At 41.0% G+C, this 106,533-nt stretch overlaps 2 protein-coding genes across 8 annotated transcripts; both read left to right on the top strand.

Moving 5' to 3' along the window:
* The first annotated feature begins 28,605 nt into the window (after nt 1-28,605).
* On the top strand, nt 28,606-79,191 carry Sanbr (SANT and BTB domain regulator of CSR). Of its 7 annotated transcripts, none has more exons than XM_051200670.1 (24): nt 28,607-28,760; nt 30,888-30,936; nt 31,139-31,269; nt 33,309-33,467; nt 36,560-36,746; nt 38,150-38,243; nt 40,525-40,763; nt 43,881-43,939; nt 45,212-45,372; nt 48,286-48,372; nt 48,475-48,585; nt 51,749-51,872; nt 52,554-52,610; nt 53,888-54,040; nt 56,539-56,684; nt 58,759-58,858; nt 59,512-59,544; nt 60,733-60,832; nt 62,991-63,082; nt 64,129-64,157; nt 64,297-64,370; nt 65,382-65,470; nt 68,396-68,487; nt 79,009-79,191. In XM_051200670.1, the coding sequence occupies exons 4-24, from the start codon at nt 33,318-33,320 to the stop codon at nt 79,031-79,033; spliced, it is 2,202 nt and encodes a 733-aa protein (XP_051056627.1). In that variant the 5' UTR covers nt 28,607-28,760; nt 30,888-30,936; nt 31,139-31,269; nt 33,309-33,317; the 3' UTR covers nt 79,034-79,191. The 7 variants fall into 7 exon arrangements, 6 of the variants coding, with proteins under 6 accessions (XP_051056627.1, XP_051056624.1, XP_051056628.1 ...); XM_051200667.1 differs by lacking the exon at nt 79,009-79,191 and adding an exon at nt 69,609-71,271 and having other exon boundaries at nt 28,609-28,760; XM_051200669.1 differs by lacking the exons at nt 28,607-28,760; nt 79,009-79,191 and adding exons at nt 29,081-29,099; nt 69,609-71,271.
* Nucleotides 79,192-97,335: 18,144 nt separating this feature from the next.
* Nucleotides 97,336-99,626, top strand: CUNH2orf74 (chromosome unknown C2orf74 homolog). The gene is made up of 5 exons (XM_051200578.1): nt 97,336-97,511; nt 97,610-97,805; nt 98,155-98,268; nt 98,683-98,848; nt 99,452-99,626. The coding sequence occupies exons 2-5, from the start codon at nt 97,657-97,659 to the stop codon at nt 99,623-99,625; spliced, it is 603 nt and encodes a 200-aa protein (XP_051056535.1). The 5' UTR covers nt 97,336-97,511; nt 97,610-97,656; the 3' UTR covers nt 99,626.
* Nucleotides 99,627-106,533: the final 6,907 nt, after the last annotated feature.

Here is a 106,533-nt window from a genome sequence, read left to right as displayed (position 1 = left end):
CCAGGCATTTTTTAATCCAGTTGCTAACAAGATTGACTATCACAGCATACAATTGTTTTTTCGGTCATTCTAGTTTTCCATTTGTGGGCTGCACTTCAAATTCACACACTTTTCAGTATAAGATTCTGTATATTTTGGGGGCTGGAAAGATGGCTCAGCGATTGAGAGCACTGCCTGCTCTTCCAAAGGTCCTGAGTTCAATTCCCAACAACCACTTGGTGGTTCACAACCATCTATAATGAGATCTGGTGCCCTCCTCTGGCCTGCAGGCAAACATGCAGGCAGAACACTGTATGCATAATAGAATGATCTTTTAAAAAAAAAAAAAAAGATATTGTATATTTTCAATATCATTTGCCTATCAGGTTGAGAAGTTGGAGATAACTTAGTCTTGTTACTGCCATTCTTTAATGGGATGAAAATTCTCCCCAGTTGTTTGTTTTCCATCTTCTTTTTTGTTATTTTATAGTTTTGCTATTTACATTTAATTGGAATTTAATTTCTTAGCTATCCAATGAGGTTTGAATGCAACTTAAATCCTCTGCTCAATAAGGGAAAAGAGTTAGCCAAACCCCTTCCTTCTCCCTCTATTTATAAGAAAATAAATAAATAAATAAATAAATAAATAAATAAATAAATAAATAAAAGAGGAGCAGGCACCCTGGTAATGTCTGTGGTCCTAGCACTTGGAAGATAGAGGCAGGAAGATCAGGGGTTCAAAGTGGTCCTCTGCTACAGAGTGAATTGGAGGCCAGCCTGGGTTGCAAGAGTTCCTGTCTCAAGCCAAAGGCAGCACTCATTTGTTGTTGTTCCTTGTAGGAAGGTAGATTTTTGTAAATCCATGCTTCCTGTGCATATGGGGCTTACCTAAAGGATGCTCCCTCTGCCATGCCATTTTTTAATACACGACACCTTCCTATAAGCTTAAATACCCTTGCCGCCTGGTTGTGTCTGAGTTGTCTCTGAGTGTCTTCTTGGTGTACTGAATAGAATTGTGATCAGCTTCCCTAACATTATCTACTAAATAACACATATTTTCCTCATTTCACTATGTACTAAATCCTTACCCAAGACAATACTTTTATCTGTGTATGATGCAGACCCATGCATACTAAAGCACACATGCTGAGCTCAGAGAACAACCTCAAGTATGGCCCTCAGCTCCCACCTTGTTTGAAATGGGGTCTCTTGTCTTTCTCCACTGCATATGCTAGCTAGCCTGCAAGCTTCCACGCTCCATCTCCCTGAAGGAATGCTGGTATTACAGTCACACATACTACTACACCCAGCTGTACATGGGGTCTGGGGATTCAAACTTAGGTTCACACTTGCATAGAAAGCACTTTACCCATTGAGCTGCTTCCCTAGCTGACAGAATTGTCTCAACACAGCTCCGTAACGTGTCTTCTTGTCTAATAGGGGAACGACTTATCCTTGTATTGCTCTGCTAGGAATAACTACTTAAAGACATTTATTCCTCTGTATAGGTTTTAGCATCAGTTTATCAGTTCCCTTCCCTAAAGCAAACTGATGAGATTCACATTGGAATTACATTGAATGTGTAGAATTTAGAAAGAGGATATATTTGCAGTGTAAAAAAAGTCTCTTTGTTACTCTGGTCTGTTTATTCAGAACATTTATTTGGCTAATTCCTTAGTATTTTACAATTGTTATTACCATTGAAAACTTAGTATTTTGCAATTGTTATTACCATTGAAAACTATAATCTTATTTCTGATGTAGACAAGTGTATTGAATTTGGTGTGTTGATGTTGGTTTACATTTTTGATCAGTGCTAAATTTCAATGTTATTGTTGTGCTTGGGTTCTGTGTCCATTTAGAAATGCAGATAATGGTAGTTTTCCCTCCTGCTCAATCCTTATCCTTCTCATTCCCTTTTGTCAGCATGGGTAGGTTGTCAGTAGGTGCGTCATAGTAATTATAATAAGCAGACCATTTTGTCTTCTTCCAACTGAAGAGCTTAAAGCTGCTCAGTTAGTGCCATGCTTGCCATGAGCTTTCTTCCAGTTAGTCTTTAGCAGAAATCTCCTTTAATTGCTAATTTAAATCTTTGTTTCCTTAGGTGGTTATAATGAATTATGCTAATTTATTGATATTAGCCAGCAGCTATGCTGCATGTTTGAAATCCCAGCCCTCAGGAAGATGAGGTAGGAGGATCATTGTGTTCAAAGCCAGCCTGAGTTACATAATAAGGATGTCTCAAAAAGGCAAAGCAAGTGGATAGACATTGATTTATTGATACTAACCCATTTTTTTACATTGCTGTTTGATATAATTTTTAAGTAAAATAATTTAATCAAATATGTATAAGTGAGTATGTAGGTGACAAAATGAAGCAGCATGAAGAACCTAGCTGTGTATAGAATGAAACATGTTGGCATTGTCCCAGAGGAGTAGCCAGGGAAGAGGCACTAGGTTGTAATCTGACTTCATTTCTTTCTTTTTTTTCAATAATTTATAAGTATCTTTTCTGGGGAAGTCATTGGGCAAGACCCTGAGCAATAAGTGCATTTTTAAATAAATAAATAAAAATAAATAAATAAAAACTTAGCTGTTAGAACCGACTATCTGCTTGTAATATACTTGGGAATATTGGGCTGTGTTGGGCTTCAGGGAGGAACAGGATTTGATGGGCAAACTGAATCAACTTCAGACAAAGGATTTATTAGAGCAGGACAGAGTCTAGTTTGAAGTAAAAGGCTCTAGGCACCCAGGAAGAGCAAGCCTGTTCTTTTAAGGTCTCTTGTGAGAGGGTAAGGTGCAAGGAGGTAGTTTGCTGAGTGGAAACGGGTCCAGGGTCAGCTGACATGACAGAACTGGACTAAGAGACACTGTTTTCTTGTATTTCTGGCTGAGGCAGGTGTTTGAAAAGCCCAAGAACAATGGGTCTACTGAATGACAGAGGTCACTTGTCCTGCCTGTAGCCTTTCTCTGTTTGAGGCCTTGCCATAGGAAAGCCCTATTCCAGATGGGGACAGATAGAGTTTAAATAAACTTTTCAACTTTAAGCTCTCTGTAGAACCTGCTAGGAGTGGATCAAAGAGAAATACCTCTAGTATCCCAAATGATCTGTGGAGCACTACTTGAAGAAGGGCAAGGACTTTGATCAGTGCATGCTCCAGCAAACCAAAAAATGGTAAAAATGAGGCTCGCCCATGCATCAGCAAGCTGAGATGTGCTGCTTTAGAGAACAGTGAGTCAAGACGACTCAATGTCCATTTCACCCGCACAGTTGGACCTGCTTACTCTTTGATGCAGTTATCCTGGCTTTCTCCACCCTTTACTTCGGGTCCTTTGACCTATCTTCTTCCCATACACCAGATTTGCCTCCTTGGTTTTCTCCCTACTGTCTTGGTGATACACACATATGTTCTAGTAATGGGAAACTTGCTGTGTGCTGTGTAAAATGAGATCCTGAATGTCTAAAACGGCTTTGATTTTCATCTCAAATCCTAGTTTCGGTGTTGAATTCCAAGTTGATTTTGTTACTTTAAAAATATGAAGGAACTTCTCTGTTGTCCTCTAGCTTGTGTTGTGTGTTCACTGAATCTGTCTGAAGCTGTGCTGATCTTTTATTTGCTTGTTTTCCTTCTGGGAGCATGTAAGTCTTCTTTGCCTTCATTATTTTTAGTTTTCCAGTGTACTTTAGTATATATACATTGTACCTACTCAGACTGGAAATCCATATCCTTCAAATCTCTAAACTTTTATTTCTCTCCTCTGAACATTTTTTTCTTTTAATACCTTTTGCTAGGCTATCATATCTTCTTTTGTCTATCTAGGGTTAATAATTGTGAATTGTTTTGCTCAGTTTTCATTTTCCTAACATTCCATTCCCCTATAAGTCATCTGTGTGTGTTTTATGTGACTGTCATGATGAAAAGTGTTTTATGGTTATCTTTACTCCTGCTGAAGTTTCAGAGGCTGACAGCTGACTGAGGACTTTGTGCACACAGGGGGCTTGCTGGCTCTGAACTCAGTGTTAAATCTATTCTTAAAGGCATGGTATAGTGCTTGTTAATGTCTTCTTTAACTTTTGCATTCAGCCTCAGACAGTTACCCATCAGATGTACAGACTGGCCAGGACAGCAGTCCAGAAAGTCCCTTACGTACAGGAAGGCAGATACACTGAAGGACTGAAATTTCTCCTTCCACACTTAGCAGTCCGCTAACTTGCTCCTCATAAGGAGCACAGTTGATGGGTGGAGAGAAAGATGCAGGAGGGTGTTGATCTAGAATATACTTCTGAATGGAAATGTAGAGAATTAGCATAGACTGAATCCTGTTAGCCTGGATTTATGTTTTTCAGTTTGTCTTTATAGTTGCTTGTGTTTAGGTTTTGTTTGTCTCTTTCCTCTTGTAAAGAGGATTATATCTTATTTTAAAGTTAAAGCTTGCTGATAGTTATCCTTGCTTTTGTCAATAGTTACTAGTTACTTCAAATCTGTCACTTTATTATAAGCTTTGCTCTTACCACACTTTCTGTTTCTTTTATTTGCCAGCTATATTAGTCAGGGTTCTCTAGAGGAACGGAACTTACAGGATAGAAGGATGTGTATGTATATAGTAAGTCCCCATATGTATGTGTGTACATATACACACATACACACACATATACTCACACTCACACACACACACACAGAGAGAGAGAGAGAGAGAGAGAGAGAGAGAGAGAGAGAGAGAGAGAGAGAGAGAGAGACTCAAAATGGTTTGCAAGCTGTGGTCCAGCTAGTCCAACAGTAGCTGTCTACCAAAGGAAGATTCAAGGATTCAGTAGTTATTTAGCCCACGGGGCTAGAACTTCAGCTGGTCTTCTTTATACACCACAATCCCAAAGAAGGAGACTTTAGTGCCAGTGAAGGAGTGGACTTGCCGGGCAAGAGCAAGCAAGCAAAGAGAGAGGCTTCCTTCTTTTGTGTCCTATGTTTATCTTCCCACCTCAAAGATTCAGATTAGAAGTGGTTCTTCCCACTTCAAATGATTTAATTAAGCAAAAATCCTTCACAGGTGTGCCCAGTCACTTGCAATTTAGTTAATTCCAGATGTAGTCAGTTTGTTGCCCAAGAATAGACTTCACAACAGCCTTCTGTAGCATCCAGTTTTCTTCTTTGAGTTTGCAAGCTATACAACCAACCTTATTCATGTAACAGTTGCTTCTAATCCATAGCTATGTTTTTTTCCAGCTCTGCTAACATTTAAATACAGGACTATTAGAGCAACACAAAGATGCTGGCCTGCTTTTATCCTCCCTGGTTTCTCACCCAGAACCAAGCACTGCTGCCTCTAACCCTTATTCCACCACCAATGGTTATCATCTCTGCTTTTTATTTTAGATTGTTACAGTTAATTTTAATATTATTCTATTTGAACAAACATCCTTTCTGGCATTCTTACTCTGTTTTTTTACATTCACTTAGTATATTTAACCAATGTTGTGGTTCTAAAACTTTGTGGGGTTTTTTTAAGCATTTAAGGATACAACAAATTCTCGGAGTTCTGATCCCCAAAGCAATCATTTAATTAACCTTTTCATTGTTTCTTGTGGGTGTATGCACATATGTATGGAAGTTTGTGATCACATGTACATGTGATGCACAGATGGAGGCTGGTCAGTCGATCTCTGCCTTTTTTATTGAGACATGTTCTCTCATTGGACCTGGAACTCACTGGTTGGTTAGACTGACTAGCCAAGCCTGTCTGTATCCAAAATCCCCTACCTCCAATGCCAGAGTTTCAGACACAAGAATGAAACTCATGTGTGACTTTCCCAACTGAACATTCCCCCCAGACCTGTTTTTTTTTTTTTTTGTGTGTGTGTGTGTGTCTTTATTTATGAATGCTGCTCTCATCATATTACATCTTGATTTTTATCTGTTTAACACTATTAACCAACCACATACCCACAGGGAGAATTTGGCTGTTTTATACCCACTTATCTTACCCATCTTCCTAATATAATATTTTAGTTTTCAGTTAAGTCAATAAAAATGTCTCCTTGGGATTATGTAAATATTGTTTCCTCACTCAGTTGATCATTTTTTATACAAAGACCTAGCTTTTTTAACTAATGTTGCCTGGTTCCTTCATTTGTCTGATTTTTCTGTCCTGACCTAACATGTGAGGATGGTATCTGGTGTTTCCAGGGTTGAGCCTTTTCAGGGGCCTAGTGTGTTCATGATTGTCAGAGTGCCTGTCTTAGTGATTTAATCTGCTCTACTAAAGTTCATTACCTTACATCCACTTCTCACTTAATAAAAAGTTTGTCTTTTCTTGTGTTCACTTCATTCTTTACCCTTTCTATATGTAACACTTGTTCTGTTGGACCCTAATTCTGGGGCCCTGATTGGCTGATGGGAGAGCCCCGCGACACAAACATCAAAACCAGGAGATGCAACAAGCAAGAGGTGTTTATTGAATGAGTTCACTTGGGTGACAGCAATCTCGGGGAAAGCTGCACACCCCTCAAAGGGTTTAGGCTCCTTTTTATAAAGACAAGCCACAAATAAGCATACATGCATGGGGCACAAGGTGATTGATTACAAAGTATGATCTCATGTTTGAGAGATCACCCAGGTATGACCTGTTCTTATTCAAAGGATTAACCATAAAATGACTTGGAAAGTCCCTAGGAGTGACCCAGACAGGGCTGTTCATCTGGAATCATTTGTTCCAGGGTTGGGCGCCTATTTCCTTGTTGTGGGCCAAGACCTGTGAGAAACTTCTTTCATACTCTGGTGTAAGACCCGCCGAGGGCGTGTAAGACCTCACGCCTGGACTCAGGAAAGGCGCCCCCCCCCCCCCCAAATCACTCACAAGAAGCGGTCTTGATGCAAAAGCATGAGGTCTTTTATATTCCAGTACACTGGAATATAAATATGGTCCGCAGCCATACTCCACATGGGGTATAGGACTGGGAACCCTTGGTACAGGGTTCAGACAGCTTTTATAGGGTTACAACAAAGCCCGCGCATCATAAACCAATCATCTCATAGCATCCAGTGTGGACCAATCAGTTTGAGCTATCCAAGCCCGTGCTTTGCCCAGGAAGTCTGTTTTCGCTGGGGCTCCTGGGTAGTGTGACAAACCCACGCTTAGCCCAGGAAGTCTGCTTTCGCTACAGCTTCTGGGTAGTGTGGCGCAGCTCATTTCTTGTTCTCATTCACTCACAGGTGCTGTCTGTAAACCCACCCTGGCGTAAACAGTCAAAAATGACCTTTTGCTTACTCACTGCTAGGGGGCAGAGTCTAGGGAAAATTAGGCTAAATTTTTCCATCCTTACATTCCCCACTTCTTCTCTGATTAAGTTCTAATCTTAGAACTAGCAGGACTAAAAGGCCATAATTTGGACCGCACTCATTCGCTCCCTAACAAAAGTAACAGTGAGCAACAAATAACAATGAGCAGCTGTAAGAGGCTGTTCCTGGGTCCCATAATGGCCTCAAAGTGGGCCCCTTCACCAAGTCTCAAGGTTGCTGTGCAGTGGCATCTAAAGTAGACTGAATCTGCTCCAACTTGGAAGTGATGTGGAACTTTCAGATCTCCTTCAGCAGAGTAACCTTCCAGGAGTTGCTTCCATGTTCGCTCTCTCACCCATTTGAGCACCTTAAGCCTAGCAAACAAAGGCTTGGAAAAACAGCACATTAGCACCATGTACAGAGGCAATTTTTATCAATGGAGGACCCTCTCCCATAGAGTCAATTATAGGGGGTCAGCACAAACAGTCCAGGGGTGTTTCTAACCCTGAAAAGCACAAAGGTTAGGAGAGCTATTTAGTCATTAATGCCAGTCTCTGTGGTCAATTTAGTGAGGGTCTCTTTTATCCTGTTTACCTGCCCTGAGCTTTGGGGTCTGCATGCACAATGTAACTTTCAATTAACCCCTACAGTCTTGGCCAGTCCCTGACTTACCTGGGCAATAGTATTTTCTTAGCCACCATGGTTGAGGTCTCCTTCTTGGTAGGCTGCTGGCCCAAACAGTGCAGGTTTCATTTATATCGTTGCCCCAGTCCTTTTTTACCTTGAACCATGTAACTGCTCCCATTGGTGAACAAGGTCAGTGCTTCCCTGGCCAGAGGGAAGTCCGTAAGATCTTTGCGAACTCCAGTCTCTTTAACCAGCAGTTGATGGCAGTCATGAATCACCAGTTCATCAGTCTTCTCAGGCAGAAGAATGGCAGGCAGTACATCAGTGAGTCATGCGGGCGCTGGTCATCCATCGGTCTGGGGCTGCCGGACAATGTTCTCCTGCTCTCCAGTGCATGGGGGGCTATTGTAGTTACTTTCTGCCCCAAAGTTAACTTGTCAGCGTCTTTGACCAGTACAGCCATGGCTGCCAATAGCTTTTAGACAGCCACTGGCTACAGGATCAAGCTCCTTTCCTGTTTATCGGTTACTGATGGCTGTTCAGAATCAAAATAAATCCGGGCTCCTGCTTTTGACAGGATGTCTCTTTTTAACAGAGGGTAAGGGCATCCTGGGATATCTAGGAACAAGTGAGATATCCAGTTCACTGTTCTTCGGGTAGTCCATGCAGTTGCCCTTTGGCACCCATTACAATATGCACATTGGTCCTGATGCCCAGGCTTCCTGACTGTCTAGGGCCTGTTCTAAAATGTTTTGATTACTGTGGCCAAGATTTTAGGCAATGGGCATGGTCAGTGCCACAGAAGGACTATCTCACTACACTCTGGCTTTCTCTTGGCTGTACATTTAGAGCCTTCAGTTATTCCACAAAGGTTTGATGGTTTAGTAACTAGCCCTATTTAACAAGATCAGTCTAGCATATAACCACTAGCCCCATCACCACAGTAACCTTTCTTGTTCTCATAATTTCTGTCTTTTCCTCCCATGTCAACCTCCATTCTTTATGGTTTTCTATATTCCGCTTGCGAGAATTATTCTCCTGCCCCTTTCCTACATCCTTGCTCTGCAAACTAAAATCTTTCCATCTTTTAGTGACATTTCAGGGGTGCTTTAAGCAGAAGAGATAAAGATAAATAGTCTCCTGTATTAAACTGGAGACTGAGTCTTTTCCTGCAGCCATGTGCCCTTGAGAGATGTTTGTAGTGCTGCCTGGACCACCTCCCATTGTTTTCTTACCCACTCCTTGAAATAATATTTTCACTTTGCTTTCAGAAGACTATACTCTTGGTTCCCCAGCAATATTGTTGACCTTACTTTCAGTTTTCACTGCAGGCTTCTCTGCATATCAATGCTTAATGTTGGAGGGCCTCCAGACTGAGGCTTTGGACTTGGGCTTCTCTTTACTCAATTCTTTGGTGGTCTTATCTGTACTGGTGACTTAGAATAGCATGTGTCCTTACTGTGAAATTGCTATCTGAGGTTTTAGTCCTTAATGTGAACGTGATGATCAGCCATCTGCCACTTCATTATCTCTCTTCAGTAGCTAATAAGCATCTCACACTTAGTGTGATTAAAATTAATTCCCGATTTTCCCTTCAGAGTCCCTCTGCTGTTCTCTTCCTGTATCAACAGATGACCGCTGTAGCTTTCTACTTGTCTGTCTGCACCAGAAACTTAGAACCCTTACTTCTCTTGGTCACGTGTGCTTTGTATGTGCTGGGAAATCTCTTTTGTAGTCACTTCTGAATATGGAAAAAGAAAAAATTACAACCAGTATTAATGTTATATTGCAAGAGTACAACATAAAATGGTGGCTTTAATTCAAAACTACAAGGTGTAGAATGAATACACTTGTTTCCTTGGGCATTCACAACCAATGATTCACTGTCATGTTTTGTTGTTTCTGGTATTAGATTTAATCAATTGAGATTAAAATATATAAAGAGAAATACCAAAATCTATGCCTTCAAACTAATCTGTTTATAAGCCAGTATGTTAAAAAATATGTTAAAGGTGTACATTAGGTGGCAGTTGGAAACTAGCCCCTGGGGAGAGCCCTGAGAGGGCATTCCTTTTAGATAACATACTTAGTACTAGCATTTTGCCTGCAACAACTTCATTTTAGTTTTCAGCTTCTAATGCATTTGCTCCCAGGAACTTTTAGGATTCCTCTTTCTAATCCTGTAAATGTCACATTCTATATTTTTTTGATCTTTTGTAACTTAAATTAGACATGTTTTGAGTCTTTGACTTCTACATCTTTGTCTATATCATAGCTTATATTTGTCTCTGTGTGATCTAATCTGGACATAGATTAGATGTGTGTTTTCCTGTTTACACAACTGTGTCTTATTTACAATTCTTCCACTGAAGTTTAATTTTTATAATTTTGGTTTTTAATATTATATTTTGTTCATTTGTTCTTTTAGCGTCCTGTTCATTCCTGATAGTTTATTGTTCCCTTTATGTAGCACACCATGGAGAACTCTAGTCCCTGTAATCCTTGGGAATAAAATTGTGTTGTTTCTGCTGACTCAGTGTCAATCTTTATGAGTCTTTGCTTGGTAACTTGTGTGAATTCTGCAAGCCAGTGATGGAGAAAACTTACCTCCTCACAGGATTTACTTCACTTCCAGGAAGGCAGGTGTTAATAGTGTTGGGGGTTGCCATTTTGAACCACCTCACTCTTCTCTTGAGTGGGGAACCAGAATGGCCTTCCAACCATCCTGCCTACTGGCTCAAAGCCCAGTATCCTGACAGTTGAACCACTCTGGAGGGTGTCGCCCTCATTACATCCTTCCCTATACCTCTCGTTTTCCTAGCTTTCCACTCAAATCAGTTCTGATTGCTTGTGCTCCCCTCTCCCATTTCCTGTAAGACCATCAGTGCTTTTAATGTATGTCTTAGCCAGAAGTAGAAATTCCTTCCAATTTCCAAGCTCTAATATGCAATTACCTATAATAAATTTTATCTTGTGGGAAGTAATATATAGTGGATCTGCTTCATTTGGGTTGTTTAGGATTTTTAATTACTAAAAATATTTAATTTTTAAAAACTAGTTCTCAATTAGAAACTGAGAAATATGCTCTTGAGGGATATGGGGGAAAACAGGGAATAAAAGATGTTAATACTAGAAAATAGAAAGGGTTCCAATTCTAGGGGAAAATAGTGTTAGCAAACATTTTTGTTACAAATATTACATAGCTGTAAACTGGAACTAACATTTGAAAACTTGTGCCTTAAGACCTGGGAAATTCCCTAAATGTTTTGTAACTCATCAGAGAAAAGGAAAATACTTTTATACTGTGTGGCTCATGTATATTTTGTTATCTATTGTAATGTTCTTTGAAATCCTTGAAAATTAGCCAACCATGGAAAATCCATGGCAAGCAACTAAATCATAAATTCATTGGAAAGACACAGACCTTAACTAACCATTGTATTAAATAGGTTTTTTTTTTAATCTTTTCCCACTTGTATGTGAAAACACAAACTTTGACAAAGCAAGAAGGGAGTGGTGAGATAATCCATAGGTAAAGGCACTCAGCATACAAACCAGGTGATCTGAGTTCAGTCCCCAGAACCCATGTAAAGGTGGGAGAGAACTAACCCTGCACAAAGTTGTCCTCTGACAGCCACACATGGGCCATAGCATGAGAGCATCCATGCACGCACGCGCGTGGGCACACACACACACACACACTTAAAAAAAATAGCTAGAGATGTAGCTCAGTTGACAGAGTGCTTATCTATCATTCACAAAGCCCCAGGCCCAATATACAACACTGTAAACCAGGTGAGGTGCCACATGCCTGTCTGTAATTCCAGCACTCAGGAATTGGAGGTAGAAGATCATCCTTACAGCCATAGTAAATTCTTAATACAAATGGCCAACCTTTTTCCTTCTGATTTTTAAGTACTATAAATATTAAATTTCTTTTATTTTTTTTACATTCCAACCCCAGTTCCCCCTCCCTTCTTTTCTCCCACTCCCTCCACTCCCTGTGTTTAGGCTGGGCAAGATATCTCTCCATATAGAATGAGCTCCACTAAGTCAGTTTGTGCATTAGTGTTAGATCTTAGACTCACTGCCAGTGGCCTCATATATTGTCCTATTCACACCATTGTCACCTATACTAAGGGAGTCTAGCTCAGTCTTTTGCAGGTTCCCCATTTGTCAGACCTGAGTCAGTGATCTCTCAGTATCTCAGATCAGCTGATTCTGAGGGTTTTCCCATCATGGTCTTGACTCCTTTGTTCATATTATTGTTCCTTCCCTCACTTCAATTGTATTCCAGGAGCTTGGCCCAATGGTTAGTTGTGGATTTCTGCATCTGCTTCCATCTGTTTCTGGAAAAGGGTTCTAGCTTCTCTAGGATTGTGGATTGTAGGCTGGGTATCTTTTGCTTTATGTCTGGTATACACTATATTTGTCTTTCTGGTTTTGAGTTACCTCATTCATGATGGCTTTGTTTTGTTTCTGGTTCTGTCCATTTGCCTGTGAATTTTAGGATGTCATTGTTTCTTAGCACTGAGTAGTATTCCATTGTATAAATATACTACATTTACTTTATCCATTCCTCAGTTGAGGGGCTGTTTCCAAGAGCTGACTATTACAAATAATGTTGCTGTGAACATAGTTGAACAAATGTCCTTGTGGTGTGAATGTGCCTCCTTTGTGTATATGCCCAACAATGGTGTTTCCAGGTCTTGAGGTAGGTTGATCCCTAATTTTCTGAGAAATCATCATACTGATTTCTACAGTGGCTGTACAAGTTTTCAGTCCCACCCGCAATGGAGGAGTGTTCCCCTTTCTTCACATCCTCTCCAGCTGTCATCAGTATTTTCGATCTTAGCCATTCTGAGCAGTGTAAGATGGAATCTCAGGGTGGTTTTGATTTGCATTTCCCTAATGACTAAGGATGTTGACCATTTCCTTAACTGTCTTTCCACCATTTGAGACTGTTCTGTTGAGAATTCTCTGTTTAGATCTGTACCCCATTTTTTAATTGGAGTTTTGGTAGTTTGATTTCTAGTATATTTTGGAAATCAGCCCTCTGTCAGATACGGGGTTGGTGAAGATCTTTTCATGTTCTGTAGGGAGCCATTTTGCCTTGTTGACTGTGTTCTTTGCTTTAGAGAACCTTCTCGGTTTTAGGAGGTCCCATTTATTAATTGTTGCTCTCAGAGTCTGTGCTACTGATGTTCTATTTAGAAAGTGGTCTCCTGTGCCTATGTGTTCAAATGTATTTCCCACTTTCTCTTCTGTGAGGTTCAGTGTGGATGGATTTGTATTGAGACAGCAGGCCCTAAGTATTACAACATAGCTGAAACCCAAGTAAAATACCTTAAAATAGCCTTTATGGATATGATAGAGGTCCTTAAAGAGGAAATTAATAAATCCCTTAAAGAAATCTTTGAAAGCACAGTGGAAAGAAATTAATAAAACAGTTTAAAACCTTAAAGTGGAAATAACATCAGTATAGAAAACCAAACTAACACATGGAAATAAAAATTGTAGGAGCTCAAACAGGAACCTCAGAGACAAGCCTCACCCATAGTATACAAGAGACAAATGAGAGGCTCAGGCATTGAAGACACCATAGAAGAAATGGATACCTCAATCAAAGGAAGTATTAAATCTGCAATGATGATAGTGAACATTTGAGTGTTTGAGACACTATGAAAAGATAAAATCTAAGAAGAATCCAAATAGAAGAGGAAACCAAGGTCAAAGGGACAGAACAGATTTTCAACAAAATCATAGACTATTTCCCTAACCTAAAGAAGGAGATGGCTATCAAAGTACAAGAAGCATACAGAATACCAAATAAACTGGACCAGTTGGCAAATAATAAATATAAAAAACAAAGGCTATTAAAAGCTTCAAAGGAAAAGACCAAGTAACATAAAGGCAGACCTAAAAAATAACACCTTATTTCTCAACAGAGATGCTAAAATCAAGAAGTGTGTGGACAGATGCCAGCACAGACAACTATACACAGCAAAATTTTCAATCATGATAGATGGGGAAGAAAAGTATTCCACAATAAAACCAAATTTAAGCAATATCTACCTACAAATCTAGCCCTAAAGAAGATGCTAGAAGGAGAACTCCAACCTAAAGAGATTAACCACACCCAAGAAAACAAGGAATAAATAATCCCAGACCAGCAAATCAAAAGAGAGGAGGACACAGCATCACCACAACAACAAAATAACAGGAATCTGAATAAACATTGCTCATTGATATCTCAACATCAGTGATCTCAATTTTCAGTACAGAAGACATGGACTAAAAATCAGGTTCCTTAAGATCGGTTATAATAACGCTTGAGAGGGACCTTATCGGGAAGCCCCACTGCAGGTGAGGGACAAACATGCCACTTAGACAGAGCTTATGTAGGCAGTTTTAATGGAGAAAGAGATGGGGTAAAAGACAGGCCAAGACCTGCCTGCCTCTTCAGAGAAACTCAGGGGTGGGGGCAGAGCTTGTCTATTAAAGGGACCGTTTATGCCTGCATACAGAGCCAGGGTACTGCTTGTAATATCCCCAAGGGGCAAGGCTGGGTGTGCCTGGATGGGTAACAACATCACTTGAGGATAAAAGGGTGAAAAAAGATATTCCAAGCCAACAGACCTAAGAAGCCAACTGATGTGGCCATTTTTATATCTGATAATATAGACTTCAAGCCAAAACTAATCAGAAGAGATAAGGGACACTATATACTCATCAAAGGAAAAATCCAGCAAGAAGACATTTGCAATTTCAACATTTATGCACCAAACACAAGGGCACCCAAGTTCATAAAAGAAATTCTACTATAGCTTAAACCACATACTGACCCTCGCACACTGCTATTGTGATACCCCACCCACTCTTGCCAATAGGCAGGTTGTCCAGACAAAAACTGAACATACATAATGGAGCTTACTGACTTTATAAACTAAATGGACCTAACAGATATTTACAGAATAGTTCACCCAAACACAAAGAATATAACTTCTCAGCACCTCATGGAACTTTCTCAAATTGACCACATATTTGGTCACAAAGCAAGTCTCAACAGATACAAGAAAATTGAAATGACACCCTGCACCCTATCTGAACAGCATTACTACTCTAGAGGCAGTGGAATTAGAAGAAGGAAGCCAATAAATGAGGTGGACTGTGGCGCGCCCCTGACCCGCAGGGGAAGAAGACCACCGACACGAGGATCCTTCTCTGATCACACTTTATTGAAGCACTTCTTGATTGAGGGAGAGCTGGAGATGAGGGGCACGCAAGCAAGGAAGGGAGCGGCTTATATCTAGGCAGGATGGGCGTTCCTTCCTGAAAGGACACCAGTCAGTCTGGGATTGGTGCATAGCTGTTGCCAGGCAGACTCGAGGAGGGCACGCGCCAAAACAGGGTTGTTTACAACAGTCCTCGGCGCCATCTTGTAATGGCGAATTGTGTGGGTTCCCACAGTAGACAATAGTCTCATGCAATAGTCAACTTTATTCAGAGCCCTGGACAATTTATACTCTGAGGAATAAGGAAGGTCACATGATCTGGACAGTGGTCACACACGCTTTTAATCTCAGCACTTGGAAGACAGAGGCAAGAGGATCTCTTGAATTTGAGGCCAGTCTGGTGTATGGAGCCCATTTCAGGATAGCCAAGGCTACTCAGAGAAAGCTTGTCTCCAAAAATAAAAAAGCGGGAAGAGTAATACATTCAAAAAAGAAAATATTCACATGAGTAAAGTTCTAATGAGTTGCACACAGATAAGCTGTACATGGAACATACATGTTTTTCCATAGAGGCATCTAAAGGATATTTAAACATTTAATTGAGTAATAACAGCAAGCAATAATGAGTAATCCGAAGTAAACTCATGCCTATCCACCACACATAGGAGGAGCACAAAAACAATTTTCTTGTTTTTGAAAAAACCGAGCTCACAAAACTCCTGTTTTCTTGAAGTTTCTCCAAAGCACTCACATTCCATTCCTGGAATGTGTTCTGACAAATCACCACAAATTTTAACCTGCATATCAACAACAACAGAAAGTTGGCAAACTCACAGAAACTGAGTAACTCACAACTGAATTTAGAAGAAGAAGGAGGAGGAGGAGGAAGAGGAAGAGGAAGAGGAAGAAGGAGGAGGAGGAGGAGGAGGAATGGGTCATGACAGACATTAAGAAAGAAATTAAAGCCGGGTGTTGGTGGTACATGCCTGTAATCCCAGCACTAGAGAGGCAGAGGCAGAGGCAGGTGGATCTCTGTGAGTTCCAGGCCAGCTTACTCTACAGAGCTAGTTCCAGGAGAGGCTCCAAAGCAATACAGAGAAACCCTGTCTCCATAAACAAAACAAAACAAAACAAAACAAAACAAAAGAATGAAATTAAAGACTTTCCAGAATTGAATGAAAGTGAATGCACAATATACCCAACTTATTGGGCACAATGAAGGTTGTTCTAAAGGCAAATTCATTTCACAAAATGCCTCCATTACAAAAAAAAAAAAAAAAAAAAAAAAAAAAAATGGAGAGAGCTCATACTGGTAACTTGACAGCACACCTGAACATTCTCGAACAAAAGGAAGAATTCACACCCAAAAAGAGTAGACAGCAAGAAATAATCACACCCAGAGCTGAAATTGGTAAAATAGAAACAAACAAAAATACAGAGAATTAAGGAAACAAGGAGTTGGTTCTTTGGGGAAATCAATAAGATTGACAAACCCTTATCCCAATTAAAAGATGGAGAGAAAAATATCCATTGTTTTTGTTTTTTTTTATTTTTTTTTCTTATTTTAAGAATCGATCCCAGTTCACCCTTTCTTCCTCCCTCCCATCCCATGCCCCCCACTCCACAGGGACAATGATACCTTCCCAAATTTTTAAAATTATAATAAAAAGGGAGACATCACAGACACCAAAGAAATTCAAAGAATATTACGGACATACTTTAAAAACTTGTACTCCACCAAACTGAAAAAATAAATTTTAAAAAAGACAAATTTCTTGATATATCCCAATTACCAAAGTTAAATCAAGATGAGATAAGCAATTTAAATAGACCTATAACCACTAGAGAAATAGAAGCAGTAATTAAAAGTTTCCCAACCAAACAAAGTCCAGGGCCAGATCGTTTTAGCACCAAATTCTACCAGACTTTCAAAGAAGAGTTAATGCCAATACTCCTCAAGTTATTACACACACACACAAACACACACACACACACACACAACAAAATAACAGAAGAAACATTGTCCAATTAGTTTTATGAGACTACAGTTACCACATAAAGACACAACAAAGAATCACAGACCAATTTTCCTCATGAACTTTCATGCAAAATCCTCAATTAAATACTTGCAAACAAAATCCAAGACAACATAAAAAAGATCACACACCATGATCAAGTAGACTTCATCCCAGAGAAGCAGGGATGGTTCAACATAGGAAAATCAGTAAGTATAATCCAGCATATAAACTGAATGACAAAACCACATAATCATCACATTAGATGCAGAAAAGACCTTTGACAAATTCAACACCTCTTCATGATAAAAAGTCTAGGAGAGACTATGGATACAAGGGACATACCTCAACATAATAAAGGCAGTTTACAGCAAGCTTATAGCCTACATCAACTTAAATGGAGAGAAATGCAAAGCAATTCTACTAAAATCAGGAGCAAGACATGGTTATCCACTCTCTCCATGCCTAGTCAATTGAGTACTTGAACTCTTAGCTAGAGCAATAAGACAACTAAAAGAGATCAAGGCAATACAAATTGGAAAAGAAGACGTCAAACTCTATTTGCCAATGATATGATAGTGACCCTAAAAATGCCATCAGAGAACTTCTACAGCAGATAAACACTTTCAGCAAAGTATCTGGATACCAAAATGGCATAAAAGTTAGTGACCCTTTTTGTTAGTTTTGATAAAGGTTTGTCTATCTTGATTTTCTCAAAAAAACAAACAAACAAAAAAAAAAACAACAACAAAAAAAAAACTCTTTGTTGCATTGGTTTTTTTGTATTGTTTTCCTGGTTTCTACTTTATTGATTTCAGCCCTCAAATTGATTATTTCCTGGCATCTACTCCTCCGGGATGAGTTTGCTTCTTTTTGTTCTAAGGCTTTCAGTTGTGCTGTTAATTCTCTAATGTGACTATCCTCTGTTTTCTTCATATGTACACTTAGTGCAATGAACTTCCCTCGTAGCACTGCTTTCAAGATGTCCCATATGTTCTGGTATGCTGTGTCCTCATTCTCAATGAATTTTAGGAAGTCCTTAATTTCTTTCTTTATTTCTTCTTTGACCCAGGTATGGTGCAATTTCACATGGTTCAGTTTCCATGAGTTTGTATGGTTTCTGCGATTTGTGTTGTTGTTGAATTCCAACTTTAAAGCATGGTGGTCTGATAAGATACAGGGGACTATTCCAATTTTTTTGTATCTGTTGGGGTTTGTTATGCCACCTAGTATGTGGTCAATTTTAGAGAAGGTTCCATGTGGAGCTGAGAAGAAGGTATATTCTTTTGTGTTTCAATGGAAGGTTAAACCCAACTGAGACATAACTTCTGTTAGTTCTTTTTTTTTTCTTTGTTAAGTTTCTGGCTGGTGGTCCTGTCTAGCAGTGAGAGTGGAGTGTTGAAGTCTCCCACACTATAAGTGTGTGAGGTTTTATGTGAACTTTGAGTTTTAGGAGTGTTTCTTTTACAAATGTGGGTGCCTTTGTATTTGGAGCATAGATGTTCAGAACTGAGACTTTGTGCTGATGGATTTCTCGTGATGAATACTGTCTTCATCTCTTTTGATTAATTTTGGTTTGAAGTCAAACTTGTTAGATATTAGGATAGCTACACCTGCTTGCTTCTTGGATCCATTTGATTGGAAGATCTTTTCCCGGCCCTTTACCCTGAGATAATGTGTGTCTTTGAAGCTTAGATGTGTTTCTTGTATGTAGCAGAAGGATGGACTCTGTCTTCGTATCCATTCTGTTAGCCTGTGTCTTTTTATAGGCGAGTTAAGACCATTAATGTTGAGGGAAAGTAAGACCATTGATTGTTAATGCTAGTTTGTTTTAGATTTGTTGTTGGCGGTGAATATATTTGCCTTGCTTTACCCTTGGATTCTGGTGAAGTGGGATTATCTATTGCCTATGTCTTTGTGAGCATAGTTAACTTCCTTGGGTTGGAGTTTTTCTTCCAGAACTTTTTGTAGATATGTATTTTGAAAATACAGAAGGTTCATTACCAAATTCTTTTTATGAGGCCACAATCACCTTGGTACCCAATTACCAAACTCTTTTTATGAGGCCACAATCACCTTGGTACCCAAGCCTCACAAAGACACAACTAAGAAAGAAAACTACAGACCAATATCCCTCATGAATACTGATTCAAAAATACTCAATAAAATACTGGCAAACTGAATCCAAGAACACATCAGAGAAATCATCCATCATGACCAAGTAGGCTTCATCCCTGGATTGCAGGGATGGTTTAACATATGAAAATCTATCAATGTGATCCACCATATAAAGAAACTGAAAAAGAAAAACCACATGATCATCACAGTAGATGCTGAAAAAGCCTTTGACAAAATTCAACACCTTTCATGATAAAGTTCTTGGAGAGATCAGGGATAACAGGAACATACCTAAACATAATAAGAGCAATATACAGTAAACCAACAGCCAACATCAAACTGAAAGGAGAGAAGCTTAAGGCCATTCCTCTAAAATCAGTAACAAGACAAGGCTGCCCACTCTCTGCATATCTCTACAATATTGTACTTGAATAGCTAAAGCAATAAGACGACAATAAGAGATCAAGGGGATCCAAATTGGAAAGGAAGAAGTCAAACTTTCTCTATTTGCAGGTGATATGATAGTTTACATAAGCAACCCAAAAAAAAAAAAAAAAAACTCTACCAGGGAACTCCTACAGCTGATAAACACCTCCAGCAAACTAGCAGGATACATGATAAACTCAAAAAAATCAGTAGCCCTACTTTATTCAGATAACAAAGGGTCTGAGAAAGAAATCAGAGAAACATCACCCTTTACAATGGGGTAACGCTTACCAAACAAGTGAAAGACCTATATAATAAGAACTTTGTGTCTTTAAAGAAGATACCAAAAATGGAAAGATCTCCCATTCTCTTGGATAGGTAGGATAAACATAGTAAAAATGGCAATATGCCAAAATCAATCCCCTTTCAAATCGCAGCACAATTCTTCACTGACCTTGAAAGGATAATACTCAACTTTATATGGAAAAACAAAAGACCCAGGATAGCCAAAACAACCCTGTTTAATAAAGGAACTTCAGGAAGCATCCCCTCCTTCAATCCCCAACTTCAATCTCTACTACAGAGCTATAGTCCTGGGAACAGCCTAGTATTGGCACAAAAATAGACAAGTAGACCAATGGAATCCAATCAAAAATCCTGATATTAACCCATACTCCTACGAACACCTGATTTTTGACAAAACAGCTAAAAGTATACAATGGGAGGAGAAAAGCATCTTCAACAAATGCTGCTGGCACAACTGGATGAGGGTGTGTAGAAGACTGCAGATAGACCCATGGCTATTGCCACACACAAAACTCAAGTCCAAATGGATCAAAGACCTCAACATAAATCCAGCCACACTGAACCTCTTAGAAGAGAAAGTGGGAGGTACCCTTGAACGAAATGGTCCAGAAGACCGCTTCCTGAACATAACTCCAGTAGCACAGACACTGAGTTCGACAATTAATAAATGGGACCTCCTCAAACTGAGAAGCTTCTATAAGGAAAAGGACACAGTTGACAAGACCAAACGACAGCCCACAGATTAGGAAAAGATCTTCACCAATCCTACATCTGACAGAGGGCTGATCTCCAAAATATACAAAGAATTCAAGAAACTAGTCACCAAAACACCAAATAACCCTAATAAAAAATGGGGTACAGAATTGAATAGAAAACTCTCAATAGAGGAAATCAAAAAGGCTGAAAGACACTTAAGAAAGTGCTCCACATCCTTAGCTATCAGGGAAATGCAAATCAAAATGAAATACCATCTTACTCCTGCCAGAATGGCTAAAATTAGAAACACTAATGACAACTTATGCTGGAGAGGATGTGGAGAAAGAGGAACACTCCTCCATTGCTGGTGGGAGTGCAAACTTGTACAGCCATTTTGGAGATCAGTATAGTGGTTCCTCAGGAAAATGAGAATCAGTCTACCACAGGAACTGGCAATCCCCCTCTTAGGCATATACCCAAATGATCCACATCCATGCAACAAAGACATGTGCTCAACTATGTTCATAGCAGCATTAATTGTAATAGCAAGAACCTGGAAGCAACCTAGATGCCCCTCAACTGAAGAATGAATAAAGAAGATGTGGCACATTTGCACAATGGAATACTACTCTGCGGAAAAAAACCAATGGAATCTTGAAATTCGCAGGCAAGTGGATGGCACTTGAAGAAACCATCCTGAATGAGGTAACCTAGTCACAAAGAGAGGAACATGGTATATACTCACTCATATATGGAGTTTCAACATAGAGCAAATGATCACCAGCCTATAATTCACACCTAGTTCACAGAGGAACTAGGATACAAGGTGTATTCTAAGAGATTCATATAAGGTCCCTCCAGAGCACATGGGGAGTGGGGGGGCAGTGAGTGGAGAGGGAACTAGGAGAAAGAGTAGGGGAAGAACAGAAAGCACGTGGGACTAGGAAGATTGAGTCAGGGAGGGGGAGGAATAGAAGAGAGAGAGAGAGAGAGAGAGAGAGAGAGAGAGAGAGAGAGAGAGAGAGAAACACAAAAGAGGGAGCCATTATAGGTTTGAAGAGAAAACTGAACCTAAAGAAATGTCAAGAGACCTACAAGACTGACCCCAACTAACAATTTGAGCAACAGTGGGAAGGCTACCATAAATGCCCTTCCCTGATAATGAGATCAACTTATCCACCATCATGGAGCCCTCATCTAGTAGCTGATGTAAACAGAAGCAAATGCCCACAGCTAAACACTGAGCCAAATTGGAATCCAGATGCAGAGAGGAAGGACAAGACCAGGCTGCAGAAACACATATTGACAGCTGACCTGAACAAGGAGGAGCTTATGGGCCTCCAGACTGATAGCTGGGAATCCAGCATGGGACTGACTCAGACCCCCTGAACATGGGTCTCAGCTAGAAGGCCAGAGCAGGCTAAGGAACCTCAGACAGTGGAACCAGGATGTATCCCTGGTGCACAAAAGGACTTTGTGAGTACATCTCCCATGGAGGGATACTGCCTTAACTTAGAGACAGGAGATAAGTCCTAGTCCCTACTCCAAATGACTTGACAGTAGTTGACTCCTTCTGGAGCGCATCACCCTACATGTGGAGTGGTGGGGGGATGGAAGGGGAGAGTGGTCTGGGTGCTTGTGAGTGTGGGAATGAGGGAAAGAGGGAGGGAGGGAGAGGGAACTGGAATCGATATGTAAAATAAAAATAAAAAATATATTAATACAGAAAAAGAAAAGAAAAGAAAAAGAAAAAAATGTTAGTGGCCCTCATGTACACAAATAACAACAGCCTGAGAAAGAAGTCAGGGAAACAACACCTTTAACCATAGCCTCAAATAATATTAAATGTCTTGGGATAGTTCTAATCAAGCAAATGAAAAATTTGTATGGTAAAAGAATTTAGAACTCCTCCTTGTTCAGGTAAGCTGTCTGTATGTGTTTCTGCCACATGGTCTTGTCCTCTCCATCTGCATCTGGGTTCTAGTTCGACTCAGTGTTTATGTATGGGTGTTTGATCCTGTTTTCAACAGGCATTAGTTGAGGGCTCCATGGAGAAGTTAGTTGTTGATCTCACTCTCCGGGAAGGGCATTTATGATAGCCTTTCCATGGAAGCTCAAATTGTTAGTTGGGAGCAGTCTTGTAGTTCTCTAGACCTTTCTTTGTGTTCAATTTTATCTTCAAACCAATATTGGCTCCCTCTTTTATGTTCTCTCTGTCTCTGTCTCTCTCTCTCTCTCTTTCCTATCTTCTATTCCTAACCAGGCTCAATCTTCCTGGTTGCACATGTTTTCCTCCCCCTCATTTTCTCCTACTTCTCTCTCCATTCGCTGCCCCCCCCACTTCACCTGAGCTCTGGGGGACTTGTCCCTTCCCAGTTCTGTGAGGGACTTTATATGAATCTCTTAGAATACACCTAATGGCCACTAGACTGATAGCTGGGAAGCCAGCATGGGACTGACTCAGGCCCCCCTGAATATGGGTCTCAGCCAGAAGGACTGAGCAGTCTAAGAGACCTCAGACCGTGGAGCCAGGATGTATCCCTGGTGCACAAAAGGACTTTGCGAACATATCCCCCATGGAGGGATAACTGCCTTAATCTAGAGACAGGAGAGAAGCCCTAGTCCCTACTTCACATGACCTGTCAGATCTACATGACCCCAACTGGATGGCATTCCCCTACATATGGAATTGGGGTGGGGGGATGGGAGGGGAGGGTGGTTGGAGTGCATGTGAGAGGGCAGAGAGAGTAAAAGGGAGGGAAGGAGGGAGGGAGGAAGGGAGGGAGAGGGAACTGGGATCGACATGTAAAATAATAAATTAAATTTAAAAAACAAATGCTTTGACTCCAAAATTTAAGTTGAAGGACAAGTTACTGGGGAAAAGGATTTCTATTTTTGTTTCCACAGAAAATGAAAAGATGTGGATTCCTTCCAGACTAATGTGGTTTGATCAATCCAGACTGCCTGAAACAGTGTACCAGGTGATCCTACATTCAAAAGAGCTGGACAAAGCAGCCCTACAGACTACAGCCAGGATTTCTGAATCTTCTTCGAATCCCTCATGACAGCGCCCCTTACCAGCAGGAAGTAGTTTGGAAAGAACGACGCCCAAATTCCCAAATATTGTGTATAAATGTTTGTTTTCATTTAATTGGACTTTGTTATATAAAATAAAATATAATAAAAAAAGAATTTAGAACACTGAAAATGAAATTGAAGATATCAGAAGATGGAAAGATCTCCCATGCTCATGGATTGGTAGGATTAATATAGCAAAAGTGGCTATTCTACCAAAAGCAACCTACAAATTCAATGCAATCTCCATTAAAATCCCAACACACTTCTTCACAGATCTAAAAAGAAATTTTCAGGTTCATAATGAAATCACACACACACACACACACACACACACACCAAAACAACAACAACAAAAAACAGGATAGCTAAAACCATCTAACTAATAGGTTTTCTGCACCTACCCCACCCCCATAATAAGTTTCTCCACAAACTCAGTAAGCCAGATCGGGCCGAACTGAAGAAGTGTAACAGCAGGGATATTTGAACAATACAATGCCTAGGTGGGTCCTCCTGTCCAGAGGAGTCAAGTCTCCAAATGAAAGCAGGGAGATTTTAGGGGTTGTCTGCCACAAACTGGGATTGTGCTCAAGAATGGTCAAAAGCTGAGCATTTAGGCGGGGACTTGAGTGGCTGGCAACCTAGTCCCACCAGGTCCTGCCAGAACCTGTTCCCATGCCCCAATGGGCATGGTCAGTGCAACAGGTTCGGGTGGGGTGCATAAGACCAATAAAACAGCTCCTGTTGGTGAGGATATGGATCAAGGCGGACACTCATCCATTTCTTGTGGAAGTGTAAACATGTATAGCTACTTGGAAATCAATGAGGTAGTTTCTCAGGAACGTGGGATTCCAGGCTGTGGTGGTATATACCTTTAATCCCAACAGTCAGTTTAAGCCCCTAGAGACACAGGTGGCTACCCTCCACATACATACCCTACTTTTCTAACAGCCATAATGACAGTTTCCAGCTTTTTGAGGTGGCAAAGTAGTTAGACCCCACCCTACATTAAAAAAAAAAAAAAAAAAAAAAAAAGCTCAAGGGCCACAAAATCCTATCAATGTCTGAGCTTGCCCCAAGATCAGGCCACAAAATCCCTCCAAGCCAAGGCCACCATGGACAGCTCCATCCCGGCCTGCCTGGTCAGTTCTTCTCTGCTTCCCATTGGAGCAGAGTCCTCTAGTGCCCCTCCCAATATGTCTCTTGTGTGGGGTTTGTTGTACAGGTTGTTTGTGCTATTCCTTTGCTCCCAGCAGCATGGATACCTTTCTCTTCAGAGCTGTAACACTTGCATTAGAGAAACATTTTTCCTCAGAGCAGAACTGCAACACCTCCATTGGGGAAGCCTTTCCCCTCAGAGCTGTAACACTTACACCCAGCAGGCAGAGGCAGGCAGATCTCTGATTTCAAGGTCACCTGATCTACAAAACAAATCTGGTTGCATATCCTTAAAATTAAGTTGTTGGAGTAGTGTTGACTCTTCCAAAATTTATAAGTGAAACTGCAACATTTTAGTTGGCTACACAGCTGCTCAAACAGTCTACATTTTCTAGCCACTTCGTAATTCTCGCCAGTGGGATATAAAGGCCCTTAAGTACACAAAAACATGTGCACACTGGTGCACACATGTGCTCACATGCACGCGTCCGTGTGTGCGCGCATACACACACACACACACAGAGGAAAGTGATCAAATTTAAGTCAGTGAAGTGCAAATCAAGACCACAATGATATATTACCTCACATATGGTAGAAATTGATTTTACCAAAAAGTCCCTGGGAGGATAACAAGTGTTGGCAAGGATTTTGTGAAGCCCTGTACACTGTTGATAGGCATGTAAATTAGTATAGACATTATAGAAGTCCTTGAAATTTAGAAGCAAACTGTATGATTTGGCAACATTATCAATAGGTCATTAATGAAAAAATTAAATCAATATGGCAAATAGATGTTTGATTGAATTTGTTAGCACACACCTGCAAATTTGGCATTTGAGAAACAGAACCAGGGTTATCTCAAGTTTGAGGCCAGCTTGATTGGCATATCAGGTTTCAGTTCAGCTAGAGCTACATAGCAAGACCTTGTCTCAGAAAGGTGGGTCAACCAGAAGCTCCAGCTGGTAAAGCACATGGTACCAATCCTGACAAGCTAGTTCAATCTGAAAGTCCCATGGAGTTTGTTTTTGCCATAAATGTGTAAATATTACACAAATGTGTAGGAATATATATATGGCCTTACTATCTTGCTTTAGCCATTCTACAATGTATCTTTAAGATTTATTTTCTATTTTCTTTTGGTTGGTTTTTTTATTTTGAGACAGGGATTCTCTGTGTAGCCCTGATTTTCCTGGGACTTGCTCTATTGACCATCCTGGCCTCGAACTCACAGAGATCTGCCTGCCTCTGCCTCCTGCTGGGATAAAGGCATGCACCACCACCTCCTGGCTTAAGGTTTGTATTCCATTCCATGTATGATGAGGAAGGAAGAGAGAGATCCTCAACCATATCAGAAGCAAAGATAAAAAAAGATGGCAAAGTGACTCTTCCAGTCCAAGACTACCCATAAAATTTGAAATTTTCATCATGTCACAGGTGACAAGGCCTGCCCTATTTTTTATTTTGTTTTGTTTTGATTTTGACATAGGGTCTCACCGTGTCTCTGGCTGGCCTCAAACTCAGAGATTCCCCTGCCTCCTGGGAGCTAGAGTTAAAAGTGTACACCACTACTCATGGATTTTTTAAGTATTTATTTTTATTTTATGTTTATGAGTGTTTTGTCTGCATGCATGAAAGTATGCCATGTTTGTCCAGGGATTCTAGAAGAAGGTGTCAACCCCCCCTGCCACCATGCGGATGCTGGGAACAACTCAGGTCCTCTGTAAGAGCAGTAGATTCTGAGTCATCTCTTCAGCACCTAACAATTTCCTTCTTTTTAAAAATGTGTATATGTACCACATTTTCTCAGCCCGTTCATCCATAACTGAACACTTAAGTCAACTCCTTAGCTAATGTGAAGGATGCAGGGATGCAAAGCACGGGAGTGCACACATCTCTTTGATGTATTGTCTCATTTCCCTTGAGGTATATACCAGTAGCAGAATTTCTGGGATAGGGTCGCATGGTAGCTTGGTCTTTGTTCATTTCTTTCTTCCTTGTGTGGGGGAGATTTCACACATAGTTTTCCATAATGCCTGTACTATTTTACATGTAAATGCATTTTTACATTGCAACACACAGCTTGGTCATCTATCTGCAAAGTTCATGCTGAAAAACTTTGCAATCAAGTTACAAATTTTCAAAAAAAATGTTTCACAATTTTGTGTTAAGCAGAATTCATAGCTATCCTGGGATCCATGTGGTTTTAGACTGCTTTCTTTGGGTTTTAGTGTTCCAGAGCAAACATGGAGCTTCCTGTGTGCTAGGCAAGCACTCTGCCATGATATATATCCCTGGGCCCCAAACTTTAGCTATTTGAGCTTTAAACGGAAAAGACTACATAACTCACTCTCTGAAGTCCCTTTCTGTAAAAGTGTGTTCTAGGAAAGATGGAAGTGAGCTGTGTATGGTGTTAACTGCCTTTAGTCCCAGCACTTGCAATGTGGAGCCAGCAGGATCAGGCTGTACCTAGAAGAGAAAAACAGCTACATAGGAATTCGAGGCTGTCTTTTGTTGGGGAATATTATCTTAAGGTGTTTGACTTTTGTTTATGCGGCATTTGTTTAATTTTGTGAAGCTGTGTTATTGTTCCTGTCTAAAACACCTGGTGGTCCTAATAAAGAACTGAACGGTCAATAGCTAAGTCAGGAGCAAATGTAGGTGGGGCTGGCAGAGAGTATAAATACAAGGAGAACACAGAAAAGACAGGCAAGAGGAGAGGAGGATGTAAGCAAGAGGAGAGGAGGACGTCAGGGGCCAGCCACCCAACCATCTAGCTACACAGCAATCCGCGGAGTAAGAGGAAGATTTACAGAACAGGGAAAGTCCAGAGGCAAAAGGTAGACTGGGATAATTTAAGGTAAGAAAAGATGGCTAGAAATGAGTCAAGTTAAGGCCAGATATTCATAACTAAGAATAAGCTTCCGTGTGTGAATCATTTGGGAGCTGGGTGCCGGCACCTCAAAAAACTAAAAGAGCGAAAACATCACTCAACAGTCCCACTCCCAAGAGAATGAAATATCAAAGTGATGAGGGAAAAGCTACCAACACTATCCAAAGTGACATCGCGTGTTTATTGCAACAGTGACTGATACACATGGGGACTCCAATAGTTAAGTTCTGGTCTCTTTAAATCTCTGCTTACAAACAGGCCTATTAGTGGACAGACTGCTTTGGATCTTGCCAAAACCAACGAATGACAGTCAACATAAAGTCTATTTCTGACCTCCAATCCACTTCCTTCAGTGCTCTAAGACTGACAGCCTTCCACCTTAACACTGATGTCATTTCCCACAATATATCCAGTTTACAGTATGTTTCTAACTGCCAGTCAACGCCCTACCAGATCATAGAATTTTTGTTTTGCCTAAGCAATTTATACCAAAATGAGCTCCCTTTACCTCCCCACACATTCCTCTTGTGCACTCCGCGTTGGTCATCTAAGATCAATCGCTGAGGATATAGTTGCTAAGAGACAGGACGCTGAGAGGGTGGGGACGCTGCAATGCGACAGGCAGGAGTTGAAGGCCAGAGAGGGCAGGATTAGGAGCAGGCTAGGCGGAGAGGTGAGCTGAGCTCTGGACCGCACCCTCCCTCCCGCAGGAGCTCATCGCTCATTGGCTCCTCAGCTGTGGCGCTAGCCTGCGATTGGCTGGAAAACTGGCGCTCCGCCCCCCGATGGTGCGGGCAGCCGGCTAGCGGGTGCGGGCGCGGGCGGGGTGCGGCGGCGGCGCGTGAGGCCGCCCCAGCCGGGCTTCGGCGCCGACTGCACCGTTCGGGGCGCGAGCGCGGGCGGTGCCGGACACTGCAGGCGACACGGGCGCAGTGAGGGCCGCCGCGGCGCTGTGGAGGTGAGAGAGATGCCGGGAGGCTGAGCCACCCAGGCGGGAGCTGGAAGTGGGGCGAGGGCCGGGAGCGGCGCTGCCCCATCCCGGCGGGCGGGCCGGCGGGCCGTGCGTGGCCCCGCTGCCCGGAAGCCCGCGGACGCTCGGGCGCTGCGCTCTGCCCCGTCCCGCCCGCGCGCCTGGCGACTGAGCCCAGCTTCGGCCGCCGGACTCCGGCCCTGTGGTCCCCGCCTGGCTCCTGTCCAACGCCTTTGTCTGCCCCTTGCCAGCCCGAGCCCCGACTCGACGCCCACGCCGGGGAATCCGGGCCGGAGGACGCGCCGCGCAGGGAGCCTCGGACCTGGGGTCGGCAGGGCTGCTCCTCCGGGTGGGAAGCGATGCTACGTCTTTGAGAATCAGAGCCAACCGCCCCGGTTCTCAGTTCTGGACCAGGGTCAGGAAGTCTGTTCTTCTAGTTTGGAATGAGTCAGTGTTACCAGACTCCCTCTGTTGTGCCAGAGGCCTTCCACCTGTCCCAGCGTCCCCCTTCCTTCTGCCTAGGGGAAAATGTCAAGAGCCCCTTCTTCATTGTAACATGGAAAACAGATGCTTGTTATGGACAGAGAAAGTGACTTAGATTGTAATGTTTTTGCATGTGAATAAACCAAAATAAGGAAATAAGTTATGCTTTAAAAGTATGTGTTAAACAATAGAATTTTAAATTTGGGGTAAATAATTCCTCATGCCTTTTAAAACACTTTTAGCATATGGTTAGAGGATAATTTTGAGCTTCAGACTTTTCTTTTGGTCATAGTTTTTCATATATTATACCTTTTTCTAGAATGAGATGCTGAGAGCCACTATATGCTTTATTAAAGATTACTCGTCAATGCTTTACCTTTCATACTTATATTGAAACCCTAAAAGAAACATTCTCATAGATTAACAAGAATACAGAATATTTTTCCCCTTGAAAGATTGAGTTGTGTCAACAGAAAAAAAAATCACACCTAAATTACTTAAATCAGCTATAAACACAGATGCATGAGAATCATTTGAAATATACATTTTAAAGAATTTGATGGAGCAATATTATTGAAATTTTAATTAAGGACTGGGGATTTATTTAGCTCACTGGTATACTATCCTCATCCCCACCACCAAAAACAGAAAAACAATATTAATTGAATAAAACAGCATAGTATACAAGGGGGTTTTGTCTTGATTTTTACTTTAGACTGTTTTCTTACTTTTATTTTTTTTCTAAGTGCTGGGCATCATACTCCGGGTCTCACACATTAGGCAAGAATTCGTCTACATTCCTAGATCCTAAATGTCTGTTAAGGTTCCAACAAACTATAAACCCCCCCCCTTTCCAAATCATGTGCTAAAAAAAGGGATGTGGGACTGGAGGGATAGCTCAAAGGTTAAGAGCACTGACCAATCTTCCAGAGGTCCTGAGTTCAATTCCCAGCAACCACATGGTGGCTCATATCAAATGAAATTTGGTGCCCTCTTCTGGCCTGCAGGAGGCAGAATGTTATATGCGTAATAAATGAATCTTAAAAAAAAAAAAAAAAAAAAAAAAAAAAAAGGATGCATATATTGCTCATGTAAGTAAAGAACAGTGTTTTATTCACTGAAAATTAAGATTGCCACATTTATTTTTGTACAGTGTATATACTTACATAGTCTCGTAGATTGTGGATCTTCAACTTGGAGTGGGTTCCTAAACATATATTAAGTTTCTTTGAAGTTTTGTGACTTTATTAACTCAGCACACATTTTTGGCACTATCTGCTTTGCTGGTCCTTCTAAGGACTCAGTGATAAAAGGCCCAGCCTAAGAGTTGGGTGTGTCAGTATACATCTGTAATCCCTATGCTCTGGAAGCTGAGGCAAGAGGATCAAGAGGTAGAAGCTAGCCAGGGCAACAAAGCAAGATAAAAATGAAATTCTGTCCTGGGCAGTGCTTTCTGAGTGACTCAACTAATTCTTGAAAAAATTTTAAGTCAGTAATGGCCAAAGTATAAGGACAAATAATAGTCGTGATAAATTGTGGCACACATTTTACACCCAGACATAGTGCTGGTGCTTTAATGGTATTATTTAATTCTTACAATAATCTTAAAGGTTGTTGTTATTTTCCTTATAGCTGAAACAATTGAAGCCCCAGGTTGCACTGCTAGAAAAGGTAAAGCTGGGTAAGTATCCGTAGCCCACTTTATTCCTTTTATTGGCAGCATGCTTCACTTTATAGCTTATTAATCTATGAATCTATTTAATCCAAGGATCTCAGAAATGCTAACACTACTGCTACAAGCTTCCAGTCTTCATACTGTACCAGTGCCTGTAAAGCAGCCTGGAAATACAGAAGCTTCCTACCATTTTACCTTTGTTTTGCAGATGAGGAAATGGAGACACAAATTATTTGGACTAGATAATGTCTTCGTGATTAAAACCAGGATCCGCAGTTGGATGGCCTCACATCAGAATCTGTACTTGTAACTACTACACTGTACAGAACCTTCAATAAGGTATGTCTCTGGAAGCCATGATGTTAGAGTACAAACTGTTTTTGTGTTTCTTATATGTTTTTTATTTATTTTTATTTTTTGTGTGTTTGCTTGCGTGTATCTGTGTGCATCATATACATGCCTAGCGCCCATGAAGGCCAGAAGAGAGTGTTATAGCCCTGTAACTGGAGTTATGGACAGTCATAAGAAACCACCTGGGTGCTGAACCAAATCCAGGTCTTGCTCAAAAACATCGAGTACTCTTAACTGATGAGCCATCGCTAAAGCCCATTGCTTTTTAATGCTTCTGCAAACACTTAGGATTGTTATCTTAGCTACCGTTTTGTGTCCTGTGGCTGTGTTTTCTGTAAGCAGCTGCCTAATTCTTGCTACTCACTTGCTTCTACATTGCCACTCTAAGGTAATTTAAATATCACAATCCTAGGAAGTAATCCTGTCTTTATGTATCACGTCTCATTTGTGAGGTGCTTTTATTATCTTCAGAGCACCCTCACAGAGTGATCCCTTTCATTCTTTCTGCACTGCCAGTCATAAGGCTTTTAATTTAATTTTATTGCTGCAGGTCAATAAATTTAGGTGGCTTATCTTGATTGGCATGTGGTGATAGCAAAACTCAAACCAGACCTTGCGGCTCTGGGCACGCTGCTCTTGGCCTATTAGTGATCTCTACATTGTGCTGTATTTTTTCTGTAGAAAAGTTTATCTTTTCAAGTGCCATTCCCAGCCTACAACCCAATAACAGTTAAACTATAAACATGACTAGCCATAAACCTTCACCATTGTTTTCTTTTTTTCTATAATTTTGTATTACAACTTCAGCTGCAGTGCCTGACACATAATGGAGTATTCCTAAATCCTTGGATAAAATAATGTATCTTAAATCAGTTGACATAAAGAGCTTCCTAAAATATTTTAACTTTGGATGGGGAATTTCTGTTTCTTGTCTTTCTTTTTGTAATATCCCCCACCCACCTCAGGGGCCAAAGCTTCCACAGCTGTCTCATTGAAATATAACTGGCTTTACAGTTTATTAGTCTGTGTCCTTTTCCATATTAAACCATTATCTCCAACTCTCTACTTCTCCATACCATACTCTCATATAGAATGGAAAGAACTTTCTTATTAGGTCTTATTATGGCATTGTATAAATTACTTAGCTCCTTCAAATCTGTTTCCTTCCATTGCAAAATTAGGAAGAGCTATTACAGACTTGTCTGCCTCTCCAGGGTGTGACCCCATTTTGGCTCTTGGCTAAAATAATGTTACTATGATGTTACATTATCAGTTTTTTCTGCCTGTATCCATTGCCAGGTCAATCAGGTCAGTTGTACATTGCTTCAGAATAGAATGGCTGAAAAGAACTTCCCAAAGTGAAGTTGTTTCAAACATATAAAAATAAGAGTAGGTAATAGTTACTGATATGATTACAGTAACCACGGGCACATTAACTTCCCTGCTAAGTTGCCAGGCTGTTTCTTATTATGTCTATAAAAGTTCAGTATGCTCAGCCATCATTATTTGTACCATGAACATCCACTCGGGAAAGTAGAAGGGAGGTTATTTTAGAACAGAATGAAATTATAACTTTTTAGCAAGTTACATGTTTCAGTTTCCTCATGGTTTGATTAAATTATTTATGAATAGTCAGTGTATAAGCCAGACATGCTTAGTGAGTTTTTAGGAAAAGAAATTAAACTCAACTTTTCCTGGACATTTTATTTGGAAAAAGTTTTAACATATAGCAGAGTCAGACAGATTTTTTTAGTAAACACCCAAACGCTTGCCACTTGGAGTCTGTCATTAAGATTCTATCTTTTTATTGCATATTTAATCCATTTGTCCATCCCATCTTTCAAGTCATAATATCATAAAGCCTTTATGTTTGAAGAGATTTTGAGTGTATATTCTGTGTTTTAAGTTTTATTTTTTTTCTCTATATAATGACAGGTAATATTTAGGAATGGATTCTAACTAGTTTACAGTGTTCTGGAAACATCTAAATTTCAGATGTAATAAGACTATTTTTTCCCTATTTCTAGGTCCAAAAGATGAGTCGTGGGTATCCAGAAAACAATAATTTCCTGAATAATAATAACCAAATGGTATTAGATATGATCCTTTATCCATTAATAGGAATTCCTCAGACCATCAACTGGGAAACTGTGGCAAGGCTTGTGCCTGGTTTAACGCCCAAAGAGGTAAGTAACAGTCCCCCAGAAACCTCCTAAAATGACAACAGCAATACTAAGAACAGAACCCCCCAAAATGTGATATTTAAAGAAACACCTAAGTGAAAAAAAATTTTACAGTTTTTTTTTATTTCTTTTTATATTTATTTATGTGTATGAGTGTTTTGTCTGCATGTGTGTCTGTGCACCACATTTGTGTAGTGCCCAAAGAGACCAGAAGAGGGCATCAGATTCTCTGGAAATTGAGTTTAATTTCAGTCTTCTAGACTGAGGGAGGTAAATCTCTGAGTTCAAGGCCAGCCTGGTCTACAGATCAAGTTCCAGGACAGCTAGGACTACACGGAAAAATGCTGTCTAAATAAATAAATAATAGTATTTTTTAAAATGCTCATCACTAAGGGAAAAAATACTAAAATAGAGAAGACTAAAATAGAGGAAAAATGCATTAGTGCTAAGAGAAGGCAAATAATGTAAGAACACAGGTTGGCCTCAAACTCTTGTCTGCCTGCCTCTGCTGGGATTAAGGGTGTGTAGCACCATCACCCAGCCATGATGGACATTTAAATTATTTCTTGGTATAAATTACATTTTAATGAGAAAAGAAAAATGGGCTGTGAAATTCTGAGAACCTAGTCATCCTGATAACCTAGTTGATTGTATTAGTTTTAATCTCAGATTCAAACTTAAATTTAAGAATTCTTATAGGGAGCACATATAGAGTCTTGTAGTTCATTCATGGATACTAGTTTGAAAATCACACACCAGCCTTTTGATGCATTTTGGTTTTGTTATTGTTTGTTTTTTAGACATGGTTTCTCTGTGTAACAGCTCTGGCTGTCCTGGAACTCACTATGTAAACCAGGCTGGCTTCGAACCCAGAGCTCTGTCTTCCTGTGCCTAAGTGCTGGGGTTAAAGGCATGTGCCATCTCCATCTAGGGTTTTTGGTTTTGTTTTTAAGAAATTTTGCAACATAACCCAGGATGAACTATGTTCTGCCTTAACCTCCAAAATATTGGGATTATATGTAACTACTATGTAACCCAGGCTGTCCTGGAACTCTTGTAAAGATTCACCTGTCTCAGCCTCTGGGATCCTGGGATTACAGTATCTATAATTCTACTGATGGTTTCATTTTGACTTCCTTACTTTTTTTGTTTTGTTTTCTTGTTTTGTTTCTTGAGTTTAGGACTTCTAATCTGTTTTACTGCCACTAACGTAAAAATCATGGTAAAATACTCCATCTTTTCAGTCCTGACAGAGACAAAAAAACAACAAAACTATTTGTATAAAAAATGGTTATGTATATGAGATGAAACAGAAGGAATTCAATTATGAACTCAAAACTTACCAAGAAAGGTCATGGTTGTTATTTATCTCCTTTAAAAGTATATGTGAATATCAGTCAAGCCCAGCAGGGTGTGTGTCTTAAAGTGCTACTTATATGTGTTCTACTACAAATAGTCTTGAAATGCCCTCGGGATGCTCTGCCATCAAATGAGTGACAGTGCAGACATTTCTTTCAAATAGAAGAGGGTAAAACAAGGACATAATTAAGAGAGAGAAAAAAAGATTGGAATTTACCTTCTTTCTTTGTAGCCTGCCCCCTCCCTTCTCTGTGGCCTCAGCTGTGATTTTAATGCCACCTTCACCATTAGATTTCACCGAGACATGTGAGGATCAATCCTTAGTACGACAACAGCCTGAGATAGGCTTTAGAAGAGGTGGTGTAGGAAAAGTAAAATGTAATATCACAAATCAGATCCTTCCAGAGTTGCTTCCCATTGGAAGTTGGAACTAGATTTCATTAGGGTTAGGGTTTAGTGTCTTGTCTCTGTATCTGACCTTATTTTCAATTCCTAATCCTAGGTTAGGATAAAGTCTGTGTTCATATCACTCAGAACAGGCCTAGACTCATTTGATCTCCAGAGCTAAACAAGATCAGGCCTGGTTAATACTTAAGTGATGGGGGAATTAGGTATTATACCCAGCGGAAACATAGTTAATACAAAAATAAAAGCCAGTTGCTAATATTGTCAACTGATTAACAGATGTATACCAAAGGGAAATATGGGTAATAAAGATAATCTTTTCTCTTCCAGAGCATAAAATATGTTCCTTTGAGTTAAGCAGTTTTAATTTTGTTTACTAAAATATTTCATGTCTATGGATGTTTTGTCTGCATGTATGTCTGGTGTCCTTTGGAGGCCCTTGGACTGGTGAGCAGCAGTGTGGGTCATGGGAATTGAACCTGGGATCTTTGAAAGAGCCTGTGCTCTTAACCACTGAGCTATCTCTTCCAAGTCCATCCAAGATAACACATTTTAAACAACAAATTCTACTCTGAATTCTAAAGGTGGGGGGAAAATAAGTTGCAGAATTTTATATATTGAAATATACAAATTTTGAAGCTGTTTCCCCCCCTCAACAAATTAATAAACACACACACTAGAAAAGTATCTTTTGGGGCCAGAAAGATGGTCATGGTTAAGAGCACTTGGTACTTTTGCAAGTGACCCAAGTTCAGTTACAGCACTCATACAGAGGCTCATAACCACCTCTAATCCCACTACTGGGGGGATCCAAAACCCTCTCATGGTTTCTGTGGGCTAAAGGCACTCACATGGTGTATATACATACATACATATATGTATGCATACATGCATGCATGGAAAACACTTATACACATTAAGTAAGGTAAATAAATCTAAGATCATTTAAAAAAAGTATCCTTAACTAGAAGAGAAAATATCTTTTTTTTCCATTAATCTTTTTTACTTTGCCGTATCTGTAGTTATATAACCTTAATGATTGAAGTTGATTTTTCGTAACCATGAATAAATATATCTTCTCTCCTACAGGTTAGATCATTCAGTAATATTTCATTAAAATTCATTGGTTGAAGATTATAATTCATGATTATTTAATGATTGCTTTTATAATATTACTCAATGATAATATCATGTATTAAGACAGTAAGCTTATATAAAATCATTATGTGCTTTTTAAACTCTTGGTTAGCACAGGAAGTACCATTCTGGCATTTAAATAGAGTGATTTTTTTTAATGTAATCATCATATTTACCGTCTTGTATCATCACAGTGTGCAAAAAGGTTTGACGAGCTGAAGAGCAGTGGAAGCTCACCCGTTGACAACCAGTGTAACCCCTCAGTGGTAGCTGCAGGGGGCCCCATTGAGTCTTTAGCCACTTACATTAAATCTTCGCTTCTGGAAACACAAGGAGATTTTCAGGAGACTCCAGTTGATCAAGATACAGTTTCCAAAGCAGGTAAGGTTGTAAAATAAAATTACAGTACTTGTCCTCATGAAATTTCTACATTTACACATTCTAGTCAACCTTTCCTTTCTTTGTTTAAAGGCCAATTCAAATACTTGTGTAAAAATCTGTTAGTATTTTTGTTTTTATGAATGTTTAAAAACTTCTTATTGTCTTTGTTGTTTTTCAAAAACCTTAACTGTGAATATGTAGGTCAAGTAATATTTCTAAAGCAAAGTGTTAACTATATAAATAATTTATTCTAGTTTGTCAATCTAGTTTCTCACATACTGTTTGTTTGCTGTAATCTTGTTTTTTTGAAAAAGGGTGTCATGTAACCCAGGCTGGCCTTGAACTCAGTATGTAGCTAAGAATGAACTTGAACTTCTGAGTTTCCTGCTTCCCATCTCTAAGTACTGAGAGAGGTAATGTGTCACCATGCCCAGCTTATGCAGTGCTGGGAATTAACCTCAGTCATGCTAGACAAGCCTTCCACCAGCTGGACTGTGTTCCTCGTCTTCATTTACTTATTTTAAATTAATTTAGCAGGGAATTTTTATAGCAAATTTATATTCCATTTTCTCTCCTATGCTCATAGTTTATTTGTAGATTTTCTACTTAAAGAATAATAATTTTTCCCCCCAGAACTAAAACAATGTGAAGTTTTAAGTCCAGCTGTGCTCTGACTTGTTTTTTACTTTAACTTTTTCATGTAGCCCAGGCTAGCCTAAAACTTGTTATGTAGCTGAGGATGACCTCATGTACCACCATGTTTGAATACTTTTAAAAGTATTTGTTTATTTAATTTTTTTGTTTTTTGAGATAGAATATTTCTGTGTAGCCTTGGCTGTCCCAGAACTTACTCTGTAAACCAGGGTGGTCTAGAACTCACTGAGATCCACCTACCACTGCCTCACAACTGCTGGGATTATGGGCATATACTACCATGCCAGGCTACTTTAAAAAAAAAAAAGGAAAATCTTGCTCATCTCTTACATAATCTTTTTTAACAGCCATTCTATAGTGCAGTAAACAGAGGTTCAAGTATGTGGCCCAGTGACCAGGTTGAAGAGATCTTCTCAGGGTCACATTTGGAAGTCACTGTTTTAGGAGTCCTCAGAATGAGTTCCTTTCATTTCAGCAACAGAATACTGAAATAGAGATGTACTTCAGGAAGAAGAGACCGCTGTGCTTTTGAACACTTGGACTAGTTTGGAATGCCACATCTTTTGAGAATGTTCACTGTGGCGTTGGCAGCTTGTGGCTCACTTTTGTAAATGCCTCCTGACAGATACCATCTTAACTGGCCTTGGAAACCATGTGTTTACCTTGCTACCATCCCATAAGTAAAACCCACTCTTAGTAGAGATGCTAACCCACCCCCTTTTTTGTATGTGTCTGTTTCTATATTTAAGGAAGACATAGTGTAGCTTCCGCAAGAAATTGCTCTTCAGAGAGTGAAAACTGCACGACTCGTAATGCTGGAGAGAAGACTGAAGAATCTGAAGGGTAGGAGGCTTGTTATTTGCTAGATAAGATTTAATATTAATATTACCTATAACCATAAAAGTATATGATTGGTGCTTACAAATATCGGTTATCATACTTCAGTAATTTCACATTACATAATTGCTGAAACATTGGAATCAGATTCATGTATGTGTTGAACAACAAAACTAGATTAATACCCAAACATATACTTGCTTGTGTTATTTATAAGTTATGGAGATTTTTCATTCTTGAAAACTAATTGGCATATTTTTAAAAATTAGAAATAACATACTTTAGTCTTGTGGGTTTTTTGTTTGTTTGTTTTTGTTTGCTTTTTTTTTTTTTGGTTTCTCTGTTTGCTTTAGAGCCTGTCACTCTGCAGACCAGGCTGGCCTCGAATTCACAGAGATCTGCCTGCCTCTGCCTCCCAAGTGCTGGGATTAAAGGCGTGTGCCACCAATACCTGGCAGAAATAACATAATTTGGAAAGTAAATTTCAATGCCCAAAGCAAAACCTAAACTAAGTAATTAGTTCTTTAACTTTATTAATGAGATTAGATATATATTTTAGAACTGTTTAATATAGTTGCTTTACAAATATTAAAAATCAGAATGTATTTCAGTATGCTTCAAGTTTTAATATTTTGTTGTGTATTTTCTATATAATAAATTGCATCCATGGTAAATGTTTACTTTGCTTTGGCAAATAGTACACCATATAACTATCACGTAGTTTATATGCAAAGTATTTTTGTCATTTATAAAATTTCTTTCCTGCACCTCTAATTTTGGTAGATTTATAGTAATAACAGTTTTATTAATACAAAGTTCACATACCACAGAATTCACCTACCTGCTACATCCTTCTCTCCGGCTCTCTTTTCTACCTTGTATGAAGGATTGAGCCTAGGGTATTGCACACACCAGGGAAGCACTCAGCCCTTTTAAAGTTTATTTTGAGTCAGAGTCCAACCAGGTTTCCCAGGTAGCTTGACCTTGAGCATTCCCTCTCCATAAACAAGAGTGCCATAGTGAGGATGTGTGTCATGAGCGAAAATGGACATCAAAGGATAGTGGGTAGGAAATCAGTTGTCTCCACCACCATGTGGACCCCAGGGATTAAAATGCAGCCGTCAGGCAGGCTTGGCATCAAGTGCTCTTTCCATCTTGTTGGCCCAGTTTTGATTTGGAGAGAACAATGATTCTAATACTTCTTCTCATATCCTAACTTTATATGAAACACTTACTTTGTATTTGGATTTTGTAAAACTGAACTATGCACAGAGTGATTCACATCTGTAGTGTACTGTACCCCTGTTACTCCCTTTTTGTTATGGCATGAAGACAGTGCATCACACTGTTTTGGTTGTTCGTTTGTTTTTATGTATTCTGTTTGTGTATATGAAGCTGTATGTGTGGAAGCAAGATGATTCTCTCTGTCCTGGAACTTTCCAGTTGGCTAAGCTGGATGTGGCCGAGTCCTAAGGATCTGTCTTGGTCTCCCCAGCACACTGTGCTTTTTGAAATGGGTTCTAGGAATTCAGCTCCATCCAGCTGAGCTATACCTTACCCCTACTTTTTCTTTTTTAGTTGACTTTGGCATTTTGAGACAGGGCCTCAGTCTGTGACCCAGTGTAGCATGGTATTTACTATGTAGTACAGGCTGGCCTCCAGTTGATGGTAATCCTAACATTTCAGGTTCTCATGCCCTAGGACTACACATGTGAGCTGCTATACCTAGCAAAATACATCACTCTCAAAGAAGATAAATTCAAGGAGTATGTAGTTTTTGAAGCAAACTTTCAGATATATTATCTAAATTTACTAAATTATTTTATGTAGATAAGTACACAATGTTAAGAATTCTTGTAACTGTATATATATCATGAATGCCTGAACCCAAACATTGTTGATGCTAAAGTAAGTGATACTGGTTTTTAATTTGGTTGTTCACAGAATCATAGGTAGTTTTCCTTTTTTCAAAAGTATAAAGTTGTTAGTCATTATACAAGAATCAAAGTCTGTTATTTAGTTCTTTGGGAATTGAAACTTGAACAATAAAATTGAAGCCGTGTAAAGCATTAGTTCCTTAGTAACAATACTTTGTATTTATTAAGTGAATGGCTTAATAAAATTAATCATAATCTGAGGCACGATCAAATAGACAAGAAACTTGAGAAATTCTGAACATCAAACCCAGGGTTCTGTGTGTCAAATCTTCAGAGCCACCTTGTTGTCTTACTGCTTACTCCTCATTCTCTGACAAATCTCATTTCTGTGTAACATTTTCTTTATGAAGGCCAAACATGGTGATCCATGTATGTGATGAAGCAAAAAACTTGAAGGAAGATTTTATTTGCCCGCGAGATCTTTTGATATCAGAGATGAAGTACTTTGCTGAATATTTATCTATGGATGCCCAGCGCTGGGAAGAGGTGGACATTTCGGTTCATTGTGACGTTCACATTTTCAACTGGTTGATAAAATACGTTAAAAGGAACACTAAGGAGAGTAAAGATTGTGAGATTCCCACTTTAGGTAAAAATAAAATATATGTATATATATATATATATATATATATATTGTTTATTTTGTGGTGAAATTTGTGTGCCACCTAGTAGCTGTTTCAGGTCCAAACTGAGATGGAGAAGTTTATTTGAATATTAGTATTTATGCTCATATTACAGAAACTGGTACTTTATCTGTCCTAGAAAGGGTCCTGGGGACTCTTTAAAAGGCCTACAAGGTTAACAAAGTTTATGTAACAATACCAAGATGTCACTCACTTTTTTCTCTATGTCAAGGTTTGTTCAAAATATGAAAAGGAAATGATGTGCAAGATTGTTGAGCTTTATAGCCCAAATCAAAGCAGACACAGCAAGCTGTATCATTGTTTTCTTCAATACTGTGCACTCAGTTAAAAGGGAAAGGGAAAAAATGTAGGCTCACTTGTTTTGATGAAGCATAAGAGTGACTGTTAAATCTCAGCCCTCGGGTGTACATCCTTTCCTGGACTGTCATAGTCCTGCACTGCTGATGCACTACAGTGCCCCACTGTCTTGAGGGAAAGCATTTGTACAGCTGAGCTATGAGCTAACTCAACCAAATTAAAAGTAGACGTTATGACAGGTTCTTGATAGATTATTTTCTTTTTGTAAATGACCTAGTCACATAAAGGGAAGTCGTTAATAGTATATGTTATTAGTGATTAAAAAGCCAAGTTCTCAAGTGTGACTGATAGCTTCTTCATGCACAAAAACTTTCTGTTAAAATTCTACTGTTCTTACTAGCAAATCTGGCTTTTAAAATACCTCTTTATAATGAAGTGTCTGGATATTTAGAACACGAGTAACTCAGCGAGCCAGACTTTGCATCTGAGCATTGTACGTCTTAAAAAGTCTTTAATGGGTTGATGATGCAGTCACAGTGAAAGATGTTCACTGAGCAAAGTAGAAATTCATTTATAGGGTTTCAGTTTCTGTTCCACTCAACCTTCAAGAAAATACTCTTTGTCAAGTTTTAGCTTGAGAAGAGCAGCCTACCACAAATTGAATGCAGAAGATGATGTAAAGCCAGGCATGGTGGCTTATGTTTGTAATTCCAGCACTTGGGAAGCTGAGGCAATAGTGTTGCTATGAGTTGAAGACTAGCTAGAGTGAGATCCTGTCTCAGGAAGAATGAAGAAATAGATAGGAGAATTCTACAGTCATTTAAGTTAAACATTGAAGAGATTTACAGAAAATGTCAGTCAGTGCCACTTAGTAATTTTTTCATTTGAAGATATTTTTCACAAAAATATGCTTACATATAATAGGATTATGTTTTAAAACTGACTTCTAAAAATTTCTCTGGTTACATTATTTCTAATGTGGTAAAAATACTGAAAAATGACCTGCAGAAGCAAAATCTTTTTAGAATTCTCAGTTTTTAAGATTGTAAAGGAGTCCTGAGACTAAAAATTTTAGAACCAGTGTTCTTAATGATAGTAAGATAACTGTTAAGGAACAGGTATATATGAAAACATCATAGTGAAACTCATTTTAATATTAAAATATTATTTGAAAAAGTAATAACTCATAAGTAACCTTTTAACGGGCATAGATTTATATAAGAAATAATAAAAATATGTGCTAGAATAGCAATATCAGAATATTTTTAAATACATAATAGAGGTTGGGAGTATGGCTCAGTAAGAGTGCTCACCCAGCATTCATGAGGACTCAGATTCAATTCTTAACACTATGAGCAAATAAAATAAAGCTTATTAACATATTTATAGTACTAAAAGTATTTCTGAAGTTTAAAATTTATGATATTATAGTGACCAAACAAATGGGAAATATTTCTAAATAAAAATGTTTTAAATAAAAATTAAAATTCTAAGGTTGTTAAATCCAAATTTTCAGCTATGGCTGGAGAGGTGGCTCAGTGATTAAGTTATCTGCTCTTCCAGAGTACTAGGTTGGATTCCTAGCACTCGTATGGCGGCTCCCAGCCATCGGTAACTCAGCTTTAGGAGATCCTGAGTCCTTTTCTGTCCTCGTCAGGTACTGCATGCACATGGTGTGCACGTGCATGTAGGCAAAACACCTACGTACATAAAATCTTTAAAATTTTTAAATGTCTTAAAATTTTCAAGCCAGAGACCAGATTTCAGATTATCTAGTTATGAATAAATGTGTGCATATATACACTCATATGTGCATGTGTGTATATGTAAGTATGTATACACACACACACACACACACACACACACCTCTTCTGTGGTGAGTGTAGCCTGTTGTGAGAGAAAATTGAGAGTTTAAAAAATACATATAGTAATGGAAATGTGTTTACTGTGGCATACTCACATGCATGTAGTAAGAGTGAAAGAGGAGAAACTGCTTGTTCTGTTTATTTTTTAGTTAAGTCACTGCTATAAATGCAAAGGTTTTTAGACGCAATCCTTATCCTAACCAAGAAAAGTATGAGGACGGTGCTTAATTAAATCTCATGATTAAGCCACTAGTTCTTAATTGGGTGGCATGTCCTTAGATACAATTTCCTAACAAGCTTTTCTATCACTTGAGAACCTTAAACTAACTGTTATTTGGGAAGATAGGAATTACTTACCCATTGTTTAGTCCAAGGAGGATTTCTGCCACAAAAGGGTTTAGAGTGATGGGAAGTGGCCGGGTGTTTTCTTCCTAGGTATGTTTGATAGAGATGAGGGCAGCATCTCCTTTCCCCAGCTATGTGCCTGGAGACCCACTTAGTGTTGCAGTAGCGTGTAGGTACTTTTTATTACATTGCAGAATCTTTTAAATTGAAATGTTTATTTGCCAGTACTGAATGCTTTTCTGAAATAACTTCCCTAATTAATACTATCATCAATCATCATTTAACTTTTCTCACTGTGACTTTTGCATGTCATTATTTTAGCTAGGCTTTGCACTTAACATGCATCTAATTCAAGGACAATTTACCATGATTCTGTATACACTATGATTTAACATTAAATTTTCTTTCTTTTGTTTAACCAAGCTAAGTGATCTAAGTAAGGACATATCATTTTTTTTTTTTTACCAAATCAACGTTTTTTGTTTTTTTTAAAGATGAAATGAGAAAATTGAGTTAAAAATCAAAAGGAAATTTAAATTTTTTTCTTTTTATTAGAGCCAGGAAATGTCATTTCAATTCTTATTTCTTCAGAGTTCTTGAAGATGGATTCATTAGTAAGTATTCATTTTTAAAAATTTAAGCCCCTTTATTGACCTAATGCTTTTCCCCCTTTGAATATGTAGAAAGAAAAATAGTTAGTTCAAGGGTATATTTGTAACAGTACTCTGTCCTGTTGAGAAAGGGTTAAGACTACTGGGTATCATTTGTATGTTATGTCTGTAATTGGAACAACCATTGTATAATTTGAAACTAAATAGAATAAACTTTTTTCCAAAAGATTTTTGTTCTATCACTAGCTAAAGGAAAAGCAATTGGAATATATTCTGTTTTACTATTTAAATAATTTCTTTAAGCATGTTTTATTCTGTGCCTCTCATTTATAGTTCAATGAACAAAAACCTAATATCCAGCTACTAAACAGTATAGTTTTCTGTTTACTTCATAATTTATATCTATTGCTTAAGAACAGCTGATCAAATATAAAAGTGTAATATATGCACATCTATTTCAAGCTATTATATTAAATATGTTTATTTTTCTTATTTACTTGATAACTATCTGGGTGAGGCTAGGGTGCATAGTCAGTTTTGATCTTGCAAAACCAAAAGCAAAAAAATCTATAATTAAAATGGCTCCATATGTTTCCATGGCTGACATTTTGTAGCTGTTATTTAAATAAGTATTTGGGTTTGCTCCTGATAAGACTGTATAGAGCAGAACACTATGCTGTGTGAAGATGGGTTCATTGGTTTCTTTAGAGCTTACTCAGTACTGTAGTCTTTGTACTCCTCAGCCAGCTGGATTTGTGGACTTCAAACAAGGATACAGGAAAAAAAAAAAAAAATCAGAGTCCTTTAGCTTTGAGTTTTGAAACCTAAGCCCTAAAATATTCCTTTTATACCATCAGAACAGTATTTGGAAAACTGTGAGACTTCCTTCTCTTTACTCTGACACAGGTTAGAAAGAGCAAATAAAACAGAACTGAGAAAATCCTTAAATGAAATTTTGTTTCGCCTTCGTAGGGGAATGGGGATAACTTAATAACTAAGCTTAACTGTAAGAAGTCATTTGAATATGCAACAGACTAAGATTTATACCTGCTATAGCCATTTAAAAGACATTATTATTTTGAATAAATTATTGGAAATAATTTAGTTATGCATGTTTATACATTTTATGTATTTAATAGTGTAGATCAACACAGTTGGCAAAACCAGTTGTTGGTGATATAGATGTGGGTTTGGTATTTCATGAGGTTATGTTTGAAATTGCTCTGACAGTATATCATTTGTGTTACTATTAGTTTTCTATTCTGTGTTTTTCAGGTTGAACAGTGTATTCAGTATTGCCACACAAATATGAATGCCATAGTAGCTGCTCCGTGCAACATGAACTGTATTAATGCAAACCTCCTTACACGCATAGCTGATCTGTTCACACACAATGAAATTGATGACTTAAAAGACAAAAAAGATAAGTTTAGGAGGTAACTCTTTAAACTTTAGATTTAAACATAATAAGTTTTGTTAAGTATATTTCTATTTAATTTTAGTGAAATTCTATTTTAAAAGTATATGAAATATGTTCCTATTTTACTTTAATAAAAAGCCAATAGCTTATGATAATGTTAGTGATTTAAAATTTTATTACATTTAAATTTATTTTGTGTGTGTATGTGCATGTGGGTACTACAGCACACATGTAGATCAGAGGACTACTTCCCAGAAGCAGTTTTCTCCTTCCACAGTATGAACTCTGGGGGTCAAACTCGGGGACTCAGGGTTAGTAGCAGGTACCCTTACCTGCTGAAGCATCTTGCTAGCTCCTAGTAATCATTTTATATAATGAACATACGAACTTATGGTGGTAATGAATTGTGTTAAGGCTTCATTTTAAAGGGGCAAAGTGGTATGATATAAGGCCAATATGGGCTATTGAGGTTAGAGCAGGGAGAACAGACCTTATTCTAGGTTTGGACAGAAGCAGAGGTTTCTTAAGATCTGTTTTTAAGAGATTTGGGTTGCTGTGTGGAGAACGTGAAGAGTATAAGAAGCAAAGAGACATAATAAGAGGCTAGAGTAGTAGCTTCTTGGGAAACTATCTGGTTTGGATTAGGGTAGATGCAGTAAAGCTCCCAGTGAGTTCAATGCATGTAACTTAAAAGATTTGACAAATTTGTGAAGGGGGTAATATGGGAAAAGAGAGGACCCAGGATAACTACTAAGTTCTCAACTTGAGCGTGTAAATGGATGGAAAAGCCATTACTGCAGAAGGGGAAGATTGGGGGGAGGACAGGGGAGGCAAATCAAGAGGCAGCTTAGATCTTACAGAATTAGTGTATTTCTTGGGTATCTGGATGGATGGCAGGTGACTAGTCAGATATGTTCCTCTAGAGTGTCAGTCAGAGGTCAGAGTTTGTTAACAGACAGTTATGAATAAATGGAATAGTGTTCCTGGATGGGATTCCCAGCAAAGGGCAGTTAGTGCATTTGCTGTTGTGTCAGGAAAGCTTTGCCTCCCTATGGTAATGTTGACATCTCTGAACTAACTGTTTTGTAGATTATGAAGTAGGAGGTCAAGGTTCATTTTTCAAGTATTTGTAGTTCATGAAGCATCATATATCTAAAAGATCTTTCTTGATACATACCTTTAATCCCAGCATTCAGGGGGCTGAAGCAGGGGGATTATCCTGAGTTTTAGTTTCACCTGAGCTACATTGTAAAATCCAGGCCAGCCTGGATTACATAGTGAGATCCTGCAGCAAAGAGAATCAGAAATGAACAGAACAGTCAGTAATGAAAGGCCATCCTTTCCCCACCAAACTTCAGTAACCACCACCCCAGTCAGGTGACCACATTTCATCCATAGCATGCTAGCTTACCCATTCTTCAGTCAACAGCACTGACTCTTAAAAACATTACTTTAACTGTGTGTCTTCCTCTGCGGGGTGGGGGTGCACACAAGTGCAGGTGCCTGTGGAAATCAGGGCCATCGGACCCCCCCTGGATCTGGAGATGCAGGCTGTTGTAAGCTTCCCAGAATGTGTGCTAGGAATCAAATGGGTCCTTTGTAAGAACAGTATGTATTCTAAATTGCTGAGCCACCTCTCCAACTCAAGTAGCACCTAATCTAAATTAAGGCAGAGTTGTAATTATTTTGGCTCTGGAATTGGGAATTAATACTGAACCTGGAGATCCATTTGGAATGATTTTAGGATCTTTTTTTTTTTAAGATTTTAAAAAAGTATGTATGCACACAGGTGTGTGTGCATGTGTGGCATATGTGTGTGTGTGTATACACGTGTTGAGTGTCAGTGCCTGAAGAGACCAGAAGATAGCATCAGATCCCCTGGGATTATGCGTTTATGAACCACTCAGTGAGGATACTGAGATATAACTGGGGGTCCTCCACAAGAGCAGTGTGCACCATCTCTCCAGCCATGATTTTAGCATCTCAGTAATACCAAATCTTACAGTTTGTAAACACAGTATAACTTTCTACTTCTTTATTCCTAAGTATTTACTTTCTCATTGCTATGATAAATGCTATTCTGATTTATTTGCTGTTAGCAAGAGAGCATTAACAAAGGCTACCCATTACTTTAAGATTTGACAGAGAAGTAGCAGTCAGGGCATCTTAAAAAGGCCCATGGAGTAGAAAGAAAGGTAAAATCAGAAGAGGCTTTGAAGGGGGAGAAGTGATTGACAAAAATGTGTGGATCACTGCTCTTGTATAGAGGAAGACAGAAATGAAGCCCACTGAATTTAGAAAGTTTTCCAGATGTTTGCTCTGAATGATTGCTTAGAAAAAGAAAAAGAGTAGAAGTTTGTTATGGAAAGTAGGCTCAAGAGAGGAAATAAATGTTAAGTACTTACTAATCTCAGTTTTATACACGTACAAGGGCAACACTTATTCTTATCACTGTAAACTAACTTTAGGGATGGAAAGATTATTGCTCAGTACATAAAATGATTGTTGTGTATGCATGAAAATCCTCAGGACCCACAAGAAAAGCCAGACTTAATAGCATGTGTTTGTATCCCTAACACTGGAGTAGTAGAGACAGAAGGATCCCAAGGGCTCACTGGCCAGTGAGTCTAACCAAAGCGACAGATTCAGTTAGAAAAGTGGAAGAGCCAGAGAAAGGCCTCGGGGTTTAAGAACACAAAGAGCACATACTGCTCTTGCAGAGGACATGATCCAGCACCAATGTCCCGCCCGAAGCTCCAACTGCCTGGAACTCCAGGGGATTTGATGCCTTCCATGGGCCCTTGTAGCTATGTGTGCATACCCCATACAGATACATACACATAATTTAGACGGAACAAAGGAAGGAAGGCAAGGAGGGAGGGAAAACAGAATTCAGAGATTTAACTTACTGGCCATTTGTTTTTAATAGTAAACTTTTTTGTAAGAAGATTGAAAGACTGTTTGATGCTGAGTACTTGAATCCAGATTCTCGAAACAACGCAGCAACCTTATATAGGTAACATGTTTTTCTTGGTATACTATATAATAGAGCTATATTATTTAATTCACTACAACAAGTTCTTCCTTGAGTATTTTTGACATTTCTTTTTTGTTGTAGATGTTGTTTATGTAAGAAACTTTTAACCAGAGAAACAGAAAGACGAATTCCTTGCATCCCTGGAAAAATCAATGTGGATCGACATGGAAACATTATCTACATCCATATAAGGTACAGTGAAAATGACATACAGTTTCTGTGTGTGAATTTCAAGAGTACTTATTAAAACAGAACTTAATTTTCTATAAGAACACCCACCCTCCTTTCTTTCAGGTACGTTAGGGATCAAACTTAGTGCTTTGTACATGCTAGTCAAGCACTCTACCTCTGAGCTACATCCTCAGCTCTTGGTTTGTCTTAAATAATGTATTTGTTGTTTGCGTGCATGTGTGGCAGAGGGCTCATGTGGGGGTGTGTGCAAGTCAGAGGACAATCTTTCAGGGTCATATCTCCTTTCCCATTATTACATAGGTCTTGGGAATCAAAACTCAGGTCAACAAGCTTCTTAGAAAAGTACCTTTACTAACTGAGCCATTTCACCAGCCCCAGCCCATTTATATTTTTTAATTACAATTAAAATTTGCATTACATTTATTTATTGTGCCATTGGAGGTCAAAGGACAGCTTAGGCAAGTCCATTTTCTCCTTCCACTATGAGGGTCCTGGGATGTTCTTATAGAAGAATATATACTTACATAGAAAGTTGTTAATAATAATTTTAATACGTGTAATATATAAAACTAGAAGGCTGGGGACATAATTCAGTTGGTAAAGTGCTTGCTTAGCTTGTATAATAAAGTCCTAGGTTTGACCCTCAGTACTGCAAAATTCAGGCAGGGTGGCACATCCCAGTAATTTCATTACTCTGGGTGTGAAAGTAAGATAGATGATCACAGAAAATCAAAGTCACCCTGGGCTACGTAGTGTTCAAGACCAGCCTGGGATGAACACACACTTTAAAGAACGTAGTCACTGAAATATTAATTGTTGCTTCTGGAGGTTCTTTTTCTTTATTAAAAATGTGTAAGTGGGATGGAGAGATGGCTGAGTACATAAAGTGCTTACTACACAAGCATGAAGGCTGCAAATGGATTCCTAGCCCCCACATAAAAAGCAAGATGTGTTAACACAGGCTTATAACACTAAGGCTGGGGGTGGAGGATCATTCAAGCTCTATGGTGAGCCAATGCAGCCAGAACAGTGAGCACCATGTTCAGTGATACTCCCTGTTTAAGAACCATCAGATGGGGAAGATACCCGATCTCGTCCTCACACACATGCACATGGCCAAGCGTACCCGCATATACTTGTTCAAACATGCAGATACCACACATACCGAGTAATTTTAAAATCTATAACCTGCATTTATGTACACATATACCCACTTGAAAGCATACTTCCACTGCACTACACACGCACAGACACACACACACACACACACACACACACACACACACACATATGACCATAGCCAGGTGTGGGTTACATGTGTAATCTAAGAACTTGCAAAGTGAAGGCAGAAGGATCAATTCAAGGCATTTCTTACCTATAAAACAAATATAAATATTTTTGTTAAAGAAATTATCTTCAAGCATTATATTTTAAACATTAAAATAAACTTAAGGGGGCTGGAGAGATGGTCTTACAGAGGACTTGGGTTCAATTCCCAGCACCCACATGGCAGCTTATAACTGTCTGTAACTCCAAGATCTGGCATCCTCACACAGACATACATGCAAGCAAAACCCTAATGCATATAAAAAATGAAAATTGTTTAAAAAATTTTTTTATTGGAAACAGAAGTACAAGGCAACATTTAATTTGATGTTAGTATTAATAGCATAGTTAACATTAATATCAAGGTCAACTTTAAAATGTTTAATTTTTCTCTCAATAAATAATTGGAAAATTTTCACTACTTTATATGTATGGTAGTCATATATAGATATATACATATGTGCATATATACACACACACACATATTGTCTTGAGACTTTATTTGCCTTTTGAAAATTTCTTCGATTCTGACAGCAATAACTATTATTAGTAAGTGGAAAAGGTAATTAGCATTAACTTCAGCATCCATTTTTTCTTTTGGTGTTTTATTTATTCTTCTACAAGGCAACAGTTGACACATATATTTTAAAAACTGTCTTTAAGGGCCTATCAGCTAAGAGCACTGGCTGTTCTTCTAGAGGAACCATGTATATGGTATATTATGCTCTCTTCTGTCCTCTGTGGGCACTGCACAACCTGGTGCACAGACATACATGCAAAAAAAAAACACATTAAAAAAAAGAAAGAATATTTTTTAAATAAACAAATTGTCTTTAAAGCCAGGCATGGTGTCACCATGCTTCTGATTCCAGCCTCGGGGATATAGTGGTGTCAGTGCAGGTGCAAGCCTTAACTTTAAAAATTCTTTGTGTGATTTGTAATAACATATTCACACACTGTTATTTGCTGAACTAAGCACAAAAATTGGAAAATTTTTAAAGCTTCAAATATAGAACCTTAGAAAGAAGCTGAATGTGGCCACCCACCCTTGTAATTCCAGCATTCCAGAGGCTCGGGCAGCAGGGGCTCAGTTTTTGAGGCCCCACTGAGCTTTGTAGCAAGTTCCAGACCAGCCTGGACTATCAGTAAGACTCTGTCTCAAATATACACTACAGTTTCATGTGACCATAGCAAATTAGCGTATGCCTTTACTGGTTGTTAAAATGTATATATGAAGACCTGTCTGTATAATGCTGAATTTTAAATGCTGTTTAAAAGTAATGTAATAAACCATCATCACATTATCAGAGTATTTAGAAGCACTGCTAATTAATAACAGCACATCTTTCAACATGTACAGTTAAAATAAAGGTCTTAGAATTCATGAGATGGCTTGGCAGGCAAAGATGTCTGTCACCAAGCCTAGTGACCTGAATTTGACCCCTAGAATCCTCAATATGAAGGAGCAAACTGACTCCCACAGTTCGTCCTGTGATTTACACACACGTGCACACACTTGCACATGCCACGGCATATGTACTTGTACACACTCACATATGTAAATAAGCAATAAACAACTTTTAAAAAGTAAAAATGAAACAAAGGTCCTTTTAACCACTGCTGTTCAAATGTTTAAATTATAATATTTAGCTCAACAAAATAAGTATATATTCCACCTTTTCATATCTTCTTCTGTTGTCTGAAAATAAAGTGTACCTACTTTTTAGTGTAGTTCCCTACCACACTATCATTCGGAGAGTATTATTGCAAACAAGCCACATTTGGTTAAAACAAATTGTATCTCTTACTTAAAGTAATTGAGGGTTGTTTTCTTCAGAGATAAAACCTGGGATGTACATGAGTATTTGAATAGTCTTTTTGAAGAATTAAAATCTTGGAGAGATGTATATTGGCGGTTGTGGGGAACGATCAACTGGCTGACTTGTTCAAGGTGTTACCAGGTGAGGTTTTAAGGAAAGTAGTAGCAAAATAGTGGTCTGTTAGGCATTGTTATCTACCTTATTTCTTTTGCCATTTTGTCCTTTCTTCCTCTTGTGTTTATTGCTGGAACAATTCTTGTCAGACTGTGAGAAAAGCATCAGATTCTTTGTTATCTAATCCAGTTTTTCAGTGTAAAATATACAGAATTTTTATTGTTTTTATTTTCAGCCAAACAGTTTCTCGTTTGGGCCATATATTTCCTTAGAGATTCAGAGTCACTGGGCCTGTTGTCTTGGTTTTTTAGATAAATGTTACCTGCAGCCTACTCTGGCCTGGAGCTTACACTGCTGTCAGCTCCCTGGTGTTGTTGCTACTGCAGGTGTGTGCACACAGGTGTGCACCACCACACCTGGCTGCTCCCCTCCCTGTCCCAGTCCCAGGGCTCCAAAATCGGATCTTAAGCCATACCAGTGAGCTGTATTTCCAGCCTTGTTCATGGTTTTAATAATCTAAATTTATAGAAAAAGCACAAGTAGGTTAGTTCTTGAAGGCACACATGATTTTTTACAAAGTAGTCATTGCTAATCTTGCTGGTCTTACGTAAATCCAAGGTTTTTTTGTTTTTTTTTTTTTTTTTTTTTTTTACATCAAATCTCATATGAATGCCCTTCCTTTAGATTTCTCTCTGACTTGATTTTCAGTGGAGGGAGGAAGAACAGGTCATCAAAACCATCACAGTTTGGAATGTCAGACCATATGTAAGTCCTTCTCACTGGGCTAATCCTGGGTTTATTGAGGTATATCTTATAGATAGAGAGAAGTAGTCATTCATTTTGTGAGGTTGAGATATATATATATATATATATATATATATATATATATATATATATATATATTACCACCATCATTATTGTTCACCTGTGCTCCTTTTTAAATCAGCTCCTTCTTAATGGTTGACAGTCATTGCCAAACTTGTGTGTTGGATCTTAGTGTCTCCTTTTTCAGATTCTTATTAGGAAGAATCGTACAGTGCTTAATTACTTGAGTGGACCTTCTTTCACTCAGTAAAATGAATTTGAAATTTCAACATGTTGTTGCATGTCAGCATTCTCTCCTTTTATTGCTAAGTAGCCTTCTGTCATAAGAGTTACACAGTATGTTAACCACTCACAGCTGACACACATTTGTAGCTGTTCTAGTTTGGAGCCATTGCGAAGACAATTGCTGTAAATATTCCCAGACAGGTTTTCTTATAAACAAGGGCTTTTAGATCTCTTGAGTTCTAGAATTAGAACTGCAATATAATAATCTAAGTTAACATTTTCTAAATTTCCCGTGTCCTTTTGCATTCCTTTAGCTGTGTGTGAGCATGGTAATTGTTCCATGTCTTGATAACACATTTGGATATTTGCCATTGTTGTTAAATTGTTACTTTTGCTTCTGCCTTTGAGTTTGAACTTATATGTGGATTTGGAACCTATTTCATAACCATACCATGACAAGTTATTTTCTTTAATGACTGGAAGTTAGGCCATAGCTTTCATAAATACTGATACTAAGTTTCACAAAAACCAAGGAATAACCAAGTAAGGTGAAATTATTTGATATTTCACTGGAATTTTTAAAAAATTATTGGTCAGTTTTAAATGTAAGTGTATATACTAAGATCAGTTTTATTCATCTGGATTTTTAGTAAAGCCTTTTGATTTTGCCTTTTAGAAACTTCTTTGGAGTAAATTATTATGTAACTCATTGATTTTTGTCAGAATCCCCAGAGTTGGTAGCACTTATTATATGCCACCCAGTGTTAGTACATTCTCATCACCTCAGAAAGAACCTCATGCCCATCTGCTACCACTCGGTATTTCTGCCTCAAATCCCGGCAAGGGTTCATCTAATTTGAACCTCTATAGGTGGACCTATTCTGTACATTTCATGTAAATGTGACATGTGATTTATGGCCTTCAGAAATGTATTTTTGAGACATATGTCATTGTGGCATACTTGTTGATTTTTATATATTTCTTTCACCCAGGCCTTTCTCTGTATTGAATTCTCACATTGTCAGTATCACTCAGAAGTGGTAGTTTATGCCTCCACAGTAAGTTCACTGACCACTGTGGGCACTGGAATTTATCCCTGCTGTAACCAAAAGGTTCTTCGTTTTGATCCCACTCAGCTCACAAAGGTAAGATTTTTGTTTTAATCTTTGATTAAACTTTGAAAGTTTCATCTATCTATGTAATGTGTATTGATAATAGCTATCCACTGTCTCCCTCCAGTTCCACTTAGTGCCCCCACCCAACTCCCTCTCACCTCCCTGGCTTTTGTTGTTATTAATAAACCCTCTGCGTCCAGTTATTTCTGCCAGAGGAACTAAAGGTAAGTTTTGAACATTCCTTTTTTTTATATATAGTTCAGCTGCCCCTAACATTTTATGTAAAATCTTTTTCTTTTTAAGTGTAACTACATCAACATTAAAAAAAAAAAAAAAAAAAAAAAAGAACTCCACAGCTTCTTAGAAGTAACAGCAGTAAACAGTTCCCTTTCAGATCTTTTTTTATTTAATTACTTTAACAATTTCACACATGTATAATGTATCTGACTACAGTCATTCCTGCACATTCTCTTTCCTTCCATTCTCTCTGCTGTCTCCCAACTCTTCCTGCCAGGAAGTCCCCAGCGCACTTACTTTCATGTCCTTTTGTGTTGTCTTTGTATGTGGCACACTGGATCTAACCAGGCTTATTCGTATAGGCTTTGTTTAGAAACTCTACCAGAGCATGGATCAGTCACAAGTAACTGAAGACATCACTAAAGTCATGAGTAACTAAAGACAATGATTTTCTCTTATCCAGCTGTCCACAGCTGTCATTGGCTCTGCTGGGTGGGGTCCAGCTCCCCCTCCCCATCTGACTGAATAGTTACTACAAGTTTAGTCTTATGTAGCCCTATCAGGCAACCAGGACTGTTGTGAGATCATGAGTACCATGGCCATGTCAGACTCCCAGGGTTTCACGGTCCTCCCTCACTGTCATCCAGCTCTTACATTCTTTTTTGTCTCCTCTTCCATGACGTTCCCTGAGCCTTAGAAGATAGTTTATATTCACTGCTCTATCTGTATCTGTAGCTCCCCAGTCAGTCACACAGCCATATCTGTAGTTCCCCAGTATTTTTAACGGGAAAGCTGATCCTCTCAAGTGCTTGTTCAGATGTACATTTATATTTCAATTTATTTTCTGCACTTTTAAGGGGAAAAGTGTTAGATATTTGACTGCAGAAAGAGAAGTATAATTTGTAAACTATTTTTCATTCTTGAGACTTTAATAATAACTATAAAATGAAATATGATCATATCAACCTTCATTTCTCCCCTCCAGCTCTCCACATATGCCCACATGTTCACCTCCTAAATTTACATTTTTGTTTTTGTTTTGTCTTTTTGATAACCCTGTAAGTTAATTACTGCTGCCCATATGTACATGTGTAGCCATCCACTGGAGCACAGGACTCTTTCAAGTGGCCCCATGCTCCAAGATGAATGATTTTCCCTCCCCTATTAATTATCATCTGCCAGTTGCTCTTCAGTAAGGGGTAGAGCCTAAGTTCATCTAACCTCTCTGTGCCACAATTTAGATTGACTTCATCTTATACAATGTCTTAGTTAGTGTTCTATTGCTGTGAAATGATATATACTAACTGTCCCATCATTTCATTGAGACAGGACCAAGGCACCTCTCCACCCCCAAACTTCTGTGTCTAGGCTGAGCAAGGCATCTCTCCATATATAATGGGCTCCACTATTCAGTTTGTGCATTAGTGTTAGATCTTGGACCCACTGCCAGTGGCCTCATATATTGTCCTATTCACATCATTGTCACCTATATTAAGGGAGTCTAGTTCAGTCTTATGCAGGTTCCCATTTGTCAGACCTGAGTCAGTGATCTCTCACTAGCTCAGGTCAGCTGATTCTGTGGGTTTCTCCATCATGGTCTTGACTCCTTTGTTCATATTATGGCTCCTCCCTCACTTCAATTGTACTCCAGTAGCTTGGCCCAATGGTTAGTTGTGAATTTCTGCATCTGCTTCTATTTATTTCTGGAAGAGGGTTCAAGCTTCTCTGGGGTTGTGGATTGTAGGCTGGGTACCTTTTGCTTTATATCTGGTATCCACTTATGAGTGAGTGCATACTGTATTTGTCTTTCTGGTTTGGGGTTACCTCATTTAGGATGTTTTTTTCTAGTTCTGTCCATTTGCCTGTGAATTTTAGGATGTCATTGTTTCTTACCAGTGAGTAGTACTCCATTGTGTAAATATGCCACATTTTCTTTATCCATTCTTCAGTTGAGGGGCATCTAGGCTGTTTTCCAAGATCTGGCTATTACAAATAATGTTGCTGTGAACATAGTTGAGCAAATGTCTTTGTGGTGTGAATGTGCCTCCTTTGGGTATATGCCCAACAATGGTGCTTCCGGGTCTTGAGGTAGGTTGGTCTCTAATTTTCTGAGAAATTGCCATACTGATTTCCACAGCGGCTGTACAGGTTTTCACTCCCCACCACCAATGGAGGAGTGTTCCCATTTCTCCATATCCTCTACAGCATAAGCTGTCATTGGTAGAACTGCATTTCTTAAAAGATTTTTTTATAGTGAACCTACCTCTAACAGTGTCTCTTATGTCTGACAGGGCTGTAAAGTGAGGGACCACATGGTTATTGTTCATGACCAAGGAGAAAATGATGATTTGCTTTCTTGTCCAACTACTAGAATACTGGACGATCTGCACAAGCACAGAGATGTCATTGTTGTACCCTTTTTAAAAGATACAGTTAGGTGAGAAAAAAAAGAATACTCTTTTTTTTTTTAGCTTTGTTGGGTTGTTTCCATTTCATGATCCCCTCTCCCCAAGGGTTTCCCCATATCAGTAGTGCCAACCCTCCCATATTTACTATCTCAGAGAGTTGAGAGTTGAACTGAAGGGTTTAGGGATATAGCTTGGTAGTCCAACCACTGTTGACATACACACAGACCTGGTCTAATCCCAGCATTGCAGAGAGAGAGAGAGAGAGACAGAGAGAGAGGGAGGGAGGGAGGGGAGAGAGAGAGAGAGGAGAGAGAGAGAGAGAGAGAGAGAGAGAGAGAGAGAAAGAGAGAGAGAGGGAGGGAGGGAGGGGAGAGGAGAGAGAGAGAAAGAGAGAGAGAAAGAGAGAGAGGGAGGGAGGGAGGGGAGAGGAGAGAGAGAGAAAGAGAGAGAGAGAGAGAGAAAGAGAGAGAGAGAGTCTTAGTTGGGGTTTCTGGTTCTTCAATGAAACACCATGACCAAAAGGCAAGTTGGGGAGAATGTACTTTATTTGGCTTACATCTCCACGTTGTAGCCCATCAATGAAGAAAGTAGGGCAGGAACTCAAACTACACAGAAACCTGGAGGCAGGAGCTGATGTGGAGGCCCTGGAGGAGTGCAGCTTATTGGCTTGTTCTCTGTGTTTTTCACACTCTGCTTCCATATAGAACCCAGGACCACCAGCCGAGGTTGACCCCACCCACAGTGGGTTTGCCCCCACCCTACTCTGGGCTTGGCTGCAGCCTGATCTTGTGGAGGCGTTTCCCTTTGCAGCTACCTTCTCAAATGACTCTAGCTTGTGTCAAGTTGACATAAAAGTAGCCAGCATGGGCATGTGGGGGAGAGAGGAAACCCTCACTGAAATTAGGGTGTTTTTCACCAAGAACAGACTTATTTGACAGATAAAATAGAAAAATAGGGGAAGTCCAAGGGGAATAAAAAATTAACAAAAAGAACTGGAAACTAAAAGTGTTGAGGGTTTTTTTTGTTTGTTTGTTTGTTTGATTTTTCCAAGATGACAGTTTCTCAGTAGCTTTGGAAGCTGTCCTGGAACTCACTCTGTAGATCAGGCTGGCCTCAAACTCACAGAAATGTTTGTCTCTGCCTCCTGAGAGTGGGATTAAAGGTTTGTACCATCACTGCCCAGGTGAAATGTTGAAATTTTAAATCTAATTTTTGAAAATTTTGAGTTCTTTTCCTACATTTCTTTTCCCCTTCCCCATCTTACACCATCATCCCTGGGATCAAACCTTGGGCCTTAAACATGGTGAACAATCCTTCCACCACTGAGCTATCCCCAGTGCCAGATTGACACAAACAGGGAACACAGTTGAGATCATCTTTCCATAACTTTGAACTCTTAATACAGTTATTTTGTAAATGCAGCGGGCTGTCAGTTGGGCTAGAGGAATCTAAAAAAGGCTTTTCTTTTTTTTTTTTAATGTCAACACAGCAACCTTTTTACCACCTACCACCTGGCAGATAGGATTTTCCTAGTGTAACAGTGTGCCTCTTATGGAATGATCTGCTAGAGTAATTACTAGACATTAAAAGTCTAAATATCCTGGCATAGTAGGGCATGCCTTTAATCCCAGCACTGGGAAGGCAGAGACAGATGGTTTCTGAGTTTGAGGCCAGCCTGGTCTACAGAGCAGGACAGTTCCAGGACAGCTAGGGCTACAGAGAAAAACCCTACCTCAAAAAAAAGAGGGGGTGGGGTGGGGAATACTGAAGTGACGCCCTGAGTCAAAAACTAAAAATCTATTTTTGTAATGATTAGGATCAGGACTGAGGCCACCTGTAAGAACTTGTATTTCCTAAGCTGTGCAAACATCCGTAATGATGAGGCAGTCTGCATGTGTACAAGAGAACCATGTGTGCGGTGCCTAGAGGAGCAGAAAGGGTGTCACATTCCCTTGGAGCTGGAGAGACAGGTGGCTGTGAGGCGCAGGGTTAGTGCTGGGCTCCAAACCAGGTTCCTCCGCAAGAATAGTGTGTGCTGAGCCAGCCCGCCTGTAAATTGTGAGAAAGTGAATGTGTCTCTATAAAATGTCCTTTTCATTCAAGTGACCCCGGGGCTGGCTCCTGTGATGAAAAGGGCCTGGAATATGATGTTTTGCTGGAACCAAATACACCATGGGGCCCCAAAACTGGGGAGCTCAATGCTGTGAGTAACTTTTCTATGTAATGTATATATAAAACTACTGATGACATTTTTTCTTTCAAAATTAAACTGATTATCCAAACATGATGCTATGCTGAGTCAATAAAACTATAAAGAGTGATAAGTAATATATTATTTGATTTCAAAGAATTGATAACTGATAAAACTTTAGGAAAAAAAACCTTACCTTTAGGTTTACCATTGTGTATCTGTACCATATTTTATTTATCATTCATTTGCTGGTCAACATCTACTCTTGTTCTATTTCCTGACTTTTGCAAGCAGTGCAACAATAAACATGACTATGTGAACATCTCTGCAACATGTCTAGTTGGAATTGATTGGTGATTGGTATATAGAAGGTGCTGTTGCTGGGACATGTGGCAGTTGTGGTTTAGTTTGTTGAGGACTCTCCATGCTGGTTTCCATAGTGGCTTCACAAGTATAAGCCCTGCTAGCAGTAAACCAGATTTGCTTTCCCTGTGCCATCACTGGCAGCCATTGTCATTGCTTTTCTTGATGCTAGCCATTCTGAGCAGGGGTTTAAAGACTGCCTTAGAGTATTTAACCCTGAAAGTGAACCATACTTGTAGCCATGAGAAAAATAAGGAGGCTGCCATGCAGGTTTGTTAATCTGTTGTCCCTCTGCCTTTCAGTTCCTGTCATTGAAAAACTGGACTCTGCAGTTGGTAAGTGAGCCTTTGGATCCGGTTTCTGTGGACTTCTTGCCTCCATGTTGAAGTTTGATAATAAAATCTTCCATCTTAATTTACAAACTTTTATTAAATGTCATCTTGTCAGCCTTTCCAATTTCATACTTACTAAGAAATACTGTCAGTTAAGGAAAGATAGAGCCTGATGCAGTGACTCAGGCCTGAAGTCCCACTGTTTGGGAAGCTGAGGCAAGACTCTCGTTACAAGACTCAAAAGAAAAAATATGTGTGTGTCACAGTGTTGGGGTACCCTTGGAGGCCAGAAGAGGGTATTGGGACCCCTGGATCTAGAGTTACCAGCAATTATGAGCCACCTGGTCTAAACCCTGGAAACTGAACTGTAGTCCTCTGCAAGAGCCAAGAGCAGAAGATGTTCTTAACCATTGAGCCATCCCTCCAGGCCCTGGTTAAAAGATTTTTTTTAAAGTCACCTTTAAATAACCTTTAGGGACTCGTTAGATGACTCAATAGTTAGGGTGCTTGCCAGCAAGTCTTCCGACCTGAGTCCAAGCCCTAGGACCCTAAAGGTGGAAGGAGAGACCAGACTCCTGCAAGTTTTCTTCTGACCTCTGCACGTGTCCACATACTAAATAATTAAATAACAAATATGAACACATCACATTTATGATATTAAGAAAAGTCTAGTAAGTTTTTTGTTGGACATTTTGTTTTATTTTATGTTTGGCTTCACAGATGATTTTATATTGCCCAGGCTGGCCTGAGATTTGCTATGTAACTGAGGATGACTGAATTCCCGATCCTCCTGCCTTTACCTTTCCAGTGCTGGGATCACTGGCGTGTATAACTGAATTGTGTTTGTTTATTTTGTTGTTTTTGAAACATATTCTCCATGTACAGAACAGGCTAGCTTCAAATTTACCACACTTCTGCCTTGACCTCCCCAGTGCTGATATTACCATACCCAACATTTCATTAGTCCATTTTTAAGTATTTTAATCTGTATGTGTGTTTGTGTATGCACACATGTGCATGTGTGTGCTGGGAAGAGATGTGCACACACACGCCTGCTGAGCCATCTCTGCAGCCCCAGTGGATGAGTTGTTACTTGACTCATCCAAGAAAGGAGGTGAGTGTGTTCTTCAGAATCCATTCATGCCATAGCAGTGTGAAAGTGGTGACAGAGATGTCTTTCTCTGCATTTAGAAACAGCAGTCATTATTTTCAGAAGAGGAAGAATACACCACTGGATCTGAGGTCACTGAAGATGAAGTTGGTGATGAAGAAGAAGTGGCCAAGAAACAAAGTAAGGTCTACTAAGTTAATACAAACCCTCAGTGTTGATGGAGGGCTCCACCCTGAATCTTCCCACTAAGTTAGAATGAGCCCTCACTGTTCATGGAGGGCTCCACTCTGAATCTTCCCATGCAAGGCATGGGTAATGCGTATATGTCTGGATCTAAGGTTACACTGAGCAAAGAAATGGAAAGGAAGCTCCATGAAGATTCCCTAACCCAAGCTGGCCTAATGGTTGTCTCTTAATTGTTAACCCATTTCTATTAATCTGTGTGTCTCCACATGGTCTTTGCTTACCAGTGATGCTCAAGGCTCTTGCTTTCTCGACAGCTACTGGTGAGGCCCTGTCTCAAATACATACATGCATACATATATATATGTATATGTAATAAAGAAAGAATAAGAGAAAGACAGTCCTTTATGTTTGCCCATATACTAGCCATTTTCCTTCTCATCTGCATTAGCATCTGATGATGTTTTCTATTCTATAGGGCTGCCTTTATTTCCTGTTGTGCAGGTCTATAAGCAAGGAATGGCTTTCTTTTATTTATCTTTTTTAAAAAAAATCTTACTTTTTAAAAATTTTTGTCTAATGTGGCTTTGATATTCTCTTTGTGTTTATGTTTTTTGTTTGTTCTTTGTTTTTTGTTGTTGTTGGGGGGGGTTGGTTTTTGAAACAGAGTTTCTCTATGTAGCCCTGGCTGTCCTGAAACTCACTCTGTAGACCGGACTGGCTACAATCTCACAGAGATCTGCCTACCTCTCGTTAGACACAGACACAGAGTCATAGGTGTGTGTCCTAAGTGCCTCTGTGCCTGTGGCCAAGCTGACAAGGAAGAGTAACTGTCAGGGCCAAGAATCTGAGCAGAGTTGTCATTAGACATCAGGGTTCACCTGATCCAAATCTGCCCTCTGACTCCCTAACTAAGCTGTCTGAAACTTGAGGTATGTACAGTTCAGAGAGCTAATTCAGTCAAAGCCACAGAAACTCCCCTGTCTCCCAAGCATGGTAGCCTTTTAGGGTCTAGGGTGTCTCATACTGGCAAATTAAAGTTGAGCTTAGTATTTGGACAGAGTTATACTCCTACTCCTTTATCTTTGCAGCTTTCCTATTGCCTTGCACTTCATCATTTCCTTCCTGGGGTGAGTTTCTCCCCTGTGGGAAGTATTTTCAGGCTAGAGGACCTCAAATTCTCGGTTCTTACCTCAACAAGTTTTCAGATATAAATTGCCCAACTCTGTGCCTAGCTTAATTATTCTCTAGTACTAACAGATAGTTTTAAAAACTTTTTGTTGTACTGACATCACTGAACTTAGAAGGAATTGTCCATCCCCATACCATGTCATTACCATTATCATGTAACCTATTATGTCTTCTAGCAAATTGTAATTCTTGATCTGTATTATTAATTTTGCTGCTTCCTACCATGGTATCTTCAAGCTCATCATATATGCATCATATCTTACAGGTTCCCCATGCACAGTAGGGACAGAGTTTCCCTTTGGAAAATGTCAGAACAAACTTGTGGGAATACTACCCAAAGAACTGTAGGAGAGTTGCCAGTATATCCTTCTTGCCTTTCCTTTTGTTTCTGGAGCATAGCTCCTCTCCTCTTCCTGCCATATCCAGATTCCTCCTTACTCTTGGCCAGAACAGACTCAGGGATATTGACTTAAGAAGGCCACTGTCCAGAGTATGAATTGTCCCGGCCCTGCTTCCCATGATCATTCCTGCCTTGCAGTCTTCCTGAGCAAAATTCATTTTGAAGCTTTTGCATGTGTATTTTATGTGTCTGTTCTCTGTCTCTGTTCCTTATTCCCAAATTACATTTTTTTCCCTAGGTGATAGTAATTTGAGGGGTTTTTTATGGGTTTTTTTTTGTTTGTTTTTGTTTGTTTGTTTGTTTTGAGACAGGGTTTCTCTGTATTGTTTTGGAGTCTGTCCTGGAACTAGCTCTGTAGACCAGGCTGGCCTCGAACTCACAGAGATCTGCCTGCTCCCACCTCCCAAGTGCTGAGATTAAAAGCGTGTGCCACCAACGCTTGGCGTGTTTTGTTTTGTTTTTCTTAAAAACAGATTGTTGGTTAAGTTTTGTTCCATATAGATGTATCAGTGACATTGGTGGGGAGTGGAATTTATGTTTCTAATATTGTCCTTTCTTTTTCAGGGAAAAGGGAAAAGCCAAAGAAGTTTACTAAGCAACCAAAAAAGCAGCTGTCTTCACCCTGTTCTCAAAAGAAAGAAAAGGCGCTGGAGAAGGTAACTGAATGAGCTGATACAGTTTTTTAAAGTTACTTAAGAAGTAGACAAGCCACAGATCCAAACAGAGTAATGAATAGCACGGTGGTGCTAGCGATGTAAATGAATGAGGATCTAGAAGACACAGGGACCATTGGTAGATGCAAAACAGTTCATGGCTTAGTGTGCCATCCTTCCTGTAAAGAGATGGGATGTACACAGATTGTCTTCCCTGTGGATAAACCCTCTGTATAGAGCTGCACACACAAATTGTTTTAAGATTAATTGCTCCTTTGACACTTTTATTACATATGCTAATTTTAACTAATAGTACACATTTATAAACAGTAAATTTAAAATTGAAGTACATTCTGTATTATGACCTAAAAATTTGCTGTTGTTGTCCTATGCCATAGGAGAGATAAAATTCTTGAACTGACAGAACAGTAGTAGCTGTAGGTAACTAAAAAGAATCCCTGAGTTCCAAAACTGAATAAAAGGCTAGTTCTAAGACTAGATCCATAGTTACTTTGGATGGAGTGTACATTCATCTTAGTTTATTAAGAACTACAGATGTATGGATGGGTTGATTTTTCAAAACTGCTTAAGGTTCCAAGTCCAAGTATCTCTCTCTCTCTCTCTCTCTCTCTCTCTCTCTCTCTCTCTCTCTCTCTCTGCATAAGTTTCTTTTCTGACCCTGTTTTACTATGAAGGTCATATAGTGCTTGTTTCATTCACTCTTACAGACCTTGTTGATGCAAAGCGCATTTGTTTTATTTATTTGTTTGTTTGTTTGTAAGACAGAATCTTAAAACCATGAGCCCTGGCTCACCTGAAACTCACTATGTTGGCCAGGCTGGCCTTCACCTTATGGAGCCCTGTGCCCCTCCTGGGAATGAAGGTGGGACCGCTGCTCCCAGCTGTTGCTGCAGGCTTAATGGAGTAACAGTTTTAGATGCTCTTGACATAGTGTCTTGACTCAATAAGTGTAAATTGTTCTTTTAATTAGAGCACTAATCAGTAATATGTTCTGACTAGATATTAATGTTGTCTTCTTTATCTTTTAGTCAACTTCTAGAGATGTGTCTCCTTTCGTGTGAGTATTTGTTCTTTGCTCCGAATGGAAATCCATTCTGTGTTTTGTTTGGTTGGTTCTTGGTTTTGCGACAGAACCTGTGTTGGAAGCATGCTCTTAAGCAGCATCAATGCTTGTTTCTGTTCAATTTGTCCAATAGTGTGAGCATGCAGAAGAATAAGTGGGATGCCACAAGATCCCTGCGATTCAACCAGGATGCACAAAGAGAAGATGGTAAATGCATTATCTGAGTAACACACAAGTGAGGTATAAATAACAGTGTTTGCATTATCATGTGTTTATCTGGGGGTGGTAAGTGCAGGTGAGTGCAGGCACTGTTAGAGGCCAGAAGAGGGTGTCAGATCTTCTGGGGCTGGAGTTACAGGCAGGTGGGAGCGGCCTGATATGGGCTTGATAATGGGTGCTGGGAACCAAACTTGGCTCCTCTTGGAGAAGAGTTTGTGCTCTTAACCACTAAACCATCTCTCCAGCCCCAAGAATTGTCTTTTATAAAGTGTGCTCAATAGGATAAGAACACACATGTGCACATTCTCTTGGTACCAAGCAGATTTTGATCACTAAACCATGCAGTGGGCAGTGTGTTGCTTATGTATCTGTGACTAAGGTCTCTTTTTTACATAATACTTTACTGTAAAAATGACCACATGTATTTTAGGATATGTCTTAGCCTCGTGTTCTTACAACAGAATACTCAAAGGTTAATATTTTATAAAGAAAAGAAGTATATTTAGCTTACAGTTTTGCAGTACCAGAAGAATCACCTTGGCTGTGGTGAAAGCTTCCTGGCTACAGTCCCAGCATGGTGAACGGCACTGTAGGGAGCATGTTTGTTTTTTTTTTTTTTTTTTTTTATCAACCTAACCTTACATGAATTAAATAGGGTCACACAATAACTGCATTGATCTCTTCTAGTTCTGGGGGCCCTAGTAACATAACCACCACACCCGAGCTCTTAAAGGTTCCAGCACCACAGTAGGGGTCAGACTTGGACCACACAATCCTTTGGGTGACATACTCAGCCACATCCAGGAATCTGAAAGACAACACAACTGTCTGTGTATTATCCATTTGCTTCTTGCTACCTTAAATTCTTCACAGATATGTAGAAGTATTAACCTGAAATAAATAATGAAAGATATTCTCATATACCTTTGTTGATTAGTCTTTCTAGAAAAAAATGAAATTATGTTATTCTCATGAAAAATAATGCTCTTTTTTCTTCAGATCAGCGGCGGATGTCTGAAATTACAGGGCATCTAATAAAGATGAGATTGGGTGATCTGGACCGAGTCAAGTCAAAGGAATCAAAAGAAGTAAGGATTATTTGCCAGTGTTCGATACTTATGTAAAACTTTCCTTCGTAATTTTATTTCATCATGAAAAATAGTTAACTGTAATATTAGTTAGGGTTTCTTTTGCTGTGAAGAGACACCATGACCATGGCAACTCTTATAAAGGAAGACATTTAATTGGGGCTCACTTCAAAGGTTTAGTCCATTGTCATCATGATGGGACCATGGAGGCATGCAGGCAGACATGATGTTGGAGAGGTAGATGAGAATTCTACATTTGCATCTGCAGCAGAAAAGAGTGACACTGGGCCTGTGTTGAACATTGAAACCTCAAAGGCCACCCCCAGTGACACATTCCTCCAACAGGGGCACACCTCCTGATAGTGCACTCCCTGTGAGCCTGTTGGGCCATTTTCATTCCAACTACCACAAGTTTATACTATACTTGTGTAAAGTGTTCCTTTCTTGTTTTATTTTTCACATGAAAATATAGAGATGTTTTTGAAAGGGTGTTGAAGGAGAATCTTAGATATTTTTATATTCTGTGTCAGTTAGCCAAAATTCATACACAAATTTCTTGTCATCTTCCATTATCTGTGGTCCATAGGGTCTCTACATCATACATGATAAAGCATGTTATCCCTACAGTGTCACTGAGAGTAGGTTAGCTGTGCATTGTTGGCCAAGTGACTGTGAAGAAACTGCTGGGTCTCATCACCTTTGTGGTATTACCCAGATATTGTCCTTAAGATAAAATGCTGTCTCACTGAAAACCAGGGCTACATGCACTTGTCCTCCCACAAGAATTAACTGTCAGTAATAGCATCATGTGTCAGCAGTGTCTGCACTATAAACGCACTGGAGCTCCTACCCTAACCTGTTTTGTACAATTTTGCTTCCTCATTGGGGCACAAGTCCCTTAATCCAATCACCAACAGCAAACGTAAAATGAAATAAATGGGAACAGGATAGGGTGGGACAAATAAAAGGAAAATTCAGTTATTCATTAAATTCGCAAAGGAAAACAAGCTGTGACCTTTAGTTAGATGAATCTTCCTTAGTGAAAGGGCCTGTAAATTATTAAATATACAATCATTTTTAATTCCTTAACTTCAGCACTAAAGCAGGATCCACAAAAGAAAATTAGAATTCATCAAAATTTAAAATTCTTCTTTAAAAGCACCGTAAAGAGAATTAAAAGACAGCTAAGCTAGGTGATGAGCTAGCCAGAGCTATATAGTGACACCCCATCTCAGAAAAAATGGAAAGAATTAAAAGACAGTTCATAGTTGGGGAGGAGGTGGGCAGCCTGATCTACAAAGTGAGTTCCATGACAGCCAGGGCTGTTGCACAGAAAAACCTGGTCTCGAAAACACCCCCTCAAAAAAAGACTTTTCATATCCAATAATAAATTGTGTAAAACATTTGTCTGATAAAAGGGCTTGTGGGAAAGGAAGAGGAGAGAAATGTGGTAATTAAATTATAATCTTTAATCCCTTGGGAGGCAGTTCAAGGCCAGCTACGGTAATGTGAGACCATCTCAAAGTAACAATGGAGGCTGGAGAGGTGGCACAGCACTTACAGGTACTAGCTACTCTTGGAGAGGACCCATAGGACCCATGTTCAATTCCCAGCACCCACATGCCTGCTCAGAACCCTCTGTAACTGCAGTCCCAGGAGATCCAAAACCCTCTTCTGGTCTGGTATGCAGGTATGCAGCCAAAACACCCATGCACACAAAATAACAAAGTAATTTAAAATAATAATGAGTAAAGAAACCAAACATCCTGAAGAAAGGGATACAAGAAAGCATGAAAGTGTAGCATCATTAGTCATTAGACGTACAAACTAATGTCTCAATGAGATGCTGAAAGTTCTGAAATTTTTGTTTAGGCACTTGTCAGGATGTGAAGCAAATGGAATTCTCCTAGATGATGGCTTGTAGGAGTTGTGGGAAATAGTTTGGCAGTTTTTCATAAATGCCATGCATTTTAGTGTCATTATTCATAATTGAGAAAAACTAGCAAGTCCCCAAAATGATGTCCTTTACCTGGTAAATATGACAAAAATTCTGAGATTTCTGAATTTAAAAGGGCTAGAAAAGAGATAGAGGAAGCTTGACTCAAAATGAGGTGTATGGTCACCTGTAGTCTTGGCACTCAGGAGGGTGAGGCTGGAGGGCAGTCACATTGAGCATCCCTACTCCCCAGGCTTAGTGGGCATTGTCCTAGCTGCTCAACAGTCTCACTAATAACAGAGCTGGGCCCCAGGCCCCTGCCCTTTCTTTTCTCTCTGATTTCTATAACAGCTCAGTAAACCGTTTTCTTTCAAAGAACCCTCAGGTTTAAGGGTTTTTGGTTGCTGGGGGTGTAATTATTTATAGAATGCTCACCCAACATGCTTACGGCCCTGGGTTTGATCCCTAGCACAAATAAATCAGATGTGGTGGTGCAGTCCCCATACTGAAAAAAGGTGGCTACATAGTAAGTTCTTGGCCAGAATACACGAGACCTTCTATAAGGGGTGAGAAGAGTTTGGGTTTAGCAAATAAAGTATACACATTTTTAAAAAATTAAAATATGCCGGACATTGGTGGCACACGCTTTTATTCCCAGCACTCAGGAGGCAGAGGTAAGAGGATCTCTGTTCTCTGTGAGTTTGAGGCCAGCCTGGTCTACAGAGATGGTTCAGGACAGGCTCCTGACACAGAGAAACACTGTCTCAAAAAAAAAAAAAAATTTAAATAGTGGCTAAGAGCTGCATGAGGACTGGCACTCAGAGCCAGCTGTGTTCCTATGCATTTGTCAAAACCCACAACTATGCACTAAAAAGCCTGAGTTTTGTAGATTAAAAATAAAATTTCTTTCTAAATTTGGAAGTGTATCTTGTTATGAGTCAGTCTTTACTTCCTTGAAGGTAACTTAATTTTGCTTCTTTATCCCACAGTTTGCGGGAGGTATTTATTGTAGGCTTGAAGCGCAAGTCAAAGCCTCTGCGCCTGGCAGCGCCCGGCAGAACAGCTCAGACAAAAACCCCAGGTAAATAAGCAAGGAGCAGCAGGTGCCTCTGGCTCTGCAGAGTAAACCACATGAACACTAAAGCACACAGTATGACTTCAGCTTCTCATTTCATCAGATAGCACTGATTTTTAACAAGTCGGGAACACAAACTTTTATAAACATAAAAGTTTTGGTATTTTTTAAGTTTTCTATTTATTGAGTCAGTTTATCGCCATTAGAGTTGGCGATAAAAATGAACACTGCAGGGGTTGTGGAGTGTAGCCTAGAGGTAAAAAGCTCTCCTCGACCACTCAGGGCCCTACATGTGATCTCTAACACCAAATAATAAATTAATAATAATAATAATTATGCATTAGTAGTAATAGCTACAGTGCAACTATGAGTTGGCAAAATGTCATACTCTGTGTAGGTTATGTGTTAGTGTTACTTTAGGAAATCATTGGATCTTCCTGTTCCTTGTTAATTTCTCTCCTCCCCTTTGGTAGTGTATTCTCAGGCTATGACCAAAGAGAACACTGCTCATCCGCATTTGAAGTCTCTTGAATAATCGACTGTCCTAAGACTTATTCTGCCTGAATGGTTGGCAGGCCTGGTTCAGTCGACCCTTTTAATGGGAGGCAATGGTGTATCTCATTCTTAACCAGAAAGTCCCCTATGGACAGTAATATCTTACTTCTCTTAATAAATTAACTGGTAAGTCTTGTGCCATTTGCCATCACAGAGGCACAGGACTTAAGGTACTGAGATGTGAACCCAAGTATTAGAGATGCTAATGTGCCTAGGCTTTAGCCCTGAAATCCACAAAGCTAAAAGATCAGGCTTTCAGTCGCTGTGCTGAGTTCATCTAGCTGCAAGTTTTTACTTTTCTCACATTCTAAATGTTCATTTGTTTCCCTGAAGAAACTATAATGTGTTTCATTACAGTACTGGTCCTGACCTATATATGCAGAGAGACCTATATAGTCTCTCTGGAAAGCAATCTGAATTCCAGATTGCATCCCACCACGGGTTTAGAAGGTGCTTGATGAGCAGCGCACAATCTCAGTGAATGTTGATGTTGTCAAGCAGACAAACAAGGCAGCAACAACATTCTGTTCCAGAGTCAGTCTGACTTTCTTTTCTCTTTAAAAAAAATCTAGGTCTAAAAGTCGTTTTGGTCAAGGGCGTCCTGCATAAAGCATCCTAAAATATAAAAAGAGAGAAGGCACACTCCTGGACATCTGAAATTGTTCATTTCCTGAAGACCTTCAAAACAATGACTTCTAGGTGTTTTACTAGTTGTTCCTGTAAACCACAAAATCATGCTGAGACAAATATATAGTTAGGCTTCATTAAAATCTAATTGTAAATATAAATTTTCTTATATAAATTTCTCTTTGTATAGTTGTAGGCTGTGTAGAAAACAACTACAAACTTTACGTCATTAAGATTCCTAATATTTGTTACCCTTTGTTTATTTGAAAGACAAGAGGCCTAAATTATCAAATGACTGAATTTTGGTAAGACCTTAAGAAATTTAGGGAGACTATTGGTAGTATTACTGTGCATGTATGCTCATCACCATACTTTTTGAGGACTGTCCAGTCTTAGGTGTAGCATTGAAAAATGAATGTTGTACAATGAAATGTCCAGTGATGCTAATATAAGTTGGTGTGAGTTTGAGGAGTGACAAATCTGGAAGCTGTATTAATAGAGTTTCAAGGTGAGGTCATCCCAGAGTCATGTTGGTCCAGAAGGGTTTGTCTTTTCAAGTTAGTATGTGGAAAGTACAGAGTTAATCCAACTTTTGTTTCTTTAGGTTTTTCATGCTTCTTTGTTGGTCACCTGACCCTGAATGACTGGTCATTAGCCTCTCCTCTGTGAAGACAATGACATTCTGAATTTCCTAAAACAGCCTAGGATGGTTTAGGGTAGAATCATTTCAGCTCTGTGCAGTCACTCTCTAAACCATTTCAACAACCCCTTAAACATTATGATTGCTAGTTACTTTAGAGGTGTCTTACAATTTCCAGATAGATTAGATAGCTGGAAATTTCATACATTCAAGAAAAATAAAATAACTATTTTATAAATCAGGTTTTTTTTTCTTCTAGCCAGGTCTGTAGTAAAGCCAGGGGAATGTAAGCATGCACTAAATTATGTGTTGGGAGATTATAAGTCTCTGAAAACCATAAGATAGATACACACTATTTCTACTTCAGTTTTCCTTTGCCTTTCCTGTTCAGAGAACAGGTCTTGATAATATGTAACAGGACAGCAGTTTGAAAAGGAAAGTTCAAGTCTTATACTCAGTTCACATAAAAATTACAATTTCGGTGTATCTTTTACTTGCTATGTGGAACTCAGTTATTTGATAATTATGTTTTTAATATCTGGATATTTTTGTATGTATATAAAGTGTTTTTCAGTTGTCTTGATACTGTGGAAATAGCCTATGCCATATTTTTTTAAGTGTTTCTTAGTACATGATGTGTAAGTCTCACACCTTTCAGTTGCCTCCTGTTGTGATCATTGTAATCAGAAGGAAATCTGCTCTTTGGATTTTTACTATGCGAAAGTGCACATTGCTTCTCCCCCAAGGGGACTGAACTACTGGTTGATACTAACAAACCAGACTTTATTACAATCTGACTCTATACAGAATATGTTTTGTTGTGTCTGTCTGTGATACATGGACAGATGTTTCTTCTGCCAAGTACTTTAAGGATTTCTTTACATTAAATCTGAGTTTACACTTCTTTAATTGAAATAAATGGCAATAACAAAAAATGTGGGGAGAGTCTCTCGATCTGGCTCATTCCAGTGTCTGAAAAGCCTGGAATTCTCTACATTCTACATATTTCTCTGGAAAATTAGCTATGTTACAAGGGGAAGTTCTGAGGTTTTATAGTCATCATTTGAGTATGGAGGCACAGCCCATCACTCTGGAAACTGAAATTTCCCACATTCAAGACACTGCCTGAGGACATTTAGCAAAACATTTAAAGGTTGAAATACTACAGAGTGTCTGGGCATGTGGCCTAATAGTAGAACACCTAACCTGGGTGCACAGGAGTGCCTACGTTTGATCCCATTAGCAAGGGTGAGTGGGAATAGCGCATGAAAGATGGTCTGGCCACAGTGCCGGCTGCACAATTTCTTCATTGCATTTATTACTTTTCTCTGGAATATTTAGTCAGGAATTGTATATAATTGTTTTGGAAGCTAAGGCTGAAACTGTCATATTTTTGCTAATGGCAAATGTAAATAAACATTAAAAAGCCTTTTGTCTCCAAATCTGGCAATAATTCTTCAGCCAACCTCTAGCTATTATTGTATAACTGTTAGGCATCTCCCAGGCCAGAGGCACTAGGTTGTCTAACAAGTCCAGTTCCAATGGGTTAACTTTTCCAGTCTTCCTAAAATCTGGTCTATAGAGGAAGCTAATCCTAGGGCAATGTTACAGAATTGTTGGGAGTGAGTAAATTAATAGGTGTAAATAATTAATACAGTAATTTCTGGTTTATAGTAGTCTCTACATAAATATCATCTATTGTTGAATTGATATTAATATTTGTTTGAAAGGTATTTTCAAATTCTTTAAGGTGAAAGTTTATTGTACCGCTACCTTTAATTTGAATTTCTAAGGGGTGTGTGTGTGTGTGTGTGTGTGTGTGTGTGTGTGCACGTGTGCATGTGCATGTGGTTAGGAAGAGTCTTTGCTTAGCCATTTTGTCAGAACTGCCCCCAGCCCATCTGCTAAGTTAGTTGGGCAAGAATGCCCCCTCCCACACTGCCCACTCTCTGATTACCACCCATGGGGGATGAGGGTCCTTGTTCTGCTACAGGTGATGTCTGGCCACCTGGCTCATCCTCGGCCAGAATCATCCTCCCCAACTTCTTCCCTGTATTTTCCGTTCTCTGACCCCACACTGCTCTTGACAGCAACTTCCTCCTTGTTTGGCTGTGCTCAGAATTGAGCCCAGTTTCTACGTGGCTTGGTCCCTGTGCTTTCACTGCATTCCTAGGTGATGGATGGAGTCTGTTGTGCTTTAACAGGTTCCATTGGTGGTTTTCTTTAGCAGTGTGTAGTGTTTGGATCTAGAAAGGAAGCACCCGGATTTGTTTCTCTTTATCTCACCTGCCATATCTTTTACAGAAAGTTCTACAAAAGTTTTTGACTCCCTGGCTGTCATTCCAACTTCCTGTAATGTTACACACAAAGCAACTCTAGTGCCTTAAAATATGAGTAACTTTGTATTCATACTTTAATATTCACAAATTGCTACTCTGCTTTAGTCTCATCTACCCAGCAACCAGGATAAACCCAGCCTCATAGCTTAGATTTTCAAGTTCCTTCTGCCCCCAGCTTCTCTTACTGACCACATCCCAGCCACTTGCCCTTCCCAGTGAGTTAGAGCATTTTCACTTTTATAGGAACTGTTCCCATCGTCTGCAAGGCTGTCTTATAAACGACAATGGGTTAGATGTCACTTCCTCATGGGAATCCTTTCCAATGCCCAATGTAAAACAATACTCTCAGCCATCATGGCTTGTTTCTGTGTCTGACATTATGGCTGTGATACAGTGCTTGTTGATTTGCAGTGTCTCCCGTTATAAAGTGTGAGCCCCAAAGAACAGACACAATCTTCCTGACTACTTAGTGTCCCAGACTGTACGATGATTAGAGGAAATGACACCAAGCTGTGTCTCTCTGGAGGTCACCTGTGGCTTGTCTCCCTGAGGCCTGAACTGTCTCAGAATGGCAGCACTGTCTTTCGGCTCTGCTAGATTCTCCTCATCTCACGATGAGTTTTCAAGACCAATCTGTCCTCAGAGAGAGACACCAGTTCCCTGTAGGCCAACACCAAGTTAGTTCTGCTATAACCTCTGAAATCAGCTTAAGTTTAAGTAAAGTGGCATTTTAATAAGCTTCAGCCATGGCCACTTGGTCTCTCAACAGCATTCTAAACATGGATGCTTGAGCAATAAATAGGCACTAAGCATTTTAAATGGAGATACCATAAAGTTATAGGCATCTCTCAGTCTCACCAAAGTGATTATTTTTGGAGCTTCCATCTTACTCCTTTGAAATGTAGTCTCTCATTCGCCTGCAGCTTGCCATTATCCTGCTGAGTTGATGCTAGAAAGACTCAAGACTAGGGTTACAGGTACACACAACCATATTTAGACATTTATGTGGGTGCTAGGGATCTGAACCTAGATCTTTGTGATAGCTTAAGCAAGCATTCTTATGCACTCAGCCTATATGCTAGCCCACCTAACTGAATGCCATGCAGTCCTTTTTGTTGCTGTTGTTGTTTTGAGACAGGGTTTCTGTCTGTAACAGCCCTAGCTGTACTGAAGCTAGCTCTGTAGACCAGGCTGGCCTCCAACTCATGGAGATCTGCCCGCTTCTGCCTCCCGAGTGCTGGGGTTAAAGGTGTGTGCCACCATCACCCCACACATGCAGTCATTTTTTAGCTTATATTTCATCCACTGTTTTCTTACTTATTCTGTACAAAAATAATATTTAGAGTTTGGGAGGTGGATCAGTAGATGCTTGGTGCATAAGCAAGAAGGCTAGAGTTCAGCCCTCAGAATCTGTGTAGAAAATAACATAGTGCCTTGTGCTTGTAATCTCAGCAGCTGAGGAGGCAGATCCCTGGGCCTGGGTAGCCAGTCAGCCTAGCCTTCCATTAAGAGAGTGAATAGAGCCTAGCTTTCACACATCTGAACACATGTATGCTGCCACACATCTGTGCAGCACACACATAATACACTCATATTTAAAATAGTAGTAAGCTAGGTGTTGGTGGCCCATGCCTTTGATCCCAGCACTCAGGAGGCAGAGGCAGGTGGATCTCTGAGTTCAAGGACAGACTGGACTACAGAGCTAGTTCCAGGACAGGCCCCAAAGCAATACAGAGAAACCCTGTCTCCAAAAAACAAACAAACAAAACAATAAATAAATAAAACAAAAAATAAAATAGTAGTACAGAGAGAAAATGATGAGCAGGTTCTCAGAGATGACACCTTTGAGCTCCACCAGGTGCACGTAATGAATGTGGGGAAAGCAGCTGAAAACACATCTAAGACGGTCCACACACATCAAGTACATGCGTGCATTCGCAAACATAATTACAGTAACACTGTTGAAGACAAAGTTTTGAGAAGGATAATTCATCACTCACATGGAACCCCGCTAAGATCCACTTAGCAGAAGCCATGGAGGATAAAGGCAGTGCTCAAAGAAGATCCTGTCATCCACAGACACGTTCAGCAAATTTGCTGTCAAAGTCAACCTAGACAAAAGAATTTGGGCATGTGTGTACGTGTGCAAGTGTATGTGTGCATCACCATTGTACACAGGACACTTATTATTTACTTCTCTATGGGTAAACAGACCCACATGTGACAGCTTGTCTAAGGGTAATGGCACACACAAATAATTTTGCCGGCATACTTGGTGACACTGTTACATGGAACACATAGATATTCGGCCTGACACATAGTGGACACTCAGAAAAGCCACTGTTACCCAACTACAGGAAGATCCAGCCCCCATATAGGAGGTGGTGCTTGTGCTCAAATCCTACATGACTCACCTCCCTATTCTCTGCATCGTTCTGCACCCAGGACATTCACACAGCCTAGCAAGGCTAACAGTCTCCAGCTTTGTTAGAACTGTTCTGTATCTGTAAGAAACCACTGAAACAAACATGGCAGTTTACATGGCAGTTAATTTTGAGTGAAGTTGTTGATTGTTCTTACCTATGATTAATGTATTTTCTCTAATTAACAAAATTAATTCTTCAATAAGAAATGTGTCACCTTTCCAAATTATCTTACATGAGGAATAAATGTGAGAGAAATACTTATTGGGTTCTGCTTTAGCCACAGTCACAGGTAATGTGTGGAAGAAAGCTGATTCCCTTGTCGTTATTGGAGCTAAGTTTGTTTTTGTTTGTTTTTTAATGATGCCTCATTTTGTCTGCAAATAAGTGTGGTACTCGTCTAATAGGGACTCAGAAGCTGGGGGTGGCATTATATTTGAAAGATCACAAGTGAGCCTTGTGCAAGTGGATTAAGAAGTACTTGGTGATGTTTGACATGGTGATGTTAAGTTACCAGCACAAACATCCACCACAAATGTGCTAAGGAGCATAAAGGAATCAGGACATCATGGACTCCAGTGCCAGGGCCTTTCCTTGAAGGGCTGTGGACTAGGCTATGCGTGCATTCAGTTTTCAGGGTTGGCTTTATGTAAGTGATCATGTGTGACCTGTCTGTAGAAGGAAAGCAGAATTCCGTGGAAAGAGCAGATGGGAGAAAAATTGCTAAAGTAGAGAAGTTGAGAAGGAAGAGAGAAATGGAATGAGGAAGGCTACTTACAAGATTACTTTTAAATTTTATGCTCTTCAAAAGTCAGAATTGCCCATTATGAGATCTGTGAATTTGCATATCTACAGGCTTTATAAGCAGAGTATATAATTGTCCTGGAAAAATAATGGATAAAAATGTTTATGTGGTCCAAATGAATTAAGATAAGTCATAGCAGACAGATCAGTGCAAACACTAAAACATCAAAAATTCCTTTCTGCAAATACTTTTATTAATTTAGCAAAACCACAACCTCTACTGTATAAAATTAAGTTCCAGATTACCTAGCCTGCTACATTTTGCACACTGACCTGTGTGGTTGCCTAGCCTACCATCCTCATTCTTCCCACCAAGGTGGGCGAGGCACACAAATGTGGGAAACACAGGGCAGTTACCCCAGCATGTCCAGAGATGCTATTCAGAGATGGGACAGAGGGATGGCTAGAGAGAACACAGTATCCTAGTAACGCAACAGAACAGACATCTTATTGGAAACAAAACATTTCCTGTCACAGATAACCCTTTACTTCTTCCTTTCCCAGAAGTAAACATTTCATTTAATTTTATATTTTGCATCCATAATATAATAGTGTGTGCAAACTTCATGTAATGACCCTCATACTATACATACACATCCTTACATAGATTCTAAATTATACCTTTTAGAGTAATTATATTTTGATACAGGTATGTTAAACTTACATACAGCTACTATGTAAGTTTATGAATCTAGTTTATGAATCTCCTAAAATGCATTCTTCTGTTTCTAGTCCATAAATGTTGATATTATGTTTACAGCTCGTTTTTTTGGTTTTTTTTTTTTTTTTTTGGCAGTCTTACTATGTGGCCCAGTCTGACCTCAGGCTTGCTGCCTGCCCCAGGCTGGCTTCTAACCCATGATCCTCCTGTCTCAGCCACTGGAGTGCTGGGTTCACAGATGTGCCCCGCCACACCTAGCTTCAGTTATTTTTTTCCTCTTAACATTCCAGTAAAACCCTCTGAACATTGTTTTGTGCATATATCAGCTGATGGACACAGTTTTTCTCCAGAGTTCTTCCAGCATAGGCTCCTACCAGCAGCACGAGACGCCCTGTTGGCTCAGCCGAGACAGTCCTGTTGCAGTGATAACACAAGTCTCAGCAGCTCTGTTCATGCTTTGCTCCTGAAGCTCAGCTCATAGTCACTAAGGGAGCAGGCTGACAAAGGCTCCATCTGACTCTCGGTTTTATAAAGCAGGGAAAGACACTTGGCAGGCCCAGCTGCAGTCCATGGAGTTTCTGCACAGAAATAGGCCTGCACGTTTAATGGAGCCAAACAAGTCCTGTCATCAGTCTTAACTTCATAAGCATCCCATTCCTACCCTGAAGATGTTAATATTCATGAATTTTATTATAAACATACAGGTACTGACAAACTACAATTTTCTTTAGTCCAGACAGAATGAAATAGTGTCCTTGTTTTTGTTTGTATTACTTAGGGAGAGTAAGTGTATAGTTAACATGTTTATTGAACACTTGGATTTCTTCTCATTCTTAATCCATTTGTGCTAATAACAATTCCTTAAGCTAATATATAAAGAACAGAAATATATTTCTCTTAGCACTAGAAAACTGTGCTATGTCCTCATGTGTCAGAGTGTGGAAGACAAGCTCAGTGGTACTGTCTCTGTTTAAAGGGTTGTAAAGCTGGATAAAGTAGCACATACCTGTAATCTCAGCATTCAGGCCACAGGGTGGCAGTTTGGAAGCCAGCCTGGGCTACACAGTAAGACTTTACCTTAAAAAAATTATTAACACTGGCAAATTGATAGCAACTGAATATTGGAGGAGACAGATTATTAAAATCCAAATAGTATCTATTTTCCCACTGAGCTGTAAGACTTACTATATGTATTTGTGTGGTCTGTGTGCATGTATGTGCACACTTTATACTCTGCATTCTGATCCCTTATTGGTTATAAGTAGTATCAATATCTTCTACCTTTCAAAACACAATATTTCTATCTTGTTTAAGGTTGTTTAAAGATTCATTGAAGGTTTTTTGTTTAGTTTTCCGTATTTTGAGATGGTGTCTCAGACTGGCCTGGGACTCACAGCAGTTCTTCTGTCTTTGTTGTTGTTGTTGTTGTTCTTAGAGTCTCACTGTGTAGCCCTGCCTGTTCTGAACTCACTCTGTAAACCAGAAAGGCTGTGAACTCAAAGATTCGCCTGCTTCTGCCTCTCAAAGCTGGGATTAAAGGCATAGGTCACTATACCTAGCAGTATTATCTTGACCTCCAAAATCATTTCCACAGGCATGAGCCACCATACCTAGACTACAATTATGTGTGTATAGATATTAATTGTCCTCTTTATGATCCCATCGCTTTAAGAAATTCTTCCTGGTCATGATATTCCCTGTAAAATTTGCTTATAGAAGTTTTAGGCTTACGTTTTTCATGTTTATGTGGGATGCAGAAAGGAGGCTGTCACTAGCCCAGATGAGACTATCTTGGATCTTGGATTGTGTCTGGTGTGAAGTAGAGATATAATTCTTCTGTTTACAGAATTTCTGGCTCCACCCTTGAGCCCTTTCACGGTGACTAGCAGACAGGTGCCTGTCTCAGCGTGTGTGCATGTGGAGGCTGTGCCAGGGTTAAGTTGTTGAATTGATTTCTTTGTCCAGTTCATGGTAGATTCACTAAGATTTGTTTTATTTGCATGTATGAGTGTATGCATGTGTGTGCAGTACCCACAGAGGTCAGAGTAGGACATCTGATCCCCTAGAGCTGGAGTGGCAGGCACCTAAGTGCTGGGAAGGAACAAAACTTGAACCCCCTGCAAGAGCGGCAAGTTCTCTTATCCACTGAGCCATCTGTCTAGCTCCTATTTAGTTTTGTGCCATTGACACATTATAAAATACCTTTTAGCTTGTAGCCTTACGTATTCTGTTGCTTCATTTTCTTAGTAGTTTACATTGTTTATACAATAGACTGTGAACAGACCATATTAGGGAAACAGACACTAGCTAGAGTTCTCGAGAGGGTTCGCTATAAAGGGAACTAGCTAAAGAGACATTAAAGAAATTTTAAACTAACGGGATATTGGGATAAGAAATGAATAACAAAAGTTAGAATCATTAGATCCACAGAGGAGGGACTTCTGGAGGTGTGATTCTAATAAATTCCAAATTTTTCAGACCATCGAGATGGCTCAGTGGGTAAAGGCTCCTGCCACCAAGCCTGATGACCTGAGTTCGATCCCTGAGACCCACATAGTGGAAGGAGAGAGCTGACTCCTGCAAGTTGTCCTCTGGCCTCTACTTTCATGCCATGACATATATACACTAAATAAAAATGTAATAAAACATTTAAAGAATAAATTCCCATTTTCTTCTGGAACTAAAAGAATATACATTCATATGGGAAAAAAATAATCTCTTAGACCATTTAAAGGAGATTCAGTTTGATGAGGAGGGACAGACTAGTCCTGCCTGGTGTGAGTGTATAATGTCTGAATCTACACCTCTGGGAGGCTGGGACCAGGATTGCTACAAGGCCAGCCTCAGCTACACAGTGAGTTCCAGGGCAGCCCAGGCTAGAGTGAAAGCCTGTCCAAACTGAGTGACGGTGACATGACCAGGGCTTGTGTTCAGTCCCAACAGTGAAAAGCTACACCCCTGTGACTGAGTCTGCAGCAGGGAGGCCCTGCCCGAGCTGTGTCCCACTGACCGGTCGGCTCATGCTCAGGGCCAAGTGTCTGGAGATTTTTCTGAATTGTGGCTTCAGGTAAGAAGTAGAACGCGGCATAGGTAGGTGTAGTCCAGGCACGTGACTGTGGACTGGCTGTCTCAGGAGCAGAGTACTTCCGCGCAGTCACCTTCATCTTTGCGGCATCAGGGACTCTTCAGTTGTGGCACATGCTCATTGAGTTCAAGCTCACATGAGCCCTGATTTTAAACATTAAGGTTATACCCCAGTGTGCTCCACCGCTGCAGAAAGGAGGCAGAAATGAAGGGCACATGTGGAGAACAACCCAGAGAAGGAAAGGCTTCATTAGAGGTGGAAAGCTGGGAGCCCAACCATGCCAGCCAGGAGCCCTTACTTTCCTGTTGGGCTGTGTCATTTTGGGGGGGGTCCTAAGTGGAGGAACAAAGGTATAAATTTGGATTTAGGGCTGTCTTACTAATTCCTCGAGGATGATACTACCTCTCAGAAGTTGGATAGATGGCTGTGGCATTATCTTTTCGTGTTCTTAAATCTACTGTGCTGCACATACAAGGCTCTGGGTGATAAGATTTCTCAGACTTTTAAAATGTAAGTCATTTTCAAAGTAAAGTTTTACATATCTGAAAAAGAAGCTAAGTAAAACAGTATTACTGACAAATCGCTGCAATGCACTAGAACACCTTAAAACAGGCTCAACAATGTAGTAATTACAGTGAGCATCTCTCATCCCTGAACAGCAGCAGACGGGACCACGGCATTTGAAAAAGAGATGGGTCATGACAGACTGCATATACTAAGTAAAATATACCCCGTGTGAGTCAGGAACTATAAAGAATGACAAACTGGGAGAAAATACTGCTTGCTTCATTACATAAGACAAACAGGCAGTAAGTTAAAAATGAAGATGAAAATAATAGGACTGTGAGAGGCTGCACATCACAGAGAGCGGCACATCTGTAATCCCAGCTGAAGCAGAAGATCGCTGAGCACTGGAGGCCACCTGGGATATAGAGTGAGCTCTGGATCAGCCTTGGCCACAGTGACCACCCTCTCACAAACCATGGAGGAAATAAAAAGCAGAAGGCGGGACAGTTCACAGGAAAACACAGGCAAAGGCTCCAGAAGAAACTGCAGAACGCAAGTTAAAGACACTGAAATATCAGCTCCTTCCTTTCTTAGAGTTTCTATTGCTGGATAAACATACCATAAACAACACTGGGAGGAAACACGCTATTTCCTCTTACAGCTCTTGGTCACACTCCCTCAGTGGGGGCGGGGAGGGGGAAGAGGGCTGCTCACTGGCTTGCTCTGCGTCTGTATTGCATCCAGGACCACCAGATCAGCTCAAGGGTGGCTCTGCCCACTTCAGTCAAGATGATGACTCAGAGCTGCCTACAGGCAAATCTGGTAGGGCATTTTTCTCAGTTGAGGTTCCCTCCTCTCAAATGCTTTCGCCTGTGTCAAGTTGTTCATTCTGAACAAAACCATACATTGTACAGCAAGGAAACCACAAACCAAAGAACACTGAAAACCCACTTAACAGAGAAGGCCAAAACAATAATTCAGGCAATGCCAGAAAGTTAATTTAGGTATCCTCAGATAAATTCAAGATGTTTTTCTTCCATAAAGTAAACCCAAGGTGGCATGAAAAAGAACTGAGAACTCTTGGAGTGACAAACGGCCACCATGTTAACAGCAGCAGCAGCAACTTCAGTTCCGTGGAATAAAGACCTAAGGGATGAAGTATGTGGATACATGCACCTGCACTACTAACACTAGAAGCAGAACTGTACATGTAGTAATACCGAAATTGAGGACCAGCAGCCAGTAATGGGAAAGCTAAAAATATACAAGGAAGGTCATGTGAACACCAAGTACACCCCAACACTACAACATCAATATTTACTGATGCTCGTCGCTCACTCAACCCAGCTGGGCTTGAGAAGGAAGTTCTGTCTTCTGCAAAAATTGTGGGTGGGTGTGTAGTGCCATAATTGGCATACTAATACAGCATACTCAGGAAGACACAAGATGAGGTGCATCATTTATGAGCACAATCTAGCAGGAAAAAATACTGGGAGGAAAGATGTTGACTTTGTAGCTGCTCATACCAAGAAATCAGTGCACTTGTGCAGAGCTAAGCCAAGCCACTGCCATGTCCCTGAGCTTGGATTCTCAGAACTCATACAGAGCCTGGTAAAACAGCCACAACAGTAACCCCGGTCCCACATAGGTCCCACATAGCTAACACTTGCAGCAAAGATTCCTGGGAGCTTGCAGATTAGCTACAAACAAGAAACCCATCCCAAGCAAAGTGGAAGGTGACCAAGCCAAGGTTATGATCTACACACACACACACACACACACACACACACACACACACACACACACACTGGTCCCTGCACTTACACATGCCTATGTATAAACACACACATCATACAGATACACATTTTTCAAACATTCGTTTTTGAGTGTTTTGTCTATGTATTTGTATATGACTGCTGTATGCCTGGTTCCTGCAGAGGTTAGAAGCAGGTGCTGGACCTCTTGGGACTGGGATAGTGTGACCTTCCATGATGGTGCTGGAAACCAAATCCAGGTCCTCTGCAAGAGCAGCCAGTGCTCTTCTGCTGACACATTGCTCCAGCCCTGAAACAAAGATTAAAACGGCAATTGAAGGGGCATCACTGAGAAGTAGAAGACAGTGGGACAGAGGAAGTGGTCTGGATTCGGTGTCTACGTAAACCACCAGTTAGAAGCATGAGAGAGCTCTTACAATCCCTCTCTCTGCCTTGTCACCCTTCAGCGATGAAAACAAATGACTAGACAGAATGAACTATGGGTGTGGGGAAGCCAGCCTGGACTGCTGAGAATCAAAACTAGGGGCATGTTGCATTGGTTAAAAGTGGATTTTGAATTATCAGATACCTTGGTTGTGAAATAGGTTCATAAACCCCCCCCCATTCTTAGTTTTTATCTGTACTAGGACAGATATTTTAAGAATATCTTTAAGGATAACTACATCCCCACACACACACACACTATTTTTTGCCAGCAGTTCTCCAGTTTTGATCAGGTATTAAGTATTCAAATACTCATAGCAGAGCTTGCCCCTTTTGTAAGCCCAGAAGGTGAGATTTGATTTATGCAAGCTTCCTGGTGGTGACTCACTTAAAAGTATGCCTGGGGTAATGGGCCCTGAGAGGTGAGGAAGGGTCTGGCACAGGACTTGAAGAAACGAGTGTGCTCTTCTCCTGGCAGGCCTTGAATGTCTTGTGTGGAGCAGCTGGGACCATACTGCCTTCCTGGGGGAATCAGACCACAGGGTTGCCACATTTTAATGACTGGAAAAGGGAACCATTTGAGGAAGTTTACTCATGACAGTTACTTGTAGACTACTTTTCCTTACTGTTTAAGGCTGTTCAGTTGAGCTGGGCAGTGGTGGTGCACACCTTTAGTCCCAGCGTGCAGGAGGCAGAGGCAGATGGATCTCTGTGAGTTCAAGGTCAGCCTGGTCTATAGAGCAAGTTCCAGGACAGATTCTAAAGCCACAGAGAAACCCTGTCTTGAAAAACAAAACAAAAAGAGAGAGAGAGAGAGAAACGAAAAAAGAAAGAAAAAATAGATTGGATTTTGTCATAGCTGTGTATACTTTCTAACAGACCCAAAAAGGGTTTGGCCTAATTAATTCAGGCTAGAATTCTAAATTCTAGTGGAAACATACTTTTCCTTGTTTTTTTTTTTAAACCTTTATTGATTCTTTGTGGATTTCACATCATGTGTTCTGATTCCCACTCATCTGCCCATCCCCTCACAGCTGCTCACTGCCCTTCCAAACTCCTCCAAAACAAAACCAAATTTAAAAGAAAAAACAGAGAGAGAATCTTGTGTGCAGGCTGCAATGTGGCCCGTTGAGTCTTTAGTCCTTTCATCTTTACTTCCAAGTGTTCATTGCCTCAAGTCATTGGTGTGGCTCAAGGCCTCTGGCCTCTGCTACACCTCCGATTTTGGGCTCCTCTTGGGCGTCCTGTTGTCATGTGTCATGGAGATCCTGCTGTTTTGGATCTGAAGGTTCGTCTTCTCATGCTCCAGCTCCATGGATGAGGTGGATGTTGGGGTGGGCCACCTCATAGCCCTGGTTATGGACCTGGGTGGTAGCTGGGCTGGTCAGCCTGCTATTTTCCCTCATCATCGCTACCTGGATGAGCTCTCCACCATCGGCCTGACTAGCTCACCCAGTGCAGCAAGGAGCAGAGCCTGTTCTCCTGCTCTCTGACCCCTGGGGTCCAGCTCACCTGCGTCCACACCTCCAGGCAAGGTGCAGGGCTTTCTCTCCCTATTTCTGCAGAGGGCTCACGGGTGGGGGTGGGGGGTCTTGTCTCCTGCTCCTGCATTCTCAGTGCTGGCTCATGTGTGTGCCACAGGGTCAGAGCTAGTGTGATCCTCAGGTGGGGTGCAGAGCCCACTCTCCTGGGTGCTGCAGCCAGTGAGAGGCCGGGCTAGCTCTTCTCTTGTGACCCCAGGGCCAGCTCTCTCCCGCAGCAGTTAGCAAGGGTGAAGTGGGGGAGGCATCTTTCCCACACCCATGTTACCACATGGCAGACGAGGGGAGGAGCGTGGAGTCTGTTGCTATCGCCTGCCTCTGCCTGCCGAGTGCCGGGACTAAAGATGTGTGCCGTCACTGCCCAGCAACATACCAGTTGTTTTTGTTGTTTGTGTTTTGTTTTGTTTTGTTTTGTTGAGACAGTCTCTCCATGTAGCCCTGGCTGCCCTGGAACTCGCTCTGTAGACCACACTCGCCTCGAACTCACAGAGGTTCCCCTGCCTCTGCCTCCCATGATGACATTAAGAGCATGTATCATCATGCCTGGCTTACTCTTTTCTTTGTGGTGGGTATCTTATGTGGAGACACTTTGACAATCCATATGTTATTCATGACCCCATTTTCTGACAATGGTTGATCCTAACAGCCGTTAGTATGACAGTTGCTAAAAGCTTTTCTCCCGATTCTCTTTTACTATAAAAATTACATTAAATTCATTAATGTCTCTATATCATACAGTTTATTTAATTCAAAGAATTGTAATGTATAAATATCACTATTTCTATGCTTAAATTATTCCAAATTTGAACATCGGGTAGGTGACCCTGTCTTTAGTTGGGTTGGTTTGTTTTGAGCCTTCCAGTCTGTCTGGCACAGGTTGCTTGAGCTCAGCTAGTCCTCATCTTGCTCAGAATCAACTCTCCACAGAACACTGGTCCCTCAGAGTGCAGAGCAGGTTGGAAACTGTCTCTTTCCTAAGCTGGCTTCTCTTGCTGTGGTTCAGCTTCCGAGCCCACACTCGTGGGCTCGAAGAGGAGGTGTGAGTGTGTGGCACTACTTCCTTAAACAAACATGAGCCAGCAACATATACTGACACTTCTAAACCCGGTTCCACACAGAAGGGCTCACTATAACTCTATTTTTAGTCAGCAAGAAATTTGCCTATAATTTTCTGAAATATAGTGATATATTTGCCAAATGCCCTGTAGGGGTTAGGGTTAGTCTTCTCTCCATCAGGCTGACCTGCTGTTCCCTCCAGTGCCGCCCTCATTACAGACCATCATAACCTACTGTCCTTGGATTACCCCTGATGACCCCGACTTATATGAGGCACTGTCATTTGACACAGCAGATTTTGAAGATGAGGCCCCTGGCCTGTTCATTTCACTAGTAAACAGATACTGAGTAAAATTGAAGAATAGCTGTTGATTTAACTTTTATACTGAAATATCAGTATTTTAAAAATGCTACTAGATTTAAAAGTAGATCATAAAATTCTAGAGTTACACAGTATGGTGTTAACATATAGACACACAGAACAACAGCACAACATAAAATGAACTCTCGATTATACACCCAGGTGATTTTTGACAAAGGTGCTAAAGTCGTTCCGTGCAGAAAGACTGACCTTTTCCACAAGCGGTGCTGGGGAGTTGTTGTACCTACATGTTTAAGAATGGCTAGAGGTCATTGACCTAGCGTCGTCACATACAAACTCTCCGCTTTTCACACATTGGCACACACCTGTACTTGGAAAAGAGCACAGGAACACTCAGCGTGAAGCAGGGCTGGTAGGTTAAGTCAGACCCACACAGCGAGATGTTGTCTCAGAAAGCAAAACCAAAAATGAAAACATCTTCTGTAGGAAATACAGCAAAGCTTCACCATACTGGATTTGACAGTAATTTCTTGAATATGACGAGAGGCCCATAATTTAAAAAATAGACAAATCAGCTCCATAAGAACTTAATGTGCATTAAAAGACTCTCTGCTGAATATGACATCGTGTATAACCCCAGAGTCCAGAGAAGCAGAAGGACCACAAGTTCAAAGCCATCCAGGGCCACATAGCAAGAACCTGTTCCAAAACAAAATAAATAGGAGCAAAGGAAAAGGGCAACCAAAGAGTTGGAGAAAATATTTGCCTATCTTATATCTGAAAGTTGTTGAGCCCAGGACAGAAGACACCTGTAAGTTCAACAACTAAATAAAGAGCCATTTAAACACAGGCAGAAGGCTTTCTGTGTTCTGAAAGCTTGTGTCCTCCATCCCCGAAGTCACCAATGGAAGGGAACGTGGGTTATATTTCACAGGTAGACAGTTTTAGTTTTGCGAAAGGTGTTTGTGAATGGACAGCAGTGTTGATCATATGCGATATCAGTGACTAATACCGATTGCATATTTACATATGACTAACATAGGGCTGCAGATGTAGTTCGATCGGTAGAGTACCCAGCATACACGAAGCCCTGAGCTTGGTCTCCAGAGGCAGAGGCAGGGGGATCAGAAGTTCAAAATCACCCTTAGTTACATAGTGTGTCTGAAGCCAACCTGGACTACATGAGATCTGTCTACAAATAACATAAATGGTAAATTTTATTTATCTTACAATAATAGAAAATGGAATGTAAGTAGATAAAGCTTCTTCCAGAAGGCCTGGGCTAGTAAATAAAAATCCCAGGGCCAAGAGTAGGTTACCCTCTGAGTTGTTGGACAGGAAAGCCTATGAGGCCCTCCCAAACAATACAGATCACTGCTGTTGGATGCCCACCAGAACTACATGGAAAGTCCATGGAACACACCATATGCTTTGGCCATAGGGCAAAGAAGTCAAACTGGAACTGAATTGGAAGCTTCTTCCCTACCGGCTAGCCCTAGTAGTGCCAAATGCTGAGGGAGAATTGTCACCAACAGTCAACAGTTGGTCTCAGCTGTAGACCTTGTGGGCAACAACACTGACCACAAGGCCAGATGACCCCACTACTGCAATAGCGGGGTGTTACAGGGTACAAAACTGCTTTCTGGTTGGATTTAACATCTGCTTCATTGGAAGGAGTTTGTCTTAAGGTTTCTGTTGCTGTGACGAAACACCATGACCAAAAAGCAACTTTGGGAAGAAAGGGTTTATTCAGCTTACCCTTCCACACTGCTGTTCATCAATGAAGGAAATCAGGCAAGAACTCACACAGGGCAGGAACCTGGAGGCAGGAGCTGATGCGGAGGCCATGGAGAGGAGCTGCTTACTGGCTTGCTCCTCATGGCTTGTTCATCCTGCTTTCTTGTAGAACCCAGGACCAGCAGCCCAGGGATGGCCCCACCCATGATGGCTGGGCCCTCCCCATCATTCACTAATTAAGAAAATGCCTACAGCCTGATCTTATGGAGGCATTTACTCAATTGAGGTTTCTCCTTTCAGATGACTCTAGCTTGTGTCTGTTGACATGAGACTAGTGAGCACAGAGTTCAATCTGATGCTGTAAACCAAGTCAGATGTTGATGGCTGGAGATGTAATGTGACCTAATGGGGGAAGCTATCCCTGTTGTTTTGCTAAATGGACCAATGTGCCTGTCAAGATGTCTTCTGGATGATTGTGTTTATGCCTATAAACTAGTGTAGCCAGAGCAATTGTTTTTGCCATGGTCAGAAGTGACTGCTGAGACTCATCGCCAGTCAGAACAACGAGAATAAATGACCGGAATGTCCAGCTGCAGGTGAGACACTGTCACCCTCTAAGGCTCAGAAACCAGAGATGGAGCAGAGAGAACGTAAGAACCACAGGAAAGCAGATGGTGGTGCAGATGTTAATTTCCAGGCATGGACATGGATGTTGCTCTCAAACTCACAGCAGCCTTGATTACCTGCCCATGATTGGACTGGTCAAGACTCTGTCACAGGAAGGGGAGGGGCTGTGGGGCCTGTCCCTTTAGAGGATTTATACAAAATTAATGATTGATGGGAGAGACTTTTTGTTCAGTGGTGTGGCTAGCAGGAAGGTGCCCATGTTCCTGTAAACAAACTCTCACAAGGTTCTGTAAATAACATCTCCTCACAAACACATTTACACACAACATGAAAGCATAAGCAGATAGGAGTTAATGGGAGTGGGGGGATAAGGAAGGGTAATGGGAGATAAATAAGATAGAAATATATGCATGTACATATATGAGATTTTATGTATAATTCATGTATGTCCATAAAAGTTTTGCAAATTAAAAATTGGAGGAGCTCATCAGTTAAGAGCACTGGCTGCTTTTCTGGGGAACCCTGGTTCAATCCCAGTATGCACATGGTCGCTCACAACCATTTGTAACTCTAGTTCCGGGGATCTGATGCCCCTTTTGGCTTCCACTGGTATCAGGCACACGTGTACACAGACATGTACAGGCAAAATACTCATAAAAAAATAAAGGAAAACACGTCTAATTAAATACGGAAAAACTAGACCTTACACATGAAACAACAGGCATGAATCTCAAAACCATTGTCCCTTCTACCCCCCCCCACACACACATGAGCCTAAAAGATCTTTAAAAACCGTCTGCCTCTGCCACCCTAGTGCTGGGATTAAAGGCGTGCACCATCAACACCTGCACTATATGTGAGTTTCAGATCCATCTGGGGCTACAGAGAGAAACAAAGCAAGAAGGAAGGTGGCAGGCTGCGTAGGAGACTGAGAGGTAACAGGGCCAAGGGAGGGAATGTCGCCACCGGTAGCACCAGGGCTGTTGACAGTGAGGCCTCACACTGTGTACCTCTTCCCTCTGGACTGAAGCTCCACACTCCATCTAAGAGGGAGGAGGGAAGAGGAAGGAAAGAAGAGGGAGGCTCTAAGATCTAGGGAACTCAGAAAGCTCCAAGACTCCAGAAGTTTCCCAGGATTGTGTAAGTGCACTGCTGCTGGGGGCTGGGGGGTGGGGGAGGTGGGTGTGACTACCATGGAGCGGGCAGCAGGTTGGACAGCTTTTTGTGAGGTGCTGGGGTGAAGCATTGGGTGTCATCCACACTTATGTCAGTAACCCCCAAAACCTCATTGGTTCATCCAGCTGGACAGGCTGTGTCCTGCCTCAGCACCCTCCTGTCTCTCTCTGCTTCCTGGCCACCATAAGGTGAGCAGATCGCCTGGTGTTCTCACTGCCAGGATGCGCTATCCCAGCCTTTCAACAGGAGAGCCAGTGGGCCACTCACCAAAATTCTGAAATTGTGAGCCAAGCTACCCACTGCCCTCTAAGCTTCCTTGTTAATAGTCATTGCTGTGACAACATTTCTTTCTAATGCTGAAAGAGGAAGAAGTGTGGGAAGCCACAGCTCCAAGATGGCGCCTGGCTGGATGCCAGGTAGTCCGAGCTTAGCTGTAAACTAGCCTTATTTGGAAGTGCTTGATGGATCTGGTGTGCTTCCTCCTTCTGTGGCCTATCCGGGATCGCCAGGTGGCATGAGCTGATTGGGCAGTGAGTGCACATTTAAGGGCTTGCTGGGGGCTGGGAGGAACAGAAGAAGATTGTTCAAGGTTCCTGAATAAATGGCTTGAAGAAGAGTCGAGGTCGTGTTTCCTTGCTGGTCGAGGTAGACGTGATGAGTGGTGGCCCATACGGGGATTCTCTCTCCATAGGCTCAGAACTTCCTGCAGTCAGGGTAGTCAACTGGTAAGTCCCAGGTAAGGTGGGACCCAGGTAAGTCCCAGGTAAGTTAAGGACCTCGGTAAAGAGGCAATAAGGTCTCCGGTAGGAGCGATAAAGTTCCGGGATCGGACAAGGTAAAAGTAACCAAAAGTGAAAATATGGGGAATTCGACATCACAACCCATTTATCTCGCTCTTCAGGAGCTGTTGCATTCTGAGAGAATCTGGATACCATACGATATTATATTGTCTTTGTATTGTTTGACTACTGAGGAAACAACTGTTAAAGGAAATGCTGCTGGACTAATTCAATTTATATAGTTTAAAAATGCTTTGACTCCAAAATTTAAGTTCAAGGACAAGTTACTGGGGAAAAGGATTTCTATTTTTGTTTCCACAGAAAATAAAAAGCTGTGGATTCCTTCCAGACTAATGTGGTTTGAGCAAGCCAGACCCCCTGAAATAACTGCTGCTTTTGCAATAGCACAGGTGGAAGCTCTTAATCACCACGTGGTGAAACCATTTTGAAAAGTAATGCCACCTGGATTAGAGGTTGATGGCCTAGAGCCCGGGAGAGGGGTAACTCGACTATTCCCCCCCCCCCCGCAACCCAGGTGGGCTCCTTATTGTAATCAAAACCCAGTTCAACATGGAGCCTCTAATCCTTTTGATCATTGGTTACTCTGTGGCATTAATGGTGGCTGCACTGAACTCTCCCCCATGGCTATGATTAAAGGAGGAATGGTAGTGAAAGACAAAAAAGTAAAGTTAAAGAAAATGAAGGACGGTCTGACCTGGAAAGCTAACCAATATCTGTTCCTTGGAATTTGCTTACTTCCTCTCACAAGGCCCTGAGATAACAAGATACCAAGAATTCACACTGCTCCTCCTTTCCTGTGAGTCAGCAGGTGGTGAATAGGGTCCTTAGGAAACAAAGAGATAGCTGCAACTCCAGTTTGCCCAGACAAGATTAATTAGCACACTCTGAGGCCCTAAGGTCTGTTGATCCTAATAGCAGACCATCTGACCTCAAAGGGTCACGTACTCAATGGACAGAGGGTCCCACCCCCTCCCTAAGCTTGTGGGTTTGCCTTTAAAAACACCTGTATCCGGAGGGGGCTTCTCTGTAGCCTGCAAACGTTTGTGCAAACGTTTCCTGTTCATTAAAGCCTCTTGGGTGTTGCAGCAACTGAACTGGACATTGAGTTCTTGGGGTACTGACCGAAACTGGAAGACTCCTCATTCTGAGGGTCTTACAGTAGGAAATGCCTCCTTTCAGTGGAATACATCAGGTTTGGAAGCACAGTTTGTGACATCTCAAGTATGCTTCTATTCTTTATGTTGGGATGGAGGAAAATTTCCTTTGGCCCTTGTGACCAGAATGCCCAGGTACATTCCCATTCCAGTAGAGAGCCCGAGCACCATGACCCTCTTTTAGACAGAGGAGAGATTTTGGAATCACTACTGCTATCGTGGTTGCCATTACAGCTAGAGCTGCAGAAGCCACCACGGCTGCCATTGCCATGCATTCCACTGTCCAGACTGCAGCTGCCTTAAATAACCTGTCAGCGAATGTAGCCACTGCTTTGGACGTACACTCTTCCCTTAATACTCAATTAAAAGGTGGTATTATTGTCCTGAATCAATGAATTGATCTAGTTCAGGAACAAATTGACACTTTGTGGCAGTTGGCACAAATAGGATATGAATGGAAGATGATGGGGCGATGTGTGATCTCTGTGCCATATCAAAAGTATTCAGTGGCTGCCAATATGTCTAACCAGCTTTCTCAGTATCTTTTAGGCAATTGGTCCAGCGAATTCGATAAGTTAATGCAGGACCTGAGACTTTCCATCGTGCATGTGAATTCCACCTGGGTGGACATCTCGGTTGCAGAGGGACTATCTACATGGGTCACTCAAGCCACGAACCACCTGAAAGAATGGGCGGGAATGGGTGCCCTGGGAGGGGTGCTTATCCTAGTCAGTCTCATTGCCTTATGGTGTATCTGCGGAGAAGTAATGCCATGATTGCACAAGCCTTCGCAGCCCTGGAGGCAGGGCAATCACCTCAGGCTTGGTTAACTGTTAAAAGGTTAAGCAGTCATCACATTCAGGATGTGAGACAAAGTACTGCACTTGAGGCCAGCTTCTAGCGGCTTCATGGAGGGCAAGTCTGATTGCATATGGGTTGGTATCATAATCCCATCTCTGAGAAAAGATACTGGATGGGTGTGGCACCAGCTTGGCTGGTAACTGGGCGAGGGGCCATTACAATGTCCCTTGTTCATCAGAGATCAGACCTCTACCCATGCCTGTTGCGTTTAAAACAAAAAAGGGGGAACTGTGGGACGCCACAGCCCCAAGATGGCGCCTTGGCTGGATGCCAGGTAGTCCAAGCTTAGCTGTAAACAAGCCTTATTTGGAAGTGCTTGATGGATCTGGTGTGCTTCCTCCTTCTGTGGCCTATCCGGGATCGCCAGGTGGCATGAGCTGATTGGGCAGTGAGTGCACATTTAAGGGCTTGCTGGGGCTGGGAGGAGCAGAAGAAGATTGTTCAAGGTTCCTGAATAAATGGCTTGAAGAAGAGTCGAGGTCGTGTTTCCTTGCTGGTCGAGGTAGACGCGATGAAGGAGGAGGAAGAGGAGAAGGAGGAGAATGAAGAAGAAACGAAACAACGGAAAGCTCCCCACTCCATGCTCGGTGCCCTTTCCTGGCCCGAGGGGACTGTAGGCGTGCCCAGTCCACTCAGTTTGTGAGGACTGAGTACCCCTGCATACAAAGCACTTAGTAACAAGACAGAATTGATCTTTCCTGATAGGGCATTAATTTAACCTTTGAGGAAAGAAAAACTATACAGGAGATCACTGGTTTAAGTGCAAGGACATACAGGAAATGAAAAGAAGAACTAAGCTATGTAGCACAAATAATAAAAACCTAGAAACAGGCAATGGTGGTCTACACCTTTAATCCCAGCACTCAGGAGGCAGAGGCAGGCGGATCTCTGATTTCGAGGCCAGCCTTGGTTTGCAAAGCGAGTTCTAGGACAGCCTCCAAAGCTACACAGAGAAACCCTGTCTCAAAAAACCAAAACTAATAATAATAACCCAGGGAGTTAAATATAGGGGTTAAGCTTAAAGATCAGAGAAACAGCAGTCATTTACTAGTTCTTATTTCTACCGAATCCTCACACCAAAGGGTTGTTCCTGTCTCTGCTAATCCTCAAACTGAATGCCATGAGCTCCTGTCTCCTCCTGCCTTATATTCCTCTATCTTCCCAGCCATGTCACTCCTGTATCTACTGAGAGAGAGAGAGGAAGAGATACTAAATATCCAGAGAATCTCAAGTTCTCAAAGTAGCATTTATGGAATCTCAGCTGACTTTTAAAATATAACAAACAAAAATTATATATACCCTTGAGTCTGGAGAGATGGCTCAGTGGTTAAGAGCGCTGGCTGCTCTTCCAGAGGACCCAGGTTCAATTCTCAGCACCCACATGGCAGCTCACCATAGTCTAACTCCAGGATCCAACACCCTCTCACATATATACATACAGGCAAAACACCAATAAAACAAAACAAAACAAAAACCCCTTATATATGGCTATTTATGTGGTATTAAACACCTAACAGTGAGGTATAACCCAAAACATAATTCAGCTTTGGTCAATTTAATAGGAGTCATCTATCAAATTCTAGGAAATTACTAACTAGAGTCACTTATCCAGGGTTAAACCCAATTTTCCAAAAAACACTCAAAATGAGAAGCAAGAAAAACCTAACACAACAATATAGTAATGGAGGTCTTACATTATTCTCAAAGGGGCTCCAAGGTCAGATGCAAATACATGAACCATCCATGCTGCCATGTCCATAGCTCCCAACTACTATTATCCTCCTAGAACAGTTGCTAATTAGTGTGCTGGAAAGATGGCTCAGGGGTTGAGAGGTGTGCTTTTGATTCCCAGAATGTACATTGGTGGCTCACAGCCATCCAGTTCCAAGGGATCATGTGTGGCCTCCACGGACACAAGATATACACACAGGGTGCACAGATACACATGCAAGCAAAACACCCATACATATAAAATTAAATGAATAAAATCAAATTGTTATATTTGTTTCTTCCAGAATTCAACAAACTGTTGTACAATGGTAAATTGGCCCATTATTCCAAGACATTCTAAGGTACCATACCCTACACTGGATAGCACTGTTAGCATTTTGTTTTATGTCTTGATGCTTCCTACAGGATGCCAATCCTTGACCTTCTACTGGAGGCTTCTACATCACCAGAAATCCCTGGCTCTGTAAACTATACACACCACCTCTCCTTAGCATAAACTCCACCGAGGAACACTTCTGGCACACATTTCTGTCCAGCTGGAAATAGACAGAATGGTAACTGCCCCATGACCCAATAAATTGGATCTGAAAAACCTTGAATGTGATTAATGTTATGATAAAAGCAAATGTGAGTTAAAATGTTAGGGTTAAAACAGATGAAAGACACTGAAGGGTCTTACAGCTGATCCCATAGCCTAGCAAATCAGAGAAGAGAAAGGATGAGTCTAACAATAACAAAGCTTTTGCACAAAATTCATTCTTGTTTTAATCAATCTACCTTTGTCTTCATGATAATTATAGTTCTAATTATTTTTTTACAAAGGGGCTAGAGAAGTGGCCTAGCAGTTAACAGCACTTGCCACTCTTCCAGAGGAACCAGGTTCAAATCCTAGCACCCTAAGAGGTAGCTCACAACCTCTATAAGGCCAATTTCAGGGGAATATGATGCCCTCTTCTGGCCTCTGTGGGAACTGCATGCATGTGATGCACACACATACATACATACAAACACTCACACATACAAAATCAAATAAATAGGGGCTAGAGAGATGCACTTAATAGTCAAGAGGATGCACTACTTTACAGAATACCACAGAAGACTAGAGTGCAACTCATGGTACCTACATCAGGTGGCCCAAACCACTGGTAACTCCAAGTCCAGGGAATCCAACTTCACACACACACACACACACACACACACACACACACACACACACACACACACAACTTAAAAATAGTAATTTTAAAAAATGTTATGAAACAACCTAATAGATTTTTTAAATGTTCTATAGAGAAACATGAACAATTTAAGGACTGACTACAATATAAATTACATTGGTAAACTGCCGTGTGCTTACCAAGAAGGAGTCTCTGGGATTAAGGAAGGGCTCCCCCCAGACATGTTTACTTGGATTGCCCTCAAAGGCTCCCTATCCTGGGCAGGCTGAACCACTAACTCCATGGCAGAGAGAAAGGAGAGTAGCTAAGGGTATATTGAGGACATCACATCCTTGAGAACAGCTGGAGGAAAGATCATTTCCAGCAGGTATGGCTAGTGTTTACCTCTTGGTATTAAGTGTCTGCATGAGAACAGGAACCTAGTGTGCCATGGTAAGAACTCTGCTGCCCAGGACTCCAGCATGGAGCCAGTATCTCCCTGCCATCCCTGCTGGATGTTGTAAGTGCCCATTTTGATGGTGTCTTATGTTCTATCTACTGCTTCTATCTGCTACATGATACTTTTCTTTTACTCTTGCTTGCTACGCAATCAATGAACTCACTCACTCAAGGAAGGAAGCATGACTAATGTAGCTCATCCTCCATACAGAACGGGGCAGCATCAGTCTCACAGAGTGCTGACCCGTCCAACTCTGTGGAGTGCTATGAGGGGGCTTTGGTGGAATTCCAGACTGAAGCCACAACATTGGATCTTATTTTTTGGAGAGGTTTTTCTGTTGACTTAGTCTCACTGTAGATTTAACCATATTTTCTGATTCTTCATGATTTAGACAGAAAAGCTTCTATGTTCTTGGAATTTTCTTATTTCATCCAAGTTAGCCAATTTTTTAATATATGTTTTATGCTATTCCCTTTTTAAAAATTCTATTTTGTTGTCGTGTGTGTGTGTGTGTGTGTGTGTGTGTGTGTGTGAGTGTGCGCGCGCATGCGTGCGCAACACCCACGCACAAAAAAGGCAGTGGATTTCCTGGAGCTGGAGTTATGGATGAGTGTGAGCTTCCTGAGGTGGGTGTGAGCTGGCTGGGGTGGGTGTGAGCTGGCTGGGGTGGGTGTGAGCTGGCTGAGGTGGGTGCTGGGAACCACACTCTAGTCCTCTGAAAGGAACAGCTAGTGCTTTCGACATTGGTTGTCTCTCCATCCCCTTCTGCGTTTCTACTGAACTTGCTGTACTATTCTGCCCCACGTGAGTTTTAAAGCAGGCATATTTGGCGAGGCTCTGGAGAACCATCCTTGAGTGACCGCAGCCTCACTGAGTTTAGTCCCAAGCATTTAAAATAGGTCATTGGGCATGAGAGGGAGGGAGAGGGAACTGGGATCAATATGTAAAATAAGAAAATAATAATAATAAAGAAAATGAAAAGAAACCAAATTTGAATAGCTTCCTATTTTGCATAAATCTACGTTTATGATCTCCAAGTGCACCTCACTCCAGCACTCAGGCCTGCAAACAGCCCATCCCCCTTCACACTGAGGGGTAGTGTTCACACAGTGGACACACAGAGCCCCAGCATTAGGAACACTGTTTGGGGTTTGCATAAGAATACATCTTTATAACCATTAGGAGATCCAAACAAGTCATTTCCCTCTCCTCAAAAGCATCTTTTATGTGTAGAAGATGAGGCTGACTCCAGGTCTCACAACCACAGAGCAGCAAGTGTGCTATGAGCTATGTGCCTTCATGTGGGGGCCTTGACTGGGAGAGTCTACCAGGGATTGTCCCCACTCTGCCAGGGGTGGCACCAGTGTCCTCAGATTGTGCAAAATTGTTCCCTGACACACTGTCCAAAGATGAAGAGGTTAAGCCCCCACTTTCTGATGGACACATTGCTGCTCTAGTCTAGCCAAAGACTTCTTCTGTGACATGAAGGTATCTCCTCCAAAGTTCGCCTGTGACACAGTGTCCCCAGTGTGGCAGTGCTAAGGCTTCTGGATGGGTTTGATGGAGTCTGCGTGGACTCAGCTATCATGAACAAGGGCTTGTGGAAGAGCATGCTCTGCCACTTCCTCAGGGAGTATAATGCTGCCCAGAAGAAAGAAGTCCGCCTCAGGCTTCCGTCCTCCTCAGATGTGAGGAATACATTTCTGTTTACTTCGTGTTCTCCATGTGTGATCTCACCTCAACCTCTTTAGTTGGCTGCAGCTGCAACATTCCTTTTTGTTTTGAACAGGGTTTTGATACATGGTATTTTAAACATAATCTTCCGGCCTTATTCCCTATCACCCCAATTGCTGGATTAGAACTGCAGGCCTATGTCACCATGCCCAGTATTGTTACACCCTTTCTCAAATTGCTTTCATCTAGGAAAATCCAACTCTACCCTTGCCCTCGCTCCCACAGGCATCATTCATGCCTACCTGGTTAGGTCAGGCCGGCATTCATCATCTGACTCAGTGTCTTGTTGTATTCCTGCTTCATTGAGCTGTGGCCTTCACAGCACCTGGCTGTGAGACTAGGAGGCCTGCACAGTAAGGTGAAGAGCGCAGGCCATTCCTCTGAGAAAAGTCCTTAGGAGAACACAGGGATATAGAGGGGCATTTTTATAGGAAGGTGGGTCGGTTGATCACATCTGTGAAAAGATCAATAAATAAGGTTTGAGTTGGAGATTAAAGCTGGAACCTGGAAATTTCTGATCTAAAAAAGACAGTGCCAAGTGGCCTCCCTGCCACACCTTGGAGAACAGCCACAATCCTCAGCCCACAGAGAAGTTAGTGGCCTTCCTGCCTTCAGATCATGTCTCTGTCTCAACAGTTCCATGGTTTTGTGATGTCACTGAAGAGAGAAGAATGGAGAGCTGGGTCCGTCTCCGGCTGCTCCAAGTCCTCTCGCCTTTGGGTTTTGGCAATTTTGGGGTGAGGGGAGTTGAGCTGAGTGATCAGCGTGTCCCAGCTCAGTCTCCCCTCTGGCCATCACAGCCCCTTACCGCCTTTATGAAGAGAAATTAGGCAACGTGAGTCCCTTCCACCAAAACCACCCAGGCATCCTCTGTGAGGCTCACCAGAGTGGTAGGACAGCAGTGGAAACAGTCTTTTATTCTTCTGTTTTCAGAAAACATAAAGAACAAGGAATCTGCATTCAAACGGGGCTAGGAAAGAATGTTTGGACAAAATGAGGTTGAGAAAATGGACGAGACTGCGAAATCAAGCCCTGTGGTCTTTGAGACCACAACCATCACCTTCTTCATCATCCTCCTCATCTGCTTCATTTGTATCCTCCTCCTATTGGCAGTTTTTTTCTATAAATGGTACACGCCCTGTTAATGGCCTGAGGCCAGGCTTCACGTTATGGTAGCAAGTGTACCTAGAAATAATAGGAAATCATTGTAAATAGAACGAGGAAAGACAAGCTGGTCACACCTGTAACCCCAGAATTTGGGAGGTGGAAGCAGGAGGGTTAGAACTTCAAGGGTGTTCTTTATTACACCTTCTTCAAGATCACCCAGTCTCAAAACCCCAAATAAGATAGAATAAGCAATGTAGCAACTAGCTACTCTTCCCATTTCCAGGCTTTAGAAGTGCCTGTTCCCTGTTTAGAAGTAAAAGTCCCGTCCCACACCTTAGAATCGTCTTTTCTGAAGTTTTACTTGTTTTTAGTTTCAGAGGCAATACCGCTGACGAGCCAGCGAAGCCCCTTTGTCCCGATGAAAATGAAGGTGAAGATTGTTTATCTGCCAATGCAGAGATGAACAAACCCGAAGGCCAAGAAAAGTGAGTCTAGGGAAAGGGCTTGCTGAGGAGGCATGACAACCTGAGTTTGGCTCCCCAGCACCCACACAAAAAGCAGCACATGGCAGTAACACCTGTACCCCCAGCTGGGGAGCAGAGACAGGCAGAACCCAGTCAATCCAGATGATCTGTGAACTTCAGGTTCATCAAATGTCTAAAACAAAACAAAACACAAAAACCCACAAAACAAAACAAAACCCCAAACCACGGTGAAGAAGTGACATCCAGATGACAAATAACAACCTCTGACCTTTATACACACATGCACACACATAAATGCACACACACACACACACACATACATCAAAATAAAGTGTGGCTGTGCTAGCCATTTTTATATGTGGTAATGTTGAATAGGGTGCATGAATTTTTAAAAACTGTTGCTGGTTTCCCCAGGGTCCTACTACACATCGTAAACATGGACATGCCAGTGAGACCTGGCATTCTTGTCCAAAGACAGAGTAAGGACGTGACGGCCCTACCCTCAGGACACAACATCAAGGCAGAAGAGGGGGACAAACACAAACACACATTAGAGCCTCTGGATGAGGCTCTACATGAGGTGATGTATGTTCTGCTCTCAGGGACTGTTTAGGTTTGATGAAGAGAGTTACCCATGCAGGGATAATAGTTAGATATGGTATTGTCAAGCTACAGACTTTTAGTTTTCATTTTTCAGTCTTACATTCCTGTTTTTCTTAATATTTTCCCATCATTTTGTTTTTCTTATACTCCTGGGATCTTAGAGCTATACAAGTCCCTGTATGTCATCCTGGATCTAAACTTCATGTCACATGAAAAACTGGGGTGTGTGTCTACTGTCCTCTGCTGCTGAGCCCAGGGCTAGCCCTGTGCCCTTGCTGCAGTCTTGGAATCTTTGACATCTACTCACAAAAACTTCCAGAATGTTCCTGAGCATTCACACACCTCCATACCCATTCCAAGACAGAATGCTGGCCCCTATTGCTCTCAGCCCTGATGGCATCAGTGCAGGGTTTTCTACCCATAGTGATCTGGCAACTACAAAGCTATCACGGCTGCCTAGACCATCTGAAAATACCTTCTCCATTCTTGTTCACAATGTGCAGTTGACAATGCTTCACAACCTGGACTTCTTGTCTCCATAGGTCAGTCATTCATTCAGTCTGTCCTGTCTTCATTGCAGGATGAGCATGCTGACAGCATACCCGTACATGGTCACAGAAGTTCTTCAGTCATTGAAAGCCAAAAAAGACCTTTAAAAGGAGTGACGTTTTCTAAGGAAGTCATCGTTGTGGATCTCGGAAACGCATACCCTACACCTAGAAGCTATGCTCGAGAACATAAAGAGAGAAAGTGAAGAAAAGGCTGCCAGTGAGAGAGATGAAGCCTTTGACCAGCATGGGTGACTGCGAATAAGGGGTCATGTCAGAGAGGCAGCACCATGAGAAAGCAGCAGATACAGAGGGTATTTTACCTTTGTCAAAAAGAAGTGAGCTGTGCAAAATTCTGCACGCAAAATACTGAGCTCAAATATAGTTTTTAAAAAACAAATCTGAGTTTGGCAAGTTGACTATAATAAATGGCCTTAAACGTCTGTCTAATACAGCACTGAGTATCACATTTGTGTATGTGTGGGGGGTAATTAGGAGGCCAACTTTGGATGCTTTGATCACAGGCATGCATGATTGGATATAACTGCAGTTGTCATCACTGGAACCCCAATGACTAGGTCTGGGTCCTTTGTGCATTGAATACAATCCAGAACTTTTCTTATACTTACCATTGCATTATAAGATTGGCTCAAAAAAAAAAAAAATAAACCAACAAAACATACCACTAAAACTTAGAATAAGCCATTCTTGTCAGGTGTTGGTGGCCTTTAGTCCCAGATCTTGGGAGACAGAAGAGGCAGGTGGATCTCTGTCGGTTTAAGGACAGCCTGGTCTACAGAGAGAGTTTCAGGATAGACAGACTCTAAAGCAATACAGAGAAATCCTGTCTCAAAAATAAATAAATAAATAAATAAATAAAAGAAGAAGGAGGAGGAGGAAGGCAAGGAAAAAGAATAAGCCATTCTTGATTTCTATCATTTAAAATTGTCAGATGTGGCACTCTGATACTCACATGTAATATCGGCTACTTGGGAGGCCACCATCAGGAAATTGAGTCTAAGAGTATAAGACCAGCCTGTACAACACAGCAAGACTCCGTCGCTAATAAATGGCAATGTGGAATATGACAGTACAGACCAGAATAGAACTACAATAAATGTGAGCAAGATATACGAGGGCGTAACAGACAAACACCAGAGCGCAGCACTGGCTCCGGGCTTCACACATCCCTAAGCCTGTGATAAATAAATGATGAGCGAATGAGGGCTGCAGAAGTCAGAGGGTGGGGCCAGCCTGAGCAGGGCCTGAACAGCATTCAATGCAAAGAGAACATAAAAGACAACCTAAGCATGTCTGTGTGGAACATGTGCCCCTTAGAGTTCAGAGCCTCCATCGGGGAGCTGAGGGGACCTGGGACCTGGGATGTACTGAGCAGCCAGGTGGCTGTCAGAGCTCCAAGTGCACTAGAAGCACCATAGGAGGACCAGTTAAAGGGTCTGGGCTGGGAGGAGGAGTGTGTAGAAATATTCAAAGTCTCAGTTCTCAACAAACATTTTAATATTCTGTCTAAATCTGACATTACAATTTTGAGTTTTATTATGGTAAAACACTTATGAGTACCTTATTACTCAGTGGTGGTAAATTCATTACATTGTTGTACAGTCATCACCATCCATTCAGGGAAATCTTCTGATAAAACTGAAACACTGCATGCCAGTATTAGCTCCCGGTCCCTCCTCCCCAGTCCCCGTGAATCTATTTCACACACCTCACACAAGTACAATGCATGTGTGTCTCCTGTGATTGGCTTACGTTGTTCAGCACAGTGTCCTCAGTTGATTTAGGTGTCGCCACCTTCCCTGTGAAGCTGAACAACATTGTGTTTGTGTATACACCATACTAAGCTCAACCTCCCTCCTTCTGTTGATGGACAGTGGTGCTAGATCATCCTTCCTCCCTCCATTGATGTGGTGTTGCTTTCATCTTTGGACTATTGTAGTAATGCTGTTATGAATATTTACCATTTAAGAAAAGTTCAGACTTACTTATATTGGTGTGTATTCCAGTATAAGTTTGTAGTTTCAATGCCTGTATCCATCTCTGCATTTATGGAACCAAGTTACTTCATCCTAAACTGATAAGAACAGAAGTGAAATTATTAAGTAGATGGTGTGTCTGTGTCAGAGCATTCCTGTGTGAGTCAAGGTTTGGTAAAAGGTACGTCAGTAGCTGTTATGGTCCAGGCTGGCAGGGCTGTAACACGAACAGCAATTTGGTCAACAGCATATGGCACTTACTGTTAATTTAAATTTCATTGGTTTTGTGCTGCTATTTGCATTTTACTTGGTTTTGTTTTTATTTTGGAGTAAAATTGTCAGTACCTAGGCTTACATTTCTATACATTTAGGTAAAACAGTGATAAACAGTTAAAAGCAGTAGGGGGGACAGGAATCCATGAACACCATCTTGCATGGATATGGTATTGAAGAGCAATGGAGATTGCGCTAGTGACAGTCCCAGTGAGGAGGGTACAGAGGAGGGTATTGGGAGGTGAAGTGTAAAGTGTTGGAACCTTAGAGGCGTGATTAGTGGTAAAAAAAAAAAAAAAAAAAAAAAAAAGTAGATTTCAGTTCTGTTGAATTTATGTTGACAAGAGGTTCAACTAAAGCTGCCAAGTGATTTCTGGATGTGGTGGCTGGTGTGCCTGTAACCCTAGCACTTGAAAGGCTGAGGCAGGAGTGTGAATTTGAGGCCAGCCTGAGCTATATAATGAGACACTATCTCAAATAAACATAAAAATATACTGATGCCCATTGACAAACAAACAAACAAATAAAAAACAATAAAAACCCACTGGGTGTGGTACAGCACTGTGGGGAGGTGGGGAGGCACTGGACCAGTAACTCAGAGCTCTAGCCCGATGCACAGGCTGAAGAGAGCGAGACTCTGCGACCGGCATGGAGCCCTGAGCATCTCAGAGCCCACCTCCAGGGACACACCTGCTGTTGGTTGTTTTTACTATTTGACTCTTTATTCTTTGGGTTTTGGGGGGGGGCTTTTGAGTGGGTCTTGGTAGATGATTAGGAGTTTGACCATTGGAGAAACAGTCGTGAAGGCATTGTTTGGAAGATGTGTATAGTCAGAGCAGACTCCGTGTTTGTGGGCTCCTAACACTGAACTGCTACAAGTGTGACTATATTATTATATCCCTATACATAGAAGCCTTTCTCATGCCTCCCCCAGACTCTGCCTAGATGGGGTCATCAGGCCAGATGACCCTACCCCTTCTCTGTGTTCAGGGTGGTTTGCCACACTGTCCAGATTGTACCCAGATCCTACTCCCTGCTGGGTGAGTATGTTTGCCATATTCTTTGAGGGCCTGCCACCCAAACAAATCACACACAGAGGCTTACTCTTAATTATAAATGCCCGGTCTTGGCTTATTTATAGCCATCATTTCTTAATTTAAATTAACCCATCTACCTTGTGCTTCTGGGCTTTTTTTCTATTACTTTGGTATATTGATGGTGGATGTCCTCCTGTATATATGTTTCTCTCATTGGTTGATGAATAAAACACTGTTTGGCCAATGGAGGCAGGAAGATAGGAGGGACTAGAAGCCAAGGAGAATTCTGGGAAAGGTAGGCAGGAGACGAGAACATGTAGCTGGCCAAAGGAGTAACAGGTCCTGGCATTCCCCCAGTAAGCCAAGACCATGTGGAAATACACAGATTAATAGAAATGGGTTAATAATTAAGACAGAGCTCGCCAGTAAGAAGCCCTAGCCATCAGCCAGCAGTTATTAATAATACAGCATCTTTGTGCTTTGGGGCTGAGAACCGCAGAGGGAGTGTCAGGACAAGTAACCACCAGCAGCGTATATACTCTCACTCTTATTCTGTGGCGGACAGGTGGCTGGCCCCCAGTGTCTTCCTCTCCTTGTTCTTGGATCCCCTTCCTTTCTCCCAGTTTCCCTTCTATTTCTCCTCTCTGCCCGCCAGCCCCACCTGTCCTTTCTCCTGCCTAGCTAGTGGCCATTCAGCTCTTTATTAGACCATCAGGCGTTTTAGACAGGCAAAGTAACACAGCTTCACAGAGTTAAACAAATGCAACATAAACATCTTTGCATCATTAAAACAAATGTTCCACAGCATAAACAAATGTAACACATCTTAAAATAATAGTCCACAGCATTTCCCCCTATTTGTCTAAATAAAAATGAAAAATAAATTAACTTTGATGTAGTAAAACTATACACAACAAAAACAATTATCTAGTAAGGATTATATTTACAATATTAAATCCATTTGTATTTAGCAAATTCAGAGACAGCACTCGGCCATCCATTCTATCTTACTGACTCCAGAGTTTTATACTTTGCTTTCTGTTCAGGTGGAGCTCTGTCTGGGGACACACCCCTCACTCTAAACCCTATTCAGTCCCAGGAAGCCTGTGAAATGGCAGCTCCTCCCCTAGAGATGCAATGATTAGCAAGAAATTGGCACCATTGAAAGTGAAACCTTTGTGTTACTGGGATAATTGATACTGCTTAGCAAGAGTTAAGAATTGGCAGTGGTTAAGAAGAGACTAGCATGCCCATCAACCCCAGTGCTGCAAGTATGGCAGACAAGCACTCTCCCATGATCCACACCCTTTTCCTCTAGACCTGTGCACATTAAAAAAAAAAAAAAAATGTTGGATTTGAACTGGAGAGATGGCTCAGTGGTTAAGAGCACTGGCTACTCTTCCAGAGAACCCTGGTTCAATTTCCAGCAACTGCATGGTGGCTCACAACCATCTATAACTCCAGTTCCAGGGGATCTGACCCCCTCACACAGACATATATGCAAGCAATACACCAATCACCAATGAATTATCTATATCTGTCTATATCTATGCCAGGTGGTAATGGCATACACCTTTAATCCCAGCATGTGGTGTAAGGATTTGGGCAGTATGCTGTGTTATGATAAAGCTCGGGAACCTTGGCAGATTACACGGCAGGTGAGGGTGGCCATACTTCCATGAATTAGGATTTGTATCGAGACCTCGGTCTCTCGCCTTTTTTGGCCTGGTGAAAAACGTCAGTACTGGGTGACAGAGCATCTCTCAAGCTCTGGGAGCCCTAGCCCCTGATTTTGTGCTCTACAGACCACAGAATCAGCTGGTGCCCCTCGTATCCGATCCTCCCTTAGTCTCTGGGACGCTGGAGATTATAGGCTTTGGGTCATCTCTACCTCACTCATGGAAACTGAGCCCCCCACATCAAACCATGTGCCCACTTATTGGCACCCTACATTCTGCCAGTGACCCACAGTTGGAAGTGCGGCCTCTGCTCTTTTCCACTTGTCTGTCTCTCCCGCCTACCACAGCCCGGTTCTGCAGCCTCCCAGCACGGCCAAGCCTGTCTCAGGGCAGGATGCTCTCTCCCCTGGGAACACTCAGTTTTGCTAGGCATCTTTTGCTCCTGTTTGCTCTATCTCTGCTGCTGCTCCCTCCGGCCGGGATGGTGGGTTCCTCTTTTCCACCCAGCTGGGCCACCACCCTGTTTCTGCTCCACACACATGCCGGCCACTCACAGTGGGCTGGCCTGAGACTAAAAGTCTGTCTGAAAATACTTTTGTTTCCTGCCCATTTTATATGTATGCAAAAAGATGTATGTGTATGGTGTGGCCACATGTGTGTGATTATGAATGCCTGAGTACTTTGTATGTCTTACTATGTGCATTCTGCCAGGTGATGGGGGGACCGAATTGGACCCACCCAAGCAGGTCAGATTCACTCCAAATAAATACCATTCAACCTTTCCCTGCTCCCCAGACCTTTCCTTCATCTTGGGACTGCTCGGGAACCCCTCCTTCAACTTACAGTTCTCTTCTTTTAAGTACCAGGACCTAACCTAAGAAAAAATTTTCCTAAACTTAACCTTGTCCTCTGCTCTGCCAAAATCTTGCCAGATCTAAGAGGCACCAGCCAGAGAGTTCCATGCTGCCCAGACTGCAATGAAACAACCAGCTACATCCAGGACATGGCAGCACCCCAGCTTTCTCAGGTTCCCCCAGAGATGGTTGACACCCCCCACCCAGGTCAGCAGGAAGTAGTCTTGAAAACTTAATGCCCTTATTCCCTAACCTGCCATACCTAACTCCTCACCTTTTTAATAATAAGTAAAGGTGGGAATGTAAGGATTCAGGCATTACGCTGGCCTGCCCCTGTCACCTGGCAGATTACACTCAGGCAGTACCCTGGTCAGCTCAGGCGCAAAGGACCCCTTTAAAAGAAAGACCTCCGCCCAGTTACTCTCTTTCCCGCTCCTCTTTCCTGCTCTTTTTCCCAGAGCTCCCCTGGGGCAGACAGGACTTCTGTCTCTCTTCCCTTCTGTCCTCTCTCGCTCTCTCTGTCTCTTTACCTCCTTTCTCTTTCCTCCTCCCTTTCTAATAACACTTCTCACTAAGCTCTGTCTGCCTGGTGTGTTTGTCCCTGGCCTTGGTCACCTTCGTCTGCCATGGAACCCACCAAGCTTCCCCTCACGCTTTATGATAGAAATTGGGAGGCAGAGACAGGCAGGACTGTTACACAGAGAAACTCTGTCTTGAAAAAAAAATACCAGATTCATCTTTTTACTCCCAGGTTGAAATAGGGCTTTATTATTGTTATCATTATTATCTGTTTTGTCTGAGACAGTGTCTCACTGTACATAGCCCAGGAATTCATAATGTTGATCAGGGTGGCCTTGAACTCACAGAGATCAGTGTGCCTCTGCCTCCCAAGTGCTGGAATTAAAGGTGTTGACCACCAAGCCAGCCCTGTTCCCATGGGAACCCTTCCATAGGTGACATCCTGCCAACGGTATGCCCCTCAACCCCCCTCTTTTTTTTTTGACCCAGAGCCTAGGCAGTGGACAAATTGCTTTAGACTAAGCCTTTTGGGAGCTCAGAGGGGTTTGAAAGTTTTCTTTTTTCTATATGGACTTTGGAGTCTAAGTTTTTAAACTTGTATTAATTTTTCCCATTTTGGCTCCAGAGATCACCCCAAGTCAATTCTTCCAAATGGCCACAAATGTGGCCAGTGAGGGATTGCCTTGACCCTATCTGTTGACAGCCAGGGTGCTGGAAATTGGAATGCCTTAATATGTCACGCCACAGAGACCCAG

Source organism: Phodopus roborovskii, unplaced genomic scaffold (genome assembly GCF_943737965.1).
Source record: "Phodopus roborovskii unplaced genomic scaffold, PHOROB, whole genome shotgun sequence".
Lineage (NCBI taxonomy): Eukaryota > Metazoa > Chordata > Mammalia > Rodentia > Cricetidae > Phodopus > Phodopus roborovskii.
This window is presented reverse-complemented; position numbering and strand designations above follow the sequence as displayed.

Excerpts from the sequence above, each read along its gene's own strand:
- Sanbr (XM_051200667.1), top strand. The coding sequence starts at position 33,318 with ATGAGTCGTGGGTATCCAGAAAACAATAATTTCCTGAATAATAATAAC. Across the intron at positions 48,586-51,748 it reads ATTATCTACATCCATATAAG|AGATAAAACCTGGGATGTAC; the intron begins GTACAGTGAAAA and ends TGTTTTCTTCAG. Across the intron at positions 64,371-65,381 it reads GGATGCACAAAGAGAAGATG|ATCAGCGGCGGATGTCTGAA; the intron begins GTAAATGCATTA and ends TTTTTTCTTCAG.
- CUNH2orf74 (XM_051200578.1), top strand. The coding sequence starts at position 97,657 with ATGTTTGGACAAAATGAGGTTGAGAAAATGGACGAGACTGCGAAATCA. Across the intron at positions 97,806-98,154 it reads GCAGTTTTTTTCTATAAATG|TTTCAGAGGCAATACCGCTG; the intron begins GTACACGCCCTG and ends ACTTGTTTTTAG. Across the intron at positions 98,849-99,451 it reads TGGATGAGGCTCTACATGAG|GATGAGCATGCTGACAGCAT; the intron begins GTGATGTATGTT and ends TCTTCATTGCAG.